Raw genomic sequence first — 144,179 nt, forward strand, 5'->3', positions numbered from 1 at the left:
GGTTTATCCAAGGAAGTTGAGGTAGTAATGATGTTCATAACATCATTCGATTCATACATATAAAGCTATCTTATTCGAAGGTTTAAACTTGTAATCACTAGAACATAGTTTAGTTAATTCTAAACTTGTTTGCAAATAAAAGTTAATCCTTCTAACTTGACTTTTAAAATCAACTAAACACATGTTCTATATCTATATGATATGCTAACTTAATGATTTAAAACCTGGAAACACGAAAAACACCGTAAAACCGGATTTACGCCGTCGTAGTAACACCGCGGGCTGTTTTGGGTTAGTTAATTAAAAACTATGATAAACTTTGATTTAAAAGTTGTTATTATGGGAAAATGATTTTTATTATGAACATGAAACTATATTCAAAAATTATGGTTAAACTCAAAGTGGAAGTATGTTTTCTAAAATGGTCATCTAGACGTCGTTCTTTCGACTGAAATGACTACCTTTACAAAAATGACTTGTAACTTATTTTTCCGACTATAAACCTATTCTTTTTCTGTTTATATTCATAAAATATAGTTCAATATGAAACCATAGCAATTTGATTCACTCAAAACGGATTTAAAATGAAGAAGTTATGGGTAAAACAAGATTGGATAATTTTTCTCATTTTAGCTACGTGAAAATTGGTAACAAATCTATTTCAACCATAACTTAATCAACTTGTATTGTATATTATGTAATCTTGAGATACCATAGACACGTATACAATGTTTCGACCTATCATGTCGACACATCTATATATATTTCGGAACAACCATAGACACTCTATATGTGAATGTTGGAGTTAGCTATACAGGGTTGAGGTTGATTCCAAAATATATATAGTTTGAGTTGTGATCAATACTGAGATACGTATACATTGGGTCGTGGATTGATTCAAGATAATATTTACCGATTTATTTCTGTACATCTAACTGTGGACAACTAGTTGTAGGTTACTAACGAGGACAGCTGACTTAATAAACTTAAAACATCAAAATATATTAAAAGTGTTGTAAATTTATTTTGAACATACTTTGATATATATGTATATATTGTTATAGGTTCGTGAATCAACCAGTGGCCAAGTCTTACTTCCCGACGAAGTAAAAATCTGTGAAAGTGAGTTATAGTCCCACTTTTAAAATCTAATATTTTTTGGATGAAAATACATGCAGGTTTTATAAATGATTTACAAAATAGACACAAGTACGTGAAACTACATTCTATGGTTGAATTATCGAAATCGAATATGCCCTTTTTATTAAGTCTGGTAATCTAAGAATTAGGGAACAGACACCATAATTGACGCGAATCCTAAAGATAGATCTATTGGGCCTAACAAACCCCATCTAAAGTACAGGATGCGTTAGTACTTCGAAATTTATATCATATCCGAAGGGTGTCCCGGAATGATGGGGATATTCTTATATATGCATCTTGTTAATGTCGATTACCAGGTGTTCACCATATGAATGATTTTTATCTCTATGTATGGGATGTGTATTGAAATATGAAATCTTGTGGTCTATTGTTTCGATTTGATATATATAGGTTAAACCTATAACTCGCCAACATTTTTGTTGACGTTTAAAGCATGTTTATTCTCAGGTGAATACTAAGAGCTTCCGCTATTGCATACTAAAATAAGGACAAGATTTGGAGTCCATGTTTGTATGATATTGTGTAAAAACTGCATTCAAGAAACTGATTTCGATGTAATATATTTGTATTGTAAACCATTATGTAATGGTCGTGTGTAAACAGGATATTTTAGATTATTATTATTTGATAATCTACGTAAAGCTTTTTAAACCTTTATTTATGAAATAAAGGTTATGGTTTGTTTTAAAAATGAATGCAGTCTTTGAAAAACGTCTCATATAGAGGTCAAAACCTCGCAACGAAATCAATTAATATGGAACATTTTTAATCAATAAGAACGGTACATTTCATTGCAAACATTTGCATGTTCCAAATCTGAGTATGAATCACCAGTTCAGTTAAATCAAGTATCATCAACCGATTTCAGCTCTCCCCCAGTTTCCACAATCTTAGCCATCAACATTTTCTTCTTGTAGTAAGTTGCGTCCTTCTTCTTAGGCATCTTGCACTCACGAGAGTAATGACCAGCTTTGCCACAATTAAAACAGATTGAATCTTCCTTCTTAAAATCATCGGCATGTTGTTGTTTGGATTGATCAGCTTTCTTGTAGTACGAGGAAGATGATGAGTTTTTACGTTGATTGCTTAATTTTCCTTTAAACTTGTGTTTGTTCAAAGCGTTTGTGAACATGGCAGCCATCTTGACTAATTCAAGGTGAGAATCATCAACATCAGAAAGATTCAACTCTTCAGAATCAGTTGATTCTTCAACAAGCACTTTCTTGGACAAGCTTTTAGAAAATGATTTGCTCTTCTTTTTAGCAATTAGAGCAAGAGGATCGCCCGGAGAAGACCCTTTCCTTCCTTCTTGAAGTTTAGACACCTCAGGTTGGTAATGCATAAGAACTCCTACAAGCTCATGAATAGTTAACTTATCAATCTCTTTGGTAGATCGAACAATGGTTCCATAAGGAAGCCAATCAGCATTGAGCTTTTTGAGGAATTTCATGTTGACTTCAGCATGTACTTTTACAATATTACACCTTTTCAACTCATTGAGAACACCATTGAAATGACGGTAGGTGTCCTTGAGTAGTTCTTCTGGTTCCTGCTTGAAATCTTCATACAATCCCAGAGCCTTATTCAATTTAGTAACGTCTGACATGTCATAACCTTCTTGTTGTCATTTGATCTCATCCCATATATCTTTTGCAGTAGTGTTGCTATCAACATTTTCAAATAGCTCATATGGGATAGCTTGCATGATAATATTCTTAGCCTCTATGTCACCCTGAGCTCTTTCACGTTTATCACCACAAAGTTCATAGACTGGAATTGGCATACCAGTATCCGGATGAAAATAAAAAACTGGACCATCTCTCAGAGAAGCCCATATATGTTTAGCTTTCTCACCCTTATAGTCTATGTACTGAGTGATACGATGAAGCCACTGAGTGTACTTTCCATCAAACAACACTGGAGGTCGGGAATCTGATCCAATGATAAGAGTATCCTGAGTAGACATCTTAAATTGAGGTAGATTCGGTATAGATTCGGTATTAAACACAATCTATGATCAGGGTTCAGTATAAAATCTAACAAGAATGTCAGATTCGGTAAAGATTCGGTACAGTAGCAGATTCGGTAAGTGGTTCGGTACTGTAGCAGATTCGGTAACAATTCGGTAAACTAGATTCTGTATCAGAAACTGATAAGAATCAAAAGTAACACACCCAAATTCGGTATGGATTCGGTAACCACACAACTTGAAGCCTCAGAATACTTAAAACCAAAGAATTAAGTGAAACCAAGATTCTGATTCGGTAAATGACTCGGTAGTCAAATTCTGTAAAATATTATGTGTAAACTCAATCCAATTCCCTTGAATTAGATTCGGTAACCTTGCCGCACAAGAAAACAAGTTCGTAACAAACAGAATATCAATGATACTGAAGATTCAGGATACCGAATATCAACTGTAGCAGTTGACAATACCGAGTCTAAGTCTAAAACTTAGAAATATAACAGAATCCTTTCTCAAACCACACCAATTAGCTGCGAATAATCAAACTGAATGTGATAGAATCACAAACACACCACAATCTGCAACACTTAAGATGATTCTTCAGTAATGAAGCAGACTCGGTATGACGGTTATGATACCGAATGTTGATCAAATCTTCAAAACTTGAAGAATTGAAGAAATTGAACCTACAGAAATGTGATTTAACACCTCACGAACACAACTAAATCTTTAAATCTTCACAAAAATCCAGAATCAAGCTTGAATTAAGCAATACCGAGAGTTTTAGCCACAAACTCTAAAAATCAACTTGATTCTCCATAATTGAAGTTAATAAGCCATAATGATGATCGAAACTCTTTCTAATAGATCTAATACACATTCGCTAAACTTATCACAAGAATCTGAACGTCAGATTATCAAATTCGATAATACCGAATCTGATTCATTTTACCGAGAGTATTCAGATTCTGTAATCTACAATCTTTGGATCAATATAGTGATGTAGAATCACTTCCTGGAAGCTCTGATACCAAATGATAGGTCAAATCATGATGAGATTGAGAAAAAATGATAAGATAGAGTGAGATCCGGTATGTAGGAAGAAGACTCGGTATGAGAGAGAATCGGTAAAATTACATTCCACAGCTTCTAGAACTCAGTTACAATACAATGGCTATCTAATTAGGACTACTTAGGTTCCTTATAGAGCCCTCTTCTAAGGAACCTTCATTTAAGCTTAATTCACATTAACACTATACAACTTCGGGGTCCTAACAGAAACCAAAGGTTATGCGCCGCCAAATGTTACTCCATTAGGCGGCGCATATTATTGGTATAAAAAACATGTTTAATTAAGTGACATTAGATTCAAACTTATATGCTTTATACATAATTACAATGTGAGTGAAATAATAGGCCTTAAAACAATATATACCATGCTAAGTAATGTTGGTGATTTTAGTGTTATCAACAATCATTTTAGTTAATTGGGATTTACTAGAAAGCAAAAGCTTATCGAATTAAGCTCAATGACGAGTTTGGAGAGTGCGGAGTGCACGCTCGTTCGAGTTAATTCAATAAGGTCTTGGAAATTACATCTTTTGATGAAAGGTAACCATGAATGGTTACATCATTTCATGAAGAGGGATGTTATTCTCTAAAAGGTTTAAACGAAGAGTTGCATCTTTTCGTTGAAAGGTTGCATATTTACACTGAATGGTTACATCCTTTCGTCGCACCTTTTCACCTCTTATATATAGAGGGCTTTGCTTTCATTCTAAAAAACAGAAAACACACACATACTCTCTAACAATTTGATCAGTGATTTCGTTGCCAAAAACACTGATTGCGTTCTTGTCTTATCCCTGTAAAGATTTCGTGCAACCGAGGCAATCGTAGGGTCGAAATACTTTATAGAGACAGTGATTACACGATTCAAGAACGAATCCGGCAGTCAATTTATACCCTATTTCTAACAAATCTATAAAGTATTTTTGTGAAATTTTTAAAAGATGAATCGTTGAAGACATGGAATTTTAGTCGGAATCAAGGGATAATCCTATTGGGTTGTTTGAATAGGATGTAATCGTACATCTGTATGGCTTGATGATTCTGGGAAAGTGATATGTTTATCACTGTTTATTGATTGGTTGGAAACTATTGTGATACATAATTCAAATATAGATGGTGGGATTTGGCGTCTACAAACAGAAAGGAAAAGGATGAAATTACAAGTGCATATGGATGGACTAGAGAAAGTAATACATCCCAATGAGTACGTCGGTGGATTTTACACATGCATCAATACAATCAAGTACACAATTCCTACTCATTTTCTTTAATGATAGAAATAAAGTATGAATTTATTGTTATGGTTAAATATTTTATATCCGTTCATATTGGGGGTGTAAACAATCACTGAAATCCAGTTTGGTGTTATATACATCCATCCAAGTCACAATCACATTAATTAATATAAAATTTCTAAGAACAAGAAATCTTTGGTGGATATTGTCCATACGGTGCAACCATTGATGGTTGGAAAACTATAAATCTTTATAATTTATTTTGATTATTTAAATCAAGTAATCGTAAAATTCATGTGATTGTTGGATGGATTTCCAGGAAACCTGTGATGGATACATGTATATAGAATATCTTACATGTGTGTACATATATGTATATATGGGTACATATATATATGCATGTGTGATTGTAAAGTGGGTTGCATAAATTAAAGGAAGTTAAATGTTTCTGCAACTTCACCCATTTCCTTTCGTTACCATAAAGGAAGTTCCACCCTTGGATTTAGAATTCAGAAATACTAGTAGTTCGTTTGGATATTTGGATGGAATTTTACAAGTTATAAACGTTTACAACATGGAACTTTGAGAATTACGTGTTTTATTCTTACCATCCGATATGAATATTTAATTGTTTGAATGGGTGCCACGGTTGGTATAACATATGTTCGGTTAACAAAGAAAACATACATATTTCTTCTTTTTAATGTTGAAAATGTTATATGGTTGTAAATACATGGACGAGTAATAAAAGAAGGTTGTCTATATTCTTTTCGATATTGACATGGACTTTTTCATGAGTTGTTAAAAATTATGATTGTTGGTAAAACAATGAATTATTTGATAACAATTGATAGGCTATTTGACGGGTGGTTATAATCCGTTGAAAAAGTCATAAAACAATCTTTATAAGTGTGATGAGTGTTTTGTTATCAAGTAAAATGATCATGAAATATTTATTCATTGATGAGTTATGTCAATAACTATTTGATGATTTATCAAAATGGTACATATTAGTGAAACAAATATATTTTGATATGGAACAAGGATTAGATGTTGTTTAATTGTTTTCAAATACCGGTTTGCTATGAAAATTGGTGGTATGATGTATGTTATTGCATCAAGTGACCAATATAACATGGTGTTGGAAAGATCAAGCAAGGTATATGATAATTTATTGTGATGAGCTTTAGGTATTTTAATACTTATAGAAGCTAACCATGGATTATGGATTAGTTCACAATGTGAAATCCTTAAGGCATATTGAATTTGTATTGAGATCACTTTTGATCAAGAAGATGATACATCTACTAGTTGTTGGATTTTACAATTGGTATAGATGAGGTATCTTGGATTAAAAAGGTTGATGTTGAGATTATGGATACTATAAACTAATTGTTGTTATCACTTCTTGGTTTTAGAAGTGAGTGTCTAAGATATGTTTATAATTATAATTTCATCATCTAATGTCATGATAATAATTGTGTGCATAAAGATAATGAGGATACATTATCAAGAGTGTACAAATTATAGGTTTACATTGGTGACTTGTGAAAAGTGGGCATTTGAATGACTGATCAATCAATTAACATTGAGTACACACGTGTTTCTTATGGTAAAATAAGAATTTGGTATGTCCTTGGATTAAAGGATTCCTAAGGCAAATTGATTGAAGTCAAAATCCCTAGTTATGGGGTGTCATTTGACTAAGGCATGTATTTGAACAAGTGAAAGTCTAGACAACTATGCCTTAGACAAATTGTGTTTCGTGAGGTGATCACGAATGAAGTGATGTATGCGGATTTTGTTGGGCCACAACAAAATTTGGCAAAAACACTTGACAAAACAATTAGCCGAAGACTTAAGTGCGCACAAGTCGGCTAATGATGTGGGATTGAAGTCCAACCAGATCTTTCAAAGTGAGACGCCCAATTCCCTTCTAGTACAACGCTAGGAGCTGAATTCAATGAGGTAAGCTTACTTTCTGAAGATTGAAACACATAAATATTCTGATCCCGAAGTATGTGTTTAGACCCGTAAGTGGAGTTAGGTTGAAGTTTAACTTCTTAATAGCTCTTTTGAAAAATTGCATATGCGGGTGCAAGACTAAAAGAGTTACCTATGTGAACATGAAGTTTTGCCGCTTCAATGGAGCTTTGGACTTAGCTGCCAATATGTTCACTGAAGGATTGGGACACATGGCTTATAATAGTGTCAAGATTGTCTTAGGGATATGTAAGAAACTGATGTGTATAGTATTTTATAGTTTTCATATGAATTGAAGGGTTCAATTCTTCGTGAACACCCTGATTTTCGAATTCTCGTAAATATTATACTAAGTGGAAATTCAATTCTTCATGAACATTTCCATTTATGCATTAGTTTGTTCTGTTTGTTTAATTATTTAGTAAATCAAGGATTACACTAAAATGGGGGGGATTTGTTGGTGATTTTAGTGTTATCAACAATCATTTTAGTTAATTGGGATTTACTAGAAAGCAAAAGCTTATCGAATTAAGCTCAATGACGAGTTTGGAGAGTGCGGAGTGCACGCTCGTTCGAGTTAATTCAATAAGGTCTTGGAAATTACATCTTTTGATGAAAGGTAACCATGAATGGTTACATCATTTCATGAAGAGGGATGTTATTCTCTAAAAGGTTTAAACGAAGAGTTGCATCTTTTCGTTGAAAGGTTGCATATTTACACTGAATGGTTACATCCTTTCGTCGCACCTTTTCACCTCTTATATATAGAGGGCTTTGCTTTCATTCTAAAAAACAGAAAACACACACATACTCTCTAACAATTTGATCAGTGATTTCGTTGCCAAAAACACTGATTGCGTTCTTGTCTTATCCCTGTAAAGATTTCGTGCAACCGAGGCAATCGTAGGGTCGAAATACTTTATAGAGACAGTGATTACACGATTCAAGAACGAATCCGGCAGTCAATTTATACCCTATTTCTAACAAGTAATGCATACACATCAGAATAGAAATTCAAAACGGTCAAAAGAGCGTCTAAAATAAGAAAAAAAGGAAAAATTGAAGGTTTTCGAGGTCTCATTTTCAAAAATATTTGGGACAAACCACCTACTGCAGTTTGCCAACGAATATATCTCAAAAAAATACACGATTTCAAATAAAAGGGGACTAAATCGGAGCTACGAGTTAAAATATACGATAGATCTAACATTTTAGCCAAAGACACAAAACACCAAGCACCAAGGACCGTCAGTGATGTTTGGTGCGTGGTGCGAATTTGCGAGGAAAGATGTCTTTTTCGGAATCTAGACGACCTCGAATGTCATGCACGCTTAGAGAGTGTTGCTTGTTCGGTCGTTTTAGGGCGATCTTGAGAATTTCAGCACAATCTAAAACCGGAGGTTATGCGTCGCCAAATGTTAATCCATTTGGCGGCGCATACTAATGATTTAAAAAGCGTGATTAATGAAGTGACATTTGATTCAAAATTATATGCGTTATACATAATTACATTGTGAGTGAAATAATAGGTCTTGAAACTATATATACCATGCCAAGTCATGCATTCACAAAAGTATTAATACGATATAAATTGAAGACATTGAAAAAGAACATTGATTATGAGTAAAATGTCTTTTTCGGCATCCTGACGATCTCGAATGGCAAGACACTTTCCTAGAGTCTTGATGTTAGGTTCGTATTAGGGTGATTTCGAGAATTTCAGCACAATCTGAAACCAAAGGTTATGCGCCGCAAAATGCTACTCCATTTGGCGCCGCATATTAATGAAATAAAAAGTGTGTTTCATGACGTGACCTTAGATTCAAACTTACATGCTTTTTGCATAATTACATTGTGAGTGAAATAATAGGCCTTAAAACAATATGTTCCATGCTAAGTAATGCATACACATCACAATAGAAATTCAAAACGGTCAAAAGAGCGTCTAAATATAAGAAAAAGGCAAAATTGAAGGTTTTCGAGGTCTCGTTTCCAAAAATATTTGGGACAAACCGCCTTCGGCAGTTTGCCAACGAATAGATCTCGAAAAAATACATGATTTAAAAAAAACGCTGACTAAATCGGAGCTACGAGTCAACATATACGATAGATCTAACATTTTGGCCAAAGACACAGAACACCAAGCACCAAGGACCGTTGGTGATGTTTGGTGCGTGGTGCGAATTTGCTAGGAAAGATGTCTTTTTCAGAATCTAGACGACCTCGAATGGCATGCACGCTTAGAGAGTGTTGCTCGTTCGGTCATTTTAGGGTAATATTGAGAATTTCAGCACAATCTAAAACCGGAGGTTATCCGTCGCCAAATGTTACTCCATTTGGCGGCGCATACTAATGATTTAGAAAGCGTGATTAATGAAGTGAAATTAGATTCAAAATTATATGCGTTATACATAATTACATAGTGAGTGAAATAATATGTCTTAAAACTATATATACCATGCTAAGCCATGTAAGATCCTGTTTTCTTTTTGGGTTTGGACGCCGTCCAACATTTTGGGACGCCGTCCAGAATTGCTGGCAGGCATGTCTTTTTGCTATTAATTATTTTAGATGGGTATTTTGGTAATTTCACTTCTTGGACGAATTTTAAAGCCCTAGATCAGTTTTGGGAGTCTCATACTCCATTCACAACCACCAAACATCATCTACTTTAATTCTAGAGAGAGAGTGCTCTTAAGTGTGAGAAAGCTCAAATAGGAGAGGAAGAAGCTTGTTTCGGGTTCTAGCTCGAGCATCGAAGTTGTTCATCTCCTCGTTAGCTTCGTTTTGATTGTGGTGGTAAGCCCTAAAATTGATTTCTCTAGCAAATATGTTTAAGGGTTAGGGTTTGGGTTAATGTTGTACATAAAACCCATGTATGAGTGATTTGGGGGTTTTGGGTAAGTTTGGGTCATGAAGACCCAAATGGTGACTAACTTAGGGTTTTGAAAGGGTAAATGGTGTAAATGGTTCTTAAAGACCTAAGTAAATACTAATACACTTATAGTTAATGTTAGTGGGTGTGATTTGGGTTGTGGGTGACCCAAATGGGTGTGTTGACCTAGAAATGGGTCAAATGAGTCTTTGATGACCTAGGTTGTCTTGCATGTATGAAAACGAGTTAACTTTGTGGTTAAAAGTGTGTTAAGACCTTAATTGGCTAAAGTTAGGGTTTTTGGTGAAGTTAACCCATTATTAGGGTTAAAGGTGCAAAATGGGTCGGGATTGCACTTAGGGTCAAAAGACTCTAGATTGTTAAGTGACTTGCTTGACCAACTTGAGTTGTGAATTGATTATGTGCTAAAATGTAATAGGTACGTTACATTGACGTTGCAAGTTCGGTTATTCTTACACGAAGACTTTGAGGTGAGTGGAATAATTATATGTGTAGGTATATAATGTATCTATTTGTTGTAGTGTGAAATGTGTAGTGTCGAGGTGCTAAGACACCATGTTTCACGTGAAGAGTGTAGCATCGAGGTGTTAAGATGCCACTCGGGTGTAGCATCGAGGTGTTAAGATGCCACCTAGGAGTGTAGTGTCGAGGTGTTAAGACACCACTCCGTAAAATAATGAGTGTTGCATCGAGGTGTTAATATGCCACTCGGGGTGATGTGCCGAGGTATTAAGGTGCCACCCTAGGGGTTAGTGGTGTGAGGTGTTAAGTGCCCTGACGGATGTTATGAACACCGATGGCGTTTTCGCGAGCGCCGTTCCCTTGTACTATTGGTTAACCATGGTTATTTGTGTTGTAAGCATATTATATTATTCGAGTTGTATTTATATGCGGATGTTATGCTAGCTTGGGGGTATTGGTGAATTATAGCTTGTTATTGCGACGATAAGCTAATGTTGTTTGCTAGCATGTTTGCGGTTGTGTAAGTGTATGCAAGTAGGTATAATTATATATGTATTCGTATAATTATTGCATTCACTAAGCTTTGCTTACCCTCTCGTTGTTTACCTTTTTTTATAGGCTTGGGCGTTGACAAGGATAAGAGCGTTCAATTGGATTAGTGATCTCCCGCTTGTTTTGTTAGGGGATGCTTTTGGGTGTTAGCGTTTGGAGTTCGACCAAGATTGGGTAGTTTAACCCCAAACACCATGCTCTAATGTCGTTTGGAACTTAAACTTATATTTGGGCGAAACTTTTATTTTTTTTTGAACGAAACTCGTAAAATGGGCGATGTGGGCCCGATGATGTAAAACTTGATTTGATGATGAAAATCTCTTAGTTTCACTTATATTGACTTGTGGTAAAAAGGTTTTCGTTTGAAAGTGTCGGGAAGCGGGTTTTCCGCTCGTGTGAGTTGGACCCGTGATCAGTAGCTTGAAGGCCATTGGGACGCCGTCCCAATTGATTGGACACCGTCCCAGTTGTGTTGAGCTGGATGCCGTCCCAAACTTTGGACGCCGTCCTATAGTTCTGAGCTGGACGCCGTCCAGGATTCTGGACGCCGTCCAGATGCACTGCCATAAATTTTTTTTTTTTGGTACGCGTTTTTGGGTTTATGAAGTCGGGTTGTTACAAGTGGTATCAGAGCATGGTCTAAGGGATTTAGGAAACTTGAGATAGGTGCCTAGACTTAGACTTTATTATGTGAGCGCCTTATGCAGGACTTGTAGGACTTTGGGTCTAATAGGGAATTGTTAGTGCTTTGGTTTATGAGAATTAACCTTGTGCTAATTGTTTTGTGTTGTGTTTAGCAATCATCAAGCAAGACGGAAGTTGTACTAGCAAGTGAATACGACGTGCTCGCGTAACAACGAGTAGCTACCGTTGTTACGGGTGCAAATCGTGTTAAACAAGCAATGTACGACGATTGTTGAGCGAGATGGAGTAGTGTGGCATATATGTATATACATATGTAATTTGTCCTTTCATTTTTGTGGTTTAACCTATTTCGTTTTATAGAATGAAGACGAGAAACGGTCCCGATCATGATAACGGAAGTACAAGCGAGGACGCCGAGTTTTCGGCCAAGGTTGAGGCCGTCTTTAAGAAGTTAAAATCGGATTTTCTTGCGGACATTCGAAAGGTCTTCCAAGATTCGGTTGATGAGCAAATAACTGATCTAATTAATGAACGAATGAAGGCCACTATCGAAGAGGCCCTTGACGCTAGAAATATCTACCCTCGCGGTGAAGGAGGTGAAGGAAGGCGGGACTTCCACTACAAGAACTTCAAGGATGCTCAACCCCCGATGTTTAATGGGGTGTGGGATCCTTTAAAAAGTACATGTTGGATCTCCGATATTGAGGGAGCTTTCCGTACCGCGGAATGTCCTCCCGAAAGGAAGACGAGGTATGGTTCTAGCATGTTACGCGAAGAAGCTAAGTTGTGGTGGGACGATAAAATCAACTTGTATGGTGAAGAACAATGTATGGGCTTGACATGGGAGGAGTTCAAGAAAGAATTTTTCAGAGAATACCGAACTTCATCCGATCTCGATAGAATCCGGGACGAGTTGCACCATTTGCAACAAAGTTCCATGGATTTGGTTACCCTCAAGTCTACTGATGATGTAGCGTGAGGGTACGAAATAGTATTAAATTTTTAATACAAAATACTACAAAATATGACACAAGTTTTATTAATTTACGGATGGGATATACCTAAACCTTGCTACAACACTATAGGCAGTGTACCTAATCGTAGAGTAGTGTAGTTTTTAGTAAGTCCGGTTCGTTCCACAGGGAGCTGGTGAAGTTAACGCTATATTATTAAGTTTATTTGTAAAAATATATATATAAATAAGTAGTAGTATTATTATAAAATGGGGGTTTTACCGTTTAATGACCGGTTTGTCGATTTTAAGCGTAAAAATAAATGACAAAAATTAAAGTGCGTAAAATAAATTGCGATAAATAAAATGACAGAAAATAAAATTGCGAGTAATAAAATGACAGTAAATAAAGATACGATGAGAAATATAATAAAAGAATTATGCTTATTTAAACTTCCGTAATCATGATGTTTGACGTGTTGATTTTAATTTATTACCATGGGTTAATTGTCCTTTGTCCTGGTTTATTTGATACGTCTATCTGGTTTTTGTCCATAATAGTCCATCGGTCATAAATATAAAGTGCGAGTATCCTCGTCAAATTACCCTTATACCCGAAGTCAAATATTCCAACTGATTAAGGATTTAAACTGTGACGCAGTTATCACTTCTGTCAACAATTACACCAGTTATCACTGTATGTAATTCACCCCTGTTTTAATTAGTTTATGAATATTAATTCATCCACTTGATCAGAATGAATAATCAATTACCCAACCCAATTGATTAATTAAATGATTATAACAGATTCCATATGAACATCACTAAATAGGACAACCATAATCATTATTAATTATTAGGTTAATTAATTTGAAGATAGGTTCGACAGACTCCAATGAGTTGTCACTCAATTAGACAATACCCCCCATCTATTAATAGTCAATAGTTCAATTTCCACAAGTGTCGGTCTTTTGCCCAAACCTTAATTATGGTACAAAGCCCAATTACCCAATTTTAGTAATTAGCCCAACATCATGATTACTTCGTTTTAAATAAGCATAATAATAACTTAGCTACGAGACATTAATGTAAAAAGGTTGAACATAACTTACAATGATTAAAAATAGCGTAGCGTTACACGGACAGAATTTCGACTTACACACTCAAACGATCTCTATCATAAATCTTATTATTATCATAATTTAAACTTAAAATTAAGATTATTGTTATATCTTATTACATTAACATTATGATAGAGATTTTTAGATATTGATATTGATAATAGAAAAATAAGAAAAAGATAGAAGAAAAAAAAAGAGCGAAAAAAAATCTTCTCTTTCAATTCATCGTAAATCATCGTTTTATAGCGAATTTAGAATTTGAAATTTTCATTTACGACCCCTGAACTATGCTCAATTAACAACTTTTTATTATTTAATATTATTCTTATTATGATTTATTTAAATATTATATTTTATTCTTGTGCATAGTTGACTCGTAATTTTTACACCGTTGCGTCGAGCGTTGAGAGTTGGTTCATGTCCTGGTTCCGGATTTTCGAACGTCCTTTCGTATAATTTAATATCTTGTACTTTGCGTTTTGTAACTTGTACTCTTGTCATTTTTAGACGTTCTTCATCAATAATTTGAACCTTTTTGATTGTATCTTGTACTTTTGAGCTTTTTGGACGTTTTGGTCTTTCAAATCTTCGTTTTTTGTCTTTAAATCTTCATTTTCGAGCGATTTGCGTCTTTCGTCTTCGCACTTATTTATTTAACTATTACAACTAAAAATAAGGAAATTACATTTAAAAACTTTACATATTGGAACGATATTGCTACTAAATATATGTTCATTTGGAACACTATCAAATATCCCCACACTTGAGCGTTGCTTGTCCTCAAGCAATACAGAACTTGAAATAAAAACATACATGAATCACTTTTTTATTCATCACATTTTGTACATCAGTGATTTTGATATAGCGGTATAAACAATGACAGTAATGATGGTTAAAGGTGGGTGTGTCATCCACAGTTGCCTCGGGTTTAGGTCAACGACACTTGCAATCAAATAGCCGATTTACTTTCGGTTTCCAAAGCAAAGTGCACATTTGAAAGGTGGTTTACAGTCCCACATGACTATAAAAATTTAGATCCTTTAAGGAAATTGGATCTTTATGAAAACATTTGATCTTTTGAAAATTCAAGCTAGATTTTACCCTAGATAAGTTTTCTGATTTGATCCACCATTGGTGTTGCAAAATATATTTGTGGATCAATATTTTGGCTAAAAACATTTAGGTTTGTGTAATCCACTGCTATCCCGGTATCGGAAAGCACACATCCAGTTTACTTGTTCCGTATATTACCTTTCGGTAAACTACCGTCCGGTTGTAAAGGAAAGCGATGAACAAGAAACTGTTAAGGCAATGTCCCGTGACATGCAGATGATTATGGTCTTTTAACGTGTCGGATGCTAGAACTATCCTTGGTAGGAGCGATAGTAAAGATCATCCTATGATTTTTCGGTCTGGCACAAGGTCCTGTCTCCGACCATGCTATGCAACCACCGTTCTTACGGTTGACACCCGATTTAGTTCAGGTGACCTAATGAATTCCAGGTGAATTTCTTAGGATTTTACGTTCAATGGTAATGAACGCATTGAAAATGGGTTTTCAGAAAACAAATCGGTTTGTATTTTTTGATCAAAATATTTTCTCGTTCAAGCTCGAGTTTAGATATCATTGAATTCCATGAGTTTGAATTCTCAATCTTTAAGGTCAATCTCTAGGATTGAGTAATATCAGTCTTAAAAGCTGATTTTTAATCTTTAAGGAGATTATCCTTTCTGGGGATCTGATTCATTAGTCTTATCAAGCTAATTTGCACGGTGCCCTCCCCATTTTACAAGACAGACCCTCTCATGGTTAGGATAAGTCTGACCACTTGGCGACCCTGTTTGATGCTGAGGTCCGTGGATTTCCTGCTGATTTTAGTGATGACTTTTCTAGGTTTTTCGTCAACCTACAGCTGGTCTGGACGACAACTTCATGACCTAAATCAAGAAGCGCGTGTCTTTTTCGGAAGACTTTACTTCCTTTTAATGATGGAATTGATTCATCGTGTAGATCCATCTTTCTTTCAAATGTATTACAGTAAACCGGGTAAAACTGATTAGTATCGTCCAAAGCAAAAGTACCTGCAATAATCTTGTACAAAAATATGTGATATATGTTTTAAATTGAATAACTTGGTACATTCTTCCCACACTTAGTTTCTTTCTTTGCCTTTTTATTTTCTTCTATTTCATTTTAAATGAATTCAAGCGTTTTAGGGTGTTTCTCAATTTATGTCCTTTTCGAGGTAACGATAATTTCGGTATTAACACCTAGTTTTCATCATTCATAAATATATATAAACATGATTTTGAGTTCATTTAGTTGAAAAATTTTCAAATTTTCACAAAATTTGGCAATTAAACCAAGTGTAAACCCGAGAGAATTTATAACCCTTCCCCACACTTGAGATCATGCAATGCCCTCATTTGCATGAAATCAGACTATAATTATAAATTCATGAGGGTGATTAGTGTAGAAAAGTGATTAAAAATACCGAGTTTGATATTTTGCGTCTTGTTGGCAAAATTAGTACCTTTTGCTGAACTTAATGACAGTCTTTGAAAGTGCGCTGTTTTACTCTGTTTTTTTACATGATAAAAAACAAACATATATACATATTTTTGAAGTTGGATATATAACCCCACGTTCAAAAATTTATAAAATATAATATTTTTGGCATACTTTATATCAATAAAATTAAAAATAATGATAACAAAATTTGTCGCCCCGCCCTCGGGTAAAGTAATTTCGGCTCTATGACCTAGTCTTCAACTTACGACGAATTTTATAAATCATTTTTTTTTTTTTTTCAACTTAATGAAATAAAGTAAATTTTGTTTTTAAATATCACACAAAACTTAAAAGCATATTAATTTCATATAAAACCTAAAAAAACAAAAATTCAGAATGGGGGGAGAAAACTAGTTCTTTAGTGTCTGCTAGCGGAAAAGACCAATCGGATTCCATTCTCGGAACTACACGAGAACAGAACAACTAACTCTAGATAACATTTTCTTAGAACATTTGAATCTCCCCACACTTAGGTAGCTGTGGTGTCGAAATTGTGATTAACTTCATCGTCAATTTCTTTTGGTCCATAATCAACTTGCCTATCTGTGACTTTTTCTTTAAGCCAGTGCCCGGCTTCTTCCGTAATATCCCAAAATTCAACTAGTTTCGCCTTTTCTTTAGGCGACAGATTGGATACTAACCGGTTACATAACTTAAAGTTCCCCTTACTTCTAGCATCGATAGCCCGTTTAAAAAGTTTCTTCATTGAACTGTTAATAACGGGGTCATTTAATTTCGTATCAACAACGGGGTTCTTTGTTATCAGGTCATCATTAGGTGTTACTTCATTTTCCCCACACTTAGGCGTTTTATTATTATTAAGCACTACCGTTGGAGTTGGTAAAACAACATGGTTATTACCAATCGTTTTTATTGGTTCAACGGTTTTGGTTGGTGGAGGTTTAGATTTTCGAATCATAAAGGTGATCGATTTGTCACCACTTTTAAGTGTCATTCTTCCATTTCCTACATCAAATAACGCCCCGGTGGACGCAAAGAATGGTCGACCTAAAATTAGAGGAACGTTTGGGTCCTCTTCTATGTCAATGACAATAAATTCGACTAGAAAGGTTAAATTGCCTACTTGAACGGGTAGGTTGTCAGCAATTCCAACTGGGTGTTTAATGGTTTGATCAAAGAGTCGAACACTCATATCCGTTGGACTTAACTTACCTACACCTAATCTCTTATATAAGGAAAGAGGCATAACACTTACACTCGCACCTAAATCTGCTAGTGCATCATACATGACACAATCACTAAGTAGACAAGGAACAATAAATTCACCCGGATCACCTACCCTAGGTGGAGGTTTTGGTGGAACTGTATTCACCGGGTTTACTTCTACGGCTTTTGTTTCTTGCACTTTCTTATTCTTTTTCTTCTTCTTCTTTCCAGAGGTATCACAATCTTTATTACCTATCACTTGCTCATACTCAACTCCTTTTCTTGGAAACGGGATGGGTGGTTTGTATGGTGCCACCACTGGCTTTACATACTCGGGTGGTGGTGGTGTAACTTCTTCATTGTTACTCTCATCTAAAACCTTCCCATCTTCTGATGCTGGTTTTTCAGAATTCGTTGACACCATATTAACATTCTCATTCCGAGGATTTACTTCAGTATTACTCGGTAGTATAGTGGTAAGTATTCCCGCCTGTCACGCGGGAGACCCGGGTTCGATCCCCGGCAGCGGCGCCAAAAACTTGATGATGTAGCGTGGGGGTACGAAGTAGTATTATTTTTAATACAAAATACTACAAAATATGACACAATCACTAAGTAGACAAGGAACAATAAATTCACCCGGATCACCTACCCTAGGTGGAGGTTTTGGTGGAACTGTCTTCACCGGGTTTATATTTACGGCTTTTGTTTCTTGCACTTTCTTATTCTTTTTCTTCTTCTTCTTTCCAGAGGTATCACAATCTTTATTACCTATCACTTGCTCATACTCAACTCCTTTTCTTGGAAACGGGATGGGTGGTTTGTATGGTGCCACCACTGGCTTTACATACTCGGGTGGTGGTGGTGTAACTTCTTCATTGTTACTCTCATCTAAAACCTTCCCATCTTCTGATGCTGGTTTTTCAGAATTCGTTGACACCATATTAACATTCTCATTCCGAGGATTTACTTCAGTATTACTCGGTAGCTTTCCTTGTTCCCTCTCACTCATCATGCTAGCAAGAGTACCTACGTGTTTTTCTAGATTCAAAATGGAAGCTTGTTGAGTTCTTAATGACTGATCAAACCTCTCGTTCGTTTGGGTTTGAGATGTAATGAATTGTGTTTGAGATTCAATCAGCTTTGCCATCATTTCTTCTAGATTTGGCTTTTTCTCTTCGGGTTGTTGTGGTGGTTTATACAAGCTAGGTCTTTGTTGATTGAAAGTGTTGTTTTGAGTTGGTTGGTTATTCGGACCTTGTTGGTTATACCAGTTATTTTCGGGTCCTTTTGGATTGTAAAGAATGTTTTGATTTCGATTTAAGTTTAGCCTTGGCGGTTGATAATTATTTTGATAATTATTTCCAGGCCTTTGGTTCATATAAGAAACATTCTCTCGTTGTTCCATCGTTGGTTCAATGTGACAATCTTTCAATAAGTGTGGTCCACCGCATTGCTCACAACTGATTCGTATTGCGTGAATATCTTTATTCATCTTTTCCATTCGTCTTTCGAAAGCATCTATTTTTGCGGAAACGGAATCAAAGTCATGGCTAGAATCGGCTCTAGCCACTTTAGATGAACGAAAAATATCTTTTTCTTGGTGCCACTCATGCGAGTGGGAGGCTGTGTTATCAATAATTTTGTAAGCTTCAGTTGCGGTTTTCTTCATAATGGAACCACCAGCTGTTATGTCGATGTCTTTTCGTGTGGCGATGTCTACGCCTTTATAGAAGATTTGTACTATTTGAAAAGTATCTAATCCGTGTTGAGGACATCCTCTCAACATCCTTCCGAATCTTGTCCACGCCTCATATAATGTTTCATTTGGCTTTTGCGCGAACGTAACAATTTCTCCTTGAAGTCTCACGGCTTTGGATGCCGGAAAGAATCGTTTAAGAAATTTTTCAACTAAAACATCCCATGTGTCAATCGCCCCTTCAGGTAACGATTCTAACCAATCTTTGGCTTCTCCCTTTAAAGTCCAGGGAAATAACATGAGATAGATTTGTTCGTCTTCCACTTCTCGGATTTTGAATAGTGTACAGATCCTATTAAACGTACGAAGATGTTCGTTAGGATCTTCATTCGGTGCACCACTGAATTGGCATTGGTTAGTTACCATGTGTAGAATTTGTCCTTTGATTTCATAATCTGACGCATTAACTTCTGGCTTAATAATGGCGTGACCTTGGCCCGTGCGTGTGGCTCTCATTCGATCTTCCATACTTAGAGGTTCTAGATTTTCCATGATTGGAAGTGTTGTATCTGAATCACTAGAGGTTTCTGATTTAATGGTTTCTTTCTCAACAATCTCTGTTTGAATGATTGGTGGTTCCGGAGGAATAATTAATGGATCAGGGTCTCGGAATTGTCCCTGAGTATTCTCCGGATTCTCAATTGTGATATTGGTTTCAAAAACTGGATTATCGGAAATTTGAGTTGAAGTACTCGGTCGACTTGATGACGAGTCTAAAGAAAAATCAACGGCAGCTATATTTGTTAAACGATGTCTTGATCGAGTTACAGGTGGTGAACGTACAAAAGGTGGTGAACGTCTTGCTCGGTGCATTCACTGAATATCCTATTAGTTTTAAAAAGGAAAGAAAAATTATAATAAGTTATCCAACCAATAGACTTTTCTGATTTTGCCCACGTTTCGAATAGCCAAAAGATGCAGCAGAGGGGCAGGATTCGTTTGGTCTCAATATAATTGAGGACTGTTTGGCTCCAATAACCCGGTCCACGTACAAATCCAACTATTACTACGAACCAGAAAATTTTGATGTCTATCAATTTAACCACTTAAAATAAATTTTCGTAATTTTAAGAAATTTAGAGAAGAAGTAGAAAAAAATTCTAAGTCCTAAAAACTAGAATGGCGAGAAATAAGAAAGAAATAGATTGCGCGTCGAAAAATGTCGAAAAATAAAAGGTCGAAAAATAGGCGTCGAAAAATAAAAATAAGAAAGTAGTGCGAAATACGGCGTCGTAAAATTCTAAAGCACCTAAAACTTAGTCTAAGGAATAAGCACTTAAGGGATTTTACGGCAAAGTCTAAAAATTCTAGAAGTAAAAATAACTATGGCAAAACTAAACTTAATACTAAAAGTTGCGACTATAGTCTAAAAATCTAAAGGTAATAAAACTAAAAAAAAAACATTTTTTTTTATAGACAAAATTTTAAAAATATATATATATTTTTTTTTTTAATAATAATTTTTTTTTTTTTTTTTTTTTATTACGTTTTTTTTTTTTTTTTTTTTTTTTTTTTACGTTTTTTTTTTTTTTTTTTTTTTTTTTTTTAAAACGATTTTTTTTTTTTTTTTACGTTTTTTTTTTTTTTTTTTTTTTTTACGTTTTTTTTTTTTTTTTTTTTTTTTTTTTTTTTTTTTAAAAACGATTTTTTTTTTTTTTTTTTTTTTTTAAAAAACGATTTTTTTTTACAAATTAATAATTTTTTTATAATTATAATTTTTTTTAAAACTTTTTTTTTTTTAATTCATTTACTATTCATGAATAGTAAATGAAAATAAATTAATTAATTTACTATTCACATGAAAGCGACATGATAGCAATTATTAATTATAAGTTACATAATATACCCCTGAAGTATTTAATAAATACGACTTTTTTTTTTAAATTTTACGTAAACTTTTATTCTTAAATATTTTTATATTATTATATTCTATTTCAATATTATTATATTATTATATTCTATTTCAATATTATTATATTATTATATTTTATTTCAATATTATTATAATTAAAAATATAGCGTTTTAGCGCTCCCCGGCAGCGGCGCCAAAAACTTGATGATGTAGCGTGAGGGTACGAAATAGTATTAAATTTTTAATACAAAATACTACAAAATATGACACAAGTTTTATTAATTTACGGATGGGATATACCTAAACCTTGCTACAACACTATAGGCAGTGTACCTAATCGTAGAGTAGTGTAGTTTTTAGTAAGTCCGGTTCGTTCCACAGGGAGCTGGTGAAGTTAACGCTATATTATTAAGTTTATTTGTAAAAATATATATATAAATAAGTAGTAGTATTATTATAAAATGGGGGTTTTACCGTTTAATGACCGGTTTGTCGATTTTAAGCGTAAAAATAAATGACAAAAATTAAAGTGCGTAAAATAAATTGCGATAAATAAAATGACAGAAAATAAAATTGCGAGTAATAAAATGACAGTAAATAAAGATACGATGAGAAATATAATAAAAGAATTATGCTTATTTAAACTTCCGTAATCATGATGTTTGACGTGTTGATTTTAATTTATTACCATGGGTTAATTGTCCTTTGTCCTGGTTTATTTGATACGTCTATCTGGTTTTTGTCCATAATAGTCCATCGGTCATAAATATAAAGTGCGAGTATCCTCGTCAAATTACCCTTATACCCGAAGTCAAATATTCCAACTGATTAAGGATTTAAACTGTGACGCAGTTATCACTTCTGTCAACAATTACACCAGTTATCACTGTATGTAATTCACCCCTGTTTTAATTAGTTTATGAATATTAATTCATCCACTTGATCAGAATGAATAATCAATTACCCAACCCAATTGATTAATTAAATGATTATAACAGATTCCATATGAACATCACTAAATAGGACAACCATAATCATTATTAATTATTAGGTTAATTAATTTGAAGATAGGTTCGACAGACTCCAATGAGTTGTCACTCAATTAGACAATACCCCCCATCTATTAATAGTCAATAGTTCAATTTCCACAAGTGTCGGTCTTTTGCCCAAACCTTAATTATGGTACAAAGCCCAATTACCCAATTTTAGTAATTAGCCCAACATCATGATTACTTCGTTTTAAATAAGCATAATAATAACTTAGCTACGAGACATTAATGTAAAAAGGTTGAACATAACTTACAATGATTAAAAATAGCGTAGCGTTACACGGACAGAATTTCGACTTACACACTCAAACGATCTCTATCATAAATCTTATTATTATCATAATTTAAACTTAAAATTAAGATTATTGTTATATCTTATTACATTAACATTATGATAGAGATTTTTAGATATTGATATTGATAATAGAAAAATAAGAAAAAGATAGAAGAAAAAAAAAGAGCGAAAAAAAATCTTCTCTTTCAATTCATCGTAAATCATCGTTTTATAGCGAATTTAGAATTTGAAATTTTCATTTACGACCCCTGAACTATGCTCAATTAACAACTTTTTATTATTTAATATTATTCTTATTATGATTTATTTAAATATTATATTTTATTCTTGTGCATAGTTGACTCGTAATTTTTACACCGTTGCGTCGAGCGTTGAGAGTTGGTTCATGTCCTGGTTCCGGATTTTCGAACGTCCTTTCGTATAATTTAATATCTTGTACTTTGCGTTTTGTAACTTGTACTCTTGTCATTTTTAGACGTTCTTCATCAATAATTTGAACCTTTTTGATTGTATCTTGTACTTTTGAGCTTTTTGGACGTTTTGGTCTTTCAAATCTTCGTTTTTTGTCTTTAAATCTTCATTTTCGAGCGATTTGTGTCTTTCGTCTTCGCACTTATTTATTTAACTATTACAACTAAAAATAAGGAAATTACATTTAAAAACTTTACATATTGGAACGATATTGCTACTAAATATATGTTCATTTGGAACACTATCATCTACATTCTTGGCAAAGACTCGTTTTTACCCGGAATATGTGGGTGATGATCATAAGCTCATGAAGGATTTCTACCGTACTTTGAATGATGAGTATAAGGGGAAGATTAGTCGGGGTATGGCTAAGTCTTTTGATGAATTGTTCGAGTTGGCTCGGGGTTTTGAGCCGGAGGTTCCAAGAAAGAGTGATTTCATGTTTTCCAAAAGAAAATTTGAAGGTTTTAGTTACTCTAACTCCTCGAGCAAGAAGAGCAAGAGCAAGAGGGGGGCCGAAAGTGTCAATAGTGCAAAGAAGGGCACTACCGGTGGGTTTTCTTATACGTGCTACAATTGTGGGCAACCGGGTCATATGGCTCGTGAGTGTCCGAAACCACGTTCCGGAAACAAAGTCACTTGTTTTAATTGCGGCAAAGAAGGGCATAAGAAGCCGGAGTGTCCCGACTTGCGAAACGACAATGTGAAACGGTTAGAGAAGGCGGCGGGTATGGCTAGGGGTCGCAACTATTTGATGACCAATGATGAAGCCAAACAATCGCACAAAGTTGTCTCAGGTACTTACATGGTTAATTCTAATCCGGCAAGGATTCTTTTCGATAGCGGTGCAAATTTGTCGTTTGTGTCTCCTAAATTTGTGCCTAAACTTAATAGACCGTTAGCTAAGTTAAGTCGTCCGATGGAAGTCGAAATAGCGGACGGCAAGACGGTGCTAGTGGTTGATGTGTGTGAAAATTGTGATGTTGTTTTTGGTGCCGAAACCTTTAAAATTGATCTTATTCCAATGACCTTGGGCGACTTTGATATTGTCGTTGGTATGGATTGGCTCGATCGTTATAGAGCCGATATTGCATGCCATGATAAGTTTATTCGTGTGAAGACCCTAAGTGGGGGAGAGTTAATTATTCATGGTGATAAGCGAAGGAGACCGGTGCTGATATGCACTTTTACACGGGCACGTCTTTTTGTTGTTACCGGTGGCATGGCTTTCCTTGCTCATGTTGTTGATACTCGCAATGAGTCACCACCTATTCGTGAAATTCCGGTTGTTAGTGAATTCGAAGACGTTTTTTCGGACGAATTACCGGGTGTTCCGGCGGAAAGACAAGTTGAGTTTCGTATTGAGTTGGTTCCGGGAGCTACTCCCATTGCTAAAACTCCTTATCGTTTAGCACCAACAGAAATGCAAGAGTTGTTAAATCAAACCCAAGAGTTGCTCGAGAAAGGTTTTATTCGACCGAGTGCTTCGCCATGGGGCGCTCCGGTGTTATTTGTGAAGAAGAAAGATGGTAGTATGCGTATGTGCATTGATTACCGTGAGTTGAATAAAGTGACGATCAAGAATCGTTATCCATTACCTAGGATTGACGATTTATTTGATCAACTTCAAGGTGCAACGTATTTCTCTAAGATCGACCTACGTTCCGGCTATCACCAAATGCGGGTCCGTGAGGAAGATATTGAGAAAACGGCTTTTAGAACGCGTTACGGGCATTATGAGTTTGTAGTTATGCCCTTCGGTCTTACGAATGCACCGGCGGCATTCATGGATCTTATGAACCGAGTGTGCCAACCTATGTTGGACAAGTCGGTAATAGTGTTCATTGACGACATACTAGTCTACTCGAAAAGTATGAACGAGCATGAACGTCATTTGCGTGAAGTATTGAAGACACTACGAAAGGAGAAGTTGTATGCTAAGTTCTCCAAATGTGAATTTTGGCTAAGGGAAGTCCAATTCCTTGGTCATATTGTGAACAAAGACGGTATTCAAGTAGATCCGGGGAAGATAGAGACGGTGAAGAGTTGGGGACGACCGACTACGCCTACGGAAATCAAAAGTTTTCTCAGATTGGCCGGTTATTATCGTCGGTTTATCCAAGACTTTTCTAAAATTGCTTCTCCATTGACGAAGTTGACGAGAAAGAATGCTAGGTTTAATTGGGAGAACGAGCAAGAGATTGCTTTTCAATTGTTAAAAGAGAAGTTGTGTCAAGCTCCGGTGTTAGTGTTGCCGGAAGGGGTAGAAGATATGGTGGTTTATTGTGATGCTTCCTTAAATGGTCTCGGGTGTGTTCTAATGCAAAGAGGTAAAGTCATCGCTTATGCCTCTCGAAAATTAAAGGAACATGAAACGAGGTATCCGACTCATGATCTTGAGTTGGCGGCGGTAGTGCATGCGTTGAAAATTTGGCGCCATTACTTGTATGGTGTCAAGTGTACGATTTATTCGGATCATAAGAGTTTGAAACATCTCTTTAATCAACGAGATTTGAATTATCGCCAACGTAGGTGGATGGATGTGGTGAAAGACTACGATTGTGAAATACTTTATCATCCGGGTAAGGCGAATGTGGTCGCGGATGCGTTGAGTCGAAAGAGTCAACATCCGGCGATAAAAGAGGGGTCGTTACGTTTGATTATTACCAACGATTTTCTTGAAAAGCTTGGTGAGATTCAAATAGAGGCTTATGTTCACAACAAGCATACGGAGCGAATCGTGGGCCAATCGGAGTTTATTACTATGGGTCCGCGTGGTTTGTTGTCTTTCCAAGGAAGGGTGTGGGTGCCTAAGATGGGTGATTACCGACGAGTGCTACTTGATGAAGCACATAAGTCAAAATACTCCATTCATCCGGGCGCGACGAAAATGTATCTTGACTTGAAGAAAGATTATTGGTGGCCGGGCATGAAACGTGATGTTGTGAAGTATGTTGAGCAATGTGTCACGTGTTTACAAGTAAAAGCCGAACACCAAAAGCCGTATGGTAAGTTGCAACCGTTAGAAATCCCGAAATGGAAATGGGAGCACATTACCATGGATTTCATTACAAAGTTACCTAAAACGGCGAGAACCCAATTCGATTCGATTTGGGTTATAGTTGACCGATTGACAAAAAGCGCTTTGTTTCTTCCCATTAAAGAAGCGATATCGTCGGAGACTTTGGCTAAGTTATTTATCAAGGAAGTGGTCTCGCGACATGGGGTTCCTATATCTATTATTTCGGATCGAGATACCCGTTTTACATCTCGGTTTTGGAAAAAGTTTCATGAAGATATGGGTACGCAATTGAAGTTGAGCACGGCGTATCATCCTCAAATGGACGGTCAAACCGAACGTACGAATCAAACTTTGGAAGATATGTTACGAGCGTGCATCATTGACTTCGGTGGTAGTTGGGATGAGCATTTGCCTTTGGTGGAATTCTCGTACAATAATAGTTATCATACTAGTATCGGGATGCCACCTTACGAAATGCTTTATGGGCGTAGGTGTCGAACTCCCGTTTGTTGGGGAGAAGTGGTTCAAAGAGAGATCGGGAGTACCGATTTGGTTTTAGAGACTAATAGCAAGATCGATTTAATTCGGGAACATTTGAAGAAGGCTCAAGATAGGCAAAAGTCGTATGCCGATAGACGTAGGTGATTGATTGAGTTCCAAGAAGGCGATATGGTGATGCTTAAGGTTTCGCCATGGAAGGGTATTATTCGATTTCGAAAACGGGGAAAGTTAGCTCCTCGGTTTATTGGGCCGTTCAAGGTTTCAGCTTGTGTTGGTGAAGTTGCATATCGATTGGAATTACCCGAAGAGCTTGCGGGGATCCATAATACATTTCATGTTTCCCACCTCCGTAAGTGTCTTGCGGACGATTCCTCATGGATGCCTTTAGACGAGATCGAGCTAAACAACAAGTTAGAATATGTCGAGGAACCGATTGCTATCCTTGACGAGAAGGTGAAAATGTTGAGGAATAAAGAGGTGAGAACTTTCAAGGTTCAATGGCGGTGAAGTAAAGGTTCCGAGTTCACTTGGGAGCCTGAAGAGTTCGTGTTAATTTATCTTCCCTCGTGTCATGTGGCTTGGATTGCGAGGTCGCAATCCGGTTCAAGTGGGGGAGAGTTGTAAGATCCTGTTTTCTTTTTGGGTTTGGACGCCGTCCAAATATTTGGGACGCCGTCCAAATATTTGGGACGCCGTCCCAGCTTGAAGACCTGGACGCCGTCCAACATTTTGGGACGCCGTCTAGAATGGCTGGCAGGCATGTCTTTTTGCTATTAATTATTTTAGATGGGTATTTTGGTAATTTCACTTCTTGGACAAATTTTAAAGCCCTAGATCAGTTTTGGGAGTCTCATTACTCCATTCACAACCACCAAACATCATCTACTTTAATTCTAGAGAGAGAGTTCTCTTAAGTGTGAGAAAGCTCAAATAGGAGAGGAAGAAGCTTGTTTCGGGTTCTAGCTCGAGCATCGAAGTTGTTCATCTCCTCGTTAGCTTCGTTTTGATTGTGGTGGTAAGCCCTAAAATTGATTTCTCTAGTAAATATGTTTAAGGGTTAGGGTTTGGGTTAATGTTGTACATAAAACCCATGTATGAGTGATTTGGGGGTTTTGGGTAAGTTTGGGTCATGAAGACCCAAATGGTGACTAACTTAGGGTTTTGAAAGGATAAATGGTGTAAATGGGTCTTAAAGACCTAAGTAAATACTAATACACTTATAGTTAATGTTAGTGGGTGTGATTTGGGTTGTGGGTGACCCAAATGGGGGTGTTGACCTTGAAATGGGTCAATTGAGTCTTTGATGACCTAGGTTGTCTTGCATGTATGAAAACGAGTTAACTTTGTGGTTAAAAGTGTGTTAAGACCTTAATTGGCTAAAGTTAGGGTTTTTGGTGAAGTTAACCCATTATTAGGGTTAAAGGTGCAAAATGGGTCGGGATTGCACTTAGGGTCAAAAGACTCTAGATTGTTAAGTGAGTTGCTTGACCGACTTGAGTTGTGAATTGATTATGTGCTAAAATGTAATAGGTACCTTACATTGACGTTGCAAGTTCGGTTATTCTTACACGAAGACTTTGAGGTGAGTGGAATAATTATATGTGTAGGTATATAATGTATCTATTTGTTGTAGCGTGAAATGTGTAGTGTCGAGGTGCTAAGACACCATGTTTCACGTGAAGAGTGTAGCATCGAGGTGTTAAGATGCCACTCGGGTGCAGCATCGAGGTGTTAAGATGCCACCTAGGAGTGTAGTGTCGAGGTGTTAAGACACCACTCCGTAAAATAATGAGTGTTGCATCTAGGTGTTAAGATGCCACTCGGGGTGATGTGCCGAGGTGTTAAGGTGCCACCCTAGGGGTTAGTGGTGCGAGGTGTTAAGTGCCCTGACGGATGTTATGAACACCGATGGCGTTTTCGCGAGCGCCATTCCCTTGTACTATTGGTTAACCATGGTTATTTGTGTTGTAAGCATATTATATTATTCGAGTTATATTTATATGCGGATGTTATGCTAGCTTGGGGGTATTGGTGAATTATAGCTTGTTATTGCGACGATAAGCTAATGTTGTTTGCTAGCATGTTTGCAGTTGTGTAAGTGTATGCAAGTAGGTATAATTATATATGTATTCGTATAATTATTGCATTCACTAAGCTTTGCTTACCCTCTCGTTGTTTACCTTTTTTTATAGGCTCGGGCGTTGACAAGGGTAAGAGCGTTCAATTGGATTAGTGATCTCCCGCTTGTTTTGTTAGGGGATGCTTTTGGGTGTTAGCTTTTGGAGTTCGACCGAGATTGGGTAGTTTAACCCCAAACACCATGCCCTAATGTCGTTTGGAACTTAAACTTATATTTGGTCGAAACTTTTTATTTTTTTTGAACGAAACTCGTAAAATGGGCGATGTGGGCCCAATGATGTAAAACTTGATTTGATGATGAAAATCTCTTAGTTTCACTTATATTGACTTGTGGTAAAAAGGTTTTCGTTTGAAAGTGTCGGGAAGCGGGTTTTCCGCTCGTGTGAGTTGGACCCGTGATCAGTAGCTGGAAGGCCATTGGGACGCCATCCCAATTGATTGGACGCCGTCCGAGTTGTGTTGAGCTGGACGCCGTCCCAAACTTTGGACGCCGTCCCATAGTTCTTAGCTGGACGCCGTCCAGGATTCTGGACGCCGTCCAGATGCACTGCCATAAAAAATTTTTTTTAGTACGCGTTTTTGGGTTTATGAAGTCGGGTTGTTACAAGCCATGCATTCACAAAAGTACTAATACGATATAAATTAAAAACGTTGAAAAAGAACATTTAATATGAGTAAATTGTCTTTTTTGGCATCCTGACGTCCTCGAATGGCAAGACACTTTCCTAGAATATTGATGTTAGGTTCGTATTAGGGTGATTTTGAGAATTTCGCACAATTTGAAACCAAAGGTTATGCACCGCCAAATCTTACTCCATTTTACGGCGCATATTAATGATATAAAAAGCGTGTTTCATGAAGCGACATTAGATTCAAACTTATATGCGTTATACATAATTACATTTTGAGTGAAATAAGAGGCCTTAAAACAATATATACCATGCTAAGTAATGCATACACATTGGAATAGAAATCCAAAACGGTCAAAAGAGCGTCTAAATATAAGAAAAAAGACAAAATTGAATGTTTTCGTGGTCTGGATTCCAAAAATATTTGGGATAAACCATCTACGGCAGTTTACCAACGAATAGATCTCGAAAAAATACAGGATTTTAAAAAAAACCGGTGACTAAATCGGAGCTACGAGTCAAAATATACGATAGATCTAACATTTTGGCCAAAGTCACAAAACACCAAGCACCAAGGACCGTCGGTAGTGTTTGGTGCGTGGTGCTAATTTGCAAGGAAAGATGTCTTTTTCGGAATCTAGATGACCTCGAGTGGCATGCACGCTTAGAGAGTGATTTTCGTTCGGTCGTTTTAGGGTGATCTTGAGAATTTCAGCACTATCTAAAACCAGAGGTTATGCGCCGCCAAATGTTACTCCATTTGGTAGCGCATACTAATGATTTAAAAAGCGTGATTATTGAAGTGACATTAAGTTCAAAATTATATGCGTTATAAATAATTACATTGTGAGTAAAATAATAGACCTTAAAACTATATATACCATGCTAAGTCATGCATTCACAAAAGTACTAATACGATATAAATTGAAAACATTCAAAAAGAACATTAAATATGAGTAAAATGCCTTTTTCGGCATCCTAACGACGTCGAATGGCAAGACACTTTCCTAGAGTCTTGATGTTAGGTTCGTATTAGGGTGATTTCGAGAATTTCAGCACAATCTGGAACCAAAGGTTATGCGTCGCCAAATGTTACTCCATTTGGCGGCGCATATTATTAATATAAAAAATGTGTTTAATGATGTGACATTAGATTCAAACTCATATGCTTTACACATAATTACATTGTGAGTGAAATAATAGGCTTTAAATCAATATGTACCATGTTAAGTAATGCATACAAATCGGAATAGATGTTCAAAACGTTCAAAAGAACGTCTAAATATAACAAATAAGGAAAAATTGAAGGTTTTCGAGGTCTCGTTTCCAAAAATATTTGGGACAAACCGCCTACGGTAGTTTTTCAACGAAAAGATCTCGAAAAAATACACGATTTAAAGAAAACGGTGACTAAATCGGAGCTACGAGTTAAAATATACGATATATCTAACATTTTAGCCAAAGGCACAAAACACCAAGCACCAAGGACAGTCACTGGTGTTTGGTGCGTGGTGCGAATTTGAGAGGAAAGATGTCTATTTTGGAATCTAGACGACCTCGAATAGCAGGCACGCTCAGAGAGTGTTGCTCGTTCGGCCATTTTAGGATGATCTTGAGAATTTCAGCACAATCTAAAACCAAAGGTTATGCGCCGCCAAATGTTACTGCATTCGTCGGCGCATGCTAATGATTTAAAAAGTGTGATTAATGAAGTGGCATTAGATTCAAAATTATATGCGTTATACATAGTTACATTGTGATTGAAATAATAGGCCTTAAAAATATATATATACCATGCTAAGTAATGCATTCACGAAAGTACTAGTACGATATAAATTGAAAACGTTCAATAAGAACATTAAATATGAGTAAACTGTCTTTTTTGGCATCCTGACGACCTCGAATGGCAAAACACTTTCCTAGAGTCTTGATGTTAGGTTCGTATTAGGGCCATTTCGAGAATTTTAGCACAATCTAAAACCAAAGGTTATGAGCCGCCAAATCTTACTCCATCTGGCGGCGTATATTATTGATATAAACAAACGTGTTTAATTAAGTGACATTAGATTCAAACTTATATGATTTATACATAATTACATTGTGAGTGAGATAATAGGCCTTAAAACAATATGTACCACGCTAAGTAATGCATACACATCATACTAGAAATTCAAAACGGTCAAAAGCGCGTCTAAATATAAGAAAAAAGGCAAAATTGTAGGTTTTCGAAGTCTCCTTTCCAAAAATATTTGGGACAAACCGCCTACAGCAGTTTTCTAATGAATAGATCTCGAAAAAATACACGATTCAAAAAAAATGGTGGCTAAATCGGTGCTACAAGTCAAAATATACGATATATCTAACATTTTGGCCAAAGACACAAAACACCAAGCACCAAGGACCGTCAGTGGTGTTTGGTGCGTGGTACGAACTTGCAAGGAAATATGTCTTTTTCGGAATCTAGACGACCTCGAATGGCATGCACGCTTAGAGAGTGTTGTTCGTTCGGTCGTTTTAGGGCGATCTTGAGAATTTCAGCACTATCTAAAACCGGAGGTTATGCGCCGCCAAATGATACTCCATTTGGCGGCGCATACTAATGATTTAAAAAGCGTGATTAATGAAGTGACATTAGATTCAAAATTATATGTGTTGTAAATAATTACATTGTGAGTGAAATAATAGGCCTTAAAACTATATATACCATGCTAAGTCATGCATTCACAAAAGTACTAATACGATATAAATTGAAAACGTTCAATAAGAACGTTAAATATGAGTAAAATGTCTTTTTCAGCATCCTAACAACCTCGAATGGGAAAACACTTTCCTAGAGTCTTGTTGTTAGGTTCGTATTAGGGTTATTTCGAGAATTTTAACAAAATCTGAAACCGAAGGTTATGCGCCGCCAAATGTTACTCCATTTGGCGGCGCATATTATTAATATAAAAATGTGTTTAATGATGTGACATTAGATTCAAACTTAAATGCTTTATACATAATTACATTGTGAGTGAAATAATAGACCTTAAAATAATATGTATCATGCTAAGTAATGCATACACATTGGAATAGAAATTCAAAACGGTCAAAAGAGCGTTTAAATATAAGAAAAAGGCAAAATTGAAGGTTTTTTAGGTCTCGTTTCCAAAAATATTTGGGACAAACCGCCTACGGCAATTTGCCAATGAATAGATCCCGAAAAAATACACGATTTAAAAAAAAAATGATCTAACATTTTGGCCAAAGACACAAAACACCAAGGATCGTCGAGGGTGTTTGGCGCGTGGTGCGAATTTGCGATGTAAGATGTCTTTTTCAGAATCTAGATGACCTCGAATGTCATGCACGCATATAGAGTGTTGCTCGTTCAGTCATTTTAGGGTGATCTTGAGAATTTCAGCACAATATAAAATCGAAGGTTATGCGCCGCCAAATGTTACTCCATTTGGCGGCGCATACTAATGATTTAAAAAGCGTGATTAATGAAGTGATATTAGATTCAAAATTATATGCGTTATACATAGTTACATTGTGAGTGAAATACTATGACTTAAAATTATATATACCATGCTAAGTCATGCATTCACGAAAGTACTAATACGATATAAATTGAAAGCGTTCAAAAAGAACATTAAATATATGACTATAATGTCTTTTTCGGCATCCTGATGACCTCGAATAGCAAGACACTTTCCTAGAGTCTTGATGTTAGGTTCGTATTAGGGTGATTTCGAGAATTTCAGCACAATCTGAAACCAAAGGTTATGCGCCGACAAATCTTACTCCATCTGGCGGCGCATATTATTGATATAAAATACGTGTTTAATTAAGTGACATTAGATTCAAACTTATATGATTTATATATAATTACATTGTGAATGAAATAATAGGCCTTAAAACAATATGTACCATGCTAAGTAATGCATACACATCGGAATAGAAATTCAAAACGGTCAAAAGAGCGTCTAAATATAAGAAAAAGGCAAAATTGAATGTTTTCGAGGTATCCTTTCCAAAAATATTTAGGACAACCCGCCTAAGGCAGTTTTCCAACGAATAGATCTCGAAAAAATACACGTTTTAAAAAAACAGTGACTAAATCGGAGCAACGGGTCAAAATATACGATAGATCTAACATTTTAGCCAAAGACACAAAACACCAAGCACCAAGGACCGTCGGTGGTGTTTGGTGCGTGGTGCGAATTTGCGAGGAAATACGTCTTTTTCGGAATCTAGACGACCTCGAATGGCATGCACGCTTAGAGAGTGTTGCTCGTTCGGTCGTTTTAGGGTGATCTTGAAAATTTCAGCACAATATAAAATTGGAGGTTATGCGCCGCCAAATGTTACTCCATTTGGCGGCGCATACTAATGATTTAAAAAGCATGATTAATGAAGTGACATTAGATTCAAACTTATATGTGTTATACATAATTACATTGTGAGTGAAACAATAGGCCTTAAAACTATATATACCATGCTAAGTCATGCATTCACAAAAGTACTAATATGATATAAATTGAAAACGTTCAAAAAGAACATTAAATATGAGTAAAATGTCTTTTTCGGCATCCTGACGATCTCGAATGGCAAGACACTTTCCTAGAGTCTTGATGTTAGGTTCGTATTAGGGGGATTTCGAGAATTTCAGCACAATCTGGAACCAAAGGTTATGCGCCGCCAAATGTTACTCCATTTGGCGGCGCATATTATTGATATAAAAAACGCATTTAATGAAGTGACATTAGATTCAAACTTATATGCTTTATACATAATTACATTGTGAGTGAAATAATAGGCCTTAAATCAATATGTAACATGTTAAGTAATGCATACAAATCGGAATAGAAAATCAAAATGGTCAAAAGAGCGTCTAAATATAACAAAAAAGGCAAAATTGAAGGTTTTCGAGGTCTCGTTTCCAAAAATATTGAACGAATAGATCTTTAAAAAATACACGTTTTAAAAAAACGGTGACTAAATCGGAGCTACGAGTAAAAATATACGATAGATCTAACATTTTAGCCAAAGACACAAAACACCAAGCACCAAGGACCGTCGGTGGTGTTTGGTGCGTGGTGCGAATTTGCGAGGATATACGTCTTTTTCGCAATCTAGACGACCTCGAATGGCATGCACGCTTAGAGAGTGTTGCTCGTTCGGTCGTTTTAGGGTGATCTTGAAAATTTCAGCACAACATAAAATTGGAGGTTATGCGCCGCCAAATGTTACTCCATTTGGCGGCGCATACTAATGATTTAAAAAACGTGATTAATGAAGTGACATTAGATTCAAACTTATATGTGTTATACATAATTTCATTGTGAGTGAAACAATAGGCCTTAAAACTATATATACCATGCTAAGTCATGCATTCACAAAAGTACTAATATGATATAAATTGAAAACGTTCAAAAAGAACACTAAATATGAGTAAAATGTCTTTTTCGGCATCCTGACGACCTCGAATGGCAAGACACTTTCCTAGAGTCTTGATGTTAGGTTCGTATTAGGGGGTTTTCGAGAATTTCAGCACAATCTGGAACCAAAGGTTATGCGCCGCTAAATGTTACTCCATTTGGCGGCGCATATTATTGATATAAAAAACGTGTTTAATGAAGTAACATTTGATTCAAACTTATATGCTTTATACACAATTACATTTTGAGTGAAATAATAGGCTTTAAATCAATATGTACCATGTTAAGTAATGCATACAAATCGGAATTGAAATTCAAAACGGTCAAAAGAGTGTTTAAATATAACAAAAAAAGCAAAATTGAAGGTTTTCGAGGTCTCGTTTCCAAAAATATTTGGGACAAACCGCCTTCGGCAATTTTCCAACGAATAAATCTCGAAAAAATACACGATTTCAAAACAAAAACGGGGACTAAATCGGAGCTACGAGTCAAAATATATGATAGATCTAACATTTTAGCTAAAGACTCAAAACACCAAGCACCAAGGACCGTCGGTGGTGTTTGGTGCGTGGTGCGAATTTGAGAGGAAAGATGTCTTTTTTGGAATCTAGACGACCTCGAATAGCAAACACGCTCAGAGAGTGTTGCTCGTTCGGCCATTTTAGGGTGATCTTGAGAATTTCAGCACAATCTAAAACCTAAGGTTATGTGCCGCCAAATGTTACTCCGTTTGTCGTCGCATACTAATGATTTAAAAAGCGTGATTAATGAAGTGGCATTAGATTCAAAATTATATACGTTATACATAGTTACATTGTGAGTGAAATAATAGGCCTTAAAATTATATATACCATGCTAAGTCATGCATTCACGAAAGTACTAATACGATATAAATTGAAAACGTTCAAAAAGAACATTAAATATGAGTAAAATGTCTTTTTCGGCATCCTGACGACCTCGAATGTCATGACACTTTCCTAGAGTCTTGATGTTAGGGTCGTATTAGGGTGATTTCGAGAATTTTAGCACAATCTAAAACCAAAGGTTATGCGCCGCCAAATCTTACTCCATCTGGCGGCGCATATTATTGATATAAAAAAACGTGTTTAATTAAGTGACATTAGATTCAAACTTATATGATTTATACATAATTACATTGTGAGTGAAATAATAGGCCTTAAAACAATATGTACCATGCTAAGTAATGCATACACATCGGAATAGAAATTCAAAACAGTCAAAAGAGCGTCTAAATATAAGAAAAACGGCAAATTGAAGGTTTTCGAGGTCTCCTTTCCAAAAATATTTGGGAAAAACCGCCTACGGCAGTTTTCCAACGAATAGATCTTGAAAAAATACACGATTTAAAAAAATGGTGACTAAATCGGAGCTACAAGTCAAAGTATACGATATATATAACATTTTGGCCAAAGACACAAAACACCAAGCACCAACGACCGTCGGTGGTGTTTGGTGCGCGGTGCGAATTTGCGAGGAAAAATGTCTTTTTCGGAATCTATACGACCTCGAATGGCATGCACGCTTAGAGGGTATTGCTCGTTCGGTCGTTTTAGGGTGATCTTGAGAATTTCAGCACAATCTAAAATCGGAGGTTATGCGCCGCCAAATGTTATTCCATTTGACGGCGCATACTAATGATTTAAAAAGCGTGATTAATGAAGTGACATTAGATTCAAAAATATATGCGTTATATATAATTACATTGTGAGGGAAATAATATGCCTTAAAACTACATATATCAGGCTAAGTCATGCATTCACAAACGTATTAATACGATATAAATTGAAAATGTTCAAAAAGAACATTAAATATGAGTAAAAGGTCTTTTTCGGCATCCTGACGACATCGAATGGCAAGAAACTTTCCTAGAGTCTTGATGTTAGGTTCATATTAGGGTGATTTCCAGAATTTCATCACAATCTGAAAACAAAGGTTATGCGCCGCCAAATGTTACTCCATTTGGCGGCGGATATTATTGATATAAAAAACGTGTTTAATGAAGTGACATTAGATTCAAACTTATATGATTTATACATAATTACATTGTGAGTGAAAGAATAGGCCTTAAAACAATATGTACCATGTTAAGTAATGCATACAAATCGGAATAGAAAATCAAAATGGTCAAAAGAGCGTCTAAATATAACAAAAAAGGCAAAATTGAAGGTTTTCGAGGTCTCGTTTCCAAAAATATTTGGGACAAACTACCTTTGGCAGTTTGCCAACAGATAGATCTCGAAAAAAGTACACGATTTCAAAAAAAACGGTGACTAAATCGATGCTACGAGTCAAAATATACGATAGATCTAACATTTTGGCCAAGGACACAAAACACCAGGCACCAAGAACTGTCGGTGGTGTTTGGTGCATGGTGCGAATTTGCGAGTAAAGATATCTTTTTCGGAATCTAGATGACCTTGAATAGCAAGCACGCTCAGAGAGTGTTGCTCGTTCAGCCATTTTAGGCTGATTTTGAGAATTTCAGCACAATCTAAAACCGAAGGTTATGCGCCGCCAAATGTTACTCCATTTGGCGGCGCATACTAATGATTTAAAAAGTGTATTTAATGAAGTGTCATTAGATTCAAAATTATATGCGTTATACATAATTACTTTGTGAGTGAAATAATAGGCCTTAAAACTATATATACCATGCTAAGTCAGTCATTCACAAAAGTACTAATACGATATAAATTGAAAACGTTCAAAAAGAACATTAAATATGAGTAAAATGTCTTTTTTGGCATCCTGACGACGTCGAATGGGAAAACACATTCCTAGAGTCTTGATGTTAGGTTCGTATTTGGGTGATTTCAAGAATTTCAGCATAATCTGAAACCAAAGGTTATGCGCCGCTAAATGTTACTCCATTTGGTGGCACATATTATTAATATAAAAAACGTGTTTAATGAAGTGACATTAGATTCAAACTTAAATGCTTTATACATAATTACATTGTGAGTGAAATAATAGGCCTTAAAACAATATGTACCATGCTAAGTAATGCATACAAATCGGAATAGAAATTCAAAACGGTCAAAAGACCATCTAAATATAAGAAAAAAGGCAAAATTGAAGATTTTCGAGGTCTTGTTTCCAAAAATATATGGGACAAACTGTGATGACCCGGAAATTTTCGATCAAATTTAAACTTTAATCTTTATATGTTTCCGACACGATAAGCAAAATCTGTAATGTTGAGTCTCGAAAGTTTTGAAATCTATGTTCATGTAATCAATTACCCTTTGACTATGCTCGACGATTCACGAACAATTTGTTTGTAAATAAATATGTAATTAAATATATATATATGAACTCTATACATAATTAATATTATATGTATATTGAAACATACATAAAAGATATAAATATTATATGATGAAATTTATATTATTTACTTCCATGATGAAATAAGATAATATTTTAAATAAATATAATACTTATATATATGTATTTAAAACATTTTAATTTTCATGTATAATTATAATATAATTAATATATAAACATATATTATATACATACTTATATCAAGATGTATACATATAAAATATTCAGTATATATTATTATTAAATATATATTATTTAATTACTAAATTAATAATATGTAATATTAAAATATTAAATTTAGATTACAAGATAAATTATAGTTGCTATTGTAATACTAATGTTACTTTCAATATTAAAATCAATATTAGTATTTTTAATATCATTAATATTATTTTAGATAGATAACTTAAAGATAGGAAAGTTGATATATATAAATTGTTATATTACTATTGTTACTAATATTATTATTATCAATATTAATGTTATCATAATTAGTATTATTATTACTACTTTTATTATCTAGATTAATATTAAGTATTATTAATATTATTAGCATTATTATTATTTTTATTAACAGTATTTATTTTAAGACACTTATATTATTAGCAATAATACAGAATTTAAATAACCAGTTGAGTCCAAATTGTACTAGGTTGAATGTAGATATATTTTTCTCCTACCTGCCTTTATTCCCATTGATTGAAAATTTTGTCTAATTTTGTTACCAATCACTGTCAACCTTTACTCCAATCACCTTAATACAATTCGATAAAAATAAAACAGACAGATACAAAATTTGTTACAAGTCATTTTCTAACTTTATTTTTTGTTTGCAAGAATCTTTCAATCGAAAATTGCTTAATACAAAACAATCTAACTCCTCAAGATGATCAAAGAAATCATTCACCATCTTGTGGTCACCACCACTTGTCATCACTCTCTCTAAATCTCCCATTTATGTTTTCCTTCATTGTTTGAACTAGAGCCACTGCAATTATGTTACCTTTTCTGTTTTCTTCAGACCCTCGAACCCAAATCAAACCCACACACACCCATTTTGTCTTCTGTTTAGAATCACACCAACTCACCACCATCGTCACTTAACCCACACGACCACCATATAAATGTGCACCTTTTTGAACCACCTGCTATAAACGACAACAAATCATAATTTATGTAACCATTTTGCTGTCAATCAAGAACAAACATATACATAACAACAAACACCTTCTTCTTGCAATTTGATCATCACCACGACACATTACACTTCCACCATTAAGACACCACTTGTCATCTACAAGCTATTGCTACATCCTATCTGCTTTGTCTCGAGCAGTCAAACTCCAAGCCACAAGCAAACACCCACAAGCAGGTAAACCCTTGCAAACTACTGCTACAGCTATTTTCTTTTCTGACCAGGAACCACCCAATACCACCAATTAAATCACCTGCAACCATAACCTGTGATTAAATGTGCCGCTATTCATAAAGTATAATAGAAAGGATTACAGAAACAAATATTAATATCATTCAACAAATTCTATTTGAGCATTTGATCAGAATTCATTACGAAGACAAACTTCATACCACTCAACTGATGAACATCTATATTTTAGGAAAAATAGAATTCTGGAACAATAACAACAACATAGCTGTCACCAATCATCTGAGGTTATAAACAATAATAGTTTTATAATTAAATGATTCATGAATATCTTCGTTTGAACCTTCATGATTACTTCGATCTCAGAAGTAAAACAACGATTTTTCAGAATAAGTTACACCCAGATTACAATTCCTCCTCATTCATTCAAGCTATGTGATGCTTTAAACCGATCTGAGATTAATCAAAGTTTTTAAATTTCAAAGTAAACACCTAAAATTTTTCGATCAATTTCTAAATTCATAAATTCTAAGATGTTTATGAAACGATTACGAATGTTTCTAAACACTTTTCGAGAAGAAATTCATACCTGATAGACTTTGGATTTCGATTTCTTAAGTTCATCTCCGTCATCATCTTCCATTAATCTTAAGAAAAGAATTCGAGTTTGTTGATGATCAAAGCCGTGATTCCTTTGCAAAACTTCTTAAGCGTGGACCTATGAAGCAAGTTCATCCGATTTGGTGACTTGATTTTTATGAAGGTTAACCTAGAATAAGATTTGGTGTTCGTGTAAATTGGGGAAGAGGAATCGAGCTGAGGGATTGGGAACCGAATGATTAAAAAGGTCATAAACCAGGAAGGTAACCGGATTTCTTATAGTGGGCTAGATGGACTCACCACTTATGATTCGGGCTGCAGAATAGAGTGTACTGCTACGGCCCAATGAGCATACAGGCCATAGATTGGACTCAAGTTTTTTTTTTCTTTTCTTCCAACCGATATCTTACTCATTTTAGGTATATTTATATTATTATTATTATTATTATTATTATTATTATTATTATTATTATTATTATTATTATTATTATTATTATTATTATAAGAATTATTATTGTTATTAATAACATTATTATTTGCATTATTAGTAAAAGTATTAGAGATATTATAGTAATTATTAAAATTACTATTATTATTATAAAATAAAACAACTTTTTATTTATTATTATCAACATTATTTTATCAAATAGATATTAGTAGGGTAAAACTATATTTACTACATATAATATAACTATATTAATTTTTATTAAACATTGTTTTTTTTAAAGTATATAAAACAAATATATGAAACACAAAATTTATCAAGAAAACATTTATAATATATATAAATCTGTTTGATTATAACTATAGGTGTTAATATATATACTTGATATATGTTCGTGAATCCGAAGTCAACCCTGCATTGTTCAGTTGTTCAATATCGTCATATGTATTTTTACTACAAAATACAATATTGTGAGTTTCATTATTCCCTTTTTATATATATTTTTGGGCTGAGAATACATGCAATGTTTTAATAACTATTTTACAATATTTATATGCGTGAGTTTCATTTGCCTTTTTTCCCTTTATATTTTTGGGCTGAGAATACATGCGCTGCCTTTATAACTGTTTTGCGAAATAGACACGAGTAAATGAAACTACATTCTATGGCTGGAATATTAAACCGAATATGCCCCTTTTTAGTCTGGTAATCTAAGAATTAGGGAACAGACACCCTAATTGACGCGAATACTAAAGATTGATCTATCGGGCACAACAAGCCCCATCCAAAGTACCGGATGCTTTAGTACTTCGAAATTTATATCATGTCCGAAGGAGGATCCCGGAATGATGGGGATATTCTTATATGCATATTGTGAATGTCGGTTACCAGGTGTTCAATCCATATGAATGATATTTTTGTCTCTATGCATGGGACGTATGTTTATGGGAAATGGAAATATGAAATCTTGTGGTCTATTAAAATTATGAAATGATTATTTATGTTAAACTAATGAACTCACCAACCTTTTGGTTGACACTTTAAAGCATGTTTATTCTCAGGTACGAAAGAGATCTTCCGCTGTGCATTTGCTCATTTTAAAGATATTACTTGGAGTCATTCATAACATATTTCAAAAGACGTTGCATTCGAGTCGTTGAATTCATCAAGATTATTGTTAAGTCGTTGATAGTCTGATATATTATGAAATGTGATGCATGCCTGTCAACTTTCGATGTTGTCTTTCAAAAGCGAATGCAATGTTTGTAAAATGTATCATATAGAGGTCAAGTACCTCGCAATATAATCAAATGTTGTGAATCGTTTATAATCGATATGGACTTCGTCCGGATGGATTAGGACGGGTCTTGACAGTTGGTATCAGAGCCAGGTTGTCGTAGCGAACCATGTCTTGCATTAGTGTGTCTAACTAGGAGTTGTTAGGATGCATTAGTGAGTCTGGACTTCGACATAGTAGTTGTTAGGTTATATTAATAAGTCTGGACTTGAACCTGGTCTGCATGTCAACAAGTTTTGCTTATCAGTTTTAGTCGGAAATCATCTGTTTATTATCCTTAGAAAACTACCTGCTTATCATTCTTAGTCTAGACACATCTTACTGCAATGATTGCATGAATAGTGTATAGACAAAATTCATATCTTAGCATATCTACTAATCCATATTTTAGCGTATCTGTCACTGTAGACTTTATCTGACACGTTTCTTTAATTTTCTCCGTAATTCACGGGATCTTTGGAAGTATGTATAGATATATATAATTGGAATATCATTCGATATTCAAAAATCATTTCATATCAAAACCCTTTAACTGATCGTGAGAAATGAATCCTACACCTAGCTTGGATTCCATTAGTTTCGAAAGCGATTTCGAGATGTATATTGAAGCAGACTCCGAAGTCAATGAACCAGAAGTGCCTCAACCATTTAGTTATTTTTCTTTCTGGAGGAGATGGGGGTGGGTTCGAGACTTACTCACTCGATGGAGAAATGAAGAAGGCGAGCCCTACCGCGAACCAAACTTACCTCCTAGTATCGGAGAAAATGATGTACTCACCGGTGAACCTATGCGCAACACTGTATTCACCCTTCTTGCTAAAATATTCCGCCTCGAAGGTCGCATTACTGTAATCTCAGAAAATATTCAACCTCTACTTCCGAATACCAATCGAAGAGGAATAGTAGAAGAAGTTAGGGAACTTCGAATTGATAATCAAGATCTATCAAATCAGATGAGTGGATGGATAGAAATGATAGAGGGTAGGATAGAAACCCTGACAAGAATGGTGCGTGATCTACAAGCTATACTTACTACACCAACATCATCATCAACATCAGCACCAACAACATTTGTAGCACCGACATCAACAGTACATCAACAGTACCACCATCTGTAGTGACCCGAACTTTTCCATGTTTATATATATTAATTGAGATTGATATTTACATGATTAAATGTTTCCAACATGTTAAACAATCAAACTTGTTAAGACTTGATTAATTGAAATATGTTTCATATAGACAATTGACCACCCAAGTTGACCGGTGATTCACGAACGTTAAAACTTGTAAAAACTATATGATGACATATATATGGATATATATATATAGTTAACATGATACTATGATAAGTAAAAATATCATTAAGTATATTAACAATGAACTACATATGTAAAAACAAGACTACTAACTTAATGATTTTTAAACGAGACATATATGTAACAATTATCGTTGTAAAGACATTTAATGTATATATATCATATTAAGAGATATTCATACATGATAATATCATGATAATATACTAATTTAAAATCTCATTTGATATTATAAACATTGGGTTAACAACATTTAACAAGATCGTTAACCAAAAGGTTTCAAAACAACACTTACATGTAACGACTAACGATGACTTAACGACTCAGTTAAAATGTATATACATGTAGTGTTTTAATATGTATTTATACACTTTTGAAAGACTTCAATACACTTATCAAAATACTTCTACTTAACAAAAATGCTTACAATTACATCCTCGTTCAGTTTCATCAACAATTCTACTCGTATGCACCCGTATTCGTACTCGTACAATACACAGCTTTTAGATGTATGTACTATTGGTATATACACTCCAATGATCAACTATTAGCAGCCCATGTGAGTCACCTAACATATGTGGGAACCATCATTTGGCAACTAGCATGAAATATCTCATAAAATTACAAAAATATGAGTAATCATTCATGACTTATTTACATGAAAACAAAATTACATATCCTTTATATCTAATCCATACACCAACGACCAAAAACACCTACAAACACTTTCATTCTTCAATTTTCTTCATCTAATTGATCTCTCTCAAGTTCTATCTTCAAGTTCTAAGTGTTCTTCATAAATTCTACAAGTTCTAGTTACATAAAATCAAGAATACTTTCAAGTTTGCTAGCTCACTTCCAATCTTGTAAGGTGATCATCAAACCTCAAGAAATCTTTGTTTCTTACAGTAGGTTATCATTCTAATACAAGGTAATAATCATATTCAAACTTTGGTTCAATTTCTATAACTATAACAATCTTATTTCAAGTGATGATCTTACTTGAACTTGTTTTCATGTCATGATTCTGCTTCAAGAACTTCGAGCCATCCAAGGATCCGTTGAAGCTAGATCCATTTTTCTCTTTTCCAGTAGGTTTATCCAAGGAACTTAAGGTAGTAATGATGTTCATAACATCATTCGATTCATACATATAAAGCTATCTTATTCGAAGGTTTAAACTTGTAATCACTAGAACATAGTTTAGTTAATTCTAAACTTGTTCGCAAACAAAAGTTAATCCTTCTAACTTGACTTTTAAAATCAACTAAACACATGTTCTATATCTATATGATATGCTAACTTAATGATTTAAAACCTGGAAACACGAAAAACACCGTAAAACCGGATTTACGCCGTCGTAGTAACACCGCGGGCTGTTTTGGGTTAGTTAATTAAAAACTATGATAAACTTTGATTTAAAAGTTGTTATTCTGAGAAAATGATTTTTATTATGAACATGAAACTATATCCAAAAATTATGGTTAAACTCAAAGTGGAAGTATGTTTTCTAAAATGGTCATCTAGACGTCGTTCTTTCGACTGAAATGACTACCTTTACAAAAATGACTTGTAACTTATTTTTCCGACTATAAACCTATACTTTTTCTGTTTAGATTCATAAAATAGAGTTCAATATGAAACCATAGCAATTTGATTCACTCAAAACGGATTTAAAATGAAGAAGTTATGGGTAAAACAAGATTGGATAATTTTTCTCATTTTAGCTACGTGAAAATTGGTAACAAATCTATTCCAACCATAACTTAATCAACTTGTATTATATATTATGTAATCTTGAGATACCATAGACACGTATACAATGTTTCGACCTATCATGTCGACACATCTATATATATTTCGGAACAACCATAGACACTCTATATGTGAATGTTGGAGTTAGCTATACAGGGTTGAGGTTGATTCCAAAATATATATAGTTTGAGTTGTGATCAATACTGAGATACGTATACACTGGGTCGTGGATTGATTCAAGATAATATTTATCGATTTATTTCTGTACATCTAACTGTGGACAACTAGTTGTAGGTTACTAACGAGGACAGCTGACTTAATAAACTTAAAACATCAAAATATATTAAAAGTGTTGTAAATATATTTTGAACATACTTTGATATATATGTATATATTGTTATAGGTTCGTGAATCAACCAGTGGCCAAGTCTTACTTCCCGACGAAGTAAAAATCTGTGAAAGTGAGTTATAGTCCCACTTTTAAAATCTAATATTTTTGGGATGAGAATACATGCAGGTTTTATAAATGATTTACAAAATAGACACAAGTACGTGAAACTACATTCTATGGTTGAATTATCGAAATCGAATATGCCCCTTTTTATTAAGTCTGGTAATCTAAGAATTAGGGAACAGACACCCTAATTGACGCGAATCCTAAAAATAGATCTATTGGGCCTAACAAACCCCATCCAAAGTACCGGATGCTTTAGTACTTTGAAATTTATATCATATCCGAAGGGTGTCCCGGAATGATGGGGATATTCTTATATAAGCATCTTGTTAATGTCGGTTACCAGGTGTTCACCATATGAATGATTTTTATCTCTATGTATGGGATGTGTATTGAAATATGAAATCTTGTGGTCTATTATTATGATTTGATATATATAGGTTAAACCTATAACTCACCAACATTTTTGTTGACGTTTTAAGCATGTTTATTCTCAGGTGATTATTAAGAGCTTCCGCTGTCGCATACTTAAATAAGGACGAGATTTGGAGTCCATACTTGTATGATATTGTGTAAAAACTGCATTCAAGAAACTTATTTTGTTGTAACATATTTGTATTGTAAACCATTATGTAATGGTCGTGTGTAAACAGGATATTTTAGATTATCATTATTTGATAATCTACGTAAAGCTTTTTAAACCTTTATCGATGAAATAAAGGTTATGGTTTGTTTTAAAATGAATGCAGTCTTTGAAAAACGTCTCATATAGAGGTCAAAACCTCGCAACGAAATCAATTAATATGGAACGTTTTTAATCAATAAGAACGGGACATTTCAGTTGGTATCTGAGCGTTGGTCTTAGAGAACCAGAATTTTGCATTAGTGTGTCTTATCGAGTTTGTTAGGATGCATTAGCGAGTCTGTACTTCGACCGTGTTTACTTGAAAAATGATTGCTTAACAAATTTTGTTGGAAACTATATATTTTTAACATGTGAATATTATGTGATATATTAATCTCTTAACGCGTTTGATATTATGTGATAGATGTCTACCTCTAGAACAAGTCCCATTGACTCACCTAATAATAATGAAGAGTCAAATGTAAATTGGAATGATTCGTGGACTGATTCACAAGTTCCCGAAGAGGAACCGGAAGAAGAGTCGGAACTGAAAGAAGAATCGGAACCGGAAGAAGAATCGGAACCGGATGAAGAAATAGAACCGGTGGGGGAAATAATAAAACGGTTAAGTAAAAGAAAATCCTCAACCAACCGACCAAGGTTAATTATGGTCAATGGTGTTTCCGCCAAGGAAGCAAAATATTGGGAGGATTACCAATTCTCCGATGAATCGGATTCCGACGAGAATTCCGATGATGTTATAGAAATTACCCCAACTGAATTTAAAAAGGAAAAAGAAAATAATAAGGGAAAGGGCATAAAAATAGAGAAATCTAATTCCAACCCCGATGAACTTTATATGTATCGTCAACCCCCGAAGTCCTTAAGTTGTAACAATGACCCGGGAACCTCTAAACCACCAGGTTTTTCTAAACCAATGTGGAAAACGACGGCTCGTATTAGGGGAACATCATATATCCCTAGAAACTTGGCAAAACGAACCAAAACCGAAGAAGAAGAAACAAGTGAGTCGGAATAAGATAGTTGAATTCGTGTGGTGTAATATATGTAATATAGTGTGCTTATCCTTTATGATATATGTAAAAATTGCTTGTATTAAAAAGTATTTTTTTTATGAATCTAACTCTTGTCTATTTTATAGTATAAAAATACAAAATGGATAGACAACCCAATATTTTAAGAGACCTACCCGGAGACATGATTGATGAAATCTTGTCTAGAGTCGGTCAGAATTCTTCGGCACAACTATTTAAGGCGAGATCAGTTTGTAAGACATTCGAAGAACGTTCCAAGAATGCCTTGGTTTATAAAAGGCTTTCATTCGAAAGATGGGGGATATCACATTGGGAAATCCATAAGTTACGATGTGTTTACTTTGACGCATATATTGCGGGGAACCCAAATGCTATTTTACGCAATGGGTTAAGAAATTATTTTGACTCAATATATCCGAATATTGGACTTCGTGATTTAGAAAAAGCGGCTAACATGCAACATAAAGAAGCATGTTATGCTTACGGATTAGTAATGTTCGCTTCTCACCAAAGTGAGAACAAGAACATCGGGCTACAACTATTAAACAAAACGTTCCCACAAGTGACGGAGTCGGTAATTGGGGTAAGAAATGAGGTTTTTAGATTGTTACGGGAATGTTGGACATTACGTAACCCTCGTCCCTTTGACGACGTTACAACATGCTGTCTTATCAACGGCCATAACGGTTATGTTCCACAAGACCAAGGATGGGAAGTTATCCTAGTAAAACCAGAATGCATGACTTGTTTCTGGACGTATGAATTGCGTGTCTTTATTGCCTTTGCTGAACGACTTGTGTACTAGCTAGAATTATCTTCACAACCATCTTGTATCAAATTTATTGTGTGCTATATTTCATGCTATATGTAAAATAAGTGGTATTGTAAGTTTGTAAAATATTGTGTAAAAGTTTGAACGCGAAATATTATTATAATCAGTTTTTCATATAGAATTGTAGTAGTTGAATTGTATATTAGCTACTAAGTATGAACTTAACGGGTAGGTACTACCCGAATTTAAACTTATAAAACGCTAATATGAAGAAAAAGCTTTTATAAATGAGTTCATATTATACTACGAAATACTATTAACTACTCTTAATATTCTGTATGATTAACTTGTTCCATTTGACTATTTTGAAGGAAATGGCACCGACTACTCGACACACCGTGAATATGAATGAAGAGGAATTCCGTACTTTTCTAGCTTCAAACATAGCCGCAGTACAGGCTGCGCTACATACCAACAATAACCTTGGATCTAGCATTACAGGAAATCGTGTAGGATGCACCTACAAAGAATTCACTGCCTGCAAACCTTTGGAATTTGATGGAACCGAAGGACCGATCGGATTGAAACGGTGGACCGAGAAGGTCGAATCGGTGTTTTCCATAAGTAAGTGTACTGAAGAGGAAAAAGTGAAGTACGCTACGCATACCTTCACAGGTTCTGCATTAATATGGTGGAATACCTATCCAGAGCAAGTGGGACAAGACGATGCGTACGCACTACCGTGGTCAGCATTCAAGCACTTGATGAACAAGAAGTACCGTCCCAGAACCGAGGTCAATAAGCTCAAGACAGAACTTAGAGGGTTACGAACCCAAGGATTTGATATTACCACGTACGAAAGACGATTCACAGAATTGTGCCTATTGTGTCCGGGAGCATTCGAAGATGAGGAAGAGAAGATCGACGCGTTTGTGAAAGGATTACCGGAAAGAATCCAAGAAGATATAAGTTCACATGAGCCCGCCTCCATACAACAGGCATGTAGAATGGCTCACAAACTAGTGAACCAGATTGAAGAAAGAATTAAAGAACAGACTGCTGAAGAGGCCAATGTGAAGCAAGTCAAAAGAAAGTGGAAGGAAAACGGTGATAAGAATCACCAATACAACAACAACAGCAATTACAACAATAATCGCAACAATTATCTCAACAATCGCAACATCAATCGCAGCTACAACAAACGGCCCAACAACAACAACAACAATAGCAACTACAACAATCATCCCAACAACAATAATAACCGCAACAACAACAACAACAATCAGAAGCAGCTATGCCAAAGGCGTGAAAAGTATCACTCGGGGTTCTGCACCAAATTTTGCAACAAGTGTAAAAGAAATGGTCATAGCTCGGCGAAGTGTGAGGTCTATGGACCGGGGGTTAATAGAACGAAAGGAACAAATGGTGTCGGAACGAGTAATGGCGGAGCAAGTAGTGTCGGAGCAAGTTATGCCAATGTAGTTTGTTATAAATGTGGAAAACCGGGACACATTATTAGAAATTGCCCGAACCAGGAGAACACGAATGGACAAGGCCGCGGAAGAGTTTTCAATATTAATGCGGCAGAGGCACAGGAAGACCCGGAGCTTGTTATGGGTACGTTTCTTATTGACAATAAATCTGCTTACGTTTTATTTGATTCGGGTGCGGATAGAAGCTATATGAGTAGAGATTTTTGTGCTAAATTAAGTTGTCCATTGACGCCTTTGGATAGTAAATTTTTACTCGAATTAGCAAATGGTAAATTAATTTCAGCAGATAATATATGTCGGAATCGAGAAATTAAACTGGTTAGTGAAACATTTAAGATTGATTTGATACCAGTAGAGTTAGGGAGTTTTGATGTGATAATCGGTATGGACTGGTTGAAAGAAGTGAAAGCAGAGATCGTTTGTTACAAAAATGCAATTCGCATTATACGAGAAAAAGGGAAACCCTTAATGGTGTACGGAGAAAAGGGCAACACGAAGCTACATCTTATTAGTAATTTGAAGGCACAAAAACTAATAAGAAAAGGTTGCTATGCTGTTCTAGCACACGTCGAGAAAGTACAAACTGAAGAAAAGAGCATCAATGATGTTCCCATTGCAAAAGAATTTCCCGATGTATTTCCGAAAGAATTACCGGGATTACCCCCACATCGATACGTTGAATTTCAAATAGATCTTGTACCAGGAGCTGCACCAATAGCTCGTGCTCCTTACAGACTCGCACCCAGCGAGATGAAAGAACTGCAAAGCCAATTACAAGAACTTTTAGAGCGTGGTTTCATTCGACCAAGCACATCACCGTGGGGAGCTCCTGTTTTGTTTGTCAAGAAGAAAGATGGTACATTCAGGTTGTGTATCGACTACCGAGAGTTGAACAAACTTACCATCAAGAACCGCTACCCACTACCAAGAATCGACGACTTATTTGATCAACTACAAGGCTCGTCTGTTTATTCAAAGATTGACTTACGTTCCGGGTATCATCAAATGCGGGTGAAAGAAGATGATATTCCAAAGACTGCTTTCAGAACACGTTACGGTCATTACGAGTTTATGGTCATGCTGTTTGGTTTAACTAATGCACCAGCTGTGTTCATGGACCTTATGAACCGAGTGTGTGAACCATACCTTGACAAGTTTGTCATTGTTTTCATTGATGACATACTTATTTACTCAAAGAATGACCAAGAACACGGTGAACATTTGAGAAAGGTGTTAGAAGTATTGAGGAAGGAAGAATTGTACGCTAAGTTTTCAAAGTGTGCATTTTGGTTGGAAGAAGTTCAATTCTTCGGTCACATAGTGAACAAAGAAGGTATTAAGGTGGATCCGGCAAAGATAGAAACTGTTGAAAAGTGGGAAACCCCAAAAACTCCGAAACACATACGCCAGTTTTTAGGACTAGCTGGTTACTACAGAAGGTTCATCCAAGGCTTTTCCAGAATAGCAAAACCCTTGACTGCATTAACGCATAAAGGGAAGAAATTTGAATGGAATGATGAACAAGAGAAACCGTTTCAGTTATTGAAGAAAAAGCTAACTACGGCACCTATATTGTCATTGCCGGAAGGGAATGATGATTTTGTGATTTATTGTGACGCATCAAAGCAAGGTCTCGGTTGTGTATTAATGCAACGAACGAAGGTGATTGCTTATGCGTCTAGACAATTGAAGATTCACGAACAAAATTATACGACGCATGATTTGGAATTAGGCGCGGTTGTTTTTGCATTAAAGACTTGGAGGCACTACTTATATGGGGTCAAAAGTATTATATATACCGACCACAAAAGTCTTCAACACATATTTAATCAGAAACAACTGAATATGAGGCAGCGTAGGTGGATTGAATTATTGAATGATTACGACTTTGAGATTCGTTACCACCCGGGGAATTCAAATGTGGTAGCCGATGCCTTGAGCAGGAAGGACAGAGAACCCATTCGAGTAAAATCTATGAATATAATGATTCATAATAACCTTACTACTCAAATAAAGGAAGCGCAACAAGAAGTTTTAAAAGAGGGAAATTTAAAGGATGAAATACCCAAAGGATCAGAGAAGCATCTTAATATTCGGGAAGACGGAACCCGGTATAGGGCTGAAAGGATTTGGGTACCAAAATTTGGAGATATGAGAGAAATGGTACTTAGAGAGGCTCATAAAACCAGATACTCAATACATCCTGGAACGGGGAAGATGTACAAGGATCTCAAGAAACATTTTTGGTGGCCGGGTATGAAAGCCGATGTTGCTAAATACGTAGGTGAATGTTTGACGTGTTCTAAGGTTAAAGCTGAGCATCAGAAACCATCAGGTCTACTTCAACAACCCGAAATCCCGGAATGGAAATGGAAAAACATTACCATGGATTTCATCACTAAATTGCCAAGGACTGCAAGTGGTTTTGATACTATTTGGGTAATAGTTGATCGTCTCACCAAATCAGCACACTTCCTGCCAATAAGAGAAGATGACAAGATGGAGAAGTTAGCACGACTGTATTTGAAGGAAGTCGTCTCCAGACATGGAATACCAATCTCTATTATCTCTGATAGGGATGGTAGATTTATTTCAAGATTCTGGCAGACATTACAGCAAGCATTAGGAACTCGTCTAGACATGAGTACTGCCTATCATCCACAAACTGATGGGCAGAGCGAAAGGACGATACAAACGCTTGAAGACATGCTACGAGCATGTGTTATTGATTTCGGAAACAGTTGGGATCGACATCTACCGTTAGCAGAATTTTCCTACAACAACAGCTACCATTCAAGCATTGAGATGGCGCCGTTTGAAGCACTTTATGGTAGAAAGTGCAGGTCTCCGATTTGTTGGAGTGAAGTGGGGGATAGACAGATTACGGGTTCGGAGATTATACAAGAAACTACCGAGAAGATCATCCAAATTCAACAACGGTTGAAAACCGCCCAAAGTCGACAAAAGAGCTACGCTGACATTAAAAGAAAAGATATAGAATTTGAAATTGGAGAGATGGTCATGCTTAAAGTTGCACCTTGGAAAGGCGTTGTTCGATTTGGTAAACGAGGGAAATTAAATCCAAGGTATATTGGACCATTCAAGATTATTGATCGTGTCGGACCAGTAGCTTACCGACTTGAGTTACCTCAACAACTCGCGGGTGTAGATAACACTTTCCACGTCTCGAATTTGAAGAAATGTTTTGCTAAAAAAGATCTCACTATTCCATTAGATGAAATCCAAATCAACGAAAAACTCCAATTCATCGAAGAACCCGTCGAAATAATGGATCGTGAGGTTAAAAGACTTAAGCAAAACAAGATACCAATTGTTAAGGTTCGATGGAATGCTCGTAGAGGACCCGAGTTCACCTGGGAGCATGAAGATCAGATGAAGAAGAAATACCCGCATCTATTTCCAGAAGATTCGTCAACACCTTCAACAGCTTAAAATTTCGGGACGAAATTTATTTAACGGGTAGGTACTGTAGTGACCCGAACTTTTCCATGTTTATATATATTAATTGAGATTGATATTTACATGATTAAATGTTTCCAACATTTTAAGCAATCAAACTTGTTAAGACTTGATTAATTGAAATATGTTTCATATAGACAATTGACCACCGAAGTTGACCGGTGATTCACGAACGTTAAAACTTGTAAAAACTATATGATGACATATATATGGATATATATATATATATAGTTAACATGATACTATGATAAGTAAACATATCATTAAGTATATTAACAATGAACTACATATGTAAAAACAAGACTACTAACTTAATGATTTTTAAACGAGACATATATGTAACGATTATCGTTGTAAAGACATTTAATGTATATATATATATCATATTAAGAGATATTCATACATGATAATATCATGATAATATAATAATTTAAAATCTCATTTGATATTATAAACATTGGGTTAACAACATTTAACAAGATCGTTAACCTAAAGGTTTCAAAACAACACTTACATGTAACGACTAACGATGACTTAACGACTCAGTTAAAATGTATATACATGTAGTGTTTTAATATGTATTTATACACTTTTGAAAGACTTCAATACACTTATCAAAATACTTCTACTTAACAAAAATACTTACAATTACATCCTCGTTCAGTTTCATCAACAATTCTACTCGTATGCACCCGTATTCGTACTCGTACAATACACAACTTTTAGATGTATGTACTATTGGTATATACACTCCAATGATCAACTCTTAGCAGCTCATGTGAGTCACCTAACACATGTGGGAACCATCATTTGGCAACTAGCATGAAATATCTCATAAAATTACAAAAATATGAGTAATCATTCATGACTTATTTACATGAAAACAAAATTACATATCCTTTATATATAATCCATACACCAAAGACCAAAAACACCTACAAACACTTTCATTCTTCAATTTTCTTCATCTAATTGATCTCTCTCAAGTTCTATCTTCAAGTTCTAAGTGTTCTTCATAAATTCTACAAGTTCTAGTTACATAAAATCAAGAATACTTTCAAGTTTGCTAGCTCACTTCCAATCTTGTAAGGTGATCATCCAACCTCAAGAAATCTTTGTTTATTACAGTAGGTTATCATTCTAATACAAGGTAATAATCATATTCAAACTTTGGTTCAATTTCTATAACTATAACAATCTTATTTCAAGTGATGATCTTACTTGAACTTGTTTTCGTGTCATGATTCTGCTTCAAGAACTTCGAGCCATCCAAGGATTCGTTGAAGCTAGATCCATTTTTCTCTTTTCCAGTAGGTTTATCCAAGGAACTTAAGGTAGTAATGATGTTCATAACATCATTCGATTCATACATATAAAGCTATCTTATTCGAAGGTTTAAACTTGTAATCACTAGAACATAGTTTAGTTAATTCTAAACTTGTTCGCAAACAAAAGTTAATCCTTCTAACTTGACTTTTAAAATCAACTAACACATGTTCTATATCTATATTATATGCTAACTTAATGATTTAAAACCTGGAAACACGAAAAACACCGTAAAACCGGATTTACGCCGTCGTAGTAACACCGCGGGCTGTTTTGGGTTAGTTAATTAAAAACTATGATAAACTTTGATTTAAAAGTTGTTATTCTGAGAAAATGATTTTTATTATGAACATGAAACTATATCCAATAATTATGGTTAAACTCAAAGTGGAAGTATGTTTTCTAAAATGGTCATCTAGACGTCGTTCTTTCGACTGAAATGACTACCTTTACAAAAATGACTTGTAACTTATTTTTCCGACTATAAACCTATACTTTTTCTGTTTAGATTCATAAAATAGAGTTCAATATGAAACCATATCAATTTGATTCACTCAAAACGGATTTAAAATGAAGAAGTTATGGGTAAAACAAGATTGGATAATTTTTCTCATTTTAGCTACGTGAAAATTGGTAACAAATCTATTCCAACCATAACTTAATCAACTTGTATTATATATTATGTAATCTTGAGATACCATAGACACGTATACAATGTTTCGACCTATCATGTCGACACATCTATATATATTTCGGAACAACCATAGACACTCTATATGTGAATGTTGGAGTTAGCTATACAGGGTTGAGGTTGATTCCAAAATATATATAGTTTGAGTTGTGATCAATACTGAGATACGTATACACTGGGTCATGGATTGATTCAAGATAATATTTATCAATTTATTTCTGTACATCTAACTGTAGACAACTAGTTGTAGGTTACTAACGAGGACAGCTGACTTAATAAAATTAAAACATCAAAATATATTAAAAGTGTTGTAAATATATTTTGAACATACTTTGATATATATGTATATATTGTTATAGGTTCGTGAATCAACCAGTGGCCAAGTCTTACTTCCCGACGAAGTAAAAATCTGTGAAAGTGAGTTATAGTCCCACTTTTAAAATCTAATATTTTTGGGATGAGAATACATGCAGGTTTTATAAATGATTTACAAAATAGACACAAGTACGTGAAACTACATTCTATGGTTGAATTATCGAAATCGAATATGCCCCTTTTTATTAAGTCTGGTAATCTAAGAATTAGGGAACAGACACCCTAATTGACGTGAATCCTAAAGATAGATCTATTGGGCCTAACAAACCCCATCCAAAGTACCGGATGCTTTAGTACTTCGAAATTTATATCATATCCGAAGGGTGTCCCGGAATGATGGGGACATTCTTATATATGCATCTTGTTAATGTCGGTTACCAGGTGTTCACCATATGAATGATTTTTATCTCTATGTATGGGATGTGTATTGAAATATGAAATCTTGTGGTCTATTATTATGATTTGATATATATAGGTTAAACCTATAACTCACCAATATTTTTGTTGACGTTTTAAGCATGTTTATTCTCAGGTGATTATTAAGAGCTTCCGTTGTCGCATACTTAAATAAGGACGAGATTTGGAGTCCATGCTTGTATGATATTGTGTAAAAACTGCATTCAAGAAACTTATTTTGTTGTAACATATTTGTATTGTAAACCATTATGTAATGGTCGTGTGTAAACAGGATATTTTAGATTATCATTATTTGATAATCTACTTAAAGCTTTTTAAACCTTTATTGATGCAATAAAGGTTATGGTTTGTTTTAAAATGAATGCAGTCTTTGAAAAACGTCTCATATAGAGGTCAAAACCTCGCAACGAAATCAATTAATATGGAACGTTTTTAATCAATAAGAACGGGACATTTCACCATCAGCAGCATAACCAGTATCAACAACAACAACATCATCACACGTCTCAACCTCACAATCTATACCTCAAGCATAATCATCATTCTACGAATCGTTCTACATAAACTATTTTTGTCCTTCGTGATGATTATGTAATCTCTAATGTTTTAGAGATTATGTACTCTAGTTCTAGCCGTAAATCTGGTGAGTTTAATATCACATTGACTCATTAAATCCATGATTATATCTGAAGAAAATATATATTAACATATGTTTTCATGAAGATGGTAATTAAAAGTTTTACTGTACAAACTGTTAATGGTGAAAATATTTTAACGGGTAGGTAATACCCGAGGAATATTTAGATTTCACATTAATAAGTTACATTGTACGTTTTTCGAATCTAATTCAACAGTCTTTTACTATCCTACTCACATCCACCGATATACGTATCTGTTCACCGCAGAATAACCATTTTCATTCAATTTCATATTTGGATTTTGACTTCTCAGAATCCAACAAGTGGCATAATGAAGAAAACATATGACAAAATAAAATTTATTAGAAACAGACAAATTAACTATGAGAATTTTGTTAAGAATCCACGCTAACTGTTCCTAGCTAACTATTCCTAGCTAAATGGTTACATTTTATTTATCGCAATTTACATTCTCGCAATTTACATTCTCGCAATTTTATTTATTGTCATTTAATTTCTGTATTTATTTTACGCACTTTAAATATCGAGACACGTATACAAGGTTTTGACATATCATATCGACGCATATATATATATTATTTGAAATTACCATAGACACTCTATATGCAGTAATGATCGAGTTCTCTATACAGGGTTGAGGTTGATTCTACAATAATATATATACTTTGAGTTGTGATCGAGTCTGAGACAAATACGGGTCACGATACGTATTAATTAATTCGAATATTATAGATTAAACTATATATGAATTATTGAATTGCTAACTGTGGACTATCAACTGTGGACTACCAACATTGGAGAATTAAAATAAATTAAAATATTGACTATAACATATGAAACTAAACAATTCTTCAAGTTTGCCACTTGATTTCATCATAAACGCCATTTATATCTTGACAATTCTAATCTGCGTTCAAACCTTTCATGATTCTTGAAAACACCTCAATATAGAGGAATGAATCAACCGCATTTCATCTACGGAAGAAAAGATTGATGCATATAGTTATGCACCTGAAAACACTCAGAACTTGAGTAAACGTTTAACACGGATTTGTGCTAGCTCCTTTGGCATTGCTATTACTGAAAATAACAATACAATTCCTTTCCAAAGTAGCCAATTTTGTCACAGCTACAACAAATCAACTTCGATTTTTATTCGAATTAGCCTTATTATAACCTCGATATATGAGTTTGCCTTTCGTCATCATTACCGAGGAACCGTTTATATTCCACCACATTAGCATTAAACTTACCAGCAACTTCACTACTCATTGACTTAAGTCTCTCCGAAGAATCATTATATTTGTTCATTAAAACCCTATCATATATTTATCCGCGTCTTATAACGAGAGTTGTCATATCAATTATCAGGAATTAGCAATCAGTATTTTGAATCTCGCAGCATTTCTACATAAACAGTTATATGTACACATATAACATTTATCTCTTACAATTACGATCTTACACTCTGAAACTTTTGAAAAGCACCCAGTCTACAAATCAATACTCCAAATTCTAAAAAAAAAAAAAAAACTGAATACAGCAGCAAAAACTGTACACAACCTTACCGTCGAAGGTATAAAGATAAAGAATAGTATATTGGCAAAGCTCAGAAAAGTAGGAACTGGAAACCGGATTGAGCAAACCATGAAGGAGACTCTGAACAAATTACAAGGACTAAACTTGTACATAAAGAATCCAGATGATTCAGTTTCTGATGAAATCTTTAGCGAATAACTTACTCCTTAACCACTCTAAATCATCGTGAATGAATTTCTTCATCACAATTTAATTCTGAAATTCTAAGATATCATCGTACCTTTCCTTATTAATATCCTCAATATTTCTGAAGATATCTTCATAAATATTCTCGTTCGATATTAATTATCTCTCTCCGCTATCCATATTATATCATAAAAGGAAACTGTTTTAGTTTCTATATTCTGCGAACCTTTGAATTTAAAATATGAATATTTTTGAAGTAGTGTTGGAAACTGATGCATGAGTTAGTATAATATAATGACTCTTGATCAACGTGATTATATTACAGTAATTCATGCTGAGTTTCTAATGAAACGTGATGATTCACAGAACATACGGTCATCATGTGCCATTTACACGAATCTTGCATTCTACTCAATCTCCAAACCTATTAAGAATATATATTCTTGATAGTTCTATCTTTTCGGATATTCTAGTAAATTACCAAGTCAAGATCGTGCCATTACGATTTCCTTCTTAGAACATTAACTATGTTCATTTCAAAATCCATATCTACAAATTCTGTACCATTATTCGCTTGACTCGAAGTCGGTAAGAGAAAAACGAAAGCACGAAGATATGAAATATAGAGAATATAAAGCTCGACAACAACATATAAATTACAAACCGTGTATATCAATACGTGTTGCAACGTAAAGACACAGGAAAATTAATAACACTATAACCCCAAGATAATAGTAGAAGTAAATAAAATCCTCCGGTGGTAGATGAGAGAGAAGAATGACAGATATGAAAGTTAAGAGTATATCAAGGATCAGAACGGGATGGAGCATATTAATGAATGTTTTAAAGTATGAGTTGAGGGAGAAAGAATAGAAGGTGTGAGTTTTAAGGAAATGACGGGGGTGGATATATAGTGAAATATCCGGCAGAGAGATCAAAACAGATGATCGCATTTAAAGCGCATCCTAATTCCCTTGGTTACCGAAGAATCAAATCTTATTACGAAAATTTTCTCCAAATCCCTTGAATTTGGGAAATCAATCCTATCTATGTCAAAAGATATGACGAATCTATACCTACTCATTTCACTCTTTGGTGATAGCTTCAATTGTACTCTTCACAAAAATCAAATAGTTTTATCCATATTACTCAATGATGATAAAACTCAATTTATCAACTCATATTTGTCATGAAAACATTCTTATTGTTATCCATAACCACCTCAATCAAATTTCAGGACGAAATTTCTTTAACGGGTAGGTACTGTGATGACCCGGAAATTTTCGATCAAATTTAAACTTTAATCTTTATATGTTTCCGACACGATAAACAAAATCTGTAATGTTGAGTCTCGAAAGTTTTGAAATCTATGTTCATGTAATCAATTACCCTTTGACTATGCTCGACGATTCACGAACAATTTGTTTGTAAATAAATATGTAATTAAATATATATATGAACTCTATACATAATTAATATTATATGTATATTGAAACATACATAAAAGATATAAATATTATATGATGAAATTTATATTATTTACTTCCATGATGAAATAAGATAATATTTTAAATAAATATAATACTTACATATATGTATATAAAACATTTATATTTTCATGTATAATTATAATATAATTAATATACAAACATATATTATATACATACTTATATCAAGATGTATACATATAAAATATTCAGTATATATTATTATTAAATATATATTATTTAATTACTTAATTAATAATATGTAATATTAAAATATTAAATTTAGATTACAAGATAAATTATAGTTGCTATTGTAATACTAATGTTACTTTCAATATTAAAATCAATATTAGTATTTTTGATATCATTAATATTATTTTAGATAGATAACTTAAAGATAGGAAAGTTGATATATATAAATTGTTATATTACTATTGTTACTAATATTATTATTATCAATATTAATATTATCATAATTAGTATTATTATTACTACTTTTATTATCTAGATTAATATTAAGTATTATTAATATTATTAGCATTATTATTATTTTTATTAATAGTATTTATTTTAAGACACTTATATTATTAGCAATAATACAGAATTTAAATAACCAGTTGATTCCAAATTGTACTAGGTTGAATGTAGATATATTTTTCTCCTACCTGCCTTTATTCCCATTGATTGAAAATTTTGTCTAATTTTGTTACCAATCACTGTCAACCTTTATTCCAATCACCTTAATACAATTCGATAAAAATAAAAAGACAGAATAAAAAATTTGTTACAAGTCATTTTCTAACTTTATTTTTTGTTTGCTAGAATCTTTCAATCAAAAATTGCTTAATACAAAACAATCTAACTCCTCAAGATGATCAAAGAAATCATTCACCATCTTGTGGTCACCACCATCACTCTCTCTAAATCTCCCATTTATGTTTTCCTTCATTGTTTGAACTAGAGCCACTGCAATTATGTTACCTTTTCTGTTTTCTTCAGACCCTCGAACCCAAATCAAACCCACACACACCCATTTTGTCTTCTGTTTAGAATCACACCAACTCACCACCATCGTCACTTAACCCACACGACCACCATATAAATGTGCACCTTTTTGAACCACCTGCTACAGCTGCTAACATTTTTCCGATTCAACCATCACCATCATCTTCAACAAACGACAACAAATCATAATTTATGTAACCATTTTGCTGTCAATCAAGAACAAACATATACATAACAACAAACACCTTCTTCTTGCAATTTGATCATCACCATGACACTTTACACTTCCACCATTAAGACACCACTTGTCATCTACAAGCTATTGCTATATCCTATCTGTTTTGTCTCGAGCAGTCAAACTCCAAGCCACAAGCAAACACCCACAAGCAGGTAAACCCTTGCAAACTACTGCTACAGCTATTTTCTTTTCTGACCAGGAATCACCCAATAACACCAATTAAATCACCTGCAACCATAACCTGTGATTAAATGTGCCGCTATTCATAAAGTATAACAGAAAGGATTACAGAAACAAATATTAATATCATTCAACAAATTCTATTTGAGCATTTGATCAGAATTCATTACGAAGACAAACTTCATACCACTCAACTGATGAACATCTATATTTTAGGAAAAATCGAATTCTGGAACAATAACAACAACATTAATCATCTGAGGTTATAAACAATAATAGTTTTATAATTAATTGATTCATGAATATCTTCGTTTGAACCTTCATGATTACTTCAATCTCAGAAGTAAAACAACAATTTTTCAGAATAAGTTACACCCAGATTACAATTCCTCCTCATTAATTCAAGCTATGTGATGCTTTAAACCGATCTGAGATTAATCAAAGTTTTTAAATTTCAAAGTAAATACCTAAAATTTTTCGATCAATTTCTAAATTCATAAATTCTAAGATGTTTATGAAACGATTACGAATGTTTCTAAACACTTTTCGAGAATAAATTCATACCTGATAGACTTTGGATTTCAATTTCTTAAGTTCATCTTCGTCATCATCTTCCATTAATCTTAAGAAAAGAATTCGAGTTTGTTGATGATCAAAGCCCTGATTCCTTTGCGAAACTTCTTAAGCGTGGACCTATGAAGCAAGTTCATCCGATTTGGTGACTTGATTTTTATGAAGGTTAACCTAGAATAAGATTTGGTGTTCGTGTAAATTGGGGAAGAGGAATCGAGCTGAGGGATTGGGAACCGAATGATTAAAAAGGTTATAAACCAGGAAGGTAACCGGATTTCTTTTAGTGGGCTAGATGGACTCACCACTTATGAGTCGGGCTGCAGAATAGAGTGTACTGCTACGGCCCAATGAGCATACAGGCCATAGATTGGACTCAAGTTTTTTTTTTCTTTTCTTTCAACCGATATCTTACTCATTTTAGGTATATTTATATTATTATTATTATTATTATTATTATTATTATTATTATTATTATTATTATTATTATTATTATTATTATTATTATTATTATTATTATTATTATTATTATAAGAATTATTATTGTTATTAATTACATTATTATTTCCATTATTAGAAAAAGTATTAGAGATATTATAGTAATTATTATAATTACTATTATTATTATAAAATAAAACAACTTTTTATTTATTATTATCAACATTATTTTATCAAATAGATATTAGTAGGGTAAAACTATATTTACTACATATAATATAACTATATTAATTTTTCTTAAACATTGTTTTTTTTTAAAGTATATAAAACAAATATATGAAACAAAAAATTTATCAAGATAACATTTATAATATATATAAATCTGTTTGATTATAACTATAGGTGTTAATATATATACTTGATATAGGTTCGTGAATCCGAAGTCAACCCTGCATTGTTCAGTTGTTCAATATCGTCATATGTATTTTTACTACAAAATACAATATTGTGAGTTTCATTATTCCCTTTTTATATATATTTTTGAGCTGAGAATACATGCAATGTTTTAATAACTATTTTACAATATTTATATGCGTGAGTTTCATTTGCCTTTTTACCCTTTATATTTTTGGGCTGAGAATACATGCGCTGCTTTTATAACTGTTTTACGAAATAGACACGAGTAAATGAAACTACATTCTATGGCTGGATTATTAAACCGAATATGCCCCTTTTTAGTCTGGTAATCTAAGAATTATTGAACAGACACCCTAATTGACGCGAATCCTAAAGATAGATCTATCGGGCCCAACAAGCCCCATCCAAAGTACCGGATGCTTTAGTACTTCGAAATTTATATCATGTCCGAAAGAGGATCCCGGAATGATGGGGATATTCTTATATGCATATTGTGAATGTCGGTTACCAGGTGTTCAATCCATATGAATGATATTTTTGTCTCTATGCATGGGACGTATGTTTATGGGAAATGGAAATATGAAATCTTGTGGTCTATTAAAATTATGAAATGATTATTTATGTTAAACTAATGAACTCACCAACCTTTTGGTTGACACTTTAAAGCATGTTTATTCTCAGGTACGAAAGAGATCTTCCGCTGTGCATTTGCTCATTTTAAATATATCATCTGGAGTCATTCATAACATATTTCAAAAGACGTTGCATTCGAGTCGTTGAATTCATCAAGATTATTGTTAAGTCGTTGATAGTCTGATATATTATGAAATGTGATGCATGCCTGTCAACTTTCGATGTTGTCTTTCAAAAACGAATGCAATGTTTGTAAAATGTATCATATAGAGGTCAAGTACCTCGCGATATAATCAACTGTTGTGAATCATTTATAATCGATATAGACTTCGTCCGGATGGATTAGGACGGGTCTTGACAGTTGGTATCAGAGCCAGGTTGTCGTAGTGAACCAGGTCTTGCATTAGTGTGTCTAACTAGGAGTTGTTAGGATGCATTAGTGAGTCTGGACTTCGACATAGTAGTTGTTAGGTTATATTAATAAGTCTGCACTTGAACCTGGTCTGCATGTCAACAAGTTTTGCTTATCAGTTCTAGTCGGAAATCATCTGTTTATTATCCTTAGAAAACTACCTGCTTATCATTCTTAGTCTAGACACATCTTACTGCAATGATTGCCTAAATAGTGTATAGACAAAATTCATATCTTAGCATATCTACTAATCCATATTTTAGCGTATCTGTCACTGTAGACTTTATCTGACACGTTTCCTTAATTTTCTCCGTAATTCACGGGATCTTTGGAAGTATGTATAGATATATATAATTGGAATATCATTCGATATTCAAAAATCATTTCATATCAAAACCCTTTAACTGATCGTGAGAGATGAATCCTACACCTAGATTGGATTCCATTAGTTCCGGAAGCGATTTCGAGATGTATATTGAAGCAGACTCCGAAGTCAATGAACCAGAAGTGCCTCAATAATTTAGTTATTTTTCTTTCTGGAGGAGATGGGGGTAGGTCCGAGACTTACTCACTCGATGGAGAAATGAAGAAGGCGAGCCCTACCGCGAACCAAACTTACCTCCTAACATCGGAGAAAACGATGTACTCACCGGTGAACCTATGCGCAACACTGTATTCACCCTTCTTGCTAAAATATTCCACCTCGAAGGTCGCATTACTGTAATCTCAGAAAGTATTCAACCTCTACTTCCGAATACCAATCGAAGAGGAATAGTAGAAGAAGTTAGGGAACTTCAAATTGATAATCAAGATCTATCAAATCAGATGAGTGGATGGATAGAAATGATAGAGGGTAGGATAGAAACCCTGATAAGAATGGTGCGTGATCTACAAGCTATACTTACTACACCAACATCATCATCAACATCAGTACCAACAACATTTGTAGCACCGACATCAACAGTACATCAACAGTACCACCATCAGCAGCATAACCAGTATCAACAACAACAACATCATCACACGTCTCAACCTCACAATCTATACCTCAAGCATAATCATCGTTCTACGAATCGTTCTACATAAACTATTTTTGTCCTTCGTGATGATTATGTAATCTCTAATGTTTTAGAGATTATGTATTCTAGTTCTAGCCGTAAATCTGATGAGTTTAATATCACATTGACTCATTAAATCCATGATTTTGTCTGAAGAAAATATATATGAATATATGTTTTCATGAAGATGGTAATTAAAAGTTTTATTGTACAAACTGTTAATGGTGAAAATATTTTAACGGGTAGGTAATACCCGAGGAATATTTAGATTTCACATTAATAAGTTACATTGTACGTTTTTCGAATCTAATTCAACAGTCTTTTACTATCCTACTCACATCCACCGATATACGTATCTGTTCACCGCAGAATAACTATTTTCATTCAATTTCATATTTGGATTTTGACTTCTCAGAATCCAACAAGTGGTATAATGAAAAAAACATATGACAAAATAAAATTTATTAGAAACAGACAAATTAACTATGAGAATTTTGTTAAGAATCCACGCTAACTGTTCCTAGCTAACTGTTCCTAGCTAACTGGTTACATTTTATTTATCGCAATTTACATTCTCGCAATTTTATTTATTGTCATTTAATTTCTGTATTTATTTTACGCACTTTAAATATCGAGACACGTATACAAGGTTTTGACATATCATATCGACGCATCTATATATATTATTTGGAATCACCAAAGACACTCTATATGCAGTAATGATCGAGTTCTCTATACAGGGTTGAGGTTGATTCTACAATAATATATATACTTTGAGTTGTGATCGAGTCTGAGACAAATACGGGTCACGATACGTATTAATTAATTCGAATATTATATATTAAACTATATATGAATTATTGAATTGCTAACTGTGGACTATCAACTGTGAACTACCAACATTGGACAATTAAAATGAATTAAAATATTGACTATAATATATGAAACTAAACAATTCTTCAAGTTTGCCACTTGATTTCATCATAAACGCCATTTATATCTTGACAATTCTAATCTGCGTTCAAACCTTTCATGATTCTTGAAAACACCTCAATATAGAGGAATGAATCAACCGCATTTCATCTACGGAAGAAAAGATTGATGCATATAGTTATGCACCTAAAAACACTCGGAACTTGAGTAAACGTTTAACACGGATTTGTGCTAGCTCCTTTGGCATTGCTATTACCGAAAATAACAATAAAATTCCTTTCCAAAGTAGCCAATTTTGAAATGATTATTTATGTTAAACTAATGAACTCACCAACCTTTTGGTTGACACTTTAAAGCATGTTTATTCTCAGGTACGAAAGAGATCTTCCGCTGTGTATTTGCTCATTTTAAAGATATTACTTGGAGTCATTCATAACATATTTCAAAAGACATTGCATTCGAGTCGTTGAATTCATCAAGATTATTGTTAAGTCGTTGATAGTCTGATATATTTTGAAATGTGATGCATGCCTGTCAACTTTCGATGTTGTCTTTCAAAAACGAATGCAATGTTTGTAAAATGTATCATATAGAGGTCAAGTACCTCGCGATATAATCAACTGTTGTGAATCGTTTATAATCGATATGGACTTCGTCCGGATGGATTAGGACGGGTCTTGACACAAACCACCTACGGAAGTTTTCCAACGAATAGATCTTGAAAAAATACACGATTTAAAAAAAATGGTGACTGAATCAGAGCTACAAATCAAAATATACGATATATATAAAATTTTAGCCAAAGACACAAAACACCAAGCACCAACGACCGTCGGTGGTGTTTGGTGCGTGGTGCGAATTTGCGAGGAAAAATGTCTTTTTCGGAATCTATACGACCTCAAATGGCATGCACGCTTAGAGGGTGTTGCTCGTTCGGTCGTTTTAGGGTGATCTTGAGAATTTCAGCACAATCTAAAACCGGAGGTTATGCGCCGCCAAATGTTATTCCATTTGGCGGCGCATACTAATGATTTAAAAAGCGTGATTAATGAAGTGACATTAGATTCAAAAATATATGCGTTATATATAATTACATTGTGAGGGAAATAATATGCCTTAAAACTATATATATCAGGCTAAGTCATGCATTCACAAAAGTATTAATACGATATAAATTGAAAATGTTCAAAAAGAACATTAAATATGAGTAAAATGTCTTTTTCGGCATCCTGACGACATCGAATGGCAAGACACTTTCCTAGAGTCTTCATGTTAGGTTCCTATTAGGGTGATTTAAAGAATTTCATCACAATCTGAAAACAAAGGTTATGCGCCGCCAAATGTTACTCCATTTGGCGGCGGATATTATTGATATAAAAAACGTGTTTAATGAAGTGACATTAGATTCAAACTTATATGATTTATACATAATTACATTGTGAGTGAAACAATAGGCCTTAAAACAATATGTACCATGTTAAGTAATGCATACAAATCGGAATAGAAAATCAAAATGGTTAAAAGAGCGTCTAAATATAACAAAAAAGGTAAAATTGAAGGTTTTCGAGGTCTCGTTTCCAAAAATATTTGGGATAAACTTCCTTCGGCAGTTGGCCAATAGATAGATCTCGAAAAAAGTACACGATTTCAAAAAAAACGGTGCCTAAATCGGTGCTACGACTCAAAATATACGATAGATTTAACATTTTGGCCAAGCACACAAAACACCAGGCACCAAGGACCGTCGGTGGTGTTTGGTGCATGGTGTGAATTTGAGAGTAAAGATGTCTTTTTCAGAATCTAGATGACCTTGAATAGCAAGCACGCTCATAGAGTGTTGCTCGTTCGGCCGTTTTAGGGTGATTTTAAGAATTTCAGCACAATCTAAAACTGAAGGTTATGCGCCGCCAAATGTTACTCCATTTGGCGGCGCATACTATTGATTTAAAAAGTGTGTGTAATGAAGTGTCATTAGATTCAAAATTATATGCGTTATACATAATTACATTGTGAGTGAAATAATAGGCCTTAAAACTATATATACCATGCTAAGTCATTCATTCACAAAAGTACTAATACGATATAAATTGAAAACGTTCAAAAAGAACATTAAATATGAGTAAAATGTCTTTTTCGGCATCCTGACGACCTCGAATGGGAAAACACTTTCCTAGAGTCTTGATGTTAGGTTCATATTTGGGTGATTTCAAGAATTTCAGCATAATCTGAAACCAAAGGTTATGCGCCGCTAAATGTTACTCCATTTGGTGGCACATATTATTAATATAAAAAACGTGTTTAATGAAGTGACATTAGATTCAAACTTAAATGCTTTATACATAATTACATTGTGAGTGAAATAATAGGCCTTAAAACAATATGTACCATGCTAAGTAATGCATACAAATCGGAATAGAAATTCAAAACGGTCAAAAGACCATCTAAATATAAGAAAAATGGCAAAATTGAAGATTTTCGAGGTCTCGTTTCCAAAAATATATGCGACAAACCCCCTTCGGCAGTTTGCCAACGGAAAGATCTCGAAAAAAATACACGATTTATAAAAAACGGTGACTAAATTGGAGCTACGAGTCAAAATATACGATAGATCTAACATTTTGGCCAAAGACACGACACACCAAGCACCAAGGACCGTCGGTGGTGTTTGGTGCGTGGTACGAATTTGCAAGGAAAGATGTCTTTTTCGGAATCTAGACGACCTCGAATAGCAAGCACGCTCAGAGAGTGTTGCTCGTTCGGCCGTTTTAGGGTGATCTTGAGAATTTCAGCACAATCTAAAATCGAAGGTTATGCGCCGCCAAATGTTACTCCATTTGGCGGCACATACTAATGATTTAAAAAGCGTGATTAATGAAGTGACATTAGATTCAAAATTATATGCGTTAGACATAATTACATTGTGAGTGAAATAATAGGCCTTAAAAATATATATACCATGCTAAGTCATTCATTCACAAAAGTACTAATACGATATAAATTGAAAACGTTCAAAAAGAACATTAAATATGATTAAAATGTCTTTTTGGCATCCTGAAGACCTCGAATGGCAAGACACTTTCCTAGAGTCTTGATGTTAGGTTCGTATTAGGGTGATTTCGAGAATTTTACAACAATCTGAAACCAAAGGTTATGCGCCGCCAAATGTTACTCCATTTGGCGGCGCATATTAATGATATAAAAAGCATGTTTCATGAAGTGACTTTAGATTCAAACTTATATGCGTTATACCTAATTACATTTTGAGTGAAATAATAGGCCTTAAAACAATATGTACCATGCTAAGCAATGCATACACATCGGAATAGAAATTCAAAACGGTCAAAAGAGCGTCTAAATATAAGAAAATTGGCAAAATTAAAGGTTTTCGAGGTCTCGTTTCCAAAAATATTTGGGACAAACCGCCTTCAGCCGTTTGCCAACGAATAGATCTCGAAAATATACACAATTTCAAAAAAAAAAACGGTGACTAAATCAGAGCTACGAGTTTGTTGACATAAGTTTATGTAATAGATTTGTGGCGTACGGTTTTAATGATGTAATATATTGTATTTACCTTTAATTACCATGGTAACTTTGTAAGTCTTGTAACTTAGGAGGTTGTCATATATAAACAACCTCCCCACCATTTTGATATCTAGTTATCACATTTACACCTACTACTCTATCTTGTTTCTCTCTTGTGTTCTTGCATAACTAATACCTCTAACCCACTTAATCACTTATAAACCGGTCAATCTAGGCATCATTAGGGACTAACAATTGGTATCAGAGCGGGACTTGCTATCTTGCTTGTAGATCCAAGGATTGAAGCCTAGTAATTCGTGTTTTGAAGTATTTGGTGTTCTTCAGTTTAGGTATCACGATAACTCATTTTTGATTACTTTCTTGCTTGTTTTTCTTTAATATTTCGTCTTTCTTTGCTTGAATTCTGCTTAAAATGTCTTACTAGAACTGAATATCACATGTTTAAACTCAAATTAACTTGTTTTTTTTTAAGAATATATGCATGAAAACTAGGGTTAAGACTTGATCTATCGAGTTTATGGTTTTGTGTAGAATTGATTTTAACATGTTTTTATCTCATAAAATCGAAATATATGTTAAAATGGACTGAAATTCATGAGGATATGTGTTAAAATTGTGTTTAAGTTCATGTTTATGTACCAAAATCATGTTTCTACTGCCATGCTTGATTTCCTATAAATTTATTGCTGAAAACTTGATTTAATCATAACTTGCATGCTCATAATTACTCCTCATGTGTTAAGGATACTCAAAAGGCCTAAAATCTACTAGATTCATTGAAGTTTTTCCATCAAATCGTGTTAAATCTTCTTGAAACACCTTGAATTACTTGTGTTTTTGTCACAGTATATCTGTTCGAAAACCTCTTCTGGGTTTGAATCTACTTGAAAACCCCTTAGGGTTAACTGATAACTGTAAAACCCTAAGGATTTTGCTCGAAAAACTCGAGCATTGACCCACTTGTTGACTCAGATTTAGGCTCCAAACTTTAGACCACTAGATAATACCCACCGAATTGCTTTTATCCAATAGGTCTTAGATTGAGAAGGACATGTCCTTCACATAATCCCTTGATTTATATCATAAAGGACAAAGGACTTGTCCTTTTGTGCATAAGCTTGTACTTTCTTATAAGAACTCAGGTGCATGAGTATTTTCAGTCAAAGAAGTCAACACTTTAAATTTTGAATTTAAAATCCGACTAAGTTATTATCAGTTAAAAAGGTGCTCGAAAATAGTGAGAAAATTGAGACCTTCTGCTCGAAAACAGTTTAAAATTTGATATTTTGCTCGAAAACTGTGTCCAAAATTCAAAAGGGTGTCTGAAAACAGTTTACTATTCTGCTCGAAAACCTTGCACGAAAAACCTTAGGCTGCTCGAAATTCTTAAGTGTTGTCCTATAGTGCTCAAAAACTTTTCTGTCAGAAAACCTGGTTTTGCTCGAAAACCACCCTGTTTTGAAGGTTTGGTTTTTGTTTGAAACCCTAGTTATCTGCTCAAAAATCAAGTCACTGCTCGAATACTTAACTGCTCTAAAACTAAGTCTCTGCTCTAGAACTAGGATTGTGCTCGAATACCTTAGCTGCTCGAATACTTTGTCTACTCGAAAAATAGACTAGTGCTTAGACATCTTGCCTGCTCGAAATCTAGGCTTTTTCTCTCATAACTGTCCTGCTCGAAAACCTTCCTTCCTTAACTCTTTTGTTACTACTCGAAAACATTGTCTGTTTTGAAATTTGGCTTTGCTCAAAAACCACTCTGTTCTTAAAAGTGGTTTTACACCAAAACCCTAATTTCACTAACTCAATACTCTTGATTTCCTACACTCAAAATTTCTACTTAACAATCTCTTGTTAAACCTCCTCTCTTTTGCACCACTCTGTTTCCACCCTTAGTTAAGATGGCTACTGTAAACCGTGATGCTTTGGTCGTGGGCTCGGATACTCGTCCTCCCATGCTATTCGAGGTACTGTTTGACGAATGGAAAGGAAGATTTGACAACTTCATCGATGGAAAGGGAGAACAAACCAAAAACCTCTGGGATTCATTTCTCAATGGACCTAAGGTCTTTCTTCATCCTGACACCGGACTGACTCTAAAACCCTATGAACTCCAGGGTGAAGATGCCAAGAGAGCTCAAGCCGATGTTGATTCCAGGTCCATTATCATGCAAGCTCTTCCCCACGACATGTACAAATCCGTCAGCTCTCTAAAATCTGGAAAAGAACTTCTAGATGAAATCACTCGTCAACAGGAAGGATATAGCCAATCAGATCAAACAAAACTTGACATTGCTCTCGCCATGTATGAGGAATACTTTCAGAAACCTGATGAACCGCTAAAGGACTGCTACAAACGCTTCTGTGAAGTCATCAATGAGCTGAAAAAGGTTGGAGTGAAGAAAGAAAATCAAGAGCTGAACATGAAATTCCTGAAGAAGCTAAATGCCACATGGACACCATATGGAAAAAACTTCCGTGCTTCCAAAAATACCAAGAAGTACAACATCCATGAAGTTATAGGCAAACTAATGAACCATCAATCTGATGTTCAAGCTGTTCAAAACCCTGAATCCAACCCTACTAAAACCAGTGATCCAATGTCTCTGTACGTCAACAAAAGCTCCAACAAAAATCACTTCCGACCGCACCAATTCACTCAAATCAAAACAAACTGTGTCATCTGATAAGGACACATACTTTGATGTTGATGAAGAACATAGAGATCTTGTCAAGGCTGCCTCAATGTTCAACAAGCAACTGAACCTTAGGAGATCATCCGGAGGTTTTAGCAGAAACAATAACAATCGAACCTCATCTAGCTCCTCGTACTACAAAAAACCCGAAACATCAACCACTCAAAATCGAGCTTTTGACAACAAGGACTCTGATAATGTGTGTTTCAACTGTGATAAAACATGTCACTTTACACGAGAATGCAGACTACCCAAACGTAAGGATGCCGAGTACTACAAGAAAAAGATGTTACTCGCTCAAGATGCTGAAAAGGGGAAGGTTCTCAAAGCCTCAGATGATGTATGGCTAAACTGGTCAGACAGTGAACAGGAGCCTGAACGTGCTAATGTAGTCAAACTCACCAACATGAATCGTGCTCCTGATAATGTTTCTTCTGACGATGAGGAAGAGGTACAACTTTACACTGACATAATTCATGAATACCATAACTTCGTAAATAATAATTCTAAATTTATCTCTGATGTATTGCATGCTCCCTCCGAAAAACCTAATGAACCCACTTCCCAACATAGTGTGTCCATTAGTGTTGAACCTGCCTCTAACAATCATGATAGAATACTCTCTGAACTGCATGATATGTATATTAACACGTTTGCTAAAATGAGTAAGGACCTTAGATCTTTTGCTAGTCAAGTTAATGGACTACAAAATGAGAACCATAGGTTAAAAGCTGAATTGAAAATCAAAGTGTCAAACAATGCATACTTAAACCTTCAGAAGGATCTAGCTGAAAAAGAAGCACAACTGAAGGAGCTAGAATCTAGTGTAAGACCGTTACGCATAGAAAGGACAGACTTTAAGTTAAGAAATGAGGTTGTTAGTAAGAAAGTAGACAATGCCGAGAAAGAAATTAACAAACTCACAGCCTCTAAGAAAACTCTTCTTGATAACTTAGAGCAAAAGATAAGATAACCCCTTTTTGACCTTGCTAAGAAAACCTATGAATGTTCTAAACTTGCTACACATAATCTAGAACTTCAAACTCGCCTAGGTCAATTTGAAGAGAAACTTTACAGGACCAAACAGTCTAAGGTTGTTTTAGCTGGTCATATCTCGAATCAAACCCTGTTCATGAATCGACCAAAGGACTCCTTCCGTGAGAACAAAAGATTAGGATTTGAAAACCCTCTCACCTTGACCAGTATGGCCAAAGTTGAGCGTTGTATGTATGATAGTAGATACTTGATGATTGGCCTACCTGCACGACTCACATTTGCATCCAACAGTGAGATTGAGGAAGCATTGGCTAAAAGATTAACCAAAATGAAACAAGAAATTGCTATAATCTATGATAAAATCAATGCTTTTTATTTGAAAAAGAAAAACTCATTTTCACATGAAAGCATACCTGAGTTGTTTAATGAGAGTAAAAGTTCACAATGTTGATATGGCCGAAACGGACGGTTTTTATTCGTGCGGTGTCGTCGGGCCGCAGCGCGCCAGGATCAGCCACCCAGGGGGGAATGTACTATTTTAAATTTATATTTAGCGGGGCCTAAATCATACTACTCCTTAGTATGAGTAAGGGAAGTATGACCTAGAGTCGTATTTTTGAGATATCAGTAGAATCGAACCTATATTTAAGCCTAAGATAGTTAGGAAGGAGTAGTGGTTACTTAATTGTAGGATTTTCTAATTTATAAGACAGATAAAGTAAATGCGATAAAATTCGTAATTCAGATAAGGTTAGAGTGAGTGCATATTATGACTTCATCAGTTATTCTGTCGAGATTATGGAATGCTGGCTCATGAATAGGTAGGGGCCTTGTATTCATTACACTGGTCCTAAACGCCCCTGTCATAAGACATGTCACTGGGTACTGCGTTAGGCTTGAAGATTCTGAATAGACAGTAGCGTCCCTTACCCCCGACGCCCGTGCAGTCTAACTACAGGCATACACATTCAGACGGCTCATTCAATTGAGCGACTCGGTTGGGTGATGTATTAACATTCCACAATGGTCTAAACTTTCTTAAGTATAATAGAATACATGGTTTACCATATCCGAGAGACGTGATGTGTTTCAATGCTTTCGTTAATGATTGGTTTTAAAAGATAGTTAGGCCCTTAAAAAGAGTTCAATCATAAAGAACACCATGGCCAAGTCAAGCTGACTTCCATGAACACGTTCGGTTTTCCTAACGGTCCAATCCTTTATGTGTCTAAACAAATAGTTCCTTAATTAACTAAGAATCCCTCAAGCGGGGTGCAATGCTTGAGACCACGTTATGGTGCAGTGTACTAATCAACACTGGCCGGGTTCCATGACCTTACTTAGTAGAGGTACAGCTTACAACAATCGTTGTGCTTCAGCATGCACGTACGAAGTTTATATGCTTGGTGACTACACTAGCATGGTCTGGGACCGACAATGTACTAAGGGTCTAGTCAGATGTTTCACTATGAAAGAGTCCTCGGTTGGAATCCAAAGCTTGATAGACTTACTACAACCAGTGTGCCTCAGTCGATCTTACGTTGTATCCGATAGACTTCTCTTACTAAGGGGTGTCACAGATAGTGTACTCTGAATCGGGGTTCCCGATTTCCCAATAACAGAGCCAATAACTATGATCTATTAGTTGGAAAAGCGATTGAGTTTAAAGCATAATTGGAAAGCATTTCAACAGCATACACAGACCATAATATTATTTCGGCATTATAACTGCTTACATCATAACATACACTAAAGATAACTACTCGCTAATCATGGCAACAATATCACATAACATAATGATAGAAGACATTATATAAAGATAAGGGATAGAAGTAACAGTAGATTAAACGAGTTCTGAATACAAAAGTGAAAACTTCAAGACTTCAGACCGCTCCTAATACAATCTTCAGCGTTCTTCTCCGGGTACTAGGTTTCCCGCACGGAGTCGAAGCCCTTGAGAGTATGACTAATATTGTACAAGAGAGAGAAAGAAGTGAATTGAAGTGTGTGTTGGAATGGCATGCCGTTTTTGGAGGCCGTTTGCTAAGGCAAGCCGTTTATCGAGCCCGTTTGATCTGACCGTTTGGCAGGCCATTTGCCATATTGGAAGTCCGTTTGGAAAGTTGTATGGCAGGCCATTTACTGGCCTGGTCAGCCTGACTTTCCTAGATCGTAAATTGATTTCTTGTCTTTCATCGTTTTCGCTCTAGAATCTTCGTTTTAGCTCCGATTTTCTTGATTCTTTTTACACCGTCTTCGTAATTACTTGTTCTTCAATTCTAACTGACGAAGTGGGTATTTTACCGACAAAGTTTGAATCTTTCTTGTTTTTGGGCCTTAATACCGGGGTGAAAACGTGACTTTTTAGCCGATATCAAATATCCCACACTTATACTTTGCTTGTCCTTAAGCAAACTCTCATTTCCTTAAGAATCTTTTTGGAGTTTCTTTTCTAATAGCCTAAGTGGTTTGCTTTTATTATAAGAGCAAAAAGATAAGGTGAGTCATCTATGTTATGATTGAAATTATCTCTGCAAGCATGCGAGGAGGTTACATGACATAGGCTAGCTTTCACGGGTCACTCAATCACTCAAGTGTTTAGGGTTCCTATAGATCTAAGAAATGAATACACTCATAGCCAGTCATGCTGCACCCATCGTCATTGGCTTGATAAAGACTCAAATCCTTGCTGCTAATGCGAGAACGATAGTAATCTCAGCTTGTAGGTCATTTGTCAATGATGGAGAAAGAATTTTGGAGTGGTAGTGAAGTTGTTTTTGAGGGGTGAGATAAAAGGGTAATGTAGTCATTAGACTTTTATTCGGAGTGCTGAAGTATTTTGAAAAGCACTTTTGAACTTTTCTTCATTTGATAATCATTTTCGGTCAAGTTCTCTTCGGCATTTCTCTCATTAAGTTCTGCTCCTTTTAAGAACTTTGAATATATATATATATATATATATATATATATATATATATATATATATATATATATATATATATATATATATATATTTGAGACTTCATCTCGAGAAACTTTTTGCCGGTAAACTTTTTCAAGACCTTCGCCATGATACTTGAGAGGTTTATAACATCGGGTTTTCGGAAGGAATCTTGTTTTCTGGATTTTTTGAGTAATTGTAAAGATGATGTGGGTGTGGTGGTGGAGTAGAAGTAGTGGAGGTGAGAAAGGCTTATTTTTGACAAATGGCTAGCTCTTTTGATTACAACCGAATCACGTTTCGCTGCTTGGAGATGTAGATCTAAAGCAAGTTCTGATTCTGAGCACAGGCATCGGCACTCTCAACGGAACATAGTGAAGCATTAAAGATGAATGCTGGTCATATTTGGGGTACCTCACCATAATCAATTTAGGTCGATAATGCCTTAGTCATGCAATTCTCTATTAGAGATTTGGTTCAACCTAACAAGATTTCCACCCTACTTAAGCCTTATTTTTATTGACAAACATTTTAGGTTTTCAAAAATACTTTCTCGAAAAGGCTTTCTTTTGCAAAAATTTTGAAATTTGGCTTAAAGACTTGGAATCTTTGTAATGGGTTATTTTCATACAGCATAAAAAGATTATACCAACATCCCACACTTAGACGAACATCGTCCTCAATGTTCCTAGTGTATCCCACACTTAGGAGTTTTAATTGAAGATTTGAGAATATTTGTCTAGTATTTCAATTGGGTGTTATCCCACACTTAGTGATAAGCTAGGATGTGGCATAGTTTGAATCTTGAGCTAGTAGCGAAAAGAAAGAAATACCCCTAGCAGATGCGGCTGGCTTCCAATTCTTGCATCTTTTATCGGTTCATTTTCATCCTTTATTCTTCTACTCTACTTTATTGCACGGGTTGCCTCTCGAGAAGCGCTTTTGTTTAAGGTCGTTGGCTTGACCGTAGTGATGCTTTAAAAAGCAAACATTCCTCGCTGATGGTTGTGATCTTGGTCTTCGTGAGGGAATGTGAGTCTTGGCGGGTAAATCTTGAGAAAGTGCTGGACCAATAGTGGTAGAAGATCAGGTACTTCTCTTGAAGATCTTCTGAAAGATAAGTAATGTGTAGTTTCGGCTCTTGATAAGTCATGAAGTCCGATGAGAATGTGATCTACAGCTCTGCTGGTTGACCCATAAATGTCAATCATTGAGGCAGTGCTGGTGGTGATTTTTTCTCTGATGGGATGCGCATTTCGGAAGTCTTTAAACAATGTTAGAAACTGTATCTTTAGAATCTTGAAGTCTTTGGAATGGTGATCTCCACAGTAAGAGTCTGTAGCTTTGCACAGATTTGTTAAAATACGAAGCTAAAAAGAAGTGAACAGCAATCTTGATCCGAGCATTAATGTCATCGTCTTTGAGTATATCTCCCGACATCCAGCTTTAAATGTGAAACTAGGATTTATGGATTCGTGGAAGATACGTGATATCTGCTTTGTAACATAGGTGGCAATGTTGACTCGATCTGGTTCAAGATGAGAGAATGGATTGTTTCGCCTTACTTCCTTCGTAACAGCGTCTCGTAACTCTTTGATAATCAGATGAGCATGGTCATCAATTGTTACGTAAATCACTAGTCTGTCTGGTGTGCTTACGAAATTATCTCTTTCCAAGAGAGCGAAAAGGCTGTGATTATCCTCGATCATTTGCAAATCAGAGTGATAAGTCGGGCGTCCGGTGGAAAGATCCATATACTTCCGGATGAGAGTCAGTAGTGCTCGTTGGTTTCGTGAGAACGGAAGTGCAGATCCGGCTAAGGAGTTATAAACCTTAGAGTAAATGATCTTCTGATCTCGACAGAATCTTGTTTCAAGAATAGTGCGAACCACTGAATTGTGCTCTCGTTGCCTTTCTTCTTGGTAGATATGATCGTGAAGAGAATTGATAAAGTCTTGAATGCGTTCTTCTAGGATTTCAACATCATTGTCTTCTCTTCGGAGATAGAGGTTGTGTTCTTCTCAGATAGCCATAATTCGTTCTATTAAGCGCAGCGAAAAATCAATGGTTGATTTACGGATGGCTTAGAGAATATCTTCAAATTCATCGGTATCATTGATGAAGGTTATCATGTCTGTGTGTGTAGATATAATCGGAATCTGATCTGAAGAAGAGTCCAGTTCCCCTTGATCTGATTCGGTTGGAGAGTGTGAGTTATTCAGAATGTCTTCATGTTGCTCTACCTCGTCATCATCGGTGTATTGTTCTTCTGAGGATGCGTCTGATGAACGGGTTTCTTCAGTATTCTAATTCTCTAGTTTAATACTTGCAGGATCAATTTCTATATCCTTAACCTCAGCCTTGTCGGTCTACTTCTTGAAGCGAATGATTAAACTATGATTTTCTGTCTCAAGCCTCATTATTTCTTCATGACGCTCAATGCTTGGAGTGGGTATTGTTGCAGTTTCTTTTACATCTTCCATTTCCTCTTCCTCTTTAGATTCCCCATCTTCCTCTATTTCTTTGCTGGAATCCTCTTCTTCCATTTCTGGGTTATCTACAGGCTGTGATTCAACACCCATCTCAATATCATCAGCTGGTGGTGAAGACTCGTCATCGGAAGTGATCCGTCTGGTAGAAATAGCAAACATCTCTGCCTGTCCAGAAAGATCGGTTGGTCGGTCAATTTTGAAGGTAACGCTCTCCCCATATGATCGTAAGATCAAGGTTTGATTGTACACATCAATGACAGTCCTAGCTGTATTCATGAAAGGTCTTCCTAACACTACTGGTGTGTGTAGGTCTTCCTTAATATCCATTACTACGAAATCCGCAGGATACAAGAATTTGTCAACTTTCAACAAGACGTTCTCAACTATGCCCTTAGGATATCGAATTGTATGATCGGCAAGTTGAATTGTCATTTTAGTTGGTGACAAGTCTCCTAACTATAATCTCTTGTAGAGAGAGTAGGGGATTAGGTTGATACTTGCTCCTAAATCTGCTAACACGTGAATGGTTCCAGATTGGTAGATTGAACACGGGAAAACGAATCGGCCCGTATCTCCTAGCTTCGGTGGTAGAGAGTTTCTGAGTAATGCAGAGCATTTTTCACTCAGTAGAATTTTGTTAGAGTCTGGTATCCTCTCCTTTGCAGAGAGAAGCCTTCGGATGTATCTCTTCTGGTTGGGAACTCTGGACATAGTGTCCAGGAATCTTCCATCAAGTTTGAAGGAATCAAGCTTGGATGGTTCTTCCTGTAGCCTTCCAGGATAGGGTACACGAACTGGAGTTTCTGGGGTCAGCTTCTGAGTATATGTTGATTTGTTCTTGAGCCTGGCTGACCTTCTCCGTGGTTCTTCCTCTGGGATTACGGAATCTATTTGTTTTGCTTCTTCTATGTGGGGATTTTGGATAGTATTACTTAGCAATCTTCCCTGTGGTCGGGTTTCAAGGCGTTGTGATAACTGTCCGAGCTGCGTTTTCAGACTTTTGAGCAGAGCCAATTGGTTTCTCATTAGTATCTCCATCTGATCTTGCCTGGCTGCAGTTCTCTGATTTAGCTGTTGTTGTCCTTGAATGATCTGATTCAAGTGATCATCAGCTCCGAGAGTGGGGTTAGTTGCTTTTGTAATCTGGGTGGTAGGGGAATTTTCCTCAGCTGGGGTACCAGCGAGTGAAAGTGGTTGATCGTAGGTCAATTGAGATTGTTGGGCTGGATAAGGTGGATAGCGATAGCGAAAAGGTTGATTGCTTCGCTGAAATTGATTAACCCTAGGTTGTTGATTGAATCCGGGATTTGGTGGACGAGCTGGGTATTGGACGTGACAAACCAAACTGTCAGGATTTTCGTACTCAACTTGATATTCTTCAGTGGGTTGCGGGTTGGTACAATTAACACAAGCCGGAGCTTGGTGGACCTGCTGCGGCTGCGTCTTCAATTCTCCGAGTTGTTTAGCGAGAGATTCCATCTTATCCGTGAGGGATTTGATGGCCTCCGTTTGATTGTTGAGTGCAGAGAGTGGGGCAGATGATGAAGTTGTTTCACTACTGTTCCAGTCATGATGATGCATTGTCATATTCTCGAACAACTCCCATGCTTCATCTGCGGTTTGGTTCATCAAATTCCCTTGAGCTGCTGCATCGATCGTCGTCCTATGATTTACCGTAAGACCATTGTAGAAGGTACAGATTTGGGCTGACCATTCTAGCTGGTGATTAGGACATTTCTTCAGCAGGGTTTTGAATCGCTCTCATGCAGTGTAAAGAGATTCATCATAACTTTGTTTGAAGTTAATGATGTCATTCTTTAGCTTGGTTTATTTAGAAGGAGAGAAATAATTGGTTAGGAATTTTATAGCCATCTCCGTCCATGACGTGATGGAATCTTTTTTCAGTCCTTCGAACCAGGTTTGAGCATGATGAGTGAGAGAATAGGGAAACAAGTATAGCCGGACTATATCTTATCCTATCCCTGGTTGTTTGTAGGAGTTCGAAAGAGATATGAATTTATCAAGGTGATAATTAGGATCGTCATTCGGTAATCCATGAAATTGACAGTTATTCTGAATGAGCTGGATGATGTGATGTTTTAACTCGAACGAGTGTCCTTGAATCTCTGAAAATGTGATCGGTCCTCCTCGACCTTCAATCGAGGGTTTGGTATTTTCTGCTAAAGTAACGCGTAACGCCATTTGATTTCTGATTCGTGCTTCCTTGCGTGCTTTAGAGATTATTGCGTCTGGATCAGGTACGAATAATAACGGCCCTGGTCTTGATCGGGTTTGGGTCATACACTGGGTATGCCTTTTTGTTTTTAATTTTTAGCAAATAAACTAAATTTCTAAAGTAATCTACGGTAAGCTAAACTAGTCTAAGGTAGTCTAATTCTAAGGTAATCTAATTTAATCTAATTTAATCTAAGGTAATCTAAAGTAATCTAATTTAAGGTAATCTAATTTTAATTAACTAACTATCATTAAAAAACGTGTTTAATGAAGTGATATTTGATTCAAACTTATATGCTTTATACATAATTACATTGTGAGTGAAATAATATGCTTTAAATCAATATGTACCATGTTAAGTAATGCATACAAATCAGAATAGAAATTCAAAAACGGTCAAAAGAACGTCTAAATATAACAAAAAAGCAAAATTGAAGGTTTTCGAGGTCTCGTTTCCAAAAATATTTGGGACAAACCGCCTTTGGTAGTTTTCCAACGGATAGATCTCGAAAAAATACATGATTTCAAAAAAAAAAAAGGGGACTAAATCGGAGCTACGAGTAAAAATATACGATAGATATATCATTTTAGCCAAAGACACAAAACACCAAGCACCAAGGACTGTCGGTGCTGTTTGGTGCGCGGTGCGAATTTGCGAGGAAAGATGTCTTTTTCGGAATCTAGACGACCTTGAATAGCAAGCACGCTCAGAGAGTGTTGCTCGTTCGACCGTTTTAAGGTGATCTTGAGAATTTCAACACAATCTAAAACCGAAGGTTATGCGCCGCCAAATGTTACTCCATTTGGCGGCGCATACTAATGATTTAAAAAGCGCGTTTAATGAAATGACATTAGATTAAAAATTATATGCGTTATACATAATCACATTGTGAGTGAAATAATAGGCCTTAAAACTATATATACCAAGCTAAGTCATGCATACACAAAAGTACTTATACGATATAAATTGAAAACGTTCAAAATGAACATTAAATATGAGTAAAACGTCTTTTTCGGCATCCTGACGACCTCGAATGATAAGACACTTTCCGAGAGTCTTGATGTTAGGTTCTTATTAGGGTGATTTCGAGAATTTCAACACAATCTAAAACCAAAGGTTATGCGCCGCTAAACGTTGTCCATTTGGCGGCGCATATTTTTAATATAAAAAACGTGTTTAATTGTAACAACCCGGATTTTTCCAATCATTTTATACTTATGAGATTAATATTTACATAAATTAAACCTTACCAACATGATAAGCAATCCAAATTGTTGAGACTTGTGTTTTGAAAAGAGTTTTACACAACGTTTGACCGTCCAATTTGACCGATGATATCACGAACTATATAACATAAGATAATTATACGTTTGTGTATATATATGTATTTATATATATTTAACATGATCTAAGGATGGTTTAACATCTCATTGTATACTAATGACAATGAGTTATAAGTATATTTTGAAACTACTAACTTACGTTTTCAAAACGATAACTATACGTAACATTCTTTGCTATATATACTTATAACCAATAATGCTTATACATGTATCGTATATATAATGTATTTAATCACTTTTTAAGGACTTAAATACATAAAACAATATAAGTATATTCACAAAATATAGCTATATTTGAATTCTCATTCCGTTTCCTTAAGATTTATATACGTATATCTAGGGTATATGTACCCGTATCATACCCAGCTTCTATATGTATTTACTATTGGTATATACACATAAAATCAACATACTAATCAACATTATTACTGCCCTAGATATGAGGTAACTAGGATTTGTCAAGTAGCATGAATTATTAGTAAGAAAACAAAATTAGGAATCCTTTTCTTTCTTTATAAACTAAAAACGTTTTTATGAATGAACACCATTTCTTCACTCCATTTTCTCATACCTACACCCTCATTTCTCTCTCAAAATACTCCTAGCTTCATACTTGATCATCTCCAAGCATTTTCCCCATCATTTAGCTTCAATTACAAGCCTTAAACACCATAAGAAAACTCTTTCAAGAACATATCAAAATAACCACCCATTTGAAGAAGTATACTTCCAACCTTTTGATCTAACTCCACCACTCTTTGATTCCAAGATTTTTTCTTATCTCTTAAAGTAACTTTGTCCAAGTAACTTGAGGTAGTAATCTTGTTCATAATCTTGTTCGATTCATAATTATATAGCTATCTTATTTTATGTTGTAAAATTTTAACAACAAGAACATAGTTTGAATGATTTCAAACTTGTTTGCAAACTAAATAGATCCTTCTAACTTAACTTTTAAAACACTTCAAGACCTGTAATATATCATAATGATATGCTAACTTAACAAGATATAACTTGGTTTTACAAAGAACACCTTAAAAACTGAATCTACATCGTCGAAGTGCAACGGGGAGCTGTTTTGGGTTGGATAATTAAAAACTATCTTGAACTTTGAATTGGAAGTTCATGTTCTGGAAAAATGATATTTCTTATGAATATGTTAACACATAAAAATTTCATGGTTTAATTCAAAGTGTAAGTATTTTTAGAAAAATGATCATTAAATGTTGTTTTTATGATGGAAAATGATCACTTTCATAAGTTTTACCAAAGTTTAACCTATAACCTGTGATTTCGAATACAAACTAAGGTATTTTAAGTTCATATTCTAAAATTTTGACTCGATCCAAGGAAGTGGCAAGTTGAACCAACAAAAACGGAGTTGTAATGAAGAAACTACGACTAAAACAAGATTGGGTATCCGAAGCTAGTTTAGCTACGAAAATATTTGGAGATAAAGTAAATTAATCATATCTTTTCTAATTAATATGATATTTTATATATAATTACTTATGATTTGATTTTATATATTTCAGGATCACCCGTAAACAACACGAGAAGATTAATCATAAGACCTCATGATTGTACGCAACACGTCATTTGACAACACGGTACTTTATGTTCGCAACACGTCATTTGACAACATGGTACCATGGGTCGAGATTAATTCTGATTAATACGAATACGATGGGGTCTTTATTTATTTTATTGAGCAACTAATTGTGGACCACTAACATCGGACTGCTAACTACGGACTAAGAAAATATTAAAAGTATTATAAGTATATATATATATATATGTAACGATTACTTGAAAAGAAAATATGTTGATATATTATATATATATATATATATATATATATATATATATATATATATATATATATATATATATATATATATATATATATATATATATGGTTAGGTTCGTGATATCTATCGGAGACCAAGTCGAGTTAAATACCTTCAAGGCAAAAGTGAGTATATAGTCCCACTTTTAAACTCTAAATATTTCGGGATGAGAATACATGCATTTTATGATTTACGTTATGGACACAAGTGAAAAAAAAATATATTCTACGTTGAGTTGTACCACTGGCATACTTCCCTGTAGCTTGGTAACTACTATTTACATGTGGTATTGTAAACGCGAATCCTGTTGATAGATCTATCGGGCCTGACAACCCCAACCGGACTGGACGACCAGTATTCAACGGTTGCACAGTACTTCGTTTCGGTGACTACACTTAGTACAGTGTAGTGAGATTTCATAATAAAGGGAATATGCGACGTTGATTAAATGTTAAGTATGGTTATCAAGTGCTCAACCACTTAGAATATTTTTATTAAAACGTTTATGTATATGAAATCTTGTGGTCTATATTTATAACGCTGCTAGCATTAAACCTATATCTCACCAACTTTATGTTGACATTTAAAGCATGTTTATTCTTAGGTTCCTAGAAGTCTTCCGCTGTTTGAATATATGTTAGAGAAACCATGTGCATAGAGTCATACATGTTTTATTCGAGGAAGCATTGCATTCACAAAATCATCACCGTGTATTTATTTTGACTGCATTGTCAACGGAAGTATTCTTGTAAACTATTATCTACGGTGATTGTCTATACGTAGAAATCATCAGATGTCGAAAATATTGAATTTTAAATATTCATTTATGGTATATCTTTTCAAAAGAATGCAATGTTTATAAAACGTATCATATAGAGGTCAAATGCATCGCGATGTAATCATATGTTATTCTATTCGTCCCTATGGATTAGGTCGGGTCGTTTCATGTGGTATCAGAGCGGTGGTCTTAGCGAACCAGGTCTGCATTAGTATGTCTAACTGATAAGTCGTTAGGTTGCATTAGTGAGTCTGGACTTCGACCGTGTCTGCATGTCAAAATTTTGCTTATCATTTTGTGTCGAAAATCATCTACTTATCATCTGTAGGAAATTACCTGCTTATCATCTTAAGTCTAAACGCATCTTACTGCATTCATTGCATGAATGGTGTATAGACAAAATTCATATCTTAGCGTATTTGCTAATTCATATCTACGCGTATCTTTTACTGTAAACTTTGTCTGACATATTCCGTAAATCCCTCCGTAATCTATGAGATTTTTTGTTCTATATATGTGGATATTCTATATAATTAGAATACCACCCGATAGCCAGAAAATCATTTCATATCGAAAAATCCTTTATTCAATCATACGAAATGGAACTCGTCACTAGTTGAAGTCCCTCGGATTCCGATATGGAATACCACTCAAGCTCCGAAAGCAGTGTGACCGGAATGGATCAACCAATCAGTCATCATCTATTTTGGATGGATTGGGGATGGGTTTGTAGTCTCCTCAATCATTGGAGACAAGAAGAAGGTGATCCCTACCATCCACCAAATTGCCCTCTTGACGATGAACCTGAAGCACTTACCGGCGAACCTGTTCGAGAAACCATTTTCTCTCTCATTTCCAAAGTATCTCGTCACGATTATATACTACATCAAATTCTAGATTTTATTTATCCACTCGTCCGAACCGACAATCACCCCGGTATAATAGAAGAAGTCAACGAGCTTCGCACTCGGGTAGTGGCTTTGGAGAATACGGTACGAAGGTTACAAACACCATCAGTAGCATCAACAGCATAACCAGTACCGTCAATAACATCAACATCGCAAGCCTCAATACCCTAAGCACCAGCAGCATCACCAGCATCAACGTTATCACCATCATCAACATCAACAGGATCATTACCACCACCAACAATCACATCCGCATCACACGCCTCAATATCACCATCCGTACCTCGGATATCAACGTCACACGCACCATAGATACCAAGAAGTACCAACAACAACAAACGATGAAGTATTGATTCATAACTTCATCGGAGAAACATTCTATGGTGATTATGTAATCTCTAAAGACATAGAGATTACCTATTTCTGCCTTAACCATAAATCAGATGAGTGGACAAAAATGATAAAAGGAAGAGTAGAAACCCCGACAAGAATGATGCGTAAGGTACAAGCTAGACTTGTTTTACCAACTGCATCAGCAGTACCCTTAGCCTCACCAACACAGTCAGTGCTGTCAACATCGCTAGAATCGTCAGCAACTTTAACATCATAAGCTCCACCAGTTCAAGAATCACCGTGGACATCATCAATAACGCGTATATTGCATCAACGAGTTATGAAGTATTAACTCATTCTTCTGAAGAATTTATATAAATATTATATATATATGAATTCAGAAACCAAAATAAATCTTTTCGTACTAAGCTATTAAGTATGAATTGAAAAAGGGTAGATACTACTCGTTTAAATTCATACTACAAATATGCAATGATGTACGTCCTTCGTCGGCAACTTAATCATCGTTAACTACAATCTCTGTTTTAATTCAATGAATTTCGTTTTATAATAAACCAAGTGTATTATTCAATAATATGTTTGATTTTACACTTTCATCTTCAATGTACTCGAAGCTTACTGGGAAACAACATTCATATCTTGCGAAGTTAGCAAGAGTTCAATGAGTATCAGCATGATTCACTAAGGAAATATATATAAGAATAAATAACGAAGTATTGATCCATAACTTCATTAATATTCTGTAAAGAATATGTGGTTCCTAATCGTTTTAGAGATTACTTATTCTAGCTCAAACCGAAAATCAAATGAGTCTAATATTATATTGACTTATTAAATTCATGATTACATCTGAAGAAGATATGTATGTACATATATTTTCATAAAGATTGTAATAAAATTCTCTGGTACAAAATATTACTTGTGAAAAAAATTTTAACGGGTAGGTAATACCCGAGAGATATATAAATTCACAATTAATATGATTATATTCTTCGACTCTGATTCAACAATCATCAACTATACTCACTACCTTCACAATAATATACATTCTTTCATAGAAATCAAAACAACCATTCTCATCCAAATTTGATTACGACAAAAAGAAATCCAAGTCAAGACTTAACATAAGACATCACTCTTAGGACTCTTACATCTTTCAAAACTATACTTTGACTTCAAAACTATGCTAGAACATCATTCGATTCTTGGAACCCAGAAAAATATTTTTATCATTCAAAGTCCTAAAACATCATATGTATATTAACAATTACAATCTATGATCAAACCCTTCGAAATTCCTGAAGACACTTCAAATAATGGACAATCGAGATGATGATCTAACCACACATTATCCGCAGTCTTGCACCTGAAAAGCTCTCGAAACCAAGGACATAATTTAACACGTATCAGTGTTAAATCATTTAGTATTTATTAGCAAAAATAACTTTGCGATTCCTTTTCAAAATAGCAAATTTTGTCACAATTTCAGCAAGTCAACCTCGACTTTCCATTCGAAGTAGCCTTATTATAACCTGTAATACATACGATTACCCTTTTGTTACCAGAGAACCTTTTATATTCCACAACATTATCAGCAGATGTACCAGCAACTCGTTACCCCTTTGGCGGAATCAACAATTGGTATTTTGAAATCCCGCAGCATTTCTATTTCGGCAGTTATATATATATATATATATATATACAACGTCTATCCCCAAGAATTACATATTTCAAATGTGAAGTTTCTGAAAAATGCTCCAGTCTACGAATTAGTGCTATTAAGTTTTGGAAAAGACTGATAAAGTGGTAAAGACAGTAGACAACAATTACGGTCAGAAGTTTGACAATAAAGAATAATAGATTGGAAAAGCTCGAACAAAAAATTTGGTACTGGAAAATGGATTGAGCAAAGTATAAAGGAGGTCGTGGACAAATCACAATGACGAAATCTACCTTCAAAGGATTCAAATGATTCAGTGTCTGCTGAAACCGTTAGTAAGAACCTTACTCCTTATTCTAAACCTTCACAGACAGATTTTCCGCGTCATTCCCTGATCTTAGATATTCTAAGATATCATCGTATTTTTCATTATAAATATCTCCGATATTCCTGAAGATATATTCCCAACTATCCTCATCAAAAATCATTTATCTCTTCACAATATTTGCGTTATAACATAAAAGAAACTGTGTTAGTTTCTAAATTCTGAAAAATTCGAGTTTAAAATATGAATGTTTTGAAGTAGTGTTGGAAACTGAAGCATGAAATAATATAATATAATGACACTTGATCAACGTGATTATATTACAGTAATTCATGCTGAGTTTCTAAATGGAACATAATGATTCACAGATCATAACGTCATCATGTGCCATGTTACACAACTCTTACATTCTACCCAATCTCCAAACATATTAATAACATATCTCTTTGATAATTCTATCTTTTCAGACATTCTGGTAACTTACCAAATCAAGATCGTGCAATTACTATTTCCTTCTTAGAACATTAACTATGTTTATTTCAAAAACCATACCTACGAATTCCTGACCATTATTCGCTTGACTCGAAGTCGGGAAGAGGAAACAGAAGTATGGAACTGTTGAATATAAAAGAAAATATAAAGCTCGACAACAACAAATAAATTACAAACCGTGTATATCAATACGTATTGCAACGTAAAGGCACGGGAGAATTAACAATACTATAACCCCAAGGTAATAGTAGAAATAAATAAAATCCTCCGGAGGTAGATGAAAAAGAAGAATGACAGAGATGAAAGTTAAGAGTATATCCAGGATCAGTACTGGATGAAGCATACTGATAAATGTTTTAAAGTATGAATTGAGGGAGGAAGAATAGAAGGTATGAGTTGTAAGGAAATGAAGGGAGGTGGATTTATAGTAAAAGATCCGACAGAGCAATCAAAATAGATGATCGCATTTAAAGCGGATTCTAACTTCCTTGATTATCGAAGAATCAAATCTCATTATGAAGATTTTACTCCAAATCTCTTGAACTTGGAAATCAATCCTATCTACGTCAAAAGATATGACGAATCTATACCTACTCATTTCACCCTTTGGTGATAGCCTCACTCGTACTCTTCACAAAAATCAAATTGCTTTATCAATATTACTTGATGATAATAAAACTCTAATTTCCAACTCGTATACGTCATGAAAACATACTTATTGTCAGCCATGACCATCCCATTCAAATTTCGGGACGAAATTTATTTAACGGGTAGGTACTGTAACAACCCAGATTTTTCCAATCGTTTTATACTTATGAGATTAATATTTACATAAATTAAACCTTACCAACATGATAAGCAATCCAAATTGTTGAGACTTGTGTTTTGAAAAGAGTTTTACACAACGTTTGACCGTCCAATTTGACCGATGATATCACGAACTATATAACATACGATAATTATACGTTTGTGTATATATATGTATTTATATATATTTGACATGATCTAAGGATGGTTTAACATCTCATTGTATACTAATGACAATGAGATATAAGTATATTTTGAAACTACTAACTTACGTTTTCAAAACGATAACTATACGTAACATTCTTTGCTATATATACTTATAACCTATAATGCTTATACATGTATCGTATATATAATGTATTTAATCACTTTTTAAGTACTTAAATACATAAAACAATATAAGTATATTCACAAAAGATAGCTATATTTGAATTCTCATTCCGTTTCCTTAAGATTTCTATACGTATATCTAGGGTATATGTACCCGTATCATACCCAGCTTCTATATGTATTTACTATTGGTATATACACATCAAATCAACATACTAATCAACATTATTACTGCCCTAGATATGAGGTAACTAGGATTTGTCAAGTAGCATGAATTATTAGTAAGAAAACAAAATTAGGAATCCTTTTCTTTCTTTATAAACTAAAAACGTTTTTATGAATGAACACCATTTCTTCACTCCATTTTCTCATACCTACACCCTCATTTCTCTCTCAAAATACTCCTAGCTTCATACTTGATCATCTCCAAGCATTTTCCCCATCATTTAGCTTCAATTACAAGCCTTAAACACCATAAGAAAACTCTTTCAAGAACATATCAAAATAACCACCCATTTGAAGAAGTATACTTCCAACCTTTTGATCTAACTCCACCACTCTTTGATTCCAAGATTTTTTCTTATCTCTTACAGTAACTTTGTCCAAGTAACTTGAGGTAGTAACCTTGTTCATAATCTTGTTCGATTCATAATTATATAGCTATCTTATTTTATGTTGTAAAATTTTAACAACAAGAACATAGTTTGAATGATTTCAAACTTGTTTGCAAACTAAATAGATCCTTCTAACTTAACTTTTAAAACACTTCAAGACCTGTAATATATCATAATGATATGCTAACTTAACAAGATATAACTTGGTTTTACAAAGAACACCTTAAAAACTGAATCTACATCGTCGAAGTGCAACGGAGAGCTGTTTTGGGTTGGATAATTAAAAACTATCTTGAACTTTGAATTGGAAGTTCATGTTCTGGAAAAATGATATTTCTTATGAATATGTTAACACATAAAAATTTCATGGTTTAATTCAAAGTGTAAGTATTTTTAGAAAAATGATCATTAAATGTTGTTTTTATGATGGAAAATGATCACTTTCATAAGTTTTACCAAAGTTTGACCTATAACCTGTGATTTCGAATACAAACTAAGGTATTTTAAGTTCATATTCTAAAAATTTGACTCGATCCAAGGAAGTGGCAAGTTGAACCAACAAAAACGGAGTTGTAATGAAGAAACTACGACTAAAACAAGATTGGGTATCCGAAGCTAGTTTAGCTACGAAAATATTTGGAGATAAAGTAAATTAATCATATCTTTTCTAATTAATATGATATTTTATATATAATTACTTATGATTTGATTTTATATATTTCAGGACCACCCGTAAACAACACGAGAAGATTAATCATAAGACCTCATGATTGTACGCAACACGTCATTTGACAACACGGTATTTTATGTTCGCAACACGTCATTTGACAACATGGTACCATGGGTCGAGATTAATTCTGATCAATACGAATACGATGGGGTCTTTATTTATTTTATTGAGCAACTAATTGTGGACCACTAACATCGGACTGCTAACTACGGACTAAGAAAATATTAAAAGTATTATAAGTATATATATATATATGTAACGATTACTTGAAAAGAAAATATGTTGATATTATATATATATATATATATATATATATATATATATATATATATATATATATATATATATATATATATATATATATATATATATATATATATATATATGGTTAGGTTCGTGATATCTATCGGAGACCAAGTCGAGTTAAATACCTTCAAGGCAAAAGTGAGTATATAGTCCCACTTTTAAACTCTAAATATTTCGGGATGAGAGTACATGCATTTTATGATTTACGTTATGGACACAAATGAAAAAAAAATATATTCTACGTTGAGTTGTACCACTGGCATACTTCCCTGTAGCTTGGTAACTACTATTTACATGTAGTATTGTAAACGCGAATCCTGTTGATAGATCTATCGGGCCTGACAACCCCAACCGGACTGGACGACCAGTATTCAACGGTTGCACAGTACTTCGTTTCGGTGACTACACTTGGTACAGTGTAGTGAGATTTCATAATAAAGGGAATATGCGACATTGATTAAATGTTAAGTATGGTTATCAAGTGCTCAACCACTTAGAATATTTTTATTAAAACGTTTATGTATATGAAATCTTGTGGTCTATATTTATAACGCTGCTAGCATTAAACCTATATCTCACCAACTTTATGTTGACATTTAAAGCATGTTTATTCTCAGGTTCCTAGAAGTCTTCCGCTGTTTGAATATATGTTAGAGAAACCATGTGCATGGAGTCATACATGTTTTATTCGAGGAAGCATTGCATTCACAAAATCATCACCGTGTATTTATTTTGACTGCATTGTCAACGGAAGTATTCTTGTAAACTGTTATCTACGGTGATTGTCTATATGTAGAAATCATCAGATGTCGAAAATATTGAAATTTAAATATTCATTTATGGTATATCTTTTCAAAAGAATGCAATGTTTATAAAACGTATCATATAGAGGTCAAATGCCTCGCGATGTAATCATATGTTATTCTATTCGTCCCTATGGATTGGGTCGGGTCGTTTCATTAATGAAGTGATATTAGATTCAAACTTAAATGCTTTATACATAATTACATTGTGGGCGAAATAATAGGCCTTAAAACAATATGTACCATGCTAAGTAATGCATACAAATCGGAATAGAAATTCAAAACGGTCAAAATAGCGTCTAAATATAAGAAAAAAGACAAAATTGAAGGTTTTCGAGGTCTCGTTTCCAAAAATTTTGGTAAAAACTGCCTTCGGCAGTTTGCCAACAAATAGATCTCGAAAAAATACATAATTTCAAAAAAAAAAACGGTGACTAAATCGGAGCTACGAGTCAAAATATACGATAGATCCAATATTTTGGCCAAAGACACAAAACACCAAGCACCAAGGACTGTCGGTGGTGTTTGGTGCGTGGTGCGAATTTGTGAGGAAAGATATCTTTTTCGGAATCTAGACTACCTCGAATGGCATGCACGTTTAGAGAGTGTTACTCGTTCGGTCGTTTTAGGGTGATCTTGAGAATTTCAGCACAATCTAAAACCGGAGGTTATGCGCCGCCAAATGTTACTCCATTTGGCGGCGCATACTAATGATTTAAAAGGCGTGATTAATGAAGTGACATTAGATTCAATATTATATGCGTTATACATATTTACATTGTGAGTGAAATAACATGCCTTAAAACTATATATACCATGCTAAGTCATGCATTCACAAATGCTCTAATACGATATAAATTGAAATCGTTCTAAAAGAACATTAAATATGAGTAAAATGTCTTTTTCGGCATCCTGAAGACCTCGAATGGCAAGACACTTTCCTAGAGTCTTGATGTTAGGTTCATATTAGGATGATTTCGAGAATTTCAGCACAATCTGAAAACAAAGGTTATGCGCCGCCAGATGTTACTCCATTTGGCGGCGCATATTATTGAAATAAAAACCGTGTTTCATGAAGTGACATTAGATTCAAACTTATATGCGTATACATTATTACATTTTAAGTGAAATAATATGCCTTAAAACAATACGTAGCATGCTAAGTAATGCACACACATCGGAATATAAATTCAAAACGGTCAAAAGAGCGTCTAAATATAAGAAAAAAGGCAAAATTGAAGGTTTTCGAGGTCTCGTTTCCAAAAATATTAGGGACAAACCGCCTTCGGCAGTTTGAAAATGAATAGATCTCATAAAAATACACGATTTCAAAAAAACGGTGACTAAATCAGAGCTACGAGTCAAAATATACGATAGATCTAACATTGTGGCCAAAGACACAAAACACCAAGCACCAAGGACCGTCGGTGGTGTTTGGTGCGTGGTGCGAATTTGCGATAAAGTATGTCTTTTTCGAAATCTATACGACCTCGAATGGAAAGAACGCTCAGAGAGTGTTGCTCGTTCGGTCGTTTTAGGGTGATCTTGAGAATTTCAACACAATCTAAAACCGAAGGTTATGCGCCGCCAAATGTTACTCCATTTGGCGACGCATATTAATGATTTAAAAAACTAGTTTAATGAAGTGACATTAGATTTAAAATTATATGCCTTATACATAATTACATTGTGAGTGAAATAATAGGCCTTAAAACTATATATACCATGCTAAGTCATTCATTCACAAAGGTACTAATACGATATAAATTGAAAACGTTCAAAAAGAATATTAAATATGAGAAAAATGTCCTTTTCGGTATCCTGATGACCTCGAATGGCAAGATACTTTCCTAGAATCTTGATGTTAGGTTCGTATTAGGGTGATTTCGAGAATTTCAGCACAATCTAAAACCAAAGGTTATGCGCCGCCAAATGTTACTCCATTTGGCGGCGCGTATTATTGATATAAAAAACGTGTTTAATGAAGTGACATTAGATTCAAACTTATATGCGTTTTAAATAATTACATTGTGAGTGAAATAATAGGCCTTAAAATAATATGTACCATGTTAAGTAATGCATACAAATGGGAATAGAAATTCAAAACGGTTAAAAGAGCTTCTAAATATAACAAAAAAGGCAAAATTAATGGTTTTCGAGGTCTCGTTTCCAAAAATATTTGGGACAAACCGCCTTCGGTAGTTTGCCAACGGATAGATCTCGAAAAAATACACGATTTCAAAAAACGGTGACTAAATCAGAGCTACGAGTCAAAATATACGATAGATCTAACATTTTAGCCAAAGACACAAAACACCAAGCACCAAGGACCGTCGGTGGTGTATGGTGCGTGGTGCGAATTTGCGAGGAAAGATGTCTTTTTAGAAATCTAGACGACCTCGAATGGAAAGCACACTCAGAGAGTGTTGCTCGTTCGGCCGTTTTAGAGTGATCTTGAGAATTTCAGTACAATCTAAAACTGAAGGTTATGTGCCGCCAAATGTTACTCCATTTGGTGACGCATACTAATGATTTAAAAAACGTGTTTAATGAAGTGACATTAAATTCAAAATTATTTGCATTATACATAATTAAATTTTAAGTGAAATAATAGGCCTTAAAATTATGTATACCATGCTAACTCATGCATACACAAAAGTACTAATATGATATAAATTGAAAATGTTCAAAAAGAACATTAAATATGAGTAAAATGTCTTTTTCGGCATCCTGACGACCTCGAATGGCAAGACACTTTCCTAGAGTCTTGATGTTAGGTTCGTATTAGGGTGATTTCGAGAATTTCAGCATAATCTGAAACCAAAGGTTATGCGCCACCAAATGTTACTCCATTTGGCGGCGCATATTATTAATATAAAAAACGTGTTTAATGAAGTGATATTAGATTCAAACTTAAATGCTTTATACTTAATTACATTATCAGTGAAATAATAGGCCTTAAAACAATATGTACCATGCTACGTAATGCATACAAATCTGTAACACTCGAATTTCCAAAGGCTGGGTGGACCGGCGGTCCAACCTTAGTTCAAAGGCAAACAGGAGCAAACTGGACCGGCGGTCTAGATTGGCCCGACGATCCAGCACTAGGCTTTTTTGTCAACAGCTCAGCATTGGACCGGCTGTCCACTTTGGACAGGCGGTCCACGACGGGATTTTGTGCAGAATTTCATTTTAAATTGGAAAATAAGAAGGGCATTTTGGTAATTTCACATGTTGGTGTATATATAGCTGGAGATCAGATCTAGATCTCATTCTTATCTTCATTTTCACCATCCAAACCCTTTTAGAGAGAGGAAATGGGTTTTTAGAGAGATAAAGCTTAAATTGGAGATGAAGGTGGTGATTCTTGGCCAAATTTGGAGCTCATCTTGGTGTTCCTAGCTTCTAGGCTTCATTTTGGTGTATGAGGTAAACCCTAATCCGAATTTTGTTGTTTGATTTCCATTTCTAGTTAGGGTTTGTGTTAGTGTTGGGTTATAAACCCCATTTCTTGAGAAATTTGGGGGGTTTTGATCATTTTAGTGTAAGTGAACCCAATTATTGTGGGTTTAGGGTTTGGTGATGAATTTGAGAGTATTTGTCATGGATTTGGGTGTTAGTCACTAGTTTGTAAGTGTATTGGTGATTTTGATGTTCTTAAGAACAACTTTACTAGTCAAAATGGGTTTTGTGTTGAAATGAGTCAAGTGTTCTTGATTGTTGGTGTTAAATGATGATTTTGAGACACAATCACTAGTTGTTGGTGATTGTAGGTGTTTTGGGTGTAAATGGATGAGTCAAAGTGAGTTTAACCCTAATTTGGGACAAAATGGGTCAAGTGGGTATTTTGAGTCAAGTTTTGGTGAATCAAGTGTGTAAATACTTGATTTAGGTGTTAATTGGTGTTTTGAAAATATAATCACTAGCCGTTAGTAATTATGGGGCGTTTTTATGACTTTGGTCAAAATGGGTAAATTGAATTGGGTCAAAATTGATGATGACACTAATTTTGGATTAAATGAATGTTAAACACTTTTGTTAAGTATTAAGTGATGTTTTTGAAGGTAATTACTCGCGAGAAGTAATTTTAGGTTAAAGTAATATTTTAACATAAGTCAAAGGTAGTCAAAAGCAATATGGGTCAATATTGCACTTGTTGGGGTTTTGGTGTAAGTGACGATTGAAATGATTACTACCTACGTACTAATTTAGTGTTAAGATCTAGGTTTGGTCTATTTGGTGTCGAGTACAATTTGGGTTTAATTGTACTTTGTTGAGTGGGTTTGAATTACCACTCAAAGTGGTAATTGGTTTGTGTCCATTAGGTCTTATATGGGCGGATTTTGGCGAGCAAGGTGAGATCCCTTGACTATGGGATGTGAGTGTCGGGTTCTCTTTTAGAGAATTGCTATTTATGTGCATATTGTGCCTATGTGTGATATAGGTGGTTGATTGCTCGGATATGAGAACGGAGATCATAATACACTACTTGTGCGGGCATTCCAAGGTGAGTGAAATAATTATACATGTATGTATATAGTGTATTTATTTGTGAATGTTATGGTATGAACCAACGAGCCGGTAGTACCATAACATGTATGTGACGAGTATCATGATGTGAACCACGAGCCGGTAGCATCAAAGTGTGAACCACGAGCCGGTAGCACTATAAAATGAGATGTGAACCACGAGCCTGAAATGTCCCGTTCTTATTGATTAAAAACGTTCCATATTAATTGATTTCGTTGCGAGGTTTTGACCTCTATATGAGACGTTTTTCAAAGACTGCATTCATTTTTAAAACAAACCATAACCTTTATTTCATAAATAAAGGTTTAAAAGCTTTACGTAGATTATCAAATAATGATAATCTAAAATATCCTGTTTACGCACGACCATTACATAATGGTTTACAATACAAATATGTTACATCGAAATCAGTTTCTTGAATGCAGTTTTTACACAATATCATACAAACATGGACTCCAAATCTTGTCCTTATGTTAGTATGCAACAGCGAAAGCTCTTAATATTCACCTGAGAATAAACATGCTTTAATCGTCAACAAAAATGTTGGTGAGTTATAGGTTTAACCTATATATATCAAATCGTAACAATAGACCACAAGATTTCATATTTCAATACACATCCCATACATAGAGATAAAAATCATTTATATGGTGAACACCTGGTAACCGACATTAACAAGATGCATATATAAGAATATCCCCATCATTCCGGGACACCCTTCGGATATGATATAAATTTCGAAGTACTAAAGCATCCGGTACTTTGGATGGGGTTTGTTAGGCCTAATAGATCTATCTTTAGGATTCGTGTCAATTAGGGTGTCTGTTCCCTAATTCTTAGATTACCAGACTTAATAAAAAGGGGCATATTCGATTTCGATAATTCAACCATAGAATGTAGTTTCAATTACTTGTGTCTATTTTGTAAATCATTTATAAAACCTGCATGTATTCTCATCCCAAAAATATTAGATTTTAAAAGTGGGACTATAACTCACTTTCACAGATTTTTACTTCGTCGGGAAGTAAGACTTGGCCACTGGTTGATTCACGAACCTATAACAATATATACATATATATCAAAGTATGTTTAAAATATATTTACAACACTTTTAATATATTTTGATGTTTTAAGTTTATTAAGTCAGCTGTCCTCGTTAGTAACCTACAACTAGTTGTCCACAGTTAGATGTACAGAAATAAATCGATAAATATTATCTTGAATCAATCCACGACCCAGTGTATACGTATCTCAGTATTGATCACAACTCAAACTATATATATTTTGGAATCAACCTCAACCCTGTATAGCTAACTCCAACATTCACATATAGAGTGTCTATGGTTGTTCCGAAATATATATAGATGTGTCGATATGATAGGTCGAAACATTGTATACGTGTCTATGGTATCTCAAGATTACATAATATACAATACAAGTTGATTAAGTTATGGTTGGAATAGATTTGTTACCAATTTTCACGTAGCTAAAATGAGAAAAATTATCCAATCTTGTTTTACCCATAACTTCTTCATTTTAAATCCGTTTTGAGTGAATCAAATTGCTATGGTTTCATATTGAACTCTATTTTATGAATCTAAACAGAAAAGTATAGGTTTATAGTCGGAAAAATAAGTTACAAGTCGTTTTTGTAAAGGTAGTCATTTCAGTCGAAAGAACGACGTCTAGATGACCATTTTAGAAAACATACTTCCACTTTGAGTTTAACCATAATTTTTAGATATAGTTTCATGTTCATAATAAAAATCATTTTCTCAGAATAACAACTTTTAAATCAAAGTTTATCATAGTTTTTAATTAACTAACCCAAAACAGCCCGCGGTGTTACTACGACGGCGTAAATCTGGTTTTACTGTGTTTTTCATGTTTCCAGGTTTTAAATCATTAAGTTAGCATATCATATAGATATAGAACATGTGTGTAGTTATTTTTAAAAGTCAAGTTAGAAGGATTAACTTTTGTTTGCGAACAAGTTTAGAATTAACTAAACTATGTTCTAGTGATTACGAGTTTAAACCTTCGAATAAGATAGTTTTATATATATGAATCGAATGATGTTATGAACATCATTACTACCTCAAGTTTAGTAGGTAAACCTACTGGAAGTGACAAGAAATGATCTAGCTTCAAAGGATCTTGGATGGCTTGAAAGTTCTTGAAGTAGGATCATGACATAAAAACAAGTTCAAGTAAGATTTTTACTCGAATTAAGATAGTTTATAGTTATAGAAATTGAATCATAGTTTGAATATGAATATTACCTTGAATAAGAAAGATAACCAACTGTATATAACAAAGGTTTCTTGATCTTAGATGATTACTTGGAATGGATTAGAAAGCTTGGAAGTAAATTAGTAAACTTGAAGGGATTTTTGAAGTGTTCTTGAAGTGTTCTTCCTATGATGATTATAGCTTGATTCTTGAAGTGATTTTTGATGAAGATGATGATTAACTACTGGAAAAATACGTTCATAATAGTGTGTGTGTGTTGAGAGAGAATTAGAAAGAGAATTGGAAGTGAAATGGAGTGAATGATGAGTGGTAATTGGTGAGTGGTGAGTGGGGTTAAAAGGAGTTCTAGTTAGTTGACTAGCTCATGGTAGAAGTTAAAATTGATTAGTCATACATGACATAATTAAGAGTGGAATCCCATGCTAGTTCCTATTGGTATATACTCATAGTAAGTACGTTTTGAAGCTGTGTATAATACGGGTAAGAATACGACTAGAATTCTTGATGAAAGAAAAGAATGGAAAAGTAACTGTAACCATTTTTGTTAAGTATGAGTGTTTTGATATATGTCTTGAAGTCTTCCAAAAGTATTTTAATACATCTAAATACACTACATGTATATACATTTTAACTGAGTCGTTAAGTCATCGTTAGTCGTTACATGTAAGTGTTGTTTTGAAACATTTAAGTTAACGATCTCAATTAATGTTGTTAACCCATTGTTTATTATATCTAATGAGATGTTAAATTATTATATTATCATGATATTATGATATATTAATATATCTTAATATGATATATATACATTTAAATGTCGTTACAACGATAATCGTTACATATATGTCTCGTTTCGAAATCCTTAAGTTAGTAGTCTTGTTTATATGTATATAACTCATTGTTAATATACTTAATGATATGTTTACTTATCATAGTATCATGTTAACTACATACATATCCATATATATGTCATCATATAGTTTTTACAAGTTTTAACGTTCGTGAATCACCGGTCAACTTGGGTGGTCAATTGTCTATATGAAACATATTTCAATTAATCAAGTCTTAACAAGTTTGATTGCTTAACATGTTGGAAACATTTAATCATGTAAATATCAATCTCAATTAATATATATAAACATGGAAAAGTTCGGGTCACTACAGTACCTACCCGTTAAATAAATTTCGTCCCGAAATTTTAAGCTGTTGAAGGTGTTGACGAATCTTCTGGAAATAGATGCGGGTATTTCTTCTTCATCTGATCTTCACGCTCCCAGGTGAACTCGGGTCCTCTACGAGCATTCCATCGAACCTTAACAATTGGTATCTTGTTTTGCTTAAGTCTTTTAACCACACAATCCATTATTTCGACGGGTTCTTCAATGAATTGAAGTTTTTCGTTGATTTGGATTTCATCTAACGGAATAGTGAGATCTTCTTTAGCAAAACATTTCTTCAAATTCGAGATGTGGAAAGTGTTATGTACAGCCGTGAGTTGTTGAGGTAACTCAAGTCGGTAAGCTACTGGTCCGACACGATCAATAATCTTGAATGGTCCAATATACCTTGGATTTAATTTCCCTCGTTTACCAAATCGAACAACGCCTTTCCAAGGTGCAACTTTAAGCATGACCATCTCTCCAATTTCAAATTCTATATCTTTTCTTTTAATGTCAGCGTAGCTCTTTTGTCGACTTTGGGCGGTTTTCAACCGTTGTTGAATTTGGATGATCTTCTCGGTAGTTTCTTGTATAATCTCCGGACCCGTAATCTGTCTATCCCCCACTTCACTCCAACAAATCGGAGACCTGCACTTTCTACCATAAAGTGCTTCAAATGGCGCCATCTCAATGCTTGAATGGTAGCTGTTGTTGTAGGAAAATTCTGCTAACGGTAGATGTCGATCCCAACTGTTTCCGAAATCAATAACACATGCTCGTAGCATGTCTTCAAGCATTTGTATCGTCCTTTTGCTCTGCCCATCAGTTTGTGGATGATAGGCAGTACTCATGTCTAGACGAGTTCCTAATGCTTGCTGCAATGTCTGCCAGAATCTTGAAATAAATCTGCCATCCCTATCAGATATAATAGAGATTGGTATTTGATGTCAAAGCTAAGGGATACGAAATAGTTTATATTTTTCTAGGAAAAACTATTAAATACGATAAAATTTTACACAAGATATTTATTTATTTATAGAATGGATATACTTAAACCTTGCTACAACACTTATAGGCAGTGTACCTAATCGTACAGTAGTGTAGTTTTTAGTAAGTCCGGTTCGTTCCACAGGGAATCTTTTTTAAACAAAGCTCAACGCTATATTAATTTACTTTTATAAAAATACAAACATATATATATATAAGTAATATTATTATTATAAAGGGGGGCTTTTACCGTTTAATGACCGGTTTGTCGATTTTAAAACTTTAGTTGCAGTTAAAACCAAATGTAAAATAATAAATAAATACAAGACTTAATTTTAAGCGTAAAGTAAATAACGATAATGAAATTGCGAATAATAAAAGTGCGATAAAATAAACTTGCGATAATTAAAAAGTACGATAATTAAAAGTGCAATTAAATACAATAACAATAAAAATGCGATAATTAGAAGTGCAATTAAATATAAAATAAAGGAAATTAAATATGAAATAAAAGAATTATGCTTATTTAAACTTCCGTAATCATGATGTTTGACGTGTTGATTTTAGTTTTATGCCCATGGGTTAATTGTCCTTTGTCCTGGATTATTTAATATGTCCGTCTGGTTTTTGTCCATAACAGTCCATCAGTCATAAATATAAAGTGCGAGTGTCCTCGTCAAATTATCCTTATACCCGAAGTTAAATATTCCAACTAATTGGGGATTCGAATTGTAACAAGGTTTTAATACTTTGTTTAATGAATACACCAGGTTATCGACTGCGTGTAAACCAAGGTTTTACTACTTCGTTAACAATTACACCAATTACCCTTGAATGTAATTTCACCCCTGTTTTAATTATTCTAGTGGCTATTAATCCATTCCCGTGTCCGGTTAAATGAACGATTATTCGTACATATAAATACCCCGCCCATCGTGTCCGATCGAGTGTATATGGTAATTTATAAGGACGCCCAATTGTAAATCTTTATATTAACATTAACAAACTATCATTTAGTTAAACAAATATAAAGCACATTAATAGCCCATAGTCTAATTTCCACAAGTGTCGTTCTTTTGTCCAAACCCCAATTATGGTACAAAGCCCAATTACCCAATTTTAGTAATTAGCCCAACATCATGATTACTTCGTTTTAAATAAGCATAATAATAACTTAGCTACGAGACATTAATGTAAAAAGGTTGAACATAACTTACAATGATTAAAAATAGCGTAGCGTTACACGGACAGAATTTCGACTTACACCCTTACAACATTTGCTAACATACCCTTATTATTAGAATTATAATTAAAATTAAAATATAAATTATAAATATAAATATAAATTTTACGTATGAGAAGAAGAAGAAAAAGATGATTTTTACGATCAGAATTCGGTTGGCTTTATAGGCAGAATTTCATTTTGGGGCTCCGCGACTCGCGGCATTTTTGCCTTCAAACTCCGCGAGTCGCGGAGAATGAAATTACAGCTCAGTCCCTTGGAGTCTTTCTCTGCCGACGGTTTTTATTTATAAATATAATATATATATATAATTAATTAATTATATATTATATTATATTTATATACATAGTTAACTTGTAATTTTTAGTCCGTTGCGTCGAGCGTTAAGAGTTGACTCTGGATCCGGTTCCGGATTTTCGAACGTCCTTGCGTACAATTTAATATCTTGTACTTTGCGTTTTGAATCTTGTACTCTTGTAATTTCGAGACGTTTCTTATCAATAATTGGAACCTTTTTGATTGTCTTTTGTACTTTTGAGCTTTTTGGTCGTTTGCGTCTTCAATTCGTCGAATCTGTCTTTTGTCTTCACCTTTTATTATTTAAACGAATATCACTTGTAAATAGAACAATTGCAACTAAAAGCTTGTCTTTCTTGCGGAATAATGCTATGAAATATATGTTCGTTTTTAGCATTATCAAATATTCCCACACTTGAGCGTTGCTTGTCCTCAAGCAATATTGTCTTGAAATACTAGAATCACTTCTTTATTCTTCACACTTTGTATATCAGTGATTTCTATACGGCGGTATAAATAATGGTAGTAACGATATGGTTTACAGTCCCACATGACTATAAAAATTTAGATCCATTAAGGAAATTGGATCTTTATGAAAACATTTGATCTTTTGAAAATTAAATCTAGTTTTTACCCTAGATAAGTTTTCAGGAATAACCCTTTACCGGTGTTTGCAAAATATTTTTGTGGGTTTGGTGGGTTTTAGATTTGAAAATTTTAGCTCAAAACTTGCGGTTTTGTGTCACCCACTTGCTAACCTTGTATTTCGAAAGCAACACGTCCAGTTTACTTGTTCCGTATATTACCTTTCGGTAAACTACCGTCCGGTTGTAAAGGAAAGCGTTGAACAAGCAACTGTTAAGGCAATGTCCCCTGACATGCTTTTAATTATGGTCTGTAACGTGTCGGATGCAATTACTATCCTTGGTAGGAGCAATAGTAAAGCTCACCCTTATAATTTTTTGGTATGGCACAAGGTCCTGTCTTTGACCATGCTATGCAACCACCGTTCTTACGGTTGACACCCGATTTAGTTCAGGTGACCTAATGAATTCCAAGTGAATTCCTAGATTTTTACGTTCAATGGTAATGAACGCATTGAAAATAGAGTTTTCAGAAAACAAATCGGTTTATAATTTTGATCAAAATATTTTCTCGTTCAAGCTCGAGTTTAGATATCATTGAATTCCATGAGTTTGAATTCTCAATCTTTAAGGTCAATCTCTAGGATTGAGTAATATCAGTCTTAAAAGCTGATTTTTAATCTTTAAGGAGATTATCCTTTCTGGGGATCTGATTCATTAGTCTTATCCAGCTAATTTGCATGGTGCCCCCCCATTGTACGAGATAAATCCTTCTCATGGTTAGGATAAATCTGACCACTTGGCGACCCTGTTTAATGCTGAGGTCCGTGGATTTCCTGCTGATTTTAGTGATGACTTTTCTAGATTTTTCGTCAACCTACAGCTGGTCTGGACGACAACTTCATGACCTAAATCAAGAAGCGCGTTTCTTTTTCGGAAGACTTTACTTCCTTTTAATGATGGAATTGATTCATCGTGTAGATCCATCTCTTCTTTTCTTTCATTGGGTAAAAACAGTTTAGTTTAGTCCAAAGCAAAAGTATTTTCAGTTATTTGTTACAGATATATGTGACATATGTTTAAGATAACTTGGTAAATTTTCCCACACTTGGCTTTTATTTTCCTTTTTTATCGTCCTCTATTCCATTTTAAATGAATTTTAACATTTTGGTTTGTTTCTCAATTTATGTCCTTTTTGAGGTAACAATAATTTCGGTGTTAAAACCTAGTTTTATCGTTCATAAATATGTATAAACATGATTTTTAGTTCATTTAATTGAAAATTTTGAAAAATTTTACTAGAATTGGGTAGTCAGTATATAAGACCAGGGCTGTTCTTTATTATCAGAGAGCACTAGATTCTAATACAACTACTGCTTTACTAGTATTTTTAATGGTAACCAAGTGTATAAAGTAAAAAATTTTTAAAATCCAAAAGAATTTAACCCCTTCCCACACTTAAGATCTTGCAATGCCCTCATTTGCAAGAAATCAGTAACAATTTAAATTATTGAGGGTGATTTGTGTGAAAATGATTAAATTTTTACCAAAGTTTCCAAATATATTGGCGTTTGTTTGCTGAATGATAAATGGTGCACATCATTTGTTCATTCCGTCTTGTTGTTATTTCACATATATTTTGCATCTTGTCGTCAAAATTAGTTGCTTTTGCTGAACTTAATGCCAGTCTTTGAAAATGCGTTGTTTTATCCTGTTGTGTACATAAGATAAACTGCAAACATATATACATATTTTTGAAGTTTGGTATATTACCCCACATTCAAAAATTATTAAAATCTAAGAATAAAAGTTAGATAATTATAAAAATGATTACAATATTAACAAAAGTATTAAACGTATCAATAATTACAAATTACAAAATAAAAAAAATAATAAGTAAACTAAGGATGATATTGGTACCAATAGGGGTTCCAGGCATAACCATAGGTGCTATAGAATGCTTCGGTAGGGTCATACGTAGGATATGGTGGCTGCATCTCTATAGACCAAGGAGGGAAGATGGGTTTCGGTGTAGGAATATAGTTTCTACCTATATGTTGGCAATGAGCTATGATTTGGTTCTGATGAACTTGCCAATCTTCAAATGCTCTCTGTCTAGCATTTTCGTATTCCTGAGAAGCTATAAATCTTTGCATTTCTTGCATTCCATTCCCCCTCCTACATTACCTTGCTGCTGGTTTCTCTCCACCTGTGGATGTCTACCATGGTATCGTACTGCGGTGTTATTTCGCCTCTTCAAAACTTTCGCACCATGGTATACATTTAAACCTATAGTATCGCGGGGTTCCGGTTCTTCTACTAATAATCCCCCCCGACTTATATCCACACCGAGATATTCACCAATCAAAGTAATAAAAATACCACCTCCTATTATGCTATGCGGTCGCATCCCCCGAACCATAGCTGATAAATAATAACCCACACAATATGGTATACTTACAGCGCTTTGTGGGTCTCGAATACACATATGGTAAAACAAATCCTGTTCATTTACTTTTTCCTTGTTCTTACCCCTTTGTGTAATCGAATTAGCTAAAAACCTATGTATCACTCTTAATTCGGCTCTATCTATATCCAAATAAGAGTAATTTCCCCCTTTGAAACGGTGATGGCTTGTCATTTGACTCCACACACCGTGTGTATCAAAATTTTCATCTATCTTTCTACCGTTTAGTATCAATCCTCTACAATCGGCAGACGCTAACTCCTCAGGCGTATATATACGTAAAGCCTGAGCCATGTCCATTAAAGACATGTGGCGCATCGAACCGCCTAACAAAAATCTAATAAAAGAACGATCGGTTAAACTAGCTACCCGATCATTCAACTCTATACTACATAACAATTCTTCACACCATACTTTATATACAGGTCTACGCATGGTGAATAAATGTACCCAGTCATTAAAAGAAGAATTACCATACCTCTGTACAAGTAATTCCCTAATTGGCCCGGCCAATTCTACAGCTTCTAAGGGTCCCCATTCTATGACCCTTGGTACCTCAACAACCTTAGAATGAAGAGTATGCAAACCCCTTTGATATTTTGGATAATCTATCCAAAGTCTGTCAAATCTCAGGTTCGGGTGCAATTCTTCCAAGTGCATATCGGAAAAGGTCATGACTGGATGAGGTATATCGTGCTTGTAGTAATTATCCACCTCCTGTTGTTCCAAATTCTCAGCAGGAGCATTGCGGGCTTGGGATGAAGATTCACCCCTTTCATTCTGCAAAACACATCAAACACAATTTTTGTGCATCCAAATATGCATTAGTGTCAGCAAAATCATTAATCAAAATAATTACAATGACATTATCAATTTATATCAAACTTAAGCTCATTTTCACATTTTTATCAAATCTACACTTTTTTCAAATAAGCATATACGAAAATGTTCGCCAAGTTCATAAGCATTCAACTCAAATAACATGTCAAAATAATCATTACTAGCAATTAAACAAGTCTCAAATGGCATTATCTTTCAAAAATCAAGTTCATGAATTTTAGACTTGAAAAAGTCCACTTTAATTCTCAAAATCATGTTTAGGCTCAAAGTTTGGATCATTTAACTACCTAGACATGTTACACTACTTATTTTAGCAACAATTCATGACTAAAATCGGCCATAACCTGTTTATATCAAAAAGCCCCAAATTTGCTCAAGAACACAAACCCTAGATTACTCAAAATTTGAAGTTTAAGGCTTCTAATCATGTTAAACAGCATCAATCTAGGTTATACAAGCATAATACATAAACAATTTAAGCCTAATTACACTAAAAAGCATCAAAATCAAATTGGGAAAAAAATGACTCAAGAACACCAAATTTCGGATTAAATGGTGTTTAGGTGTAGAAATTTACCGTTTTTCTTGAGTAATTCTTAGATAGCATCCTTCTCAACATGATTTTAGCAAAAGATTTGATGATTAACGGTTAAAAATTGTGATTTTGGGGTTTTTTTCTCGGATTTTTTCGTGCAGAATTCGCAGGTTTTTATTGTTTTGGGGTTGGGACTGATCTGTTCCAGCTCTTTATTTTTTTCTGATTTTTCATCCCTCCGCGACTCGCGGTGAATAACCCTTCAAACTCCGCGAGTCGCGGAGTTTGATATTTTTTTTTTTTTTTTATAATCAATAACTTATAAAACAATTAAGTACTTAATTTTAAAATTTTGTTTCCCTTGTTATTTAGGACGAGGTCGTTTCGGATCGATGTCCTAGTCTGTGCCTCGACAAAATTTTAAAATTTGTCTTTTTGTAGCGATTGTTTTAAAAGCTAAGATTTTTGAGTTTTTTCAATGTTTTTGGCATACTTTAATTCAATAAGATTAAAAATAATGATAATAAAAGTTCTCGTCCCTCCCTCGGGTAAAGCAATTTTGGTTTAAAGACCTAGTCTTCAACTTACGACGAATTTTAAAATTTCATATTCTTAACTTAATGAGATAAAGTAAATTTTTGTTTTTAAATTCACACAACTTAAATATAAAATTCAAAATTTATATTAAAAATTCACACCAAACTTAAAATTGAAATGCATAAAATTAAAAATTTATATTTTAAAAATTAAAAATTCACACCAAATTTAATTTAAAAATTCATATTATAAATTCATACCAAACTTATATTAATTTTTCAAATATTTACAATTTTAAATATATTGATTTTACAAAGTTTACAATATTAATTTAAGATTTAAATATTAATTTTAAAAACATGGTAAAAATAAAATTTAAAATCTTTTTGGCTTTTTATCCCACTTTAATCAATCAAATATTATCAAAAATATGCGCCCCTCTTTTCGGTAAAGTAATTTCGGTTCCAAGACCTAATTTAACTCATGACGAATTTTTGAAATATTTTGTGTTGATTGATTAAAGATATTTATACCTTAAGAATAAACGTTAAATTTCGCAGTGATGTAATAAATTTTTGAATGATATCAATAATTTCGGTCGTCAAACCTAATTTTATTCAATACCAATTTAATACTTTTTAGCGAACAAATTAGCGTTTATTATCAAAAGGTTAAAAATAAAAATAAAAATAAAACTGTACAGACATACCTGTGAAATAGATTTCTTAGTTATATGATCTATCCCATTCATAAGATAGTCAGTTTAATTGATTTTCCATGGCTACATAGGCGTAACCTCGAGCATTCAGTGTCTTTTCTTCTAAGCATATGAGCGGTCCGTCTCTGCATAAAGTAACAAATTCGGTATTTGAATAGGTTTGATTATTTGAACATTTACCTCCATGTGACCATTTTCCGCATTTGTGACATCTTTCTAGGTGTCGTGCTCTTCTTTTCGCTGCGGATTTTGATTTTCCTTTACCAAATTGTAACTTATTATCTTCGCATCTGGATTCTTTTCTAACTCCGTCCATTCTTTCTCTGATTACTGATACTATTTCACTCTGTAGTATGTCATTATTTCTTTTAGTGATCAAAGCGTGTAGCATTAGACCATGGTTTAGTTCACAGGCAGTCTTCATTTCGTAAAAACCTAAAAAAAATAAAAATTCAGAATGGGGGGAGAAGACTAGTTCTTTAGGGTCTGCTAGGGAAAGACCATTCGGGTTCCATTTTCGAGAACTACACGAAAACAGACAATCTAACTCTAACATAAATACATATTATCCTTTTAAAGACTTGATTCTCCCCACACTTAGTTAGCTGTGGTGTCGAAATTGTGATTAACTTCGTTGTCGACTTCCATCGGACCATGTATGTAATGTTTAACTCTGTGACCATTAACTTTAAATTCAATCCCATTTGAATTTATCAATTCTATCGTTCCGTATGGGAAAACTCTTTTGACTATGAATGGTCCAGACCATCTTGATTTCAATTTTCCAGGAAATAGCTTGAATCGTGAATTGAAAAGAAGAACTATGTCTCCTTCTTTAAATTCTTTTGAACTTCTGATTCTTTTATCATGCCATTTCTTCGTTCTTTCTTTATAGATTAACGAATTTTCGTATGCTTCATGTCTTAATTCTTCTAATTCGTTTAGTTAACTTAATCGTAGATGTCCGGCTTCATGTAAATCAAGATTACATGTCTTCAAAGCCCAAAATGCTTTGTGTTCAATTTCTACTGGAAGATGACATGCTTTTCCATAAACAAGTCTAAAAGGTGTGGTTCCAATTGAAGTTTTGTAGGCTGTTCTAAAAGCCCAGAGTGCATCCTCCAATTTAATGGACCATTCCTTCGGATTTGATCCTACGGTTTTCTCTAGAATACGTTTTAAAGCTCGGTTGGTATTTTCAACTTGTCCACTTGTTTGTGGATGATATGCGGTGGAGATTTTATGAGTTACTCCATATCTTTTAAGAACTTTCTCAAGTTGATTATTACAGAAATGAGTACCCCGATCACTTATTAAAGCTTTCGGTGTTCCAAACCTTGCAAAAAGACGTTTTAAAAAGTTGACTACAACTCGTGCATCGTTAGTTGGGAGAGCTTGTGCTTCCGCCCATTTAGATACATAATCAATGGCTACGAGTATATATAGATTATTATGAGATTTTGGAAATGGACCCATAAAGTCAATACCCCAAATGTCAAATACTTCACATACTTGGATGACATTTTGTGGCATTTCATCACGTTGACTTATTTTTCCGGCCCTTTGACAAGCATCACAGGATTTGCAAAGAAGGTGTGCGTCTTTGTAAATTGTAGGCCAATAGAATCCAGCATCATAAACTTTTCTTGCTGTTAGTTGAGGCCCATAATGCCCTCATGTTGGTCCTGTGTGACAATGGTTTAATATTTTACTAGCTTCATCTCCAAATACACATCGGCGTATTATTCCATCGGGACAACTTTTAAACAGATGTGGATCTTCCCAAAAATAGTGTTTTATATCACTGAAGAATTTCTTTCGTCTTTGGTACGATAATCCTTTTTCAAGGAATCCACAAACTAAGTAGTTTGCATAGTCTGCAAACCATGGGATTTCTTTATAATCTATCTTCAATAGATATTCATCAGGAAAGTTGTCTTGTATGGCTGATTCATTTAGAACTTCTAATTCGGGATTTTCAAGACGAGAAATATGATCAGCGGCGAGATTTTCTGCTCCTCTTTTATCTCGGATTTCAATATCAAACTCTTGTAAGAGTAAGATCCAACGGATTAATCTTGGTTTAGCATCTTGTTTTGAAAATAGGTATCTAAGAGCAGAATGGTCGGTATAGACTATCGTTTTGGATAGAACGAGATATGAACGAAATTTGTCAAAAGCAAAGACAATAGCAAGGAGTTCTTTTTCAGTAGTTGTGTAATTCGTCTGTGCTCCTTGTAATGTCTTACTAGCGTAATAAATAGGTTGAAATCGTTTTTCAATCCTTTGTCCTAAAACGGCTCCCATTGCAAAATCACTTGCATCGCACATTAGTTCAAATGGTAGATTCCAATTTGGTGTTATCATGATCGGTGCATTAGTGAGTTTCTCTTTAAGAATATTAAAAGATTTGATACACTCATCTGAAAAGATGAATGGAGCATCCTTTTCTAGGAGTTTATTCATAGGAGTGGCAATTTTAGAAAAATCTTTTATGAAACGTCGGTAAAAACCGGCATGCCCTAGAAAACTCCTAACTCCTCTAACATTGGTGGGATGTGGAAGTTTAGCAATTACATCTACTTTAGCTCTATCCACTTCAATTCCTTCTTTTGAAATTTTATGTCCAAGAACGATGCCTTCTTTAACCATGAAATGGCATTTCTCCCAATTAAGTACTAGATTTGATTTTTCGCATCTAATTAGCATTCGTTCCAGATTAACTAGACATGATTTAAATGTATCACCGAAGACTGAAAAGTCATCCATGAATACTTCCATGCATTCTTCTATCATGTCGTGAAAAATCGCCATCATACACCTTTGAAAGGTTGCAGGGGCGTTGCAAAGTCCAAATGGCATGCGTTTGTAAGCAAAAGTACCATAAGGGCACGTAAATGTGGTTTTCTCTTGATCTTTGGGTGCTATTGGAATTTGAAAATATCCGGAAAATCCATCTAGAAAACAATAGTAACTATTTCCGGCTAATCTTTCCAACATTTGATCTATGAAAGGTAAGGGAAAGTGATCTTTTCTGGTGGCGTCATTTAATTTTCTATAATCAATACATACACGCCATCCTGTTACAGTCCTAGTAGGAATAAGCTCATTTTTCTCATTTGTGATGACAGTCATGCCACCCTTCTTAGGCACGCATTGAACTGGGCTTACCCATGGACTATCAGAGATTGGATAAATTAAACCTGCATCTAGCAGTTTAATAATCTCTTTCTTAACTACATCTTGCATATTAGGATTTAGTCTTCGTTGGCGTTGCACATACATTTTATGACCTTCTTCCATAAGGATTTTATGTGTGCAATACGAAGGACTTATTCCTTTAATATCATGAATCTTCCATGCAATGGCTGGTTTATGAGCTTTCAACACAGAAATGAGTTGTGATTTCTCATTTTCAGTAAGAGAAGACGATATTATTACAGGTAATTCAGATTCACCATGTAAATAAGCGTATTCCAAATGGTTTGGAAGTGGCTTTAACTCTAATTTCGGAGGTTCTTCTATCGATGATTTATATCGATATCTGTCTTCTTCTTTTAGCATTTGAATTTCTTCTGTTGTTGGTTCATATCCATTAGCTATAAGTGTAGCTAACATTTCAGCTTCATCAATTGGTTCATTACCTTCTCCTAAAGAACATTCTCCTGTTCCTTGTAATTCTGGAAATTCTTCTAATAATTCTGCATGTGCATCTATAGTTTGAATATAATAACATGTATCATCTGCAGATTGCGGTTGTTGCATTGCTCTATCAACTGAAAAGGTAACACTCTCATCCTCTATACTTAGGGTCAGTTTCTTACCGAACACGTCTATCATTGCTTTAGCCGTGTTTAAGAATGGTCTTCCTAATATGAGAGGAACTTGAGAATCTTCTTCCATGTCCAAAACAACAAAATCTACTGGAAATACTAAAGTACCAACTTTAACTAGCATGTTCCCCATTATCCCTCTAGGATATTTTATTGATCTATCGGCTAGTTGTATGCTTATTCTGGTTGGTTTCAATTCTCCAAGGTCTAGTTTAGCGTATAGTGAATACGGCATTAGATTTATACTAGCACCTAAGTCTGCCAATGCTTCTATTGAACTAAGACTACCCAGAAAACATGGAATTGTGAAACTTCCTGGATCAGATAGTTTTTCTGGTATTTTATTCAACAGCACTGCTGAACAATTAGCATTCATAGTAACAGCCGAGAGTTCTTCCATTTTCTTTCTATTTGAGATTAGATCTTTCAAGAATTTAGCATATCTAGGCATTCCTGAAATCACATCAATGAAAGGAAGATTTACATTTATCTGTTTAAACATATCCAAGAATTTGGATTGCTTGGCTTCAAGTTTCTCTTTCTTCATTTTACTTGGGTAAGGAAGTGGTGGTTGATATGGTTTAACATAAGGTTTATCCTTAACTGTGTTATCTTCATTAACCTTTTCAACTACCGGTTCTTTTTCCTTATCTTGATCAGGTTGTGGTTCTTGTGGAGTAGGAATGGCTTCATCAGAAGCTACAGGTATTTCAGGTGGTTTAAGTGTTGTACCACTTCTTGTGGTAATAGCTTTAGCTGTTTCATTCCGGGGGTTAGCATTTGTATCACTAGGTAGACTTCCCGGTTTTCTTTCACCTATTAACCTTGCTAGGTTACTTACTTCTTGTTCCAGATTTTGAATAGAAACTTGTTGATTTCTAAATGCTTGAGCATTTTGTTCATTGGTTTGTTTCTGAGAGGTGAAAAACTGCGTTTGAGTTTCAACTAGCTTCGTCATCATATCTTCTAAATTCGGCTTTTTATCATCGGTTTGTTGTGGTGGTTTGTTTTGAAAATTTGGTCTTTGCTGATTGTAATTATTATTGGATACTTGTTGATTGCTAGGACCTTGTTGGTTGTTGTATGGAATATTTCGGTTATAATTCTGGGTTTGATTGTAAATCGGTCTTGGCGGTTGATAATTATTCTGATAATTATTTCCAGGCCTTTGATTTATGTATGAAATATTCTCTCTTTGTTCCATTGTTAATTCAATACTGAGACAATCTTTTGTCAAATGTGGTCCTCCACACTGCTCACAACTAATTCGTATTGAGTGAATATCTTTAGTCATCTTTTCCATTCGTCTCTCCACAGCATCTATCTTTGCGGAAATGGAATCTAAGTCATGGCTAGAATCGGCTCTAGCTGCTTTAGATGATCTAACGATATCTTTTTCTTGGTGCCACTCATGTGAGTGGGAAGCAGTATTATCAATAATTTTGTAAGCATCAGTTTCGGTTTTCTTCATAATAGAACCACCAGCTGCTATATCTATGTCTTTCCTTGTAGTGATGTCGCATCCTTGGTAGAATATTTGTACTATTTGACAGGTGTCTAAACCATGTTGCGGACATCCTCTTAATAACTTTCCATATCTTGTCCACGCCTCATATAGAGTTTCATTCGGTTTCTGTGTGAACGTAACAATTTCTGCTTGAAGTCTTACGGCTTTAGATGCAGGAAAGAATTGTTTAAGAAATTTGTCAACTAAAACATCCCATGTATCAATCGCCCCTTCAGGTAACGATTCCAACCAATCTTTGGCTTCTCCCTTTAAAGTCCAGGGAAATAACATGAGATATATCTGCTCATCCTCCACTTCTCGGATTTTAAATAGTGTGCAGATCCTATTAAAGGTACGTAGATGTTCATTTGGATCTTCCTTAGGCGCACCACTAAATTGGCATTGATTAGTTACCATGTGTAAAATTTGTCCTTTGATTTCATAATCTGGCGCATTAATGTCTGGATGAGTAATTGCGTGACCTTGGCCAGTGCGTTTAACTCTCATTCGGTCTTCCATACTTAAAGGTTCCAGATTCTCCATAATTGAATTTGTTGAATCGGTATCACTAGATGATTCTGATTTAATGGTTCGTTCCTCAACAATCTCTGTTTGAATGATTGGTGGCTCCGGAGGAAAGTTTAGTGTTTCAGGATCTACGAACCGTTCCTGAATATTTTCCGGATTCTCAATTGTGAGGTCGGGTTCAAAAAATGGATTATCGGAAATTTGAACTGAAGTACTTGGTCGACTGGATGATGATTCTAAAGAAAAATCAACGGCGGTTATATTTGCTAAATGTCTTGATCTAGTTACAGGTGGTGAACGTACAAAAGGTGGTGAACGTCTTGTTCGGTGCATTCACTGAATATCCTATTAGTTTTTAAAAGGAAAGAAAAATTATAATAAGTTATCCAACCAATAGACTTTTCTGATTTTGCCCACGTTTTGAATAGCCAAAAGATGCAGCAGAGGGGCAGGATTCGTTTGGTCTCAATATAATTGAGGACTGTTTGGCTCCAATAACCCGGTCCACGTACAAATCCAACTATTACTACGAACCAGAAAATTTTGATGTCTATTAATTTAACCACTTAAAATAAATTTTCATAATTTTAAGAAATTTAGATAAGAAGTAGAATAAAAATCTATGTCCTAAAACTAGAATAGCGAGAAATAAGAAAGAAAAAGAGTTCGTCGAAAAAGAAAAAATGGTTGAAAAATAAAAGGTGACGGAAAAATAAAAGAAACTTATAAAAACTTAAAGATACTTGACTAACCTAACCTTATTACTACAACTAACTTAAAATTATAATCGCAAATTGAAATTACTAATTGGAATGATAATTGATACATAGTAAAAGGTGTCTAAAAATATTAAAGCTTACAGGAAAAACTAAATCCCAAATGGAAATAACTTAAAAAGAAACTAAAACTTAAAAAGGCGTCGCAAAATTCTAAAGCACCTAAATCTTAGTCTAAAGAAAAAGCACTTAAGGAATTCTACGGCAAAGCCTAAAAATCTAGGAGTAAAAATAACTATAGCAAAAACTAAGTTTAAAATTAAATATGAGCTAAAAATACAAATATTATGCTACAACGATTAAAAAGGGACAAAATATAAAAATATACAAAAAGTTGTAAAAATTACAATTTTTATAAAAATATTATTTTTATATTATTTATTTATTAAAACTACTAATTTTATAATTTAATTAAACTAATTTTACAATCCACGACCCAGTGTATACGTATCTCAGTATTGATCACAACTCAAACTATATATATTTTGGAATCAACCTCAACCCTGTATAGCTAACTCCAACATTCACATATAGAGTGTCTATGGTTGTTCCGAAATATATATAGATGTGTCGATATGATAGGTCGAAACATTGTATACGTGTCTATGGTATCTCAAGATTACATAATATACAATACAAGTTGATTAAGTTATGGTTGGAATAGATTTGTTACCAATTTTCACGTAGCTAAAATGAGAAAAATTATCCAATCTTGTTTTACCCATAACTTCTTCATTTTAAATCCGTTTTGAGTGAATCAAATTGCTATGGTTTCATATTGAACTCTATTTTATGAATCTAAACAGAAAAGTATAGGTTTATAGTCGGAAAAATAAGTTACAAGTCGTTTTTGTAAAGGTAGTCATTTCAGTCGAAAGAACGACGTCTAGATGACCATTTTAGAAAACATACTTCCACTTTGAGTTTAACCATAATTTTTAGATATAGTTTCATGTTCATAATAAAAATCATTTTCTCAGAATAACAACTTTTAAATCAAAGTTTATCATAGTTTTTAATTAACTAACCCAAAACAGCCCGCGGTGTTACTACGACGGCGTAAATCTGGTTTTACTGTATTTTTTGTGTTTCCAGGTTTTAAATCATTAAGTTATCATATCATATAGATATAGAACATGTGTGTAGTTAATTTTAAAAGTCAAGTTAGAAGGATTAACTTTTGTTTGCGAACAAGTTTAGAATTAACTAAACTATGTTCTAGTGATTACGAGTTTAAACCTTCGAATAAGATAGTTTTATATATATGAATCGAATGATGTTATGAACATCATTACTACCTCAAGTTTAGTAGGTAAACCTACTGGAAGTGACAAGAAATGATCTAGCTTCAAAGGATCTTGGATGGCTTGAAAGTTCTTGAAGTAGGATCATGACACAAAAACAAGTTCAAGTAAGATTTTTACTCGAATTAAGATAGTTTATAGTTATAGAAATTGAATCATAGTTTGAATATGAATATTACCTTGAATAAGAAAGATAACCTACTGTATATAACAAAGGTTTCTTGATCTTAGATGATTACTTGGAATGGATTAGAAAGCTTGGAAGTAAATTAGTAAACTTGAAGGGATTTTTGAAGTGTTCTTGAAGTGTTCTTCCTATGATGATTATAGCTTGATTCTTGAAGTGATTTTTGATGAAGATGATGATTAACTACTAAAAAAATACGTTCATAATAGTGTGTGTGTGTTGAGAGAGAATTAGAAAGAGAATTGGAAGTGAAATGGAGTGAATGATGAGTGGTAATTGGTGAGTGGTGAGTGGGGTTAAAAGGAGTTCTAGTTAGTTGACTAGCTCATGGTAGAAGTTAAAATTGATTAGTCATACATGACATAATTAAGAGTGGAATCCCATGCTAGTTCCTATTGGTATATACTCATAGTAAGTACGTTTTGAAGCTGTGTATAATACGGGTAAGAATACGACTAGAATTCTTGATGAAAGAAAAGAATGGAAAAGTAACTGTAACCATTTTTGTTAAGTATGAGTGTTTTGATATATGTCTTGAAGTCTTCCAAAAGTATTTTAATACATCTAAATACACTACATGTATATACATTTTAACTGAGTCGTTAAGTCATCGTTAGTCGTTACATGTAAGTGTTGTTTTGAAACATTTAAGTTAACGATCTCAATTAATGTTGTTAACCCATTGTTTATTATATCTAATGAGATGTTAAATTATTATATTATCATGATATTATGATATATTAATATATCTTAATATGATATATATACATTTAAATGTCGTTACAACGATAATCGTTACATATATGTCTCGTTTCGAAATCCTTAAGTTAGTAGTCTTGTTTATATGTATATAACTCATTGTTAATATACTTAATGATATGTTTACTTATCATAGTATCATGTTAACTACATACATATCCATATATATGTCATCATATAGTTTTTACAAGTTTTAACGTTCGTGAATCACCGGTCAACTTGGGTGGTCAATTGTCTATATGAAACATATTTCAATTAATCAAGTCTTAACAAGTTTGATTGCTTAACATGTTGGAAACATTTAATCATGTAAATATCAATCTCAATTAATATATATAAACATGGAAAAGTTCGGGTCACTACAGTACCTACCCGTTAAATAAATTTCGTCCCGAAATTTTAAGCTGTTGAAGGTGTTGACGAATCTTCTGGAAATAGATGCGGGTATTTCTTCTTCATCTGATCTTCACGCTCCCAGGTGAACTCGGGTCCTCTACGAGCATTCCATCGAACCTTAACAATTGGTATCTTGTTTTGCTTAAGTCTTTTAACCTCACAATCCATTATTTCGACGGGTTCTTCAATGAATTGAAGTTTTTCGTTGATTTGGATTTCATCTAACGGAATAGTGAGATCTTCTTTAGCAAAACATTTCTTCAAATTCGAGACGTGGAAAGTGTTATGTACAGCCGCGAGTTGTTGAGGTAACTCAAGTCGGTAAGCTACTGGTCCGACACGATCAATAATCTTGAATGGTCCAATATACCTTGGATTTAATTTCCCTCGTTTACCAAATCGAACAACGCCTATCCAAGGTGCAACTTTAAGCATGACCATCTCTCCAATTTCAAATTCTATATCTTTTCTTTTAATGTCAGCGTAGCTCTTTTGTCGACTTTGGGCGGTTTTCAACCGTTGTTGAATTTGGATGATCTTCTCGGTAGTTTCTTGTATAATCTCCGGACCCGTAATCTATCTATCCCCCACTTCACTCCAACAAATCGGAGACCTGCACTTTCTACCATAAAGTGCTTCAAATGGCGCCATCTCAATGCTTGAATGGTAGCTGTTGTTGTAGGAAAATTCTGCTAACGGTAGATGTCGATCCCAACTGTTTCCGAAATCAATAACACATGCTCGTAGCATGTCTTCAAGCATGTGTATCGTCCTTTTGCTCTGCCCATCAGTTTGTGGATGATAGGCAGTACTCATGTCTAGACGAGTTCCTAATGCTTGCTGCAATGTCTGCCAGAATCTTGAAATAAATCTGCCATCCCTATCAGATATAATAGAGATTGGTATTTGATGTCAAAGCTAAGGGATACGAAATAGTTTATATTTTTCTAGGAAAAACTATTAAATACGATAAAATTTTACACAAGATATTTATTTATTTATAGAATGGATATACTTAAACCTTGCTACAACACTTATAGGCAGTGTACCTAATCGTACAGTAGTGTAGTTTTTAGTAAGTCCGGTTCGTTCCACAGGGAATCTTTTTTAAACAAAGCTCAACGCTATATTAATTTACTTTTATAAAAATACAAACATATATATAAGTAATATTATTATTATAAAGGGGGGTTTTTACCGTTTAATGACCGGTTTGTCGATTTTAAAACTTTAGTTGCAGTTAAAACCAAATGTAAAATAATAAATAAATACAAGACTTAATTTTAAGCGTAAAGTAAATAACGATAATGAAATTGCGAATAATAAAAGTGCGATAAAATAAACTTGCGATAATTAAATAGTACGATAATTAAAAGTGCAATTAAATACAATAACAATAAAAATACGATAATTAGAAGTGCAATTAAATATAAAATAAAGGAAATTAAATATGAAATAAAAGAATTATGCTTATTTAAACTTCCGTAATCATGATGTTTGACGTGTTGATTTTAGTTTTATGCCCATGGGTTAATTGTCCTTTGTCCTGGATTATTTAATATGTCCGTCTGGTTTTTGTCCATAACAGTCCATCAGTCATAAATATAAAGTGCGAGTGTCCTCGTCAAATTATCCTTATACCCGAAGTTAAATATTCCAACTAATTGGGGATTCGAATTGTAACAAGGTTTTAATACTTTGTTTAATGAATACACCAGGTTATCGACTGTGTGTAAACCAAGGTTTTACTACTTTGTTAACAATTACACCAATTACCCTTGAATGTAATTTCACCCCTGTTTTAATTATTCTAGTGGCTATTAATCCATTCCCGTGTCCGGTTAAATGAACGATTATTCGTACATATAAATACCCCGCCCATCGTGTCCGATCGAGTGTATATGGTAATTTATAAGGACGCCCAATTGTAAATCTTTATATTAACATTAACAAACTATCATTTAGTTAAACAAATATAAAGCCCATTAATAGCCCATAGTCTAATTTCCACAAGTGTCGTTCTTTTGTCCAAACCCCAATTATGGTACAAAGCCCAATTACTCAATTTTAGTAATTAGCCCAACATCATGATTACTTCGTTTTAAATAAGCATAATAATAACTTAGCTACGAGACATTAATGTAAAAAGGTTGAACATAACTTACAATGATTAAAAATAGCGTAGCGTTACACGGACAGAATTTCGACTTACACCCTTACAACATTTGCTAACATACCCTTATTATTAGAATTATAATTAAAATTAAAATATAAATTATAAATATAAATATAAATTTTACGTATGAGAAGAAGAAGAAAAAGATGATTTTTACGATCAGAATTCGGTTGGCTTTATAGGCAGAATTTCATTTTGGGGCTCCGCGACTCGCGGCATTTTTGCCTTCAAACTCCGCGAGTCGCGGAGAATGAAATTACAGCTCAGTCCCTTGGAGTCTTTCTCTGCCGACGGTTTTTATTTATAAATATAATATATATATAATTAATTAATTTTATATTATATTATATTTATATACATAGTTAACTTGTAATTTTTAGTCCGTTGCGTCGAGCGTTAAGAGTTGACTCTGGTCCGGTTCCGGATTTTCGAACGTCCTTGCGTACAATTTAATATCTTGTACTTTGCGTTTTGAATCTTGTACTCTTGTAATTTCGAGACGTTTCTTATCAATAATTGGAACCTTTTTGATTGTCTTTTGTACTTTTGAGCTTTTTGGTCGTTTGCGTCTTCAATTCGTCGAATCTGTCTTTTGTCTTCACCTTTTATTATTTAAACGAATATCACTTGTAAATAGAACAATTGCAACTAAAAGCTTGTCTTTCTTGAGGAATAATGCTATGAAATATATGTTCGTTTTTAGCATTATCAGTATTCCATGTCTGGAGACGACTTCCTTCGAATACAGTCGTGCTAACTTCTCCATCTTGTCATCTTCTCTTATTGGCAGGAAATGTGCTGATTTGGTGAGACGATCAACTATTACCCAAATAGTATCAAAACCACTTGCAGTCCATGGCAATTTAGTGATGAAATCCATGGTAATGTTTTCCCATTTCCATTCCGGGATTTCGGGTTGTTGAAGTAGACCTGATGGTTTCTGATGCTCAACTTTGACCTTAGAACACGTCAAACATTCTCCTACGTATTTAGCAACATCGGCTTTTGTAACGACCCGGAAAATTTCGACAAATTTTAAACCAAACTCTTGATACGATAGTGTAATTTCAACACGATAAGCAAAGTCTGTTAGGTTGAGTCTCAAAAATTTTGAACTGTTTCATATATCCAATTGACCTTTGACTGTTCTCGACGATTCACGAACAACTATTTGTAAATAGATACATATATATGTATAAATAATATTTTCAAGTGATAAAATACACTAAAATCAATAAGAATCAAAAATGTAAATAATATATAGAATTATTAAGTTGTTATCAAAATGTGTATATATATATATAAAAATTCCATGTTTAGATATTAAATACTCGGTGTATATATAAATTACGTAATTAATAATGTGTGAGGGTAATATTTAAAATAATAAATTATAAATTATATTTGTTATAATAATATTATTGTTACTTTCAAAATTAACGTCTAATCTAGTAATATTGATATGAAAAGTTAAAGGGTTATATATACAGATACAGATATATATATATATATATATATATATATATATATATATATATATATATATATATATATATATATATATCAGAGTTATATAAAGACAGTCATATACATAAAAATGTACTGATATATACATAAAATCAGTATTTATATTGTATTAATAATTAATAATAAAAATGGTACGTATATATGCATATATTGAGCCAAATTCGGTTTCACATCTCTATCAAAATTATCTTCATGTCTAGGATCTGTTTCCAATCGATATCAATACCTGAAACAGACAAATTTTATTTGATAAGCATACTCCACTTATTGTTTTTATATTTATTTTATCTGTACGATTAAACCTTTCTGTCAATAAAGTTTCTGCTATAAGACATATTCAATTTCCGTAGTTTGAGGATGTGAATTGATTTATACTAGCAACCAACAATTACGATTACAAGCACCTTACACCACCATAATTATCACCTCCACGATCACCATACAAACCATTAATCACCACTACAACCACGGTGACAACCATAACCTCCCTCTCTCTCTCTCTCTTCTTCATTTATCTTCATCGTGAAACCACCACCATTCTACCTCTGTGTAACCATGTTCGAACAACTGTCACTGCCATTCTAAATATCTCTCCTAATTCTCTGTCCAAAACCCAAACAACCATCACCACTCCATCGTGTTACTATTTTCTGATTCATTGAAAATCTGCAAATCACCAATGTTATTGTTACGATCATTGACCATTATGAACAACCACCATCACCTTGAAGATCATCCACGAGCTGTCACCAGAACCGAACACTCTTCTACAACCGCCACCACCGTCTTCCTTTTCTCTCTCTCTCCTCTCAAAATCACCACTTGTGTTATATTTTTCTGTTTCTTGTTTATATTTCGTGAACCGATCCACAAACCCACAAAGGAGATGATAAATAACGGATTTAAGGATGGATGATACGTATGATACAATGAGTGAAAATAATGAACGATACAGTGATAACGATTATGATGGTATTAAACGAAGGGTTGCTGCTATACGTTTATGGTTTTGTATCAATCAAGATCCACCTGCGGCTGCTACTTATTCCTCATGATACTGATTGACTGTTGTGGTTATGATGATGATGACTAGCGAATATTATGATGATGATGAAACGATCGATACTGAATATAAATAATGAAGAAGAACGTGGCTGTTATTTAATTTACTTTCTCTAGTGGCCGACACTTATCCTCCCTATAACCCCATGATCAAATTAATTTATTCTACTGGACGAACCTTTTCTGATCGAGCCATAGATGAGTTTCGTGTTGGGCTGTCCTGTTGGGCTGATTTCTATTAACCGGTCTAGACAACTAGTTGGGCCAAAATAAACACAGTTTATATATAATCGGATTAGTATACAAGCAGAAAATTAGAAGTAGCGGATTGGTTAAAGGGGCTAGCGGGGTAACGTGAGGTCGCGGGTTCGAGTCCCGGCCGGGGCAATTTATTAACTTTTTAGCCTTTAAAGGTAGTTTTACATTCTTGTTATTTTTATTATTATCATTATTATTAGTTTTATTATTATTAAGATTGTAATTATAATTGTTATTGTTAATGTATGTATTATTATTTTTAACATGATTAGGATTATTATTAGTATTATTTATTAGTTATTATGATCATTATTATTATTAATCAAAATATCATTTTTATTATTAATATCATTATTAGAAAAATTATCATTTTCATTAAAATCATTATTTTTACTATAACTATTATTATGTTGACTCTAATATCACTAATTTTATATTTTTATTATTATTATTATTGTTAATACTAGTATCAATATTATTTTATCAAATAATTATTAGATATATAAAATCATATTTACTACATATAACATAATTTTATTAATACTTTTATAATAAATATTAATGAATATAACTAATTAGGTTATTAATGAAACACCTAATTAAAATAACAATTGAATCACTAATAATATATAAATTTGTTCGATTACCAGTATATGTGTTAACATATATATAAATGATATAGGTTCGTGAATCCGAGGCCAACCCTGCATTGTTCAGTTGTTCAATATAGTCATATGTATTTTTACTACAAAATACATTATGTGAGTTTCATTTGCTCCCTTTTTAATTGCTTTTGCAATATATATTTTTGGGCTGAGAATACATGCGCTGTTTTATAAATGTTTTACGAAATAGGCACAAGTACTAAAACAAATTCTATGTGGGTTTAAACCAGAAATATACCCTTAGCTTGGTAACATTAAACTACTTGTCTATGTACGGTAGGCGCGAATCCTAAAGATAGATCTATTGGGCCTGACAAACCCCATCCTGTGCATTTGCTCATTTTAAGGACATTACTAGGAGTCGATCATCGCAATGGGACCAGATGTTGATGACTTCGTCCTGGTGGATAAGGACGGGTCATCACATGTGGTATCAGAGCGGTGGTCTTAGCGAACCAGGTCTTGCATTAAGGTGTCTAACTGATAGTTGTTTAGATGCATTAGTGAGTCTGGACTTCGACCATGTCTGCATGTCAAAAGTTTTGCTTATCATTTCTAGTCGGAAATCATCTGCTTATCATCCTTAGAAAATTATCTGCTTATCATTCTTAGTCTGGATATGTCTTGCTGCCTCAATTGCATAGACAGTGTATAGATAAATTCATATCTTAGCATATCTATTAGTGTTACCTTTGCCTGACAGCTTCCGTAGATTCCTCCGTAACTTATGGGATTTTAGTATTATATATGCATACGTAAATTATGTATTGCAGGGTACTAATCTACATCCTATAATCTATTTCTTATCGAAAATCCTTCATCTGATTGTACGAGATGAATCCCTCAACCAGTTTGAACTCCTCGAATTTCGACAGCTATTCCGATATGGAGTTTCGCCTAAGCTCCGAAAGCAGTGTCACCAGAATGAATCAATAAACAGCTGTCCCCAATTCATCTAATGGGTTCGTAGTCGACTTAATCAATGGAGACGCGAAGAAGGCGATCCTTTCCACCAACCAAATTGCCTCTTGGCTAAGAACCTGAAGCACTTACCGGTAAATCTATCTGAAACACCATTTTCAGTCTCAGTTCCAGAGTAGTTTGACATGATTACATTCTATCCACAATTCTGAACCTTATTCATCCGCTCGTTCCGACCGACAATCATCCCGGAATAATAGAAAGAGCCAATGAACTTCGCGCTCGAGTAATCAATTGGGAGAATATGGTGCAAAATTTACCTGCTTCAACAACATCACCGGTAGCAACCGTACCATCAGTAACAGCACCAGTACCATCAACAATCCATGCCTCAACATCTCATTCTGTACCTCGAGCATAATCTTCGTTTTACACCTTGTTCTACATCGATTAATTTTCGTTCTACGAATTGTTCTATATCATTTATCTTCACGGAACATGGCAATTATGTAATCACTAATGTTTCAGAGATTATATATTCCTGTTCTAACGATAAATCAAATGAGATTAATATCATATTAACTCATTAAATCCATGATTATATCTGAAGAAAATATATATGTATATATATTTTCATAAAGATTGTAATTAAAAATTCTTTTGTACAAACTGTTAATGGTGAAAATATTTTAACGGGTAGGTAATACCCGAGGAATATTTAGATTTCACATTAATAAGTTGCACTGTACATTCTTCGAATCTGATTCAATGGTCATTTACTATCCTATGTACAACCACCGATATACGTATCCGTTCACCACAGAATAACCATTTCCATTTAAATTTCATATTTGGATTTTGACCTATCAGAATCCAACAAGTGGCATAATGAAGAAAACATTGGACAAAATAAAATTTGTTAGAAACAAACGAATTAACTAATTGAAATTTTGTTAAGAATCCACGCTAACTGTTCCAGCTAACTGTTCCTAGCTAACTGATTACATTTTATTTATCGCAATTTAATTATCGCAATTTTATTTATCGTCATTTAATTTCTGTTATTTACTTTACGCATTTAATTTATCGTCATTTAATTTCTGTTATTTATTTTACGCACTTTAAATATCGGAACACGTATACAAGGTTTTGACATATCATATCGACGCATCTATATATATTATTTGGAATAACCATAGACACTCTATATGCAGTAATGCGGGAGTTAGCTATACAGGGTTGAGGTTGATTCTCAAATAATATATATACTTTGAGTTGTGATCGAGTCTGAGACATGTACACGGGTCACGATACGTATTAATTAATTCGAATATTATAAATTAAATTATATATGAATTATTGTACTGTTAACTGTAGACTATCGATTGGGACTATCAACATTGGACAATTAAAAAAATGAATTAAAATATTAATTATAACATATGAAACTAAATAATTCTTCAAGTTTGCCACTTGATTCCATCTTAAACCTCAATTGTATCTTGACAATTACATTATGCGTTCAAACTTTTCATGATTCTTGAAAACACCTCGATCGAGAGGATGAACCAGCCGCACTTCATCTACGGAAGAAAAGATTGATGCATATAGTTATACACCTGAAAAACCATCGAAAACTGAGTAAACGTTTAACACATAGCTATACTAATTCCTTTAGTGTTATTATTACCCAAAATGATTTGGTAATCCCTTTCAAAGTAGCAAAATTTGTCACAGCTCCAGCAAGTGAACTCCGACTTTTCATTCGAAATAACCTTATTATAACCTTAATATATATGCGTACTCTTTATTGTTACTGGAGAATCTTTTATATTCCACCATATTACCATCAGCGTTTAATCATCTAAAAATACAATTCTCCTGAAACCACCTCAGTTTGATAACCGATGACCCAGATCCGTTAACTTTGAAAATGCTGACGAAGTAGCATGTTGTAGATGGTCTTAATGGCCAAAAGTTGATGATAAAGAAGGAAGTGTTAGGAACGCTCGATAGAAAATTTGGTACTGAAAATTGGATTGAGCACACCGTGAAGGAAACAAAGAACAAATACAAGGACCAAACCCTATATTCAAAGAATTCAGGTAATTCTGGATCCGATGAAATCTTTAGAGAATATCATGCTCTGAAGTCACGTTAAAATCTTTGCGGAAAATTTTTCCTTATCAACTTTCGAACTTAGAAATTCCAAAATATCATCATAAATATCTTCGATATTTCTGAGGATATTTTCATAAATATTCTTGTCCGAAATTATCTATCTCTTCGTGTTTTCTGTATTCCATTATATTGGAAACTTCTGTAAAACTTAAGTATAAATTAGGAATGAATTCTGGAGAAGTGTTGGGAACTGAAGTATGAGCTAGTATAATATAATGCGCTTGGACAACGTGATTATATTACAGTAAGTCATGCTGAGTTTCTAATGAAATGTGATGATGGTTCACAGTAGATTATACCATCATCATGTGCCATGATACATAACTTTTTCATTCTACCTAACTTCTGCACATACCAAGAAAATGTATTCTTGATGGTTCTATCTTCCGTGATGTTGATAAATTTGAAAATCAAAACGTGCTATCACGTTCCTTCCTGCTTAGAACATTATAATCATTCGAAACTCTATACCTACAAATTCTGGACCATTATTCGCTTGATTTAGAATCGGGAAGAGAAAACAAGAGCATGGAGCTCTGATATATAACAAGAAATATACAGCCAATCACAAACACAGATATTACAAACCGTGTATATCAATGTTTATTGCAATATAAAGACACGGGAGAATTAAAAACACTATAACCCCAAGGGCGAAGTAGAAGAAAACATATTCCTCCAGTGGAAGTTGGAAAAGGAGAATGATTGTTGTGATAGTAAGGATAAGGACAAGGATTAGAACTGGATTAAGCATTTTCACAATCGTTTGAAAGTATGGATCGAGAAAGAAAGAATTGGAGTGGTGAAAATAATGGAACGAAAGAAGTTCATTTATAGAGAAGATACTAGACAAAGCAATCGAGACAGATAATCTCATTAAATTAAAGAGGATCCTAATTTTTCCATAAATCCCGAAGAACCAAATCCTATAGATTTCCAAGATTTTCTTTAAATTCCATGAATTCTGGAATTTTACCATGACTACGTCAAAAGTTAAATCTCTATCTCAATCTTTTGTGATAGCTTCACTCGTACGCTTCACATGATCGAATCATTTTATCTATATTAATCAATAATGATAAAACTCTATTTATCAACTCATATTCGTCATGAAAACATTTTTATTGTTAGCCATGACGATCGCATTCAAATTTCAGGACGAAATTTATTTAACGGGTAGGTACTGTAACGACCCGGAAAATTTCGACTAATTTTAAACCAAACTCTTGATACGATAGTGTAATTTCAACACGATAAGCAAAGTCTGTTAGGTTGAGTCTCAAAACTTTTGAACTGTTTCATATATCCAATTGACCTTTGACTGTTCTCGACGATTCACGAACAACTATTTGTAAATAGATACATATATATGTATAAATAATATTTTCAAGTGATAAAATACACTAAAATCAATAAGAATTAAAAATGTAAATAATATATAGAATTATTAAGTTGTTATCAAAATGTGTATATATATATATAAAAATTCCATGTTTAGATATTAAATACTCGGTGTATATATAAATTACGTAATTAATAATGTGTGAGGGTAATATTTAAAATAATAAATTATAAATTATATTTGTTATAATAATATTATTGTTACTTTCAAAATTAACGTCTAATCTAGTAATATTGATATGAAAAGTTAAAGGGTTATATATACAGATACAGATATATATATATATATATATATATATATATATATATATATATATATATATATATATATATATATATATATATATATATATATATATATATATATATATATATATCAGAGTTATATAAAGACAGTCATATACATAAAAATGTACTGATATATATACATAAAATCAATATTTATATTGTATTAATAATTAATAATAAAAATGGTACGTATATATGCATATATTGAGCCAAATTCGGTTTCACATCTCTATCAAAATTATCTTCATGTCTAGGATCTGTTTCCAATCGATATCAATACCTGAAACAGACAAATTTTATTAGATAAGCATACTCCACTTATTGTTTTTATATTTATTTTATCTGTACGATTAAACCTTTCTGTCAATAAAGTTTCTGCTATAAGACATATTCAATTTCCGTAGTTTGAGGATGTGAATTGATTTATACTTGCAACCAACAATTACGATTACAAGCACCTTACACCACCCTAATTATCACCTCCACGATCACCATACAAACCATTAATCACCACTACAACCACGGTGACAACCATAACCTCCCTCTCTCTCTCTCTCTTCTTCATTTATCTTCATCGTGAAACCACCACCATTCTACCTCTGTGTAACCATGTTCGAACAACCGTCACTTCCATTCTAAATATCTCTCCTAATTCTCTGTCCAAAACCCAAACAACCATCACCACTCCATCGTGTTACTATTTTCTGATTCATTGAAAATCTGCAAATCACCAATGTTATTGTTACGATCATTGACCATTATGAACAACCACCATCACCTTGAAGATCATCCACGAGCTGTCACCAGAACCGAACACTCTTCTACAACCGCCACCACCGTCTTCCTTTTCTCTCTCTCTCCTCTCAAAATCACCACTTGTGTTATATTTTTCTGTTTCTTGTTTATATTTCATGAACCGATCCACAAACCCATAAAGGAGATGATAAATAACGGATTTAAGGATGGATGATACGTATGATACAATGAGTGAAAATAATGAACGATACAGTGATAACGATTATGATGGTATTAAACGAAGGGTTGCTGCTATACGTTTATGGTTTTGTATCAATCAAGATCCACCTGCGGCTGCTACTTATTCCTCATGATACTGATTGACTGTTGTGGTTATGATGATGATGACTAGCGAATATTATGATGATGATGAAATGATCGATACTGAATATAAATAATGAAGAAGAACGTGGCTGTTATTTAATTTACTTTCTCTAGTGGCCGACACTTATCCTCCCTATAACCCCACGATCAAATTAATTTATTCTACTGGACGAACCTTTTCTGATCGAGCCATAGATGAGTTTCGTGTTGGGCTGTCCTGTTGGGCTGATTTCTATTAACCGGTCTAGACAACTAGTTGGGCCAAAATAAACACGGTTTATATATAATCGGATTAGTATACAAGCAGAAAATTAGAAGTAGTGGATTGGTTAAAGGGGCTAGCGGGGTAACGTGAGGTCGCGGGTTCGAGTCCCGACCGGGGCAATTTATTAACTTTTTAGCCTTTAAAGGTAGTTTTACATTCTTGTTATTTTTATTATTATCATGATTATTAGTTTTATTATTATTAAGATTGTAATTATAATTGTTATTGTTAATGTATGTATTATTATTTTTAACATGATTAGGATTATTATTAGTATTATTTATTAGTTATTATGATCATTATTATTATTAATCAAAATATCATTTTTATTATTAATATCATTATTAGAAAAATTATCATTTTCATTAAAATCATTATTTTTACTATAACTATTATTATGTTGACTCTAATATCACTAATTTTATATTTTTATTATTATTATTATTGTTAATACTAGTATCAATATTATTTTATCAAATAATTATTAGATATATAAAATCATATTTACTACATATAACATAATTTTATTAATACTTTTATAATAAATATTAATGAATATAACTAATTAGGTTATTAATGAAACACCTAATTAAAATAACAATTGAATCACTAATAATATATAAATTTGTTCGATTACCAGTATATGTGTTAACATATATATAAATGATATAGGTTCGTGAATCCGAGGCCAACCCTGCATTGTTCAGTTGTTCAATATAGTCATATGTATTTTTACTACAAAATACATTATGTGAGTTTTATTTGCTCCCTTTTTAATTGCTTTTGCAATATATATTTTTGGGCTGAGAATACATGCGCTGTTTTATAAATGTTTTACGAAATAGGCACAAGTACTAAAACAAATTCTATGTGGGTTTAAACCAGAAATATACCCTTAGCTTGGTAACATTAAACTACTTGTCTATGTACGGTAGGCGCAAATCCTAAAGATAGATCTATTGGGCCTGACAAACCCCATCCTGGCTATGGGATGCTTTAGTACTTCGAAGTTATATTAAACACACCTGGTCTGGTGTACTTCAGAGGGTAAAACATGAACGTTAAGGCTTGTTACCGGGTGCCTACAACTTATAGAATACTTTTATATACTTGCGAGTGTACAAATATTTATAAACGAAAATCTTGTGGTCTATGAGTAGATTAAACTAATTGTTATGATAAATCTATGAACTCACCAACTTTTTGGTTGACACTTTTAAGCATGTTTATTCTCAGGTATGAAAGAAATCTTCCGCTGTGCATTTGCTCATTTTAAGGACATTACTAGGAGTCGATCATCGCAATGGGACCAGATGTTGATGACTTCGTCCTGGTGGATAAGGACGGGTCATCACAGCTTTCATACCCGGCCACCAAAAATATTTCCTGAGATCCTTGTACATCTTCCCCGTTCCAGGATGTATAGAGTATCTGGTTTTATGAGCTTCTCTAAGTACCATTTCTCTCATATCTCCAAATTTTGGTACCCAAATCCTTTCAGCCCTATACCGGGTTCCGTCTTCCTGAATATTAAGATGCTTCTCCGATCCTTTGGGTATTTCATCCTTTAAATTTCTCTCTTTTAAAACTCCTTGTTGCGCCTCCTTTATTTGAGTAGTAAGGTTATTATGAATCATTATATTCATAGATTTTACTCGAATGGGTTCTCTGTCCTTCCTGCTCAAGGCATCGGCTACCACATTTGCCTTCCCCGGGTGGTAACGAATCTCAAAGTCGTAATCATTCAATAATTCAATCCACCTACGCTGCCTCATATTCAGTTGTTTCTGATTAAATATGTGTTGAAGACTTTTGTGGTCGGTATATATAATACTTTTGACCCCATATAAGTAGTGCCTCCAAGTCTTTAATGCAAAAACAACCGTGCCTAATTCCAAATCATGCGTCGTATAATTTTGTTCGTGAATCTTCAATTGTCTAGACGCATAAGCAATCACCTTCGTTCGTTGCATTAATACACAACCGAGACCTTGCTTTGATGCGTCACAATAAATCATAAAATCGTCATTCCCTTCAGGCAATGACAATATAGGTGCCGTAGTTAGCTTTTTCTTCAATAACTGAAACGCTTTCCCTTGTTCATCATTCCATTCAAATTTCTTCCCTTTATGCGTTAATGCAGTCAAGGGTTTTGCTATTCTGGAAAAGTCTTGGATGAACCTTCTGTAGTAACCAGCTAGTCCTAAAAACTGGCGTATGTGTTTCGGAGTTTTCGGGGTTTCCCACTTTTCAACAGTTTCTATCTTTGCCGGATCCACCTTAATACCTTCTTTGTTCCCTATGTGACCGAGGAATTGAACTTCTTCTAACCAAAATGCACACTTTGAAAACTTAGCGTACAATTCTTCCTTCCTCAATACTTCTAACACCTTTCTCAAATGTTCACCGTGTTCTTGGTCATTCTTTGAGTAAATAAGTATGTCATCAATGAAAACAATGACAAACTTGTCAAGGTATGGTCTACACACTCGGTTCATAAGGTCCATGAACACAGCTGGTGCATTAGTTAAACCAAACGGCATGACCATAAACTCGTAATGACCGTAACGTGTTCTGAAAGCAGTCTTTGGAATATCATCTTCTTTCACCCGCATTTGATGATACCCGGAACGTAAGTCAATCTTTGAATAAACAGACGAGCCTTGTAGTTGATCAAATAAGTCGTCGATTCTCGGTAGTGGGTAGCGGTTCTTGATGGTAAGTTTGTTCAACTCTCGGTAGTCGATACACAACCTGAATGTACCATCTTTCTTCTTGACAAACAAAACAGGAGCTCCCCATGGTGATGTGCTTGGTCGAATGAAACCACGCTCTAAAAGTTCTTGTAATTGGCTTTGTAGTTCTTTCATCTAGCTGGGTGCGAGTCTGTAAGGAGCACGAGCTATTGGTGCAGCTCCTGGTACAAGATCTATTTGAAATTCAACGGATCGATGTGGGGGTAATCCCGGTAATTCTTTCAGAAATACATCGGGAAATTCTTTTGCAATGGGAACATCATTGATGCTCTTTTCTTCAGTTTGTACTTTCTCGACGTGTGCTAGAATAGCATAGCAACCTTTTCTTATTAGTTTTTGTGCCTTCAAATTATTAATAAGATGTAGCTTCGTGTTGCCCTTTTCTCCGTACACCATTAAGGGTTTTCCTTTTTCTCGTATAATGCGAATTGCATTTTTGTAACAAACGATCTCTGCTTTCACTTCTTTCAACCAGTCCATACCGATTATCACATCAAAACTCCCTAACTCTACTGGTATCAAATCAATCTTAAATGTTTCGCTAACCAGTTTAATTTCTCGATTCCGACATATATTATCTGCTGAAATTAATTTACCATTTGCTAATTCGAGTAAAAATTTACTATCCAAAGGCATCAATGGACAACTTAATTTAGCACAAAAATCTCTACTCATATAGCTTCTATCCGCACCCGAATCAAATAAAACGTAAGCAGATTTATTGTCAATAAGAAACGTACCCGTAACAAGCTCCGGGTCTTCCTGTGCCTCTGCCGCATTAATATTGAAAACTCTTCCGCGGCCTTGTCCATTCGTGTTCTCCTGGTTCGGGCAATTTCTAATAATGTGGCCCGGTTTTCCACATTTATAACAAACTACATTGGCATAACTTGCTCCGACACTACTTGCTCCGCCATTACTCGTTCCGACACCATTTGTTCCTTTCGTTCTATTAACCCCTGGTCCGTAGACCTCACACTTCGCCGCGCTATGACCATTTATTTTACACTTGTTGCAAACTTTAGTGCAGAACCTCGAGTGATACTTTTCACACCTTTGGCATAGCTGCTTCTGATTGTTGTTGTTGTTGCTATTATTATTGTTGTTGGGATGATTGTTGTAGTTGCTGTTATTGTTGTTGTTGTTGTTGTTGTTGGGCCGTTTGTTGTAGTTGCGATTGATGTTGCGATTATTGGGATAATTGTTGCGATTATTGTTGTAATTGATGTTGTTGTTGTATTGGTGATTCTTATCACCGTTTTCCTCCCACTTTCTTTTGACTTGCTTCACATTGGCCTCTTCAGCAGTCTGTTCTTTAATTCTTTCTTCAATCTGGTTCACTAGTTTGTGAGCCATTCTACATGCCTGTTGTATGGAGGCGGGCTCGTGTGAACTTATATCTTCTTGGATTCTTTCCGGTAATCCTTTCACAAACGCGTCGATCTTCTCTTCCTCATCTTCGAATGCTCCCGGACACAATAGGCACAATTCTGTGAATCGTCTTTCGTACGTGGTAATATCAAATCCTTGGGTTCGTAACCCTCTAAGTTCTGTCTTGAGCTTATTGACCTCGGTTCTGGGACGGTACTTCTCGTTCATCAAGTGCTTGAATGCTGACCACGGTAGTGCGTACGCATCGTCTTGTCCTACTTGCTCTATATAGGTATTCCACCATGTTAACGCAGAACCTGTGAAGGTATGCGTAGCGTACTTCACTTTGTCCTCTTAAGTACACTTACTTATGGCAAACACCGATTCGACCTTCTCGGTCCACCATTTCAATCCGATCGGTCCTTCGGTTCCATCAAATTCCAAAGGTTTGCAGGCAGTAAATTCTTTGTAGGTGTATCCTACACGATTTCCTGTACTGCTAGATCCAAGGTTATTGTTGGTATGTAGCGCAGCCTGTACTGCGGCTATGTTTGAAGCTAGAAAAGTACGGAATTCCTCTTCATTCATATTCACGGTGTGTCAAGTAGTCGGTGCCATTTCCTTCAAAATAGTCAAATGGAACAAGTTAATCATACAGAATATTAAGAGTAGTTAATAGTATTTCGTAGCATAATATGAACTCATTTATAAAAGCTTTTTCTTCATATTAGCATTTTATAAGTTTAAATTCGGGTAGTACCTACCCGTTAAGTTCATACTTAGTAGCTAATATACAATTCAACTACTACAATTCTATATGAAAAACTGATTATAATAATATTTCGCGTTCAAACTTTTACACAATATTTTACAAACTTACAATACCGCTTATTTTACATATAGCATGAAATATAGCACACAATAAATTTGATACAAGATGGCTGTGAAGATAATTCTAGCTAGTACACAAGTCGTTCAGTAAAGGCAATAAAGACACGTAATTCATACGTCCAGAAACAAGTCATGCATTCTGGTTTTACTAGGATTACTTCCCATCCTTGGTCTTGTGGAACATAACCGTTATGGCCGTTGATAAGACAGAGTGTTGTAACGTCATCAAAGGGACGAGGGTTACTTAATGTCCAACAGTCCCGTAACAATCTAAAAACCTCATTTCTTACCCCAATTACCGACTCCGTCACTTGTGGAAACGTTTTGTTTAATAGTTGTAGCCCGATGTTCTTGTTCTCACTTTGGTGAGAAGCGAACATTACTAACCCGTAAGCATAACATGCTTCTTTATGTTGCATGTTAGCCGCTTTTTCTAAATCACGAAGTCCTATATTCGGATATACTGAGTCAAAATAATTTCTTAACCCGTTGCGTAAAATAGCATTTGGGTTCCCTGCAATATATGCGTCAAAGTAAACACATCGTAACTTATGGATTTCCCAATGTGATATCCCCCATCTTTCGAACGAAAGCCTTTTATAAACCAAGGCATTCTTGGAACGTTCTTCGAATGTCTTACAAACTGATCTCGCCTTAAATAGTTGTGCCGAGGAATTCTGACCGACTCTAGACAAGATTTCATCAATCATGTCTCCGGGTAAGTCTCTTAAAATATTGGGTTGTCTATCCATTTTGTGTTTTTATACTGTAAAATAAACAAGAGTTAGATTCATAAAAAAAATACTTATTAATACAAGCACTTTTTACATATATCATAAAGCATAAGCACACTATATTACATATATTACACCACACGAATACAACTATCTTATTCCGACTCGCTTGTTTCTTCTTCTTCGGTTTTGGTTCGTTTTGCCAAGTTTCTAGGGATATATGATGTTCCCCTAATACGAGCCGTCGTTTTCCACATTGGTTTAGAAAAACCTGGTGGTTTAGAGGTTCCCGGGTCATTGTTACAACTTAAGGACTTCGGGGGTTGACGATACATATAAAGTTCATCGGGGTTGGAATTAGATTTCTCTATTTTTATGCCCTTTCCCTTATTATTTTCTTTTGCCTTTTTAAATTCAGTTGGGGTAATTTCTATAACATCATCGGAATTCTCGTCGGAATCCGATTCATCGGAGAATTGGTAATCCTCCCAATATTTTGCTTCCTTGGTGGAAACACCATTGACCATAATTAACCTTGGTCGGTTGGTTGAGGATTTTCTTTTACTTAACCGTTTTATTATTCCCCCACCGGTTCTATTTCTTCATCCGGTTCCGATTCTTCTTCCGGTTCCGATTCTTCTTCCGGTTCCGACTCTTCTTCCGGTTCCTCTTCGGGAACTTGTGAATCAGTCCACGAATCATTCCAATTTACATTTGACTCTTCATTATTATTAGGTGAGTCAATGGGACTTGTTCTAGAGGTAGACATCTATTACATAATATCAAACGCGTTAAGAGATTAATATATCACATAATATTCACATGTTAAAAATATATAGTTTCCAACAAAATTTGTTAAGCAATCATTTTTCAAGTAAACACGGTCGAAGTCCAGACTCACTAATGCATCCTAACAAACTCGATAAGACACACTAATGCAAAATTCTGGTTCTCTAAGACCAACGCTCGGATACCAACTGAAATGTCCCGTTCTTATTGATTAAAAACGTTCCATATTAATTGATTTCGTTGCGAGGTTTTGACCTCTATATAAGACGTTTTTCAAAGACTGCATTCATTTTTAAAACAAACCATAACCTTTATTTCATAAATAAAGGTTTAAAAAGCTTTACGTAGATTATCAAATAATGATAATCTAAAATATCCTGTTTACGCACGACCATTACATAATGGTTTACAATACAAATATGTTACATCGAAATCAGTTTCTTGAATGCAGTTTTTACACAATATCATACAAACATGGACTCCAAATCTTGTCCTTATTTTAGTATGCAACAGCGAAAGCTCTTAATATTCACCTGAGAATAAACATGCTTTAATCGTCAACAAAAATGTTGGTGAGTTATAGGTTTAACCTATATATATCAAATCGTAACAATAGACCACAAGATTTCATATTTCAATACACATCCCATACATAGAGATAAAAATCATTTATATGGTGAACACCTGGTAACCGACATTAACAAGATGCATATATAAGAATATCCCCATCATTCCGGGACACCCTTCGGATATGATATAAATTTCGAAGTACTAAAGCATCCGGTACTTTGGATGGGGTTTGTTAGGCCCAATAGATCTATCTTTAGGATTCGTGTCAATTAGGGTGTCTGTTCCCTAATTCTTAGATTACCAGACTTAATAAAAAGGGGCATATTCGATTTCGATAATTCAACCATAGAATGTAGTTTCAATTACTTGTGTCTATTTTGTAAATCATTTATAAAACCTGCATGTATTCTCATCCCAAAAATATTAGATTTTAAAAGTGGGACTATAACTCACTTTCACAGATTTTTACTTCGTCGGGAAGTAAGACTTGGCCACTGGTTGATTCACGAACCTATAACAATATATACATATATATCAAAGTATGTTTAAAATATATTTACAACACTTTTAATATATTTTGATGTTTTAAGTTTATTAAGTCAGCTGTCCTCGTTAGTAACCTACAACTAGTTGTCCACAGTTAGATGTACAGAAATAAATCGATAAATATTATCTTGAATCAATCCACGACCCAGTGTATACGTATCTCAGTATTGATCACAACTCAAACTATATATATTTTGGAATCAACCTCAACCCTGTATAGCTAACTCCAACATTCACATATAGAGTGTCTATGGTTGTTCCGAAATATATATAGATGTGTCGACATGATAGGTCGAAACATTGTATACGTGTCTATGGTATCTCAAGATTACATAATATACAATACAAGTTGATTAAGTTATGGTTGGAATAGATTTGTTACCAATTTTCACGTAGCTAAAATGAGAAAAATTATCCAATCTTGTTTTACCCATAACTTCTTCATTTTAAATCCGTTTTGAGTGAATCAAATTGCTATGGTTTCATATTGAACTCTATTTTATGAATCTAAATAGAAAAGTATAGGTTTATAGTCGGAAAAATAAGTTACAAGTCGTTTTTGTAAAGGTAGTCATTTCAGTCGAAAGAACGACGTCTAGATGACCATTTTAGAAAACATACTTCCACTTTGAGTTTAACCATAATTTTTAGATATAGTTTCATGTTCATAATAAAAATCATTTTCTCAGAATAACAACTTTTAAATCAAAGTTTATCATAGTTTTTAATTAACTAACCCAAAACAGCCCGCGGTGTTACTACGACGGCGTAAATCTGGTTTTACGGTGTTTTTCGTGTTTCCAGGTTTTAAATCATTAAGTTAGCATATCATATAGATATAGAACATGTGTGTAGTTAATTTTAAAAGTCAAGTTAGAAGGATTAACTTTTGTTTGCGAACAAGTTTAGAATTAACTAAACTATGTTCTAGTGATTACGAGTTTAAACCTTCGAATAAGATAGTTTTATATATATGAATCGAATGATGTTATGAACATCATTACTACCTCAAGTTTAGTAGGTAAACCTACTGGAAGTGACAAGAAATGATCTAGCTTCAAAGGATCTTGGATGGCTTGAAAGTTCTTGAAGTAGGATCATGACACAAAAACAAGTTCAAGTAAGATTTTTACTCGAATTAAGATAGTTTATAGTTATAGAAATTGAATCAAAGTTTGAATATGAATATTACCTTGAATAAGAAAGATAACCTACTGTATATAACAAAGGTTTCTTGATCTTAGATGATTACTTGGAATGGATTAGAAAGCTTGGAAGTAAATTAGTAAACTTGAAGGGATTTTTGAAGTGTTCTTGAAGTGTTCTTCCTATGATGATTATAGCTTGATTCTTGAAGTGATTTTTTATGAAGATGATGATTAACTACTGGAAAAATACGTTCATAATAGTGTGTGTGTGTTGAGAGAGAATTAGAAAGAGAATTGGAAGTGAAATGGAGTGAATGATGAGTGGTAATTGGTGAGTGGTGAGTGGGGTTAAAAGGAGTTCTAGTTAGTTGACTAGCTCATGGTAGAAGTTAAAATTGATTAGTCATACATGACATAATTAAGAGTGGAATCCCATGCTAGTTCCTATTGATATATACTCATAGTAAGTACGTTTTGAAGCTGTGTATAATATGGGTAAGAATACGACTAGAATTCTTGATGAAAGAAAAGAATGGAAAAGTAACTGTAACCATTTTCGTTAAGTATGAGTGTTTTGATATATGTCTTGAAGTCTTCCAAAAGTATTTTAATACATCTAAATACACTACATGTATATACATTTTAACTGAGTCGTTAAGTCATCGTTAGTCGTTACATGTAAGTGTTGTTTTGAAACCTTTAAGTTAACGATCTCAATTAATGTTGTTAACCCATTGTTTATTATATCTAATGAGATGTTAAATTATTATATTATCATGATATTATGATATATTAATATATCTTAATATGATATATATACATTTAAATGTCGTTACAACGATAATCGTTACATATATGTCTCGTTTCGAAATCCTTAAGTTAGTAGTCTTGTTTATATGTATATAACACATTGTTAATATACTTAATGATATGTTTACTTATCATAGTATCATGTTAACTACATATATATCCATATATATGTCATCATATAGTTTTTACAAGTTTTAACGTTCGTGAATCACCGGTCAACTTGGGTGGTCAATTGTCTATATGAAACATATTTCAATTAATCAAGTCTTAACAAATTTGATTGCTTAACATGTTGGAAACATTTAATCATGTAAATATCAATCTCAATTAATATATATAAACATGGAAAAGTTCGGGTCACTACAGAGCCGGTAGCATCTAAGTGTGAACCACGAGCCGATAGCACTATAAAATCATGATGTGAACCATCGAGCCGGTAGCATCAAGTGTGAACCATCGAGCCGGTAGCACTATAAAACAAAGTGTGAACCACGAGCCGGTAGCACTATAAAAGAGTATGACTCAAATGCGTATGGTGTGAACCATCGAGCTGGTAGCACCATAGCGTTTATGGTTAACCATATGGTTTGTGTATGTGTTGTAGTGTAGCATATTATATTGTTTAAGTATATGCTATTGGTTATGCTAGCTTGCGATATTGGAGGTTATTAGCCTTATACTTGAGATGGTTTTCTAATTATATTGTTGGCATGTATGCGGTATGTGAGTAAGTGTATGCAAGTAGGTACATTATATATGTATATGTATAATTATTGCATTCACTAAGCTTTCATAGCTTACCCTCTCATTGTTTACCTTTTTACAGGAATTGTGTTGTGAAGCTAGCTAGTTGATAGACTAGTTGCGTAGGAGCGCTTGGGCTCGATGGGGTAGCTTTCGGATATGGATGTGGATTGGTTATGCTCTTGGTATCGGGTTGGGCTATTGTGTCTTAACCGTGGTGTTGAATAAATGTTTCGAGGTCGTATTGTTTGGTTGTGTCGAGTCAAAGCTTGTATGTGAAATACATTCTCGTAAGGATGTATGATGTCAATTGTAAACCAAGAGTCGAGATAAAATGTTAACGTGTTGTTATGATAAATGGTATTCAGTTAAACTATTTGAAATGGTTTATGTAAAGTGGATATTTAATGGGACCTATCTTATACAAAAAAAAAAAAAAAGGTGCTCCGTTTTTGGTTAAACGGATTGGGTTGTTACAAAATCGGAATACAAATTCAAAACGATCAAAAGTGCGTCTAAATATAAGAAAAAAGGCAAAATTGAAGGTTTCGAGGTCTCGTTTCCAAAAATACTTGGGACAAACCGCCTTCACCAGTTTACCAACGGATAGATCTCGAAAAAATACACGATTTCAAAAAAATGATGACTAAATCAGAGCTACGAGTCAAAATATACGATAGATCTAACATTTTGGCCAAAGACACAAAACACCAAGCACCAAGGACCGTCGGTGGTGTTTGGTGCATGGTGCGAATTTGCGAGGAAAGATGTCTTTTTCGAAATCTATAAGACCTCGAATGGCATGCATGGCATGCACGCTCAGAGAGTGTTGCTTGTTCGGCCGTTTTAGGGTGATCTTGAGAATTTCAGCACAATCTAAAACCGGAGGTTATGCGCCGCCAAAAGTTACTTCATTTGGCGGCGCATACTAATGATTTAAAAAGCATGATCAATGAAGTGACATTAGATTCAATATTATATGTGTTATACATAATTACATTGTGAGTGAAATAATAGGCATTAAAACTATATATACCATGCTAAATCATGCATTAACAAAAGTACTAATATGATATAAATTGAAAACGTTCAAAAAGAACATTATATATGAGTAAAATGTCTTTTTCGGCATCCTGACGATCTAGAATGGGAAGACACTTTCCTAGAGTCTTGATGTTAGGTTCGTATTAGGATGATTTCGAGAATTTCAGAACAATCTGAAACCAAATGTTATGCGCCGCCAAATGTTACTCCATTTGGCGGCGCATATTATTAATATAAAAAACGTGTTTAATGAAGTGACATTAGATTCAAACTTAAATGCTTTATAGATAATTACATTGTGAGTGAAATAATAGGCTTAAAACAATATGTACCATGCTAAGTAATGCATACAAATCGGAATAGAAATTCAAAACGGTTAAGAGAGCATCTACATATAAGAAAAAAAGGGAAAATTGAAGGTTTTCGAAGTCTCGTTTCCTAAAATATTTGGGATAAACCGTCTTTGGCAGTTTGCCAACGGATAGATCTCGAAAAAAATACACGATCTTAAAAAAAACGGTGACTAAATCGGAGCTAAGAGTCAAAATATACGATAGATCTAACATTTTGGCCAAAGACACAAAACACCAAGCACCAAGGACCGTCGGTGGTGTTTGGTGCGTGGTGCGAATTTGCGAGGAAAGATGTCTTTTTGGAATCTAAAAGACCTCGAATGGCATGCACGCTCAGAGAGTGTTGCTCGTTCGGCCGTTTTAGGGTGATCTTGAGAATTTCAGCACAATCTAAAACCGGAAGTTATGCGCCGCCAAAAGTTACTCCATTTGGCGTCGCATACTAATGATTTAAAAAGCGTGATCAATGAAGTGACATTAGATTCAAAATTATTTGCGTTATACATAATTACATTGTGAGTGAAATAATAGGCATTAAAACTATATATACCATGCTAAGTTATGCATACACAAAAGTACTAATACGATATAAATTGAAAACGTTCAAAAAGAACATTAAATATGAGTAAAATGTCTTTTTCGGCATCCTGACGGCCTCGAATGGCAAAACACTTTCCTAGAGTCTTGATGTTAGGTTCGTATTAGGGTAATTTCGAGAATTTCAGCACAATCTGAAACCAAAGGTTATGCGCCGCCAAATGTTACTCCATTTGGCGGCGCATTTTAATGATATAAAAAACGTGTTTAATGAAGTGACATTAGATTCAAACTTATGTGCTTTATACACAATTACATTGTGAGTGAAATAATAGGTCTTAAAACAATATGTACCATGCTAAGTAATGCATACACATCGGAATAGAAATTCAAAACGGTCAAAAGAGCGTCTAAATATAAGAAAAAAGGCAAAATTGAAGGTTTTCGAGGTCTCGCTTTCAAAAATATTTGGGACAAACCGCCTTCGGAAGTTTGCTAATGAATAGATCTCGAAAAAATACACGATTTCAAAAAAATGGTGATTAAATCGGAGCTACGAGTCAAAATGTACGATAGATCTAACATTTTGGCCAAAGACACAAAACACCAAACACCAAGGACCGTCGGTGGTGTTTGGTGCGTGGTTCGAATTTGCGAGGAAATATGTCTTTTTTGAAATCTAGACGACCTCGAATGGCAAGCACTCTCAGAGAGTGTTGCTCGTTCGGCCGTTTTAGGGTGATCTTGAGAATTTCAGCACAATCTAAAACCGAAGGTTATGCGCCACCAAATGTTACTTCATTTGGTGGAGCAAATTAATGATTTAAAAAGCTAGTTTAATGAAGTGACATTAGATTCAAAATTATATATGTTATACATAATTACATTGTGTGAAATAATAGGCCTTAAAACTATATATACCATGCTAAGTCATGCATTCACAAAGGTACTAATACATATAAATTGAAAACGTTCAAAAAGAACATTAAATATGAGTAAAATGTCTTTTTCTGCATCCTGGCGACCTCGAATGGTAAGACACTTTCCTAGAATCTTGATGTTAGATTCGTATTAGGGTAATTTCGAGAATTTCAGCACAATCTGAAACCAAAGGTTATGCACCGCAAATGTTACTCCATTTGGAGGCGCATATTATTTGTAACATCCTGCCTTTTTCCGTTTACTTACCGTTAATTTATTCTAAATTTCGTTGTATAATTATAACATCTTCCGTTAATACGCGTTTTTAAAATATTTAGTTTAGGTAGTTCACGCACCCGCTTTAAACTTGAGGGACCAATGTTGCCAATTGACCAAAGATTTGACTTGGTCAAGGGTCAAACCCTTCCTCCTCCATTCATTCATCCTCCTTTTTCTCTATAACTTCCACATTTTCTCTCCACACACTCAATCAAAGAATCATCATCTATTTCAAATCGAGCAAACATCAATCCAAACAAATTACATATTTGGAATCCTTATAACTTCCTCTTCGAATCCATACCAACTTCATTACATTTGGGTAATTTCTAAAAACACTAGATTTTGTCTTCTTGATGTTTTTAACTTATAAAAGTGTTAATTAGTGTCTATGGCTCAAGTCTAACACAAATATGTGAATTATATGCTCGATCTTGTTATTTTAAGTAACTAGCATGAACTTGAAACTTGGTGTGTTTGATCTTGAGATTTGATTGCTTAAATGTTATTAGATGTTAAAAGTTCATGTATTAAATGTGTTACTAGCATCACTAGCTTCATTTTGATGTGTGGGTTGATTAAGAAAGCTTCACTAACATGATTATTGATTTTGAGATTTTGGTTAGGGTTTGATAGACTTGAATATGAACTTTTAGTGTATTAAATGCTTGACAATGTTGTTTGTAGGTGTTTAAATGCGATGTATGTTTAATTACCTTCGAAACGGCGTATCATACATGTAAATTAGTTGCCCGAGTCATGAAACGCATTTAATGAACTTGAATGTAATAAATGGTGAGCATTTAATGCGATTTTGGTTGTTGTAAAAGTTAAATTGATTGATGAAATGTGCTTAGTTGCGTTCCTCATCAAAATACCTTTCCAACGGTGTAAGATACATGTTTTGATTGTTTGCGGATCATAAATTGTGTTTGTTCGAGTTTTGGTTCGTACACTTGTGTAATTTCAGCAATCAGATCTGTGCACTAATCTGGACGCCATCCAGGCCTTCACATCTGGACGCCGTCCAGATGAACTGCTAGGTTCTGATTTGGTTGGTCATTTTTCGTTTAATTCTAACTATGGTACGCACCTCCGATTCACATGTAACTTGTTCTAACATGCTTATATATGATTAAAAACCTCAGAAAAATAGTTCGGGACCCGACCCGAATGTGTTGACTTTTTTGTTGACTTTGACCCGCCCAAAGTTGGCTTTTGATTAAACTTAACCAATTACTTATGCAACCATTCTAACTTGCTCTTATACTTGTATCTTGCATGAAACTTGGTAAATTTGATTCACATGCTAATTAATCGAGTCGTAACGAGCCATAGGACTAATTGAACACTTTGACCGACCGTGTTTACCGATATTGATACAACCTACTTGTTTAGGTCAAGACTAGTATTCGTTCTTGCACACGTTACTTTGTGAAGTACCTTATTTACTCGTACACTCAAGGTGAGATCATAGTCCCACTTTTTCAACAACTTTTACTTTTAAACTATGGGATGCGAAACATATACGTATCATACTTTTATGCTTTGAACACAAGTACGAAAACAAACATTCCACAGCGAGTTAGAATGAAAAGCCTCAATTTAATTATCATTAGTTACACTTGTAGTGTGTAAATGTAAACTTATGTTATGTGATC

Source organism: Rutidosis leptorrhynchoides, chromosome 4 (assembly GCF_046630445.1).
Source record: "Rutidosis leptorrhynchoides isolate AG116_Rl617_1_P2 chromosome 4, CSIRO_AGI_Rlap_v1, whole genome shotgun sequence".
NCBI classification, from domain to species: domain Eukaryota; kingdom Viridiplantae; phylum Streptophyta; class Magnoliopsida; order Asterales; family Asteraceae; genus Rutidosis; species Rutidosis leptorrhynchoides.